We start from the raw sequence: 138,790 nt of genomic DNA, 5'->3' as shown, positions 1-138,790 counted from the left end.
GTCATATATTCCTGTCCTGTTGGCTTAGAATATATCCTAATGCTTGACATAAGTCTACCATTATTAAACTTATTCAACAACAAAATATAATAATACTATTATATTAATTCCACAGCCTTGTTGTGTTAAATCTCTTCCACTGAATACAACCACAGCTGACTTCCTAAGGGAAAATAAACTTATCTAGATAATGTAAAAAGTACCCCTAATTATCAAACGATATTCACATAACATAATCAGATCAAAATGACTAATCTGAACTACTCCACAAAGAAATCTTATTGTACCCTTATCGTCATTCTGTCTTCTCATTGGTTCAAATTATCAATTGTGTCTAAGAACTTTAACTCCATCATAATTATCAGTTATACAAATTTCCTTAAAGTCAGTATCACAAATGACCTTATTCACCATTCAAATGGCTTTTCATTGCGGCTGATCAGACCACAAAAGGAAAAGTCACCAGAGGGGTCAAAAGTCATACCAACCTTTCAGAACCGTATTTCTTACTACATTAGACAAATGAAGGCTAAGAACTTTGTCTACATTTTGTATCCCAGGTTCCCAGAACATTCCCTATCAAACGAATTTCACGTGCTTAATTAAAACTCAGAAAACAAAACTTAAATGATTCCATGGGTGTATAACTTCTAAGATTCCATATGTGTGTATACCACTTTAAGATATCCTGTCCCTAGGATTTTTCCAAAGAGAACTAAGCCTCCTTTTTCCATAAAATAACCACTTGGTCAGCATTTCCTCATACTACACCGATTCAAAAACCCAAAAGTTAACTACAAACAAAACCTAATAATAACTCCCCTGTACTTCCTCAACTCATTAATGATTCGTTTTAAACTTCCTCGATGGTTCTGTGTACTTTAATTGAATATACACTACCCTTGGATAAAATATTTTACTTCCAATCTATGAAACCCCATATTTTAACGTACTATTTGACTAATTTGACCCAAGATTGCTTAAAACCTTTAAACCCCTTCAGTTTGTCTGCAAACCGGCCCATTCTGTTTGCTAGGAATACCCTGCCATTATACACAACTGTGTTTAATGTGCACAGTCCCTGTAAAAATAAAATTAACTCCACCTGTAATTCACTTGAATGACTTGATATTTTTCCATGGAATGTTCAATTCACTGGTGTTACTAAACAATCAATACCACGAATTAATAACCAGAATTTATCACAGAACTTTTACAATTCCATTATTCAGACCAGAATCGCTACCAGCCACATACTCATAGGAAAAAATATTACCTATTTTCAAAAAGCGTTCTGCCTTTCCTCTATCGCAAGATTAAAACCAATGTTCCAACTGTATCTCTCTTTCGGCTCCACATACCTTACGATAGCAAATTTCAATTTACAAAAAAAAACGGAGTTTTCGTCTTTTGAGCTTCTAGTCATGAAATCTATGCAGCCTACCCAATCACTTTTTATAGCTACTGTTTACAGGCCTCCTGGGCCATATACAGCGTTCCTCACTGAGTTCTCTGAATTCCTATTGGACCTTGTAGTCGTAGCAGATAATATTATAATTTTTGGTGACTTTAATATTCACATGGAAAAGTCCACAGACCCACTCCAAAAGCCTTTCGGAGCCATCATCAACTCAGTGGGTTTTGTCCAACATGTCTCTGGACCTACTCACTGCCACAGTCATACTCTGGACCTAGTTTTGTCCCATGGAATAAATGTTGTGGATCTTAATGTTTTTCCTCATAACCCTGGACTATCGGACCGCCATTTTATTACGTTTGCAATCGCAACAAATAATCTGCTCAGACCTCAACCAAGGAGCATCAAAACTCGTGCTATAAATTCTCAGACAACACAAAGATTCCTTGATGCCCTTCCAGACTCCCTCTGCCTACCCAAGGACGTCAGAGGACAAAAATCAGTTAACCACCTAACTGAGGAACTCAGTTTAACCTTGCGCTATATCCTAGATGCAGTTGCACCCCTAAAAACTAAAAACATTTGTCATAAGAAACTAGCTCCCTGGTATACAGAAAATACCTGAGCTCTGAAGCAAGCTTCCAGAAAATTGGAACGGAAATGGCGCCACACCAAACTGGAAGTCTTCCGACTAGCTTGGAAAGACAGTACCGTGCAGTATCAAAGAGCTCTCACTGTTGCTTGATCGTCCTATTTTTCCAACTTAATTGGGGAAAATAAGAACAATCTGAAATGTATTTTTGATACGTCAACCTTTAAGTCTTTACTGAAGACTCAAGTCTTCAGTAGGTCATATGATTGAGTGTAGTCTGGCCCAGGAGTGTGAAGGTGAACGGAAAGGCTCTGGAGCAATGAACCACCCTTGCTGTCTCTGCCTGGCCGGTTCTCCTCTCTCCACTGGGATTCTCTGCCTCTAACCCTATTACAGGGGCTGAGTCACTGGCTTACTGGTGCTCTTCCATGCCGTCCCTAGGAGGGGTGCGTCAATTGAGCGGTTTGAGGCGATGACGTGGTCTTCCTGTCTGGGTTGGCGCCCCCCCTTGGGTTGTGCCGTGGCGGAGATCTTTGTGGGCTATACTCAGCCTTGTCTCAGGATGGTAAGTTAGTGGTTTAAGGTATCCCTCTAGTGGTGTGGGGGCGATGCTTTGGCAAAGTGGGTGGGGTTATATCCTGCCTGTTTGGCCCTGTCCGGGGGTATCATCGGATGGGGCCACAGTGTCTCCTGACCCCTCCTGTCTCAGCCTCCAGTATTTATGCTGCAGTAGTTTATGTGTCGGGGGGCTAGAGTCAGTCTGTTATATCTGGAGTATTTCTCCTGTCTTATCCAGTGTCCTGTGTGAACTTAAGTATGCTCTCTCTAATTCTTTCTTTCTTTCTCTCAGAGGACCTGAGCCCTATGACCATGCCTCCGGACTATCTGGCATGATGACTCCTTGCTGTCCCCAGTCCACCTGGCCCTGCTGCTGCTCCAGTTTCAACTGTTCTGCCTGCGGCTATGGAATCCTGACCTGTTCACCGGACGTGCTACCTGTCCCAGACCTGCTGTTTTCAACTCTCTAGAGACAGCAGGAGCGGTAGAGATACTCTCAATGATCGGCTATGAAAACCCAACTGATATTTACTCCTGAGGTGCTGACCTGTTGCACCCTCGACAACTACTGTGGTTATTATTATTTGACCATGCTGGTCATTTATGAACATTTGAACATCTTGGCCATGTTCTGTTATAATCTCCACCCGGCACAGCCAGAAGAGGACTGGCCACCCCTCATAGCCTGGTTCCTCTCTTGGTTTCTTCCTAGGTTCTGGCCTTTCTATGGAGTTTTTCCTAGCCACGGTGCTTCTACACCTGCATTGCTTGCTGTTTGGGGTTTTAGGCTGGGTTTCTGTACAGCACTTTGATATATCAGCTGATGTAAGAAGGGCTATATAAATAAATGTGGTTTGATATTTCAAGGCCTACCTTCAAACTCAGTGCCGCTTTGCTTGACATCATGGGAAAATCAAAAGAAATCAGCCAAGAACTCAGAAAAAAAATTGTAGACCTCCACAAGTCTGGTTCATCCTTGGGAGCAATTTTCAAACACCTGAAGGTACCACGTTCATCTGTACAAACAATAGTTTGCAAGTATAAACACCATGGGACCACGCAGCTGTCATACCGCTCAGGAAGGAGACGCGTTCTGTCTCCTAGAGATAAATGTGCTTTGGTGCGAAAAGTGCAAATCAATCCCAGAACAACAGTAAAGGACCTTGTGAAGATGCTGGAGGAAACAGATACAAAAGTATCTATAGCCACAGTAAAACGAGTCCTACATCGACATAACCTGAAAGGCCGCTCAGCCAGGAAGAAGCCACTGCTCCAAAACCACCATAAAAAAGCCAGACTACAGTTTGCAACCGCACATGGGGACAAAGATCATACTTTTTGGAGAAATGTCCTCTGGTCTGATGAAACAAAAATTGAACTGTTTGGCCATAATGACCATCGTTATGTTTGGAGGAAAAAGGGGGAGGCTTGCATGCCAAAGAACACCATCCCAACCGTGAAGCACGGAGGTGGCAGCATCATGTTGTGGGGGTGTTTGCTGCAGGAGGGACTGGTGCACTTCACAAAATAGATGGCATCATGAGGTTGGAAAATTATGTGGATATATTGAAGCAACATCTCAAGACATCAGTCAGGAAGTTAAAGCTTGGTCACAAGTGGGTCTTCCAAATGGACAAAGACCCCAAGCATACTTCCAAAGTTGTGGCAAAATGGCTTAAGGACAACAAAGTCAAGATATTGGAGTGGCCATCACAAAGACCTGACCTCATTCCTTTAAAAAAAAAAAAATTCACTTTTATTTAACCAGGTAGGCAAGTTGAGAACAAGTTCTCATTTACAATTGCGACCTGGACAAGATAAAGCAAAGCAGTTTGACACATACAACAACACAGAGTTACACATGGAGTAAAATAAACATACAGTCAATAATATAGTAGAAAAATAAGTCTATATACAAAGTGAGCAAATAAGGTGAAATAAGGGAGGTAAAGGCAAAAAAGGCCATGGTGGGGAAGTAAATACAATATAGCAAGTAAAACACTGGAATGGTAGATTTGCAATGGAAGAAAGTGCAAAGTAGAAATAGAAATAATGGGGTGCAAAGGAGCAAAATAAATAAATAAAAACAGTAGGGGAAGAGGTAGTTGTTTGGGCTAAATTATAGATGGGCTATGAACAGGTGCAGTAATCTGTGAGCTGCTCTGACAGCTGGTGCTTAAAGGTAGTGAGCGAGATAAGTGTTTCCAGTTTTAGAGATTTTTGTAGTTCGTTCCAGTCATTGGCAGCAGAGAACTGGAAGGAGAGGCGGCCGAAGGAGGAATTGGCTTTGGGGGTGACCAGAGAGATATACCTGCTGGAGCGCGTGCTACAGGTGGGTGCTGCTATGGTGACCAGTGAGCTGAGATAAGGGGGAACTTTACCTAGCAGGGTCTTGTAGATGACCTGGAGCCAGTGGGTTTGGAAATGAGTATGAAGCGAGGGCCTGCCAACGAGAGCGGACAGGTCGCAGTGGTGGGTAGTATATGGGGCTTTGGTGACAAAACGGATGGCACTGTGATAGACTGCATCCAATTTATTGAGTAGGGTATTGGAGGCTATTTTGTAAATGACGTCGCCAAAGTCGAGGATCGGTAGGATGGTCAGTTTTATGAGGGTATGTTTGGCAGCATGAGTGAAAGATGCTTTGTTGTGAAATAGGAAGCCAATTCTAGATTTAACTTTGGATTGGAGATGTTTGATGTGAGTCTGGAAGGAGAGTTTACAGTCTAACCAGACACCTAGGTATTTGTAGTTGTCCACATATTCTAAGTCAGAACCGTCCAGAGTCGTGATGCTGGACGGGAGGGCAGGTGCAGGTAGCGATCGTTTGAAGAGTATGCATTTAGTTTTACTTGTATTTAAGAGCAGTTGGAGGCCACGGAAGGAGAGTTGTATGGCATTGAAGCTTGTCTGGAGGGTAGTTAACACAGTGTCCAAAGAAGTATACAGAATGGTGTCGTCTGCGTAGTGGTGGATCAGAGACTCACCAGCAGCAAGAGCGACATCATTGATGTATACAGAGAAAAGAGTCGGCCCAAGAATTGAACCCTGTGACACCCCCATAGAGACTGCCAGAGGCCCGGACAACAGGCCCTCCGATTTGACACACTGAACACTATCAGAGAAGTAGTTGGTGAACCAGGCGAGGCAATCATTTGAGAAACCAAGGCTATTGGGTCTGCCGATGAGGATGTGGTGATTGACAGAGTCGAAAGCCTTGTCCAAGTCAATGAATACGGCTGCACAGTATTGTTTCTTATCGATGGCGGTTAATATATCGTTTAGGACCTTGAGCGTGGCTGAGGTGCACCCATGACCAGCTCTGATACCAGATTGCATAGCGGAGAAGGTGCGGTGGGATTCGAAATTGTCGGTAATCTGTTTGTTGACTTGGCTTTCAAAGACTTTAGAAAGGCAGGGTAGGATAGATATAGGTATGTAGCAGTTTGGGTCAAGAGTGTCCACCCCTTTGAAGAGGGGGATGACCGCAGCTGCTTTCCAATCTTTGGGAATCTCAGACGAAACAAATAAGAGGTTTAACAGGCTAGTAATAGGGTTTTGCAACAATTTCGGCAGATAATCTTAGAAAGAAAGTGTCCAGATTGTCTAGCCCGGCTGATTTGTAGGGGTCCAGATTTTGCAGCTCTTTCAGAACATCAGCTGACTGGATTTGGGAGAAGGAGAAATGAGGAAGGCTTGGGGGTGTTGCTGTGTGGGGTGCAGTGCTGTTGACCGGGGTAGGGGTAGCCAGGTGGAAAGCATGGCCAGCCGTAGAAAATGCTTATTGAAATTCTCAATTATAGTGGATTTATCGGTGGTGACAGAGTTTCCTATCCTCAGTGCAGTGGGCAGATGGGAGGAGGTGCTCTTATTCTCCAAGGACTTTACAGTATCCCAGAACTTTTTTGAGTTTGTGTTGCAGGAAGTACATTTCTGCTTGAAAAAGCTAGCCTTTGCTTTTCTAACTGACTGTGTATATTGGTTTCTAACTTCCCTGAAAAGTTGCATATCACAGGGGCTGTTCGATGCTAATGCAGAACGCCACAGGATGATTTTGCGTTGGTTAAGGGCAGTCAGGTCTGGAGAGAACCAAGGGCTATATCTGTTCCTGGTTCTAAATTTCTTGAATGGGGCATTCTTATTTAAGATGGTGAGAAAGACATTTAAAAAAAATAACCAGGCATCCTCTACTGAAGGGATGAGGTCAATATTCTTCCAAGATACCCAGGCCAGGTCAATTAGAAAGGCCTGCTCGCTGAAGTGTTCTATTCCTATAGAACATTTGTGGACAGAACTGAAAAAGTGTGTGCGAGCAAGGAGGCCTACAAACCTAACTCAGTTACACCAGCTCTGTCAGGGGGAATGGGCCAAAATTCACCCAACTTATTGTGGGAAGCTTGTGGAAGGCTACCTGAAACATTTGACCCAAGTTAAACATTTTAAAGGCAATGCTACCAAATACTAATTGAGTGTATGTAAACTTTTGACCCACTGGGAATGTGATGAAAGAAATAAAAGCTGAAATAAATCATTCTCTCTACTAATATTCTGACATTTCACATTCTTAAAATAAAGTGGTGATCCTAACTGACCTAAGACAGGGAATTTTTACGAGGATTAAATGTCAGGAATTGTGAAGAACAGAGTTTAAATGTATTTGGCTAAGGTGTATGTAAACTTTGGACTTCAACTGTATATTATGAACAGAAGCTTAGTCCTAACCCCAGAGAGATAGAGAGAAATAGAGAAATGCTGGTGGCATGCTATGACACCGACATTCATTTCTTTATGTCAGATGGCTACTGCGTCTGCTATGCAGATATAGACGTACAGAAGTAGGCAAATTTGTTAATGTTCGATCAGAATTTTTTGTATAAAGATGAGCATTATATTTTTAGATTATAGGATTAACTCTGGTAGGCCTGAAACAGTCTTCTTCACCTCACCTCACCTGTCAAAGTCAGTTGAACCGCCAGGGCACACTGCCTTAATTTCATAGGCCTGCAGTAGCTAAAGCTTAATAATAGCCACACAATAGCAGACCTTTGTTTTATTAGGCACTACCCTCCCCTGTGCCCAATAAAAAAACACAACTCTCCTCAAAACAAACATTTTTAAGTTTGACAACCCCTCTCCTATTTTGGACCATCCCTCCCCCCAGTAAATTTCAACCTGTCCCTAACCACTCAGCAAAAAATGTAACTGGCCAAATCTAGACATTAAAGGTTTCCTCATGCTCAGTCAATCACGCTTATTGCATAAAAATAAATAGAGAAAGTTACAACACTGTCAGAACAAGCAAAGGATAGCATACAACAAAGACCAGTCACTTTAAACACATTTTACATTTATCTCTATGAATTTATTATGTCCATCTACGGTCCATTTAGACAAGGTCCACGTCACATGAAGGATATCTAAAATGTTTTTTTTTCTAAAATACCATGCAAGAATGATTGATTAAATAGTAAACAAGTGAAGTGTTACAGCAGGGAAAGGTATGGTAAAAGCCATCCACGGTAACCTGTTACCAAGAAATGAATGTATGTGGTGCCATGTGTGGAGCTGAGTGTTACAATGCCAGGTCATAAACGTCATGGTAGACAGGATATTACTGAAGAGCTGAGAATGTATTATTCGCTATAACTGAAGCAGCCCCCCCCCCCCCACACATACATGCACACACACAAACAAACATAGTCAAAAACAGCATGCACATTTGGCGTAGAATTTTCTCTCTCAAAACGTCCTCTTTAATCAGAATTGTCTGTGCTCTGACATTATCTAGCAGTAAGACAATATATATGTCCAATATGTCCTATAAAAACATGACACTACTTTTCGACTCTTTTTTCCACAGTAACCCCCTTTGCTACTGTTATTTTTCACTGTCTTTTTACTGTTTTTATTTCTTTACTTACCTATTGTTCACCTAAGCCTTTTTTTTTTTACTTAGAAGTTGCACTGTTGGATAGAGCCTGTACATAAGCATTTCACTGTAAGGTCTACACCTGTTGTATTTGGCACACGTGACAAATAAACTTTGATTTGATTTGATTCAAGAAGAAAGGCAGCCCGTTCCCATTAAGACATGCCTGTGTTTCCGGGAGCTGGAGGAGAGTGGTTGGTAGATCTGTTGAGGAGCAGACGTCAGAGGGGACAGTAAAAGAGACCGAGGGATGAGGATGGGGATCCATATAAAGAGCAGAGTCTCTAGCAGGGTGACAGAACAACAGGACACAGCCAGTTAGCTCATCACCAGCAGGGACTCACACAGGAAAACAGAGTGGGTAGTACAACAAGTTGGCGATATGGATCTGTCTGTCTCTGTGTCTGTCTGTCTCTCTTTCTCTGTTGGTCTCTCTTTTTCTGTCTGTCTGTTTGTCTGTCTGTCTTTATCTATCTCTGTCTCTATTTGCCAGTCTCATTTTCTATTTATCTCTCTCTCTCTCTCTCTCTCTCTCTCTCTCTCTCTCTCTCTGTGTCTCTGTATCTGTCTCTCTGTATATTTGTCAATCTTTGCTTGGTAAGTCTATCTTTCAGTGTGTATTGTCTGTTTTCCACTTCTTATCTATATCTGCTTGCAGACTTCCCTGCAGCATCTATTTTCTTCTCTTAGCCTTTGCTCTTCTCTCGCTCTTTAATTGAGTGCATACATCTATGTAAATAGAACCATGTTCAGTATCCAGCTATAGATATGAAGACATAAGTGTAGAAAAATGTGTTGAGTGTGGACAGATATGATCTGTTGAGACTTTTTGTTGCGTAACAACCGATGGAAAAAATTATAATAATCCCACTTCTGGAAGGAGTTTACTCACCGTGTGTGTGTTTTTTGTGTGCCTGTCTGCATATGTACGTGCTTGTGTTTGAGTGTTTGTGTGAGCAGCCATCTGTGCAATCAATTTTCTTTCATTACATGATGTTTACATTACACAAGTCAATTGTCTTGGTCAGCATCATTATTCTTTAATGGTCAAACAACATCACACAAACATGTTTGTGTTGGACAGGACTAAGCAGGATGACCATGCGTGGAGTGGTGACGGGCTGTGTGGTGCTGGTGTGTCTGGTGGCCATGCTGGGTGAACGGGCAGAGGGACACTTCTCCTTCTTCAGCCCCAAAGAGATGAGGGAGATGAAGGTGAGAAGCGGGAAGTGAGTCACAGGAAGGGGGGGGACAGATGTGAACAAAACAGCCAACTCACTGGGAAAAAACTGTTTGAATCAACCAAACAATGGGATGACGTTGAATCAACGTGGAAAAATCCGGGATTTTTGTCTTTTTTTCTAACCTAAAACCAATGACAGAGTGACATTTTTTGCTGATTTCATGTTAGTTGATAACTCAACCAAATGTAAATCAAAATTCGATGTTGAACTGATGTCTGTGCCCAGTGGGAAGATACCAGTGTCACGTTAAGAAGGGTGCACTGTACTGTATTTTGCAGATAGAAATGCCATGACCAGAGCTGATATGATTTCTAAAGCTGAGGCATGTCTGTTTTACACAATATTTTTATATCTGTGCCAGACCTGGGTTCAAATACTATTTAGGGTATTCAAAGACATTTGAAAGTAAGTATTTTGATATTTTTGATTTGAAAACAAGTAGTTGAATATTGAAATATATAAAAAAAATACTCAAATACACAATATGAATAAATTCTCCCACGAATTTGAACCCATGTCTATTTGGTATTTGATATAAGTATTTAAAAATGTTTTCAAACAGTAGGCTTTTTCCAGAAATTATTTGAAAATGCTTTAAATTACTTCCAATAGAAGTAGTTGATTCAGACACATTATTTGAAAATATGTGTGTTTGTGTATGTGTTTAGGCCCTACAGGATAAGTTGGGGAGGAAGTACATGGAGCCTCGGTCAGAGGATGGACAGTTTCAGGATGTCACCATCCAACAGCTTCCTGAGGACGATGGTGGAACTCCTGTAAGTACACACACACACACACACACACACACACACACACACACACACACACACACACACACACACACACACACACACACACACACACACACACACACACACACACACGGAGATACAGTATGTGTGAATGTTTTTTTGTTGTTGACTATTTTGTGTTATAAAAGTGTAATAAATGTGTGTGGACAGGGGAAGACAGTGGAGATAAGTGTTCGACTGACAGCCAAACAGCTGGAGCATGTGGCCCCCGTGCTGGAAGAGATCATCCATGAAATGGTGGAGCAGGCAGAGGAGAAAGGTACCCATGACCATAGAGATATAACACATGAAATTTGATGCACATAACAGCCACAACTGTCTGTCATCATGGGTGATTACAGGACATTTACAGCCTGGTTCAAATGCATACAGTACCAGTCAAAAGTTTGGACACACCTACTCATTCAAGGGTTTTTCTTTATTTTTTCTATTTTCTACATTGCAGAATAATAGTGAAGACATCACAAATATTAAATTGCACATATGGAATCATGTAGTAGCCAAAAAAGTGTTAAACAAATCAAAATATATTTTAGATTATTCAAAGCTGTCATCAAGGCAAAGGAGGTTAACCTTTTGCCTTGATGACAGCTTTGCACACACTTGGCATTTTTACAACCAGCTTCATGAGGTAGTCACCTGGAATGCTTGAAGGAGTTCCCACGTATGCTGAGCACTTGTTGGTTGCTTTTCCTTCACTCTGCGGTCCAACTCATCCCAAACCATCTCAATTGGGTTGAGGTCGGGTGATTGTGGGGGCCAGGTCATCTGATGAAGCACTCCATCACTCTCCTTCTTGGTCAAAAAGCCCTTACACAGCCTGAAGGTGTGTTGGGTCATTGCCTTGTTGAAAAACAAATGATAGTCCCACTAAGCCCAAACCAGATGGGATGGCGTAACGTTGCTGTGGTAGCCATGCTGGTTAAGTGTGCCTTGAATTCAAAATATATCACAAACAGTGCCACCAGCAAAGCACCGCCCACCATCACACCTCCATGCTTCACGGTGGGAACCACACATGCAGAGATCATCCGTTCACCTACTCTGCGTCTCATTAAGACACAGCGGTTGGAAACAAAATTCTCAAATTTGGACTCATCAGACCAAAGGACAGGTTTCAACCAGTCTAATGTCCATTACTTGTGTTTCTTGGCCCAAGAAAGTCTCCTCTTGTTATTGGTGTCCTTTGGTAGTGGTTTCTTTGCAGCAATTTGACCATGAAGGCCTGATTCACACAGTCTCCTCTGAACAGTTGATGTTGAGATGTGTTTATTACTTGAACTCTGTGAAGTATTTATTTGGGCTGCAATATGAGGTGCAGTTAATTGCCAATTTCTGAGGCTGGTAACTCTAATGAACTTATCCTCTTCAGCAGAGGTAACTCTTGGTGTTCCTTTCCTGTGACGGTCCTCATGAGAGCCAGTTTCATCATAGCGCTTGATGGTTTTTGCGACTGCACTTGAAGAAACTTTCAAAGTTCTTTACATTTTCCAGATTGACTGACCTTCATGTCTTAAAGTAATGATGGACTGTCATTTCTCTTTGCTTATTTGAGCTGTTCTTGCCAGAATATGTACTTGGTATTTTACCAAATAGGGCTATCTTCTGTATACCACCAATAACCTTGCCACAACACAACTGATTGGCTCAAACGCATTAAGAAGGAAAGACGTTCCACAAATTAACTTTTAACAAGGCACACCTGTTAATTGAAATGCATTCCAGGTGACTACCTCATGAAGCTGGTTGAGAGAATGCCAAAGGTGTGCAAAGCTGACATCAAGACAAAGGGTGGCTGCTTTGAAGAATCTCAAATATAAAATATATTTTGATTTGTTTAACCCTTTTTTGCTTACTACATGATTCCATGTGTGTTATTTTATAGTTTTGATGTCTTCACTATTTTTCTACAATGTAGAAAATAGTAAAACTAAAGAAAAACCCTTGAATCAGTAGATGTGTTGAAACTTCTGACTGGTCTGTATTTCAAATACAGACCAGTGAGGAATAGTCCCCAAAAAACTGTATAGTTACAACAACAAAAAACTAAGTTGAAACGTCACCCTTTCTTTGTTTAGACAAGGTTAAATGTTTTAAATATTACTTTTTGTTTTACCTTAAATATACAGTTGAAGTTGGAAGTTTACATACACCTTAGCCAAATACATTTAAACTCTGTTTTTCACAATTCCTGACATTTCATCCTTGTAAAAATTCCCTGTCTTAAGTCAGTTAGGATCACCACTTTATTTTAAGAATGTCAAATGTCAGAATAATAGCAGAGAGAATGATTTATTTCAGCTTATATTTCTTTCATCACATTCCCAGTGGGTCAGAAGTTTACATACACTCAATTAGTATTTGGTAGCATTGCCTTTAAATTGTTTAACTTGGGTCAAACGTTTCGGGTAGCCTTCGACAAGCTTCCCACAATAAGTTGGGTGAATTTTGGCCCATTCTTCCTGACAGAGCTGGTGTAACTGAGTCAGGTTTATAGGCCTCCTTGCTTGCACACGCTTTTTTCCTTAAGCCATTTTGCCACAACTTTGGAAGTATGTTTGGGGTCATTGTCCATTTGGAAGACCCATTTGTGACCAAGCTTTAACTTCCTGACTGATGTCTTGAGATGTTGCTTCAATATATCCACATAATTTTCCATCCTCATGATGCCATCTATTTTGTGAAGTGCACCAGTCCCTCCTGCAGCAAAGCACCCCCACAACATGATGCTGCCACCCCCGTGCTTCACGGTTGGGATGGTGTTCTTTGGCTTGCAAGCATCCCCCTTTATCCTCCATACATAACGATTGTCATTATGGCCAAACAGTTCGATTTTTGTTTCATCAGACCAGAGGACATTTCTCCAAAAAGTACGATCTTTGTCCCCATGTGCAGTTGCAAACCATAGTCTGACTTTTTTATGGCGGTTTTAGAGCATTGGCTTCTTCCTTGCTGAGCAGCCTTTCAGGTTATGTTGATATAGGACTCGTTTTACTGTGGATATAGATACTTTTGTATCTGTTTCCTGCAGCATCTTCACAAGGTCCTTTACTGTTGTTCTGGGATTGGTTTGCACCAAAGTACGTTCATCTCTAGGAGACAGAACGCACCTCCTTCCTGAGCGGTATGATGGCTGCGTGGTCCCATGGTGTTTATACTTGCGTACTATTGTTTGTACAGATGAACGTGGTATCTTCAGGCGTTTGGAAATTGCTCCCAAGGATGAACCAGACTTGTGGAGGTCTACAATTTGTTTTTTCTGAGGTCTTGGCTGATTTCTTTTGATTTTCAAATGATGTCAAGCAAAGAGGCACTGAGTTTGAAGTTAGGCCTTGAAATACATCCACAGGTACACCTCCAATTGACTCACATGATGTCAATTAGCCTATCAGAAGCTTCTAATGCCATGACATCATTTTCTGGAATTTTCAAAGCTGTTTAAAGGCACAGTCAACTTAGTGTATGTAAACTGTGAACTTCTGACCCACTGAAATTGTGATACAGTGAATAAGTTAATCTGTCTGTAAACAATTGTTGGAAAATTACTTGTGTCATGCACAAAGTAGAAGTCCTAACCGACTTGCCAAAACTATAGTTTGTTAACAAGAAATTTGTGGAATGGTTGAAAAACGAGTTTTCATGTCTCCAACCTAAGTGTATGTAAACTTCTGACTTCAAATGTATATGTATATTGTGCAATGCTTGTTCAAACGTTGTACTATATTGCAAAAAATTTCAGGTACAAAATCAGGTAAAAACACAAATCAGGTATACAGTGATTAAAGTTGAGAAGCTCTTACATGTTTGTACTATCTCTTGTTCTCTCTGTCTCGCTTTCCGCTCCTTTTCTCGTTCGATCTCTCAGCCAAATGAGGAGACAGAAGACCACAGGAGACATCAAAGGTGCCAATATACTATAATTGACCAGGAATACATGCACAGATAGTTTGTGTCAATGATATGAATAAAGGGAAACAATCATTTCAACATTACTTTGCTTGTCTTGTGAAATTGCTGTTTATCCATATGTGCCACACTTACATACCCTATATTCTAGATTGCAGTGTCTATGTAATGTAAAGAAACAACCACTCATTGCTGGTAGTGAGTTAATAGACAACATTCCCTCTTCTTTACACATAAGCATGCACAAATGTGCACGCATGAGCACACACACACACACACACACACACGAGCACATACATTTACGTCATTTAGCAGACGCTCTTATTCAGAGCAACTTACAGGAGCAATTAGGGCTGAGTGCCTTGCTCAAGGGCACAGACAGATTTTTCACCTATTCGGCTCGGGGATTCAGACCAGCAACCTCTCGGTTACTGGCCCAACACTCTTAACCACTAGGACACACACACACACACACACACACACACACACACACACACACACACACACACACACACACACACACACACACACACACACACACACACACACACACACACACACACACACACACACACACACACACACACACACAGTATGTGAGGATGGCCGGAGTGGCGCTAGGCCCCCCGCCTGGAAGTTGGAGTATTTTGCATTTGAAACAGCTTTTTCCTGCAATCTAGAGCCATTATCATTATGCTTAATTCTATGTAAAAACTGTTAATTTTTCTGCATAGCTAAAATCTAATCATATCAAATTTTATTTGTCACATGCGCCGAATTCAACAGGTGTAGTCCTTACCGTGAAATGCTTACTTACAAGCCCTTACCCAACTGCAGTTCAAGAAATTGTCACACCCTGATCTGTTTCACCTGTCCTTGTGCTTGTCCCCACCCTCCCAGGTGTTGCCCATCTTCCCCATTATCCCCTGGGTATTTATACCTGTGTTTTCTGTCTGTCTGTGCCAGTTTGTCTTGCTTGCCAAGTCAACCAGCAGTTTTCTCTTAGCTCCTGGTTTTCCCCCAGTCTGTCGTTTTCTCGTCCTCCTGGTTCTGACCCTTGCCTGTCCTAACTCTGAGCCCGCCTGACCACTCTGCCTGCCCCTGACCTCGAGCCTGCCTGCTGCTCAGTACTGTTTTGGACTGTGCCCTAGCTATGAACTCTTGCCTGTCCCCGACCTGCCTTTTGCCTATCCGTTGTTCTATAATAAATATCAGAACTTAAACCATCTGCCTCCTGTGTCTGCATCTGGGTCTCGCATTGTGTCGTTGTAGAAATAGAGTTAAGAAAATCTTTACTAAATAAACCAAAGTAAAAAATATTATGTTACAATAATGAGGCTATATACAGGACTGAGTCAATGTGCGGTGGTACAGGTTCGTCAAGGTAATTTGTAAAGTGACTATGGATAGATAATAAACAGCGAGTAGCAGCAGTGTAAAAACAAAAAAGGGGGGTGTCAATGTAAATAGTCCGGGTGTCCATTTGATTAATTGTTCAGCAGTCTTATGGCTTGGGGGTAGAAGCTGTTAAGGAGCTTTTTGGTCCTAGACTTGGCCCTCTGGTACCGCTTGCCGTGCGGTGGAAGAGAGAATAATCTATGACTTGGGTGACTTGAGTCTTTGACAAGTTTTTGGGCCTTCCTCTGACACCGCCCAGTATATAGGTCCTGGATGGCAGGAAGCTTGACCCCAGTGATGTACTAGGCCATACAGACCACCCTCTGTAGCTCCTTATGGTCAGATGCTGAGCAGTTGCCATACCAGGCGGTGATGCAACTGGTCAGGATGCTCTCGATGGTGCAGCTGTAGAACTTTTTGAGGATCTGGGGACCCATGGAAAATCTTTTCAGTCTCCCTCTTCACAACTGTCTTGGTGTGTTTGGACCATGATAGTTTGTTGGTGATGTGGACACCAAGGAACTTAACTCTCGACCCGCTCCACTTCAGCTCCGTCAATCTTAACCTCCCTGGGCAAGGTGGGACGTTTGCGTCCCACCTAGGCAACAGCCAGTGGAATCGTGTGGTGCGAAATACAAATACCTCATAAATGCTATAACTTCAATTTCTCAAACATATGACTATTTTACACCATTTTAAAGACAAGACTCTCGTTAATCTAACCACACTGTCCGATTTCAAAAAGGCTTTTCAATGAAAGCAAAACATTAGATTATGTCAGGAGAGTACCCTGCCAAAAATGATCACACAGCCATTTTCAAAGCATGCATATATGTCACAAAAACCAAAACCACAGCTAAATGCAGCACTAACCTTTGATGATCTTCATCAGATGACAACCCTAGGACATTATGTTATACAATACATGCATGTTTTGTTCAATCAAGTTCATATTTATATCAAAAACCAGCTTTTTACATTAGCATGTGATGTTCAGAACTAGCATACCCACCGCAAACTTCCGGTGAATTTACTAAATTACTCACGATTAACGTTCACAAAATACATAACAATTATTTTAAGAATTATAGATACAGAACTCCTTTATGCAATCGTGGTGTCAGATTTTAAAATAGCTTTTCGGCGAAGAGTAGATAGCCCGGCCATCACGGCTAGCTAATTTGACACCCACCAAGTTTGGCCCTCACCAAACTCAGATTTACTATTAGAAAAATTGGATTACCTTTGCTGTTCTTCATCAGAATGCACTCCCAGGATTTCTACTTCAACAAGAAATGTTGCTTTGGTTCGAAATAATCCATAATTATATTGAAATAGCTCCGTTAGTTTCGTGCGTTGAGGTCACTATCTGAAGGGTGATGCGCGGGCGCATTTCGTGACAAAAGAATTCAAAATATTCCATTACCGTACTTCGAAGCATGTCAAACGCTGTTTAAAATCAATATTTCTGCGATTTTTCTCGTAAAATAGCGATAATATTCCAACCGGGCGACGTTGTATTCGTTCAAAGAGAGAAAGAAAAAAATGGAGTCCTCTCGTGCACACGCGCTCCAGTGTCAGTGTTCCCTGCCTGACCACTCACAAACACTCCTGCTGTTTTTCGCCCAGACTGCAGAGCTCTTGTTCCACTTTCTGGCGCCTTCTTAGAGCCAATGGAAGCCTTAGAAAATGTCACGTTATAGCAGAGATGCTGTATTTTTGATAGAGATGCCCTAGAAGGACAACAAATTGTCAGACAGGGCACTTCCTGCATGGAATCTTCTCAGGTTTTGGCCTGCCATATGAGTTTTGTTATACTCACAGACACCATTCAAGCAGTTTTAGAAACTTTAGAGTGTTTTATATCCAAATCCACTAGTTATATGCATATTCTCGTTTCTGGGTAAGAGTAGTAACCAGTTTAAATCGGGTACATTTTTTATCCGGCCGTGAAAATACTGCCCCCTAGCCCCAACAGGTTAATGGGGGCCTATTCGGCCCTCCTTTTCCTATAGTCCACGATCAGCTCCTTTGTCTTGCTCACATTGAGGGAGAGGTTATTGTCCTGGCATTACACTGCCAGGTCTCTGACCTCCTCCCTATAGGCTGTCTCATCTGTCGGTGATCAGGCCTACCACTGTTGTGTCGTCAGCAAACTTAATATGTTGGAGTTGTGCTTAGCCACAGAGTCGTGGGGGAACAGGGAGTACAGGGGGGGACTGAGCATGCACCCAAGGGTCCCCGTGTTGAGGATCAGCGTTGCAGATGTGTTGTTGCCTACTGTTACGGATACAGGTATCCTGTGTGTGTGTACCTCCGTACCTTCAGGCTCTGATCAGGCCAAACAAGGGCACTGCGTTCATCCACCTCTGGCCTGCTGGCCCCCCTACCTCTGCGGAAGCACAGTTCCCGCTCAGCCCAGTCAAAACTGTTCGCTGCTCTGGCACCCCTATGGTGGAACAAGCTCCCTCACGACGCCAGGACAGCGGAGTCAATCACCACCTTCCGGAGACACCTGAAACCCCACCTCTTTAAGGAATACCTAGGATAGGATAAAGTAATCCTTCTAACCCCCCCCCATAAAAGATTTAGATGCACTATTGTAAAGTGGTTGTTCCACTGGATATCATAAGGTGAATGCACCAATTTGTAAGTCGCTCTGGATAAGAGCGTCTGCTAAATGACTTAAATGTCTGCTAAATGACTTAAATGTATTTGTTTTCTTTCCTTCTGCCCTAGTCACAGGTGTCACTCATCAGTCGCCAATCAGTCACCACTGAAGACACACCTGCTCCTTTTCCCTTACCCAATCACATCCCCTTTCCCTTGGTTTAAAAGTATCCCAATCAGTTCTCTCTGCAGATCTTGCTTTTGCATCTACCTGTCACTTTGTCCATTATCGTGTGTTGTGTTGTGTTGTGTTGTGTTGTGTTGTGTTGTGTTGTGTTGTGTTGTGTTGTGTTGTGTTGTGTTGTGTTGTGTTGTGTTGTGTTGTGTTGTGTTGTGTTGCATGACTGTTTTTTTTGTTGGTGGGAAAAAGGGATAACCAGCCAAGTCGCCCATGGGCCTACATTACCCGTAGGAAAACAGTGTCTAAATACCCTAGTTAAAACTGGGCGGACCACCCACTATATTTTTGGTTAGTTAACTAGCTGTTCTTAAAGCAGGCTAGACTAGCTTAGGGGTTTGTTTGGATATTTATTATTTATTTCCTTGGGTCCAGCTCAGCCCCTTTTCCCCACACCCCATTTCTGTGTGTTTCAAAAAAACCTGAAGTGTTTGATGGTTGATTTAGGTTGTCTGTGGTTTTTAGTTCTCACTGTTACTTTTTCACTGGTGTGATTTGCATGAGATGTTATGGGTCTTGTTTCCATCCCCCTAGACAGCAGGGCCAAAGGGGTTTGTAACATAAGTGGGGGCTCATCCGGGATACTGTCTTTACTGACACCCATGCCGCTCGTGCAAATTATTGTAGTGGTCTAGTTCAGTGTTGAGCATCACTGCTGGGAATAGCTGATGTAGCATTAGAATTTGCTATTTGTTGGCTCTTGTGTTTTACTGGTAGATCAAAATGGCTACTTTTGATTTGAAATCCTTTTTGGAAAACCCTACGTGGGAGGTTTTTGACAAATGTCGTAGAGTTGATTTACAGAACCTTGGTTGACCATTATTGTGTATCGATTCCGCAGAGTGTAGGTAAAGCGGAGGTTAAACAACTGGTGTTAAATGTTATGTTGGAAGAGCAAGTGCTTGTGTTACCGCTGCCTGAGCCTACTACTCCTGTAAGCCCATTTGGTGTCTGAGAACGAGGGCGAGGCTAAAGCTCCAGCCACATTGCCTCGTTTTGATCCACTCTCCCCACTGTCAAACGGTGATGCCAGGAGGGATGTCCGTTCGACACAGTTCCAACTGGAGGTGGAAGAGAGCCCAAATTAGGCTAGGAAATCTCCAGTTGGAGATGTGTTAAGTTGAGGCAGAAAGAGAATAGCGGCATTTGGAGATGTGTAAAATGGAGGAAGAAATGCGCCAGATGGAGCTGGAGGCAGAGACAGCGAAGCTAGCCTTCGTTCCTGTTGTGCCTGTTAGTGAGCCGTCCTCCAGCTGTGTCTTCCAACACTTTTGACATTAGTAGGCAGATTGCCTTGGTACCTTTTTTCAGCGAGTCAGAGGTTGACTCCTATTTTTGTGTTTTTTAACGTATAGCTGTAGCATTGAAAAGGCCTGAAGAGGTATGGTGCCTATTACTTCAGTGTAAATTAACTGGTAAAGCCCAAGAGGTTTTGTCCGCGCTACCTCCTGAAGACAGTTTGAATTATGAAGTGGTCAAAGCTACTGTTCTTTGCGCCTATGAGCTTGTTCCTGAGGCATACCGACAGAGATTTAGGTCTCATAGATAGTCTTCTAGTAAGACTTATGTGGAATTTGCTAGAGACAAGGGAAATATGTTTGATAAATGGCATGCTGCTAGCAAGGTAACTGATTTCAACTCTCTCCAGGAGTTAATCTTGTTGGAAGAGTTTAAAAATTGCTTACCGAACGCATTGTAGTATACCTAAACGAACAGAAGCGTCTGTTGGCAGACGAGTTTGTGTTGACGCACAAGAGCGTGTTTTCGGCTCATACTGAGAGTAGAGCCACTGAATTGCCTACTTTTAGCCCTAGTCAGCCAGCAGTACATCAAGCACGCCAGAAAAATGAGCGTCCCTGTTTCTATTGTCATAAGATGGGACTTATGATTGATTGCTTCCTGCTAAAACGCAAACAAGGGATGCCTCTTCGTGCCAAGCCGCCAACAGGTGTTGGGCTAATTCGTACGGTTGGGAGGTCTGAAACGAAACAGGTGCCTCAGGGTAAATGTAGTTTGAAAATCCCAGTCCCAAACCGCAGTTGTTAACCGTTCATCTTCGAGGGGTTTGTTTCCCTAACGAATGACGAAGCGTCTCAGCGTCCGGTTAAAATCCTTAGAGATACTGGTGCGGCGCAGTCGTTTATATTGTCTGATGTGTTGCCCTTATCCGACAACACATACTGTGGTTCCAGTGTGTTAGTTCAGGGTATTGAAATGGGTTTTGTGCCATTGCACTTTGTGAATGTACACTCTGAGTTAATCAGTGGAATACTCAGAGTGGGGGTATGTCCTATGTTGCCAGTAAAAGGTGTGACCTTTATAATGGGTAACGATATTGCCGAAGGAAAGGTGGTACCCGTATTGGATAAAAGTGACCACTCTCTCTCCATTGAGCTGGCACAGAGTTATCCGCATATCACCCAGAGTCTCAGGGTGCGCTTGAACGTTGGCATCAGACACTGAAGTCTATGCTACGTAAATATTGTTTGGAATCTGAGAAAGATTGGGATGAGGGAGTTCCTCTAGTTTTGTTTGCTGCTCGTGAAACTGTACAGGAGTCCCTAGGGTTCAGCCCGGCTGAACTAGTGTTTGGTCACACAGTGAGAGGACCAATGAAAGTCCTTAAAGAACAGTTTTTTCCCAAAGAGTTGTTTGCGGGAGATGAGAATGTGTTGGACTATGTTAGTCGCTTTCGTGAGCGCCTACAACAAGCCTGTGCTCTCGCAAAGGAAGCTCTGTCTTCCTCACATAGGAGTATGAAAAGACAATATGATATGAACAGGTTGTTTCTCGTCCACTACAGCCAGGTAACCAAGTACTGGTGTTATTGCCTGTTCCAGGATCTTCACTGTCAGCTCGTTTCTCTGGTCCTTATTTGATTGAAAAGAAATTAAGTGAAACTGATTATGTGCTTCAAACTCCTGATAGAAAACGCCAATCTCGTGTGTATCACATTAACATGTTGAAAGCATACCACACCCGACCCATCACCCAGTTGGCTAGCTCAAAAACAGCGGCAGGTACTACTGTCTCCTCTGCTTCTGCTGCTATGATAGTGGGCTGTCATATTAATGATGTTGATGAAGATGGATTAGAGTTGCGCAATACTCAGCAGCAGTGTGTTAGATTTCCCAACTCAGAAATGCTGCTCTCTCTCCAGTCAGGTCTGGTTTATTTAACAGACGGATAGGCTGACGATATTGTGAGGCTACTACACAGTTTTCCATGTCTCTTTAATGACGTTCCTACCCGCACAAATGTGTTGGAACATGACATTAATGTTGGAAATGCTGCCCCATCAAGCAACAGCCATATCGGGTCAATGCTTCTAAGAGGAAGATAATGAGGGATGAGGTGAGGTATTTGTTGGAGAATGACCTGGCTACGCCAAGTTCAAGCCCTTGGAGTTCTCCTTGCATTCTGGTTCCTAAACCTGATGGTACATCCAGGTTATGTACGGATTATCGAAAGGTAAATTCTGTCACCAATGCCAGATTCACTCCCGTTACCCAGACTGGACGACTGTATCGACACTGTTGGTGCTGCTACTTATGTAACTAAGTTAGACCTCTTAAAAGGTTACTGGCAAGTTCCATTAACCTCACGAGCTTCTGAGATTTCTGCCTTTGTGACCCCAGACAACTTCCTACAATATTCGGTCATGGCTTTTGGGATGCGGAATGCAGCAGCCACTTTCCAACGACTGGTTAACTCCATATTAGCTGGCGTTCCTAATTGTAGTGCCTACCTTGATGATCTAGTGATTTATTCGTCTGCATGGTCAGATCATGTTAACCCCTGTGCGGCCTCGGACATCCAGCGAAAAATCATATCGCCATTAGCATAACAAAATGTAATAATTAAAAAAATAAATACAAAAATTCAAATTATATCGTTTTATAGATACACCTCTCCTGAATCGAACCACATTGTCCAATTTCAAAAAGGCTTTACAGCAAAAGCAAAACATTAGATTATGTTAGAGGAGTATATCGTAAAAGTAGCCACATAGCCATTTTCCGACCAACCACATGCATCACAAATAACCAAAAAACAGCTAAATGCAGCACTAACCTTTGACAATCTTCATCAGATGACACACCTAGGACATCATGTTACACAATACATGCATTCTTTTGTTCGATAAAGTTCATATTTATATATAAAAACAGCATTTTACATCGGTGCGTAACGTTGACTAACTATTTTCCCTCAAATGCATCCGATGAAACAGAGCTACAATTTACTAAATGACTATTCGAAAACATTTTTAAAATGTAATATTGTCATTCTAAGATTTATAGATGAATATCTCTTGAAAGCACCTGTAATACCAGATTTAAAACTAACTTTACTGGGTAATCATACTTTGCGATGAAAGGGGATGCGATACTCTGAAAAATAGGCTAACGTTACATGTCAGCGCCATCTTGGAACAATCACATATCACATCTAGTCTTGTATACTATTGTCAATAATCCCTTACCTTTGGTTGTCTTCATCAGAAAGCACTTCCAGGAATCCCAGGTCCACAACAAATGTATTTTCGTTCGAAAAAGTTCATCCATTATGTTCCATTAGCTTGTTCTTGTTAGCGCGTCTGAAGGCTGATCCAAATCCTCCGTCGGGCGCGGGACAGCCATTTCGACAAAAAGCATTTTTTTCCCATTTAGGTTCGTTCAAACATGTCAAACGTTGTTTAACATAAATCTTCAGGGCCTGTTTCAACAAGAGAGCCAATAAGATTCGAGGGGGACGATTGCATTGTGTTTCAAAACGTTTCGAAAGGGGAGGGTAACCAGGGGCGCCGGCGTCATAATGGTTATGACCCTCTCCGTGTGACCACGTTCCACAGCGTCTCATTCATTCAATTTTAACAGTAGAAGGCTCAAACCAATTTGTGAAGACTGGGGACATCTAGTGGAAGCAATAGGAAGTGCTCAATGAACCATAGCTCACAGTGTGATTAATAGGCAACGTGATGAAGTTGAGTTCGCAATTCAGAATTCCACTTCCTGTTTCCATCTGTCTCGGGGTTTTGACTGCCATATGAGTTCTGTTATACTCACAGACACCATTCAAACAGTTTTAGAAACTTTAGGGTGTTTTCTATCCACAAGTATTAATTATATGCATATCCTAGCTTCTGAGTTTGAGTAGGAGGCCGTTTAAAATGGGCACGAATCTTTTTAAAAAATCGCTTTAGCGCCCCCTATCCTAGGGGAACGCCAAGTTAACTCTCTAAGGGTAGTATATGAGCGTTTGGCAGCTGCTTCTCTAACCCTGAATTTGGCAAAGTGCGAGTTTGGGAAGGCTACTGTTACCTATCTCGGCAAAGAGGTCGGCCATGGACAGGTGCGCCCTGTTGATGCCAAGGTCTTGGCTATAACTGCATTCCCCACACCTACCACCAGATGAGAGCTATGCCGCTTTTTAGGGATGGTTGGCTACTACCGTAGTTTTTGTACAAATTTCTCTGCAGTAGTTGCTCCATTGACTGATTTGCTCAGTCCGGCTAGATCGTTTGAGTGGTCCCCTGATTGTCAGGTAGCTTTTGATACTGCTAAAGCACTCTTATGTAATACCCCTGTACTTGCTGCTCCGGATTTTGATCGACCGTTTCAACTTGAGGTAGATGCTAGTGCCAGAGGTGCTGGTGCTGTTCTACTGCAGCAGGACAAGAGTGGAGTGGATCATCCTGTGTGTTATTTTTCTCGAAAGTTTAACAAATGTCAGGCTAACTATGCAACCATCGAACAAGAAGCTCTAGCTTTGTTGTTAGCTCTGCAATACTTTGAAGTATATATTGGTTCCAGTGCCCTACCAGTGATAGTATATACTGACCATAACCCCTTAGTGTTTCTCCACCGGATGTACAACCAGAACCAGCACCTTATGTGTTGTGCGCTTATTGTGCAGAATTATAATTTGGAGATCTGCCACAAAGGGTTCTGAAAATGTATTGGCAGATGCTTTGTCTCGTGTTTAAAAATGATGATTTTTGTATGTCTCATTAGGTTGCCTTTGCGTGATAAACTTGTTGATCTTCGTTGTAAATACTTCAGTCGCAATCCTTATAGGGTTGCTCTTTTAAGGGTGGGAGTGTTACGGATATAGGTATCTTGTGTGTGTATTTGTTTTCTTTCCTTCTGCGCTAGTCACAGGTGTCACTCATCAGTCGCCAATCAGTTGCCACTGAAGACACACATGAGATATGTTACAGTCTCGTTTCCATCCCCCCTAGACTGCAGGGCCAAAGGGGTTCGTAACACCTACTCTTACCACCTGGGAGCGGCCCATCAGGATGTCCAGGATCCAGTTGCAGAGGGAGGTGTTTAGTCCCAGAGTCCTTAGCTTAATGATGAGCTTTGTGGGCACTATGGTGTTGAACGCTGAGCTGTAGTCAATTAACAGCATTCTCACATCCTTTTGTCCAGGAGGGAAAGGGTAGTGTGGAGTGCGATTGAGATTGTGTCATCTGTTGGGACGGTATGCAAATTCTGGCATGGTGTTGATGTGAGCTATGATCAGCCTTTCAAAGCACTTCATGGCTACTGACGTTAGTGCTACGGGTCGGAGATCATTTAGGCAGGTTACCTTTGCTTTCTTGGGCACAGGGACTATGGTGGTCTGTTTGAAACATGTAGGTATTACAGACTCGGTCAGGAGAGGTTGAAAATATCAGTGAAGACACTTGCCTTTGTAGTCCTTAATATTCATCAGACGAGCGTCAGAGCCATTGCAGTAGGATTTAACTTCTCTAGGGTCGGTGGGACGAAATCGGCAAAAAGGCTTTACAACGAAAGCAAAACATTAGATTATGTCAGCAGAGTACCCAGCCAGAAATAATCACACCCATTTTTCAAGCTAGCATATAATGTCACATAAACCCAAACCACAGCTAAATGCAGCACTAACCTTTGATGATCTTCATCAGATGACAACCCTAGGACATTATGTTATACAATACATGCATGTTTTGTTCAATCAAGTTCATATTTATATCAAAAACCAGCTTTTTACATTAGCATGTGACGTTCAGAACTAGCATACCCCCCGCAAACTTCCGGTGAATTTACTAAATTACTCACGATAAACGTTCACAAAAAACCTAACAATTATTTTAAGAATTATAGATACAGAACTCCTCTATGCAGTCGCTATGTCCGATTTTAAAATAGCTTTTCGGTGAAAGCACATTTTGCAATATTCTAAGTAGATAGCCCGGCATCACAGGGCTAGCTATTTAGACACCCACCAAGTTTAGCCCTCACCAAAGTCAGATTTATTATAAGAAAAATGTTATTACCTTTGCTGTTCTTCGTCAGAATGCACTCCCAGGACTTCTACTTCAATAACAAATGTTGGTTTGGTTCAAAATAATCCATAGTTATGTTCAAATATCCTCTGTTTTGTTCGTGCGTTCAAGACACTATCCGAAGTGTAAAGAAGGGTGACGTGCACGACGCGTTTTGTGACAAAAAAATTCTAAATATTCCATTACCGTACTTCGAAGCATGTCAACCGCTGTTTAAAATCAATTTTTATGCCATTTTCCTCGTAAAAAAGCGATAATATTCCGACCGGGAATCTGTGTTTTAGTACAAAGAGAGAGAAAATAAAAACATGGGGTCGCCTCGTGCACGCGCCTCAGTCTCATAGTACTCTGACCGACCACTATCCAAACGCGCTAATGTTTTTCAGCCAGGGGCTGCCTCGACATCATTCAGCTTTTTCCCGGGTTCTGAGAGCCTATGGGAGCCGTAGGAAGTGTCACGTTACAGCAAAGATCCTAAGTTTTCAATAAAAAGAGTCAAGAAGCTCAAGGAATGGTCAGAGAGGGCACTTCCTGTACAGAATCTTCTCAGGTTTTTGCCTGCCATATGAGTTCTGTTATACTCACAGACACCATTCAAACAGTTTTAGAAACTTTAGGGTGTTTTTTATCCAAAGCCAATAATTATATGCATATTCTAGTTTCTGGGCAGTAGTAATAACCAGATTAAATCGGGTCCGTTTTTTATCCGGCCGTGTAAATACTGCCCCCTAGCCCTAACAGGTCAATGTTAATCCTGTATTGACGCTTTGCCTGTTTGATGGTTCGTCTGAGGGCATAGCTGTTACGCTCGTTGATGGAAGGATTGGACCATGGTAGGCATACATCTTAATTTATTAACTGAACACCGAGAAACCAACAGAATACAAACGAAACGTAAAGTTCTGGGCTGCTCACAGGCAGCTAACCAAAAACATGATCCCACAAACAACAGGTGGGGAAAAAGCTGCCTAAATATGATCCCCAATCAGAGACAACGAAAGACAGCTGCCTCTGATTGGGAACCATATCAGGCCTACCTCGAAATAAAGAAACTAGTATGCCCACTCTAGTCACACCCCGACCTAACCACAATAAGGGATCTCCAAGGTCAGGGCGTGACAATAGCGGGATTTCTTAGAAGCATACGGATTAGTGTCCCGCTGCTTGAAAGCGTCAGCTCTAGCCTTTAGCTCGGTGCGGATGTTGCCTGTAAGCCATGGCTTCTGGTTAGGAAATGTACATAGTCTCTGTGGGGACAACGTTGTCAACTCACTTATTGATGAAGCCGGTGACTGAGGTGGTATACTCCTCAATGCCATTGGATAAATCCCGGAACATATTCTAGTCTGTGCTAGCTAAACAGTCCTGTAGCATACACTACATGACCAAAAGTATGTGGACACCTGCTCGTCGATCACCTAACACCTTTTGTGCACTATTGGTTAGAGCCTGTAAGTAAGCATTTCACTGTAAGGTCTACACCTGTTGTATTCGGCGCATGTGACAAATAAACTTTGATTTGATCTCATTCCAAAATCATGGGCATGAATACGGAGTTGGTCCCCCCTTTGCTGCAATAACACTCTTTGAGGAATACTTTCCACTAGACATTGAAACATTGCTGTGGGGACTTGCTTCCATTCAGCCTCAAGAGCATTGGTAAGATTGGGCACTGATGTTGGCCTGGCTCGCAGTCGGCGTTCCAATTCATCCCAAAAGTGTTCAATGGGGTTGAGGTCAGGGCTCTGTGCAGGCCAGTCAAGTTCTTTCACACAGATCTCAACAAACCATTTCTGTATGGACCTCGCTTTGTGCATGGGGCACTGTCATGCTGAAACAGGAAATGGCCTTCCCCAAACTGTTGCTACAAAGTTGGAAGCAAAGAATCATCTAGAATGTCATTGTATTCTGTAGCGTAAAGATTTCCCTTCACTGGAACTAAGGAGCCTGAACCATGAAAAACACCCCCAGACCATTATTCCTCCCCCACCAAACTTCAGAGTTGGCACTATGCATTGGGGCAGGTAGTGTTCTTGTCGTGGAAATATTCAGTCAATCATATTTCTCAAATACCGGAGCCTGTGAGTTCAAATATACTTTTATTACAACATAATAAAAGCAGAGCTGGTTCATGAAAAACAACTACTTTCCAGTCTTAACACATACTACTTATACATTTTTCCTTCTGTCGTCACTTCCATGGTAACTCCTCTTAATGACACATCCCCTCTGGCATTTAGCCACCGTTATCTTATTGCCTTGCACTAATTTTCATTTGGTTTCATATTAGGGCATGGAAACTAGAGCCACACCAATAGTTAAAAAATACAGACATGTACTCGCCTTAAGACAGGTTCATGCATGTAGGACCATAGCAACAGTCCTTGGCACTTTACAGAAATAACCAGACATGTCATCCTGCTAACTCCTCTGAAAGGGACACCCATGTTCTGGAAAAGACCCAAGAGGTGTAACCATAGCAACAGTACATATTAGGCCATAACACAGTAACTGGGATAACCTTTCGTGTACACTCCCTAGACAGGTGCATGTCTAATGCTGTCTAATGACCCAGAGCACATGTAGAGTGCACTCATCGTACTAGCTCTTCTGCAATTAATAATTAACACACACGGTCTGGAAAATTCTCAATATTCTCCTGGCATCCACCAAACCCATATTCGTCCATCGGACTGCCAGATGGTGAAGCGTGATTCATAACTCCAGAGAACGCGTTTTCACTGTCAAGAGTCCAATGGCGGCGAGCTTTACACCACTCCAGCCGACGCTTGGCATTGCGCATGGTGATCTTAGGCTTGTGTGTGGCTGCTCGGCCATGGAAACCCATTTCAAGAAGCTCCCGATGAACAGTTCTTATATTGACGTTGCTTCCAGAGGCAGTTTAAAACTCTGTAGTAACTGTTGCAACCGAGGACAGACAATTTTTACACGCTACGTACTTCAGCACTCGGCCGTCCCGTTCTGTGAGCTTGTTTGGCCTACCACTTCACGGCTGAGCTGTTGCTCCTAGACATGTCCACTTCACACTTACTTGTTGGAAAAGGGTCATCCTATGACAATGCCATGTTGAAAATCACTGAGCTCTTCAGTAAGGCCATTCTATTGCGAATGTTTGTCTATGGAGATTACATGGCAGTGTGCTCGATTTTATACACCTGTCAGCAACGGGTGTGGCTGAAGTGGCAGAATCCACTAATTTGAAGGGGTGTCCACATACTTTTGTATAAATCAAATTTTATTTGTCACATGCGCAGAATACAACAGGTGTATACCTTACAGTGAAATTACAGGAACGGAATCTGAACAGGTTTGAAGAGCCAGTGCACAGTGAGTGTGTACCCTCCACATCTGCTATAGCATCCCTGAGATAAGATGCTGCCACCACCTTTCAGCAGAGAACAAACAAGATGACCATGCATGAAAAGTTAGCCAGAGAATTTCATGAGCATAAAATGAAATATTTGATGGAAGAACATGAAAAGAAAATTAGAATTCAACAGGTTGAATTGGATATGAAGTTGGAAGAGAGAGGTATGATCCTAAAAAGAGACAGTAATGAGACAATAGTGATGACCAGCCATGGTGAATACTATGATATGTAAAAAATACATGTTTTGTCATTTGGATATTCATGAATGAGAGTATTTTAATCCCCACAAACTACATTTTAAACCAGCCTTGGTTTTGTCACACATTTAATTTTGCTGCAAACTATTTGAATTTTGTACAGAACAAACATTATCAAAGCAAAAATAAGCCATAATGAATACATTCCATATTTAAATGCATCTCATCTAGTTGAAGTGCTGCAATGTGAAAGCAACTCTGTGTGCAAGTCCTCATTAGTCATTGCCTGTCTCAGCCATGGGCACATCTGCTTGATCCTGATCTTCAATTGGAGGATCAGGACAGCAATGCTGCTTCAGGTAGAGTTGAGAAGAATCATCAGTTGCACCTTTCCAACGGGCAACAATGTTTGAAAACTCTAAATTAGGAGTGCATACACCCTGAACATTGAAAACAATTATTACGGTTCCTGTACTCCTCAGCATCAGGAGTTGATGGACAATTGATGGGAACATGACATCCATCTATGCAGCCAATCACTCCTGGGAAGTGCCCATATTCATAGAATCGCACTTTATAGTTGGTTTGGCCAGCAGCATCAGGAAACTTGATGTAAAGACGCCTCAGTTCACAAATTGCCCTGCAGACTTTTAACTATTCTACACACAGTTGCTTCACTGGCACCACACGAATCCCCAATTTCATTAGGAAAGATTCCAGATGCCAAAAACCTCAATCAGAACTTGGGTAAAGGCCTTCCTTTTTGAGACGGAGAGGAAAGTCTAGGCTCAAGCAAAGATATTATCTCCAATGCATTTTCTTTGTAAGTACGAAAGCGGTCTCGAAAAGCTATTTCAGCAAAGTAATTTAATGGATTACTCCTATCCACAAGTACTCATCTGGCTGGCCTCTGTAGTGCATGTTGGTCTTCATTTAGATATTCCAAATAGTCCATGCTCCCTCACAAACAGTACTGAGCAGAAGTTAAACCTGCCTCCTGAAGTTTTAATTTAAGCTTCAATTTAGTCCTTGAGTAGCTCTAATCCTCCCTCTTGCAATTGGCTTTGTTTAATCCAGAACAGGCTAAATCTACAACTATTTTAAGATACAGTTGAAGTCGGAAGTTTACATACACCTTAGCCAAATACATTTAAACTCAGTTTTTCACAATTCCTGACATTTAATCTGAGTAAAAATTCCCCGTCTTAGGTCAATTAGGATCACCACTTTATTTTAAGAATGTGAAATATCAGAATAATAATAGAGTTATTTATTTCAACTTTTATTTCTTTCATCACATTCCCAGTGGGTCAGAAGTTTACATACACTCAGTTAGTATTTGGTTGCATTGTCTTTAAATTGTTTAACCTGGGTCAAATGTTTCGGGTAGCCTTCCACAAGCTTCCCACAATAAGTTGGGTGAATTTTGGCCCATTCCTCCTGACAGAGCTGGTGTAACTGAGTCAGGTTTGTAGGCCTCCTTGCTCGCACACACTTTTTCAGTTCTGCCCACACATTTTCTATGGGATTGAGATCAGGACTTTGTGATGGCCACTCCAATACCTTGACTTTGTTGTCCTTAAGTGATTTTGCCACAACTTTGGAAGTATGCTTGGGGTCATTGTCCATTTGGAAGACCCATTTGCGACCAAGCTTTAACTTCCTGACTGATGTCTTGAGATGTTGCTTCAATATATCCACATAATTTTACATCCTCATGATGCCATCTATTTTGTGAAGTGCACCAGTCCCTCCTGCAGCAAAGCACCCCCACAACATGATGCTGCCACCCCCGTGCTTCACGGTTGGGATGGTGTTCTTTGGCTTGCAAGCATCCCCCTTTATCCTCCATACATAACGATTGTCATTATGGCCAAACAATTCGATTTTTGTTTCATCAGACCAGAGGACATTTCTCCAAAAAGTACGATCTTTGTCCCCATGTGCAGTTGCAAACCGTAGTCTGGCTTTTTTATGGTGGTGTTGGAGCAGTGTCTTCTTCCTTGCTGAGCGGCCTTTCAGGTTATGTCGATTATAGGACTCGTTTTGCTGTGGATATAGATACTTTTGTATCTGTTTCCTCCAGCATCTTCACAAGGTCCTTTGCTGTTGTTCTGGGATTGATTTGCACTTTTCGCACCAAAGTACGTTCATCTCTAGACAGAACGCGTCTCCTTCCTGAGCAGTATGACGGCTGCGTGGTCCCATGGTGTTTATACTTGCATACTACTGTTTGTACAGATGAACGTGGTATCTTCAGGCATTTGGAAATTGCTCCCAAGGATGAACCAGACATGTGGAGGTCTACAATTCTTTTCTGAGGTCTTGGCTGATTTCTTTTGATTTTCCCATGATGTCAAGCAAAGAGCCACTGAGTTTGAAGATAGGCCTTGAAATACATCCACAGGGACACCTCCAATTGACTCAAATTATGTCAATTAGCCTATCAGAAGCTTCTAAAGCCTTTACATAATTTTCTGGAATATTCCAAGCTGTTTAAAGGCACAGTCAACTTAGTGTATGTAAACTTCTTACCCACTGGAATTGTGATACGGTGAATTATAAGTGAAATAATTTGTCTGTAAACAATTGTTGAAAAAATCACTTGTGTTATGCACAAAGTAGATGTCCTAACCGACTTGCCAAAACTATAGTTTTGTTAACAAGAAATTTGTGGAGTGGTTGAAAAACGAGTTTTAATGACACCAACCTAAGTGTATGTAAACTTCCGACTTCAACTGTATTTTATATAGTCTGTTATTGAATAATACACTTAAGATAGAAACAGAATTTATAGATATATTGGACCCTGCATTTTTTTTATTAATTCTTCATAGTAACAAGGGTAAATGGAGTTCAAAAGGAATTTGACCCCACTGCAAACTAGCCTCCTCTCTCTCTCTCTCTCTCTCTCTCTCTCGCCCTCTCTCTCTCGCCCTCTCTCACCCTCTCTCTCGCTCTCTCCCTCTCCCTCTCTCTCGCCCTCTCTCTCGCCCTCTCTCGCTCTCTCTCTCTCTCGCCCTCTCTCTCTCGCCCTCTCTCTCGCTCTCTCTCGCCCTCTCTCTCGCTCTCTCTCATGCCCTCTCTCTCGCTCTCTCTCTCTCTCTCTCTCGCCCTCTCTCTCGCCCTCTCTCTCGTTCCCTCTCTCGCTCCCTCTCTCTCGCCTTCATAGTAACAAGGGTAAATGGAGTTCAAAAGGAATTTGACCCCACTGCAAACTAGCCTCATCTCTCTCTCTCTCTCTCTCTCTCTCTCTCTCTCTCTCTCGCCCTCTCTCTCGCTCTCTCTCATGCCCTCTCTCTCGCGCTCTCTCTCTCTCTCTCTCGCCCTCTCTCTCGCCCTCTCTCTCGTTCCCTCTCTCGCTCCCTCTCTCTCGCCCTCGCTCTCTCGCTCTCTCTCTCGCCCTCTCTCTCTTGCCCTCTCTCTCTCTCGCCCTCTGGTAATTATTCAGAGCTTGGATGTCAATCTCTCGCAGAACTCAAAGTCCTTGACTGCGAGGGCGGGGTCTCTGGCCAGGGGGGCGGGGAGAACCAGGGAACAGTCGCTGTCAATGTACTTTCCTGTTATTCCCTCCATCTCCTCGGCGACAGCACAGTAGATGGTGCTCACTGCCCCTTCTTCAGAAGACTTTGTGGACAGAGATGGGAGGGGGTGAGAGCATAAACATTAACCACCTCTGCACAAAAGAGACAACAATGTGTAAGCACATTGAGTGCTAGTAAATATCTTTGTCGGGACTTTGTTTCTTTGAGTAATGCCAGGAAGGGGAGTGTCCCTTAACTTGGAGCTCAGAACTTTTACACAATTGCCATGTTTACTCAGAGACATCTGCTAAAGAGATTTTGTGAAACTGCTATAAATAAATAAGTGCACACACGCGCGCGCCCACACACACAGGTTTCAATAGCAAACATGTTGTAGCTGTTACAGTTGTTCTGCTGGCTTTATAACAAAGGCCAGCTCTTTCAATCTGGCTGGCCTTTAGACCTATAAATCACTCATTCATTCCAACCAATCAGCCGATTAGATACACTCAACATCATGTTCTATCCGGACAGCACTATAGTGGACAGAACCACAACCAATCAGCATTAATAGAAGGTGAGGTCATATCCCGAGTGGCGTAGCAGTCTAACACACTGCATCTCATGCTAGAGGCGTCACTACAGACCCTGGTTTGATTCCAGTGTCCCAAAATATCCAGCCAACCGCGCAGGCAAGCTCCAGCTAGCTGTTTTTTCAGGTTTATTGAGTGAACTTGTTTGTGAACTTGTTTGTTAACTCATTATATGCTGTAGTGTGCCACTGTTCTGTTGGGTCCCCACCGAAGCAAACCATCTTTCAGATCATGACAAATTATCAGAGACTCTTCTCTGTCCCAAAGACCCGCCTAAAAATGATGGACCAAGCATTCTGCTCCTTTAGGCCCCAACAAGCCTCCATCTCTGCATAGCCCATAACATCACTGCCTTGAAGTCTGGGCTAAAGACACATTTTTACCACCTGGCTTTTGCTTAAATGTGGCCTATTGTTGTGGTGTCCTTGGTTGGTCTCCACTCTAATTGAGTTTAATTGAATCTCATCAGCACATGCACACACACGTTCACCTTTGGTTTCCTTGAAGTGAGACATAACACATCCTGTTCGCACACACTAACCAACCAGGATGAGAACAAATCTTTATCTGTTTGGCTAGGATTCAATCCGATCACACTCGTAGACATTGCAGCTTTTAAAGGCAATGTTACTGAGTTTGTGTAGATTACATTCAAGTTAAATGTTTCTGATTCAAGGTAAACGCTGAATTGGAAATTACCTTAATGTCAAGTGTGCTATAGCGCGGTTCCAGATTGAATCCAGGCACTTGTCTCACACATTCTTCCTAGCTACAGACCTTTCCAGAAACCCACTTTCCCTCTCTTTCAGTTCAGACAAACAGAAAATATTCATTACACTTTATTTTACAGTTCATTATGTACTTGTTATTTATTTAGCAGTTACAGTTTAAAATGGTTATTATATAAGGGATTAACAACGAGGGGCATTGAGTTTTATGGAAATAATGCACAATGCGGGTGTGCCATGCCGTGCAGCGGAGTGGCATTAACCTTCTGCGGAGATGCATGATTTTGCTAACACTCAAACACTAACACTCACATTTGCCAGTAGAAATTTTAGTTGAAATCTTTAAAGTAAGGGCTCTAATTCAATGCGTATTGCAGATATTCAGCGTTGCAACGTGATTGAAATTTAAAGGCAATGATCCCAAATCCCGCGTTAGCGGAGACTGCATTCACGGTAAATGCTGCATATGTTGGCTCAATATGAAATTACCTTTAAATGTCTACCGCACAATCTGTGACGCTTCAGTGATACAGATTGAATAGAGCCCCAAGAACCAGAAAGTTAGCCTGGTCACAGATGTTTGTGCTGTCTTATTATGACCATAGAAGTTGGCAAGACAACACAAACAGATCTGGGAACAGGGTCACCATAAATGTTCCACTGTTAACTTCTTATATGAAACAGGACTGTAAAATGGCGTTAAAAGCATTTTTTTCCCTTCTAATTTTCTCCAGAGTGTTATGATACAAAGTATTCACCTTAAAGAAAAAGATTCCAATCAGGTTGAATAGGAACCGAACCAGGAAGTTATAGTGTCTCATCACTTCTGTCATCACCACCCCAGGGTGGAGGGAGTTGGCTGTCACCCCTGTGAGACACACACACACACACACACACACACACACACACACACACACACACACACACACACACACACACACACACACACACACACACACACACACACACACACACACACACACACACACTATAACACATTATAAACCCCACTAAAGCCCTTACCCCTATCCCTCCATTACCCTGCGTTGCTATCCCTGAGTCTGATTTCATGGGAAGTTTGACTCACACAGGGAAACTCAATCTCCAGCTGCACAGAAGATGTTTGTTGCCTAACTTTCGATATATCACCACGTTCCCCGTTAGACCCCTCAGGAATGATGCTCATTGTATAATGTTACTTATGCATTTATACAGTTGTTTTAGCAGCAGTGAAAGAGCTTATGGCTATACAATGTGTTCTAAATAAGGACTGTAGCACTTTTCCAAACATTACCAATATGCACGCCGGTCATAGGGCCAAATCAGTATCAGATGTGCTATGAATGACATTCTGGGGGCCAGGATAGAGCAATTGTCTACAAGCTAAATGGAACCAGGGCCCTTATTCCAAAACCATTTCAGAGTAGGCTTGTTGATATAGGATCAGGTACTCCCTGTCCATGTAATCTTATTCATTATGATCTAATGCCATAACTGATCCTAGATCAGCACTCCTACTCTGAGACGCTTTATGAAAACTTGCTGAGGCATTCCTACCCACCTGTGCCTTGTAGCCTTCGTGCCAGCTCATTAGTGCAGATGATGTTGTGCAGCTTGGTGTGGTTGTACACGCTGTCCATGGTGTAGGCCAGGTTCTCGCCCTTGAAGTGTGAAAAGTTGACCACACCCCTCCAGTGGTTCACAGATGACACGTTGACGATGCGCGCTGGCGCCGATCGCTTTAGCAGGTCTGGACAGAGGTAAGGAGAGAGGGGAGGGACACGGGGGAGAGGATAGAGAGAGAGAGGGGTAGGGAGAGGGGAAGTGAGGAAGGGATGGGAGGGAGCAAGGGAAAGAAAGGAGCAGGGGAGAGAGGTGGGAGGGGAAGTACATACAGTAATACAATGTAAGGTGTGGAATGTAACATGAAAAAACATTCCTTACCGGGCCACGACACTTTAATGGGTGACTCTCCAGGAAAAAAATATAAACGCAACATGTAAGGTGTTGGTCCCATGTTTCTTGAGCTGAAATGAAAGATCCCAGAAATGTTCCATACCCACAAAAACGTATTTCTCTCACATTTTGTGCACAAATTTGTTTACATCCCTGTTAGTGAGCATTTTTCCTTTTCCAAGATTATCCATCCACCTGACATGTGTGGCATATCAAGAAGCTGATTAAACAGTACGATCATTACACAGGTGCATGTTGTCCTGGGGACAATAAAATGGCACTCTAAAATGTGCAGTTTTGTCACACAACACAATGCCACAGATGTCTCAAGTTTTGAGGGAGTGTGCAATTGGCATGCTGACTACAGGAACGTCCACCAGAGCTGTTGCCAGATAATTTTATGTTAATTTCTCTACCAATGTTGTTTTAGAGAATTTGGCAGTACTTTCAACCGGCCTTACAACCACAGACCACTTGTAACCACGCCAGCCCAGGATCTCCACATCTGGCTTCTTCACCAGCGGGATCGTCTGAGACCAGCCACCAGGACAGCTGATGAAACTGAGTAGTATTTCTATCTATAATAAAACTCTTTTGTCAGGAAAAACTCATTCTGATTGGCTTCAGCCTTGCTCCCAAGTGGGCCTGGCTCCCATTCATGTGAAATCCATAGATTAGGGCCTAATGAGTTTATTTCAATTGACTGATTTCCTTATATGAACTGTAACTCAGTAAAATCGTTGCAATTGTTGCATGTCGCGTTTATATTTTTGTTCAGTACATAAAGTATGTTTTTGAAGTAAGAATTGCCTTTTGTTCAAGCTGGGCTGAATCACTTCTTTCAATTGGGATATTCTTATCCAGAAGATATGTGTTGTCTTACCCAGAAGATATGTGTTGTCTTACCCAGAAGATACGTGTTGTCTTACCCAGAAGATACGCGGTGTCTTACCCAGAAGATACGCGGTGTCTTACCCAGAAGATACGCGGTGTCTTACCCAGAAGATACGTGGTGTCTTACCCAGAAGATATGTGGTGTCTTACCCAGAAGCAGGTTGGTGAGGAGGAAAGGACCCACATGATTGGTAGCGAAGGACACCTCTAGACCATCTGAGGTGATATCTCCAGGCAGGCCTGTGTACAGACACAATATAACCAAACCTAGATGATAAGGCACACACACACACACACAGATACAGAGACACACACCACAAATGATGTGCATGTTGCAAACCGTAGCCCAAATAGACATAGCGTCAAGGACAAACATTCACAATAGTAATAGGTTTAATACTTTACCCCAGGATACGCATTATGGACAGTAACTATAGAACCAAGGTAGCTTAATTCATGTCAGGAGAATTTTGCGAAACAAGGTTGCTATATTCACGTCAGGGGAAGTGTCAGCCTACTTGCAATGTACTTCCTTGTTACTGTGTTTCCATTTTCGTGTGTTGCACTTGCATTCAGTAGGCATAAAGGCATAAATGTATGAAACCGTGTATTCTTATTTTTAATGTATGTAGTTCTGTCCTTGGGATGTACTTGTCTATTCATGGTCTGTATTATGTCATGTTTTGTGTGGACCCCAGGAAGAGTAGCTGCTGCTTTAGCAGTAACTAATAGGGATCCTAATATAATGCTGAATAGGTAATGAATAGGAATTTGTTTAAGTAAGAAACTGACAAGTGAACAAGACAACATGATGATTGCTATGATCTGGACAATTATTTTTTAACGCTTCCCAGCCAATAGGCTATAAAGGCCTGAGTGGGTGGAAATAATTTAAATGGCCCATATGGGAAAAAAGACTGGGAGAGATCAAATGTCAAACTGCCTAAGACGCTGAAATTGTAAGCACTTAGTACTTTTATTTCCATTGGTCTCTCTCTCCTGGGAAATATTATATTATCACATGTCGATTATCCTTTTAGTACAATTGATAATGTTAATGAATTGGTTGAATGAATGTTGAAGAAACATGGGCAATTACAGAGTTTATAAAAGAGAGAGACAAACAAGCCCGCTATGTGTGCGAAGCCCACAATTATGCACCTTTCAATAATTATTTCCAGCTCTTTGTTGGAAAATTATATGGAAAATAATTCATTAACTGAATCACAAGGTGGGAATGTACAAGAAATGTAGCTAGGCCAACTGAACATGTAGCCCTTAAACTGAAAAATCAAGTGAATAAATTGCACTCGCTTTGGCTCTACTGGTGCCCAGATCAGAATGGATGTTGCATTTATGTTAATAAAGTCACCATACTACCCTGTTCATCTGCCTGCTCAGTCCCCCGGTGGTTTTAAAGGTGTGCGCACCACATGTGGTTGCATGCAGTTCAATGGAACTGTAGGCTACTCCAGTGGTTATAGGCCTGCATGAATTTCTCTTTTTAATATACTATAATGATGCCTAATGCCTAAATAATCGAATTAATTTTATTCTTAATTAACACAGTGATGGCAAGTGCTTTTTATGTTGTTTTCCTCTTGCTATTGACCCTGAGAGGGATAACCTATTCCCTTCTTTTGGCTTAAAGAAAACAAGAGGTACACGTATACCGATCATGCTGGCCAGGACAACATTTTTTTACAAAAAAAGGATGATTACATCCACAAATAACAAACTGTAGCAACCCTGTGTTAGAAAAATGGATATGGACTTAACCACTTCAGCATAGTTTTGTAGCACAGTCGATGCCATAGACCTACATGGTAATTATGACGACTTCCGGAGGACGACCTCCAACCAATCAAAGCTTTTTCAGTATGTACTGACATGTTGTCCATTCAATCATAGGATTAGGATCAGAGAATGAACCTAGTGTGTTGTATTGGGGTTATGCCGCAAAGCATTATGGGGGGGGGGGGGGGTTCTAAACTCAGCAAAAAAAAGAAACGTCCCTTTTTCAGGACCCTGTCTTTCAAAGATAATTCAGAAAAATCCAAATAACTTCACAGATCTTCATTGCAAAGGGTTTAAACACTCTTTCCTATGCTTGTTCAATGAACCCTAAACAATTAATTAACATGCACCTGTGGAAGGGTCGTTAAGACACTAACAGCTTACAGACGGTAGGCAATTATGAAAGTTATGAAAACTTTGGACACTAAAGAGGCCTTTCTACTGACTCTGAAAAACACCAAAAGAAAGATTCACAGGGTCCCTGCTCATCTGCGTGAACGTGCCTTAGGCATGCTGCAAGGAGGCATGAGGACTGCAGATGTGGCCAGGGCAATAAATTGCATGTCCATACTGTGGGACGCCTAAGACAGCGCTACAGGGCGACAGGACGGACAGTTGATCATCCTCACAGTGGCAGACCACGTGTAACAACACCTGCACAGGATCGGTACATTCGAACATCACAAAACTGTTTTCTGCCCCTCCCAAAAGATAGAATTTGTAGATAATTGGCCCTCTTTCTGGGACTCACCCACAAACAGGACCAAGCCTGGCCTGTTGAGGAGTGACGGACTCCATCCTAGCTGGAGGGGTGCTCTCATCTTATCTACGAACATAGACAGGGCTCTAACTCCTCTAGCTCCACAATGAAATAGGGTGCAGGCCAGGCAGCAGGCTGTTAGCCAGCCTGCCAGCTTAGTGGAGTCTGCCACTAGCACAGTCAGTGTAGTCAGCTCAGCTTTCCCCATTGAGACCGTGTCTGTGCCTCGATCTAGGTTGGGCAAAATTAAAAATGGCGGTGTTCGCTTTAGCAATCTCACTAGTATAAAGACCTCCTCCATTCCTGCCATTATTGAAAGAGATTGTGATACCTCACATCTCAAAATTGGGTTACTTAATGTTAGATCCCTCACTTCCAAGGCAGTTATAGTCAATGAACTAATCACTGATAATAATCTTGATGTGATTGGCCTGACTGAAACATGGCTTAAGCCTGATGAATTTACTGTGTTAAATGAGGCCTCACCCCCAGGTTACATTAGTGACCATACCCCCCGTGCATCCGGCAAAGGCGGAGGTGTTGCTAACATTTACGATAGCAAATTTCAATTTACAAAAAAAAAACAACAATGACGTTTTCGTCTTTTGAGCTTCTAGTCATGAAATCTATGCAGCCTACTCACTCACTTTTTATAGCTACTGTTTATAGGCCTCCTGGGCCATATGCAGTGTTCCTCACTGAGTTCCCTGAATTCCTATCGGATCTTGTAGTCATAGCAGATAATATTCTAATTTTTGGTGACTTTAACATTCACATGGAAAAGTCCACAGACCCACTCCAAAAGGCTTTCGGAGCCATCATCGACTCAGTGGGTTTTGTCCAACATGTCTCTGGACCTACTCACTGCCACAGTCATACTCTGGACCTAGTTTTGTCCCATGGAATAAATGTTGTGGATCTAAATGTTTTTCCTCATAATCCTGGACTATCGGACCACCATTTTATTACGTTTGCAATTGCAACAAATAATCTGCTCAGACCCCAACCAAGGAGCATTAAAAGTCGTGCTATAAATTCTCAGACAACCCAAAGATTCCTTGATGCCCTTCCAGACTGCCTCTGCCTACCCAAGGACGTCAGAGGACAAAAATCAGTTAACCACCTAACCGAGGAACTCAATTTAACCTTGCGCAATACCCTAGATGCAGTTGCACCCCTAAAAACTAAAAACATCTGTCATAAGAAACTAGCTCCCTGGTATACAGAAAATACACGAGCTCTGAAGCAAGCTTCCAGAAAATTGGAACGGAAATGGCGCCACACCAAACTGGAAGTCTTCCGACTAGCTTGGAAAGACAGTACCGTGCAGTATCGAAGAGCCCTTACTGCTGCTCGATCATCCTATTTTTCCAACTTAATTGAGGAAAATAAGAACAATCCGAAATTTCTTTTTGATACTGTCGCAAAGCTAACTAAAAAGCAGCCTTCGCAAATGGAGGATGGCTTTCACTTCAGCAGTAATAAATTTATGAACTTCTTTGAGGAAAAGATCATGATCATTAGAAAGCAAATTACAGACTCCTCTTTAAATCTGGGTATTCCTCCAAAGCTCCATTGTCCTGAGTCTGCACAACTCTGCCAGGACCTAGGATCAAGGGAGATACTAAAGTGTTTTAGTACTATATCTCTTGACGCAATGATGAAAATAATCATGGCCTCCAAACCCTCAAGCTGCATACTGGACCCTATTCCAACTAAACTACTGAAAGAGCTGCTTCCTGTGCTTGGCCCTCCTATGTTGAACATAATAAACGGCTCTCTATCCACCGGATGTGTACCAAGCTCACTAAAAGTGGCAGTAATAAAGCCTCTCTTGAAAAAGCCGAATCTTGATCCAGAAATTATAAAAAACTATCGGCCTATATCGAATCTTCCATTCCTCTCCAAAATTTTAGAAAAAGCTGTTGCACAGCAACTGACTGCCTTCCTGAAGACAAACAATGTATACGAAACGCTTCAGTCTGGTTTTAGACCCCATCATAGCACTGAGACTGCACTTGTGAAGGTGGTAAATGACCTTTTAATGACGTCAGACCGAGGCTCTGCATCTGTCCTCGTGCTCCTAGATCTTAGTGCCGCTTTTGATACCATCGATCACCACATTCTTTTGGAGAGATTGGAAACCCAAATTGGTCTACATGGACAAGTTCTGGCCTGGTTTAGATCTTATCTGTCGGAAAGATATCAGTTTGTCTCTGTGAATGGTTTGTCCTCTGACAAATCAATTGTAAATTTCGGTGTTCCTCAAGGTTCCGTTTTAGGACCACTATTGTTTTCACTATATATTTTACCTCTTGGGGATGTCATTCGAAAACATAATGTTAAATTTCACTGCCATGCAGACGACACACAGCTGTACATTTCAATGAACATGGTGAAGCCCCAAAATTGCCCTCGCTAGAAGCCTGTGTTTCAGACATAAAGAAGTGGATGGCTGCAAACTTTCTACTTTTAAACTCGGACAAAACAGAGATGCTTGTTCTAGGTCCCAAGAAACAAAGAGATCTTCTGTTGAATCTGACAATTAATCTGGATGGTTGTACAGTCGTCTCAAATAAAACTGTGAAGGACCTCGGCGTTACTCTGGACCCTGATCTCTCTTTTGAAGAACATATCAAGACTGTTTCAAGGACAGCTTTTTTCCATCTACGTAACATTGCAAAAATCAGAAATTTTCTGTCCAAAAATGACGCAGAAAAATTAATCCATGCTTTTGTTACTTCTAGGCTGGACTACTGCAATGCTCTACTTTCCGGCTACCCGGATAAAGCACTAAATAAACTTCAGTTAGTGCTAAATACGGCTGCTAGAATCCTGACTAGAACCAAAAAATTTGATCATATTACTCCAGTGTTAGCCTCCCTACACTGGCTTCCTGTTAAGGCAAGGGCTGATTTCAAGGTTTTACTGCTAACCTACAAAGCATTACATGGGCTTGCTCCTACCTATCTTTCCGATTTGGTCCTGCCGTACATACCTACACGTACGCTACGGTCACAAGACGCAGGCCTCCTAATTGTCCCTAGAATTTCTAAGCAAACGGCTGGAGGTAGGGCTTTCTCCTATAGAGCTCCATTTTTATGGAATGGTCTGCCTACCAATGTGAGAGACGCAGACTCAGTCTCAACCTTTAAGTCTTTACTGAAGACTTATCTCTTCAGTAGGTCCTATGATTAAGTATAGTCTGGCCCAGGGGTGTGAAGGTGAACGGAAAGGCTGGAGCAACGAACCGCCCTTGCTGTCTCTGCCTTGCCGGTTCCCCTCTTTCCACTGGGATTCTCTGCCTCTAACCCTTTTACAGAGGCTGAGTCACTGGCCTACTGGTGTTCTTCCATGCCGTCCATGGGAGGGGTGCGTCACTTGAGTGGGTTGAGTCACTGACGTGGTCTTCCTGTCTGGGTTGGCGCCCCCCCCTTGGGTTGTGCCATGGCGGAGATCGTTGTGGGCTATACTCGGCCTTGTCTTAGGACGGTAAGTTGGTGGTTGGAGACATCCCTCTAGTGGTGTGGGGGCTGTGCTTTGGCAAAGTGGGTGGGGTTATATCCTGCCTGTTTGGCCCTGTCCGGGGTATCATCGGATGGGGCCACAGTGTCTTCTGATCCCTCCTGTCTCAGCCTCCAGTATTTATGCTGCAGTAGTTTATGTGTCGGGGGGCTAGGGTCAGTCTGTTACATCTGGAGTATTTCTCTTGTCTTATCCGGTGTCCTGTGTGTATTTAAATATGCTCTCTCTAATTCTCTCTTTCTCTCTTTCTGTCTTTCTCTCGGAGGACCTGAGCCCTAGGACCATGCCTCAGGACTACCTGGTATGATGACTCCTTGCTGTCCCCAGTCCACCTGGCCGTGCTGCTGCTCCAGTTTCAACTGTTCTGCCTGCGGCTATGGAACCCTGACCTGTTCACCGGACGTGCTTGTTGCACCCTCGACAACTACTATGATTATTATTATTTGACCATGCTGGTCATTTATGAACATTTTAACATTTTAACATTTTGACCATGTTCTGTTATAATATCCATCCTGCACAGCCAGAAGAGGACTGGCCACCCCTCATAGCCTGGTTCCTCTCTAGGTTTCTTCCTAGGTTTTTGGCCTTTCTAGGGAGTTTTTCCTAGGGAGTTTTTCCTAGCCACCGTGCTTCTTTCACATGCTTTGCTTGCTGTTTGGGGTTTTAGGCTGGGTTTCTGTACAGCACTTTGAGAATATCAGCTGATGTACGAAGGGCTATATAAAAATAAATTTGATTTGATTTGATTTGAACAACTGCCTGAGTTACAACAGGAATGCACAATCCTTCCATCAGTGCGATGACTGTCATCCTGACATGACCCTCCAGCATGACATTGCCACCAGCCATACTGCTTGTTCTGTGCATGATTTCCTGCAAGACAGGAATGTCAGTGTTCTGCCATGGCCAGCGAAGAGCCCGGATCTCAATCCCATTGAGCACGTCTGGGACCTGTTGGATCGGAGGGTGAGGGCTAGAGCCATTACCCCCAGAAATGTCCGGGAACTTGCAGGTGCCTTGGTGGAAGAGTGGGGAAACATCTCACAGCAAGAACTGGCTAATCTGGTGCAGTCCATGAGGAGGAGATGCACTGCAGTACTTAATGCAGCTGGTGGCCACACCAGATACTGACTGTTACTTAAAAAAATACAATTGTTCAGGGACACATTATTCCATTTCTGTTAGTCACATGTCTGTGAAACTTGTTCAGTTTATGTTTCAGTTGATGAATGTTGTTATGATCATACAAATACTTACACATGTTAAGTTTGCTGAAAATAAAGGCAGTTGACAGTGAGAGGACGCTTCTTTTTTTGCTGAGTTCATGTGTTGAGAAGCTTGATGAGTTTGTGACATTATTGGATAGAGATTGAAAAGTGGTAGTTGAGCATTTATTGGATATTATTCAATTGAAATTAGTTTCTTCAAATTACAAGAGACGGAGGAGGTAGATTCTAAATAGTTTTCTTGGTTTTAGAACTCTATTTTGTGTCTAGTTAGTGCAATTTATTTTAATTTGCCTTGCTAACTTCAGTAGCAAGTAGCAGTAGCTAGCTAGCTACCAACTCCAGTGTGCAATTTTCACCAGCCACGCTACAGCAAATTTTGTTGACTTTCTGTTGAAGAACCACTTTCATTCTCTGGGGTACACGGAAAAGATGCGAATTAAAACCAAGGGTCAACCTCTGCCTGAGATCAGTTTTATGAAGAAGGATGAAAAAGGGTAAGTGCATTCAATACCAACTGGAATCAAAAGTATAGCTGGTTAACAGGGAGCCTTTCATCAAGCCGCCTGTACTGCTGGCCTTGTCTGTATTTTGGAAAGTCTGAGCCTTGGGCGAAAGAGGGGTACAGTGACCTGAAGAACATCGATCGTTCAGCTAAACGGCAAAACAAAAGCAGGGAGCATATAAATGCCCACATCAGATTCAAGCTTCTGGGAAAAAGCTGCATCTATCATGACGAAGGTCTACATATTCAAACTGCGCGACACAATGAGAAAGTAAGAAGAAACAGAGATGTTCTCAGGCAGCTTATCAACACCACTGCATTTTCGGACATGCAATAATTGGCTTTTAGAGGACAAGACAAGAGGGAAAGTTCCGCTAACAAGTGAAACTACAAGAAGCTTGCAGTGATAATTGTACATTACTTGCTGAACATATGGAACTTTCTACTGTCTTCTCTGGGATGTCAAAATCAATTCAGAAAGATTTGATAGCTTCCATTGCACCATCCATTAAAAGTTAGATTAAAGAGAGGTTGACGGAGTGCATTTGTTCGCTCGCGCTCAAGTAGGCTTTCCACTTTTCTCCGGTATTTATTTAGCAAAGATGATAATACAATCACTCTGGACAGACACAAGCAGAAACTCATTCTATAAATGTTACAGCAGCCTGGGCTACACCTAAACATTAGAGATCTGACATGCTGTATGGAATGAAAACGAGACTATTTTTCAGTCTGATCAACTGTAGGCTACTATTAATAGCAGCTGCATACAGCCTATGTGTAACCGATGTGAAATGGCTAGTTAGTTAGCGGTGGTGCGCACTAATAGCATTTCAATCGGGTGACGTCACTCGCTCTGAGACCTGAAGTAGTTGTTCCCCTTGCTCTGTAAGGGCCGTGGCTTTTGTGGCGCGATGGGTAACGATACTTCGTGGGTGTCAGTTGTTGATGTGTGCAGAGGGTCCCTGGTTCAAGCCCAGGTTGGGGCGAGGAGAGGGACAGAAGTTAAACTGTTACATATGCACCCTGTTCATCTGGTCAGGGTAACTAATTATTAACTGGAATGAATCAGTCAACATAATAGTGATGATGCAAACATGCATAAAGCAAGCTCAGTCCTGTGAGTTCTATTGTCTATCAGTTGTTGTCTCTGTGTCTGGGTAGAGGAATCCCCTCTCCTAATCCAGTCTAAGTATAAGGTTGCTGGAGGTTTTTTTTCAGTTTCATGTGACCTGATTATAAAACCTTTTTACAACTGATTAATCACTGACATACCGTATAGGGTCCAGAGTTTTCCTGGTTAGGTTAACAGATAAGGAAAAACTCTGGGCCCCAGGGGTAAAAATGACCCCCCCACTCTGGGACCTATAGTGCCACCAGTCTGCTTGCAGTTGTCAGTTATCATCAGTTATGGGGATGATCAGGGCTTAATTCAGGAACGTTTGTTGGGCTACTTTGATGTGTCAAGTGGGCGAGATGCGCAGTCTGTTTAACGTCATGGAGAAACTTGTTGTTCGAACCTACGATTGGATTGAGGTCTGGGCTTTGACTAGGCTGTGCTTTGACTAGGCCAATGTTTCCCTTTAAACCACTCGAGTGTTGCTTTATCAGTATGCTTAGGGTCATTGTCCTGGTGGAAGGTGAACCTACGTCCCAGCCTCAAGAATTTCCCTGTATTTAGCGCCATCCATCATTCCTTCAATTCTGACCAGTTTCCCAGTCCTTGCCGATGAAAACATGATTCTGCCACCACCATGGTATTCTCGGGGTGATGAGAAGTGTTGGGTTTGCGCCAGACATAGCATTTTCCTTGATGGCCAAAAAGCTCAATTTTAGTCTCATCTAACCAGAGTACCTTCTTCCATATGTTTGGGGAGTCTCCCACATGCCTTTTGGCGAACACCAAACATGTTTGCTTATTTTATTCTTAAGCAATGGCTTTTTTCTGGCCACTCTTCTGTAAAGCCCAACTCTGTGGAGTGTACACCTTAAAGTGGTCCTTTGGACAGATACTCCAATCTCCGCTGTGGAGCTTTGCAGCTCCTTCAGGGTTATCTTTGGTCTCTTTGTTGCCTCTCTGATTAATGCCCTCCTTGCGTGGTCCGTGAGTTTTGGTGGGCGGCCCTCTCTTGGCAGGTTTGTTGTGGTGCCATATTCTTTACATTTTTTAATAATGGATTTAATGGTGCTACGTGGGATGTTCAAAGTTTCTGCTATTTTTTTTATAACCCAACCCTGATCTGTACTTCTCCACAACTTTGTCCCTGACCTATTTGGAGAGCTCCTTGGTCTTCATGGTGCCACTTGCTTGGTGGTGCCCCTTGCTTAGTGGTGTTGCAGACTCTGGGGCCTTTCAGAACAGGTGCATATCTACTGAGATCATGTGACAGATCATGTGACACTTAGATTGCACACAGGTGGACTTTATTTAACTAATTAATTGACTTCTGAAGGTAATTGGTGGCACCAGATCTTATTTAGGGGCTTCATAACAAAGGGGGTGAATACACATGCACGCACCACTTTTCCGTTTTTAATTGTTTGTAATTTTTTAAAACAAGTTATTTTTTTCATTTCATTTCACCAATTTGGACTATTTTGTGTATGTCCAGTACATGAAATCCAAATAAAAATCAATTTAAATTACAGGTTATAATGAAACAGAATAGGAAAAATGCCAAGGGGGTGAATACTTTTTCAAGGCACTGTATCTGTTGGGAAATGTAAATATTGGCGATCAATTGGAGAGCCACATACCCATCCTAAATAACAAACTTGTCACATCCTAGCCAGTAAAGGGGTTATTTGTTCTTATAGTTTGGTCAGGACGTGGCAGGGGGTATTTGTTTTATGTGGTTCAGGGTGTGTTTGTGTATGTGTTCATGTAGAGGGGGTATTTGGTTATATGGTTCGGGGTGGTTGTGTATGTAGAGGGGTATTTGATTTATTAGTCCAGGGGTTTGGTTATTGTTCTATGTTAGTTTATTTCTATGTACAGTCTAGTCGTTTGTTTTCTATGTTTAGCTAATTGGTGTTGGGGCCTTCAGTTGGAGGCAGCTGTCTATCATTGCCTCTGATTGAAGGTCCTATAAATAGGTATGTGTTTGTCATGGGATTTTGTGGGAGATTGTTTTTGCACTGCTGTGTATAGCCTGCAAGATTGTTTTGCTGTCGGCCGTTTATTGTTTTTTTCGTGATTGTTTGGATTAAATAAAAATGAGCATTCACGTACCCGCTGCGTATTGGTCCGATACTGATTTCTCCTCATCAGAAGACGAAGCTTATGACAAAACTGGAGGGCTGAACTATCTAGCTACATACTATTTTGTATATTATTTTGTATATTATAAAATTAAACAAGAACCGGAAGTGTTTGACAAAATTTGGAAACCATATGTTGATCACCTTGGGGAATGTGTTTTGTTTGTGGGGTGCTGTAAAAAAAACAATAGAAAACATTTCCCCCCCCAAAATATAGTAATTTGTCAGCCAAATATTGTAATTGGGTGGCATGGCATGTTAGTAAGGTTTTTATCAAACAAGCAATGCTGTTCCTCTTGTGGACATAGTCATTGGATACAGATGCGAAACCAGACCCGTGCTTTGGTTCATTGAACAACGCTTGCGTGACAAGTAACCTTGCCTAAGACCTGGGCCCAGTTTTTCAAAGGTTATCTATGTGGATTTTGCCTATTGGATAGGATTAAATGCACAGAGTTAGAATGAATAGAACGGGTTTCCCCATTCAAGTCAATGATACACCCATTCTATTTTTCAAATTGTTCTATGCGTTTAATCCTGTCCAATTGCCAAAATCTGACCAGATAACGTTTGAAAAACTGGGCCCTGAAGACTTACATTAACTCCCGTCATGCCCGGGCTTTAGCTCTATGAGCTACCACAGCCTGATGGCGACTAGAAGCCCCGGGTCACACTAGTATTATGGCTGTTGACGTCCACCCCGGTTGACTGTCTCATAGCCTGGAATCCACATAACCTGGAATCTTCCCTGGATATCGCTCTGTTTCATTATTGTTCCGCTTCAGGTGAATAGTGAAAATATTGCGATATTTAGTGTGGATTCCAGGATGACTCTGGACGTGGTGCCCAGCTGAAGGGCTTGGTTTGTTGACCAGGATGTGGAGCTGTTTCACTATTGTCTATTGTTTTAAGTGAAACAGTAGTGAGGGATATTCAGTGTGGATTCCAGCCTAACTGTCTTTGAATCTTGACCTGAAGCTACCCACCTGAAGCCCCAGCGTTGTTGACCAGGATGTGGAGCTCCTTCTCCTCTCGCAGGACGCCCTCTACAAACGCCCTCACCGACGCCAGGGACGAGGTGTCCACCAGGCGCAGGTGCACGTTGGCATTCCCGCTCCTCTTCCGGATCTCCTGCAGGGCGGCGCTACCGCGCGCCTCGCTCCGGCACGCCATGATAACACGAGCCCCACGCCGGGCAAAGTCTAGGGCAATGAACTTCCCTATCCCTGAGGGAGTGGGAGAGAGGAGAAGGGTCTGTCTGTCTGTCTGTCTGTCTGTCACTCTGTCACTCTGTCTATCTGTATGAATGTCACTCTGTCTGCTTGTCTGTCTGAAATGTTTTGAGTGTGTCTATGTGTGTATGTCTATGTGCAAAGTTCATGGACATGGCAGTCAAAAAGAATTGTGTCAAACAGTAAATGGTCTACATCTAGTTACCCCTATATCCAGTTCAGTAGACTGAAGATCCATGAGAAATACTCTTTTCATGCCACTTTGATTGCGCTATGACCAGAAGTGACTTATTCATAGCAGGTTAGGAGAATTAGGTTAAGGTTATGAAAAGGGTTAGGGTTAGCAAAAATGCTCTCCTAACCTGCTACTTCCGGTCATAGCTGTATCGAAGTGGAGTGAAAAGAGTGTGTCCCCAAGTTCCACAGGGTCAAGGTGTATTTGTTTGAGGTTTAGCATTGATCAGGCCATAAGCTAGAGCTGTAAAACACAGGAGTTTCCTTAACATGAGCGTGTGCATGTCTTAGCTCTGGCTAACTGACATGCACTGCTGGAAGTCATATTGGTCCAATTGTTTATGTAGTTAGCATGAGTAGGAACCCTTTTACATTAAATAACTTTAGTTTTCCCAGAGAAAAGTCAAGCGGATGAGGGTTTCTCAGATAGAGAGAGAACCCTCCATTTACACACACTCTCTCTCTCTGGAATTTGTTTTCTTTCTTCACTTCTTTAAAGAGGGATTCCAAAAGCATATCATTAACTACATTCTGAAGTCTATTTGAGACACTTTGAGGGTGAGAGATTCAAGTGAGAGAAATGCACCATGATTGGAATAGAAAAGTTAAATTACTAAATTTGACACTTAAAGGGAATGCTTACTGGAAGTCATCATTGGATTTGTTTTGTTGGTATTACAGTGTGTATAAATTAAAAAAGATTTCCTCTTGACTGCTGTGTGGAAAAACTGTTTCAATTTGAGAAGTAAAAATTGTCAAGAGTAATTGCCAATTCTGACTTATAAAAAGTGTTGATTTTGTTGTATTTCCAGTTGGTTAACATGCTTGTCTGTGCAGCGTGCAAATGCTGGAGGGATATTCTTATTGAATCTAATTGGATAAACCATTCCAAGCAAAACAAGTCAAGCAAGAATTTAGCCCATGAAAAACCGTTACCTGTGTTAGCTCCAGTAACTATGGCGGTCTTGCCCTTCAGTTGCACAAGACAGGCTCGGGTGTCCCAGGACCCTCTCTGCTGTGACCGCAAGAGGAGTCCCAAAATCACAGTCGATACTGCCCATAACGGGTGAGAGAAGACATCAGTCCAAACCCAAGACATTTAAAAGTCCACTGAGCCCCAATGAAGAACTAAAATATTTCTGGCTACAACTTTGCTGTTGTCAGATACCTTCACCGACTTGAATTAGATTTACGACCCAAAGCTCCGTTCTGAGGGCTATTTGCTGGGCTAAGTCCAGCACTTGATCAAATTTCAAGGCTACAGGTTACATCATTTAAATCTCCCTACACCGCCAGGTCTTAATGTCTGAAGAGTATAGTTTCAAAATGTTTCAGTTGTTTAAAGTTATTTTCCCATTAGATGTTTTCCCCCACAGCCAATGTTAGGCTATATTAACACAATTTGAAATATATATGTTTATAGACCAAAGTACACTACATATACAAAAGTATGTGGACACCCCTTCAAATGAGTTGATTTGTCTATTTCCGGCACTCACAGAACGGGACTGCTGAGAGCTTATGCGCGTAGCGCGTAAAAATCGCCTGTCCTCGGTTGCAACACTCACTACCGAGTTCCAAACTGCCTCTGGAAGCAATATCAGCACAATAACTGTTCGTTGGGAGATTCATGAAATGGGTTTCCATGGCTGAGCAGCCGCACACAAGCCTAAGATCACCATGCGCAATGCCGAGCCTCGGCTGGAGTGGTGAAATCTGGCCGCCATTGGACTCTGGAGCAGTGGAAACGTGTTCTCTGGAGTGATGAATCACGCTTCACCATCTGGCAGTCCGACAGACGAATCTGGGTTTGGTGGATGCCAGGAGAACGCTACCTGCCTCAATGCATAGTGCCAACTCTGAAGTTTGGTGGAAGAGGAATAATGGTCTGGGGCTGTTTTTCATGGACGATTCTGTGCTTCCAACTTTGTGGCAACAGTTTGGGGAAGGCCCTTTCCTGTTTCAGCCTGACAATGCCCCCGTGCACAAATCGAGGTCCACACAGAAATGTTTTGTTGAGATCGGTGTAGAAGAACTTGACTGGCCTGCACAGAGCCCTGACCTCAACCCCATCAAACACCTTTGGGATGAATTGGAACGTCGACTGAGAGCCAGGCCTAATCAACATCAGTGCCCGACCTCACTAATGCTCTTGTGGCAGAATGGAAGCAAATCCCCGCAGCAAATGTTCCAACATCTAGTGGAAAGTCTTCCCAGAAGAGGGGAGGCTGTTATAGTAGCAAAGGAGGGACCAACTCCTTATTAATGCCCATGATTTTGGAATGAGATGTTTGACAAGCAGGTGTCTACATACTTTTGGTCATGCAGTGTATCTTCTATGACACCATGTAAAAGAATAAAATGCATTATTTCTTTCTCCGTCAGACAACATAAAGGCACTTCATTTTTACAGATGTATGATCTACATTTTATCAGTCTTTGGTTGCTGAGAATTTTCCTGCACGGCAGGAAATGCAAAGGTGTATTTTATTCAAGTTTTAAAAAGGCTTCTAAAGTTTGTAATTTCCATTTCAAATTTCAGACTTGATTTGCCCTAATGAAAAATGTATTAACCCCAACAACAAAAAATCCATTAATTATAATCCACATAATAATTCACATTTCCTGTTGCTGTAGGATCATTTTCCTGCTGTAGCAAACTGGCTGAAATTAAGATCATACATTTGTATATATTGTCCAACAAGTTTTTAAAGACCGATTGTTTAATTAATTCTAACATTAGATTATTCAAATAGCTAACATTAATACAAATCTCCCCCCAAAATTGCTTTGTTTTCTACTACTAGGGCTATAATTCTGGAGGTCTCACTTCGTTAGCATTTTGGCATGTTTTTCTAGATTCAGAACATAAAACAACATTTATAAAGCACACATTCTCTCTTAGGTCTAGCACAGCAAATACTTCAATAGTTTACACAATTATTGCAGAACATGGACTAATATATTTTTCAAAACATTGACAAAAAAGGTTATACAATCATGGACGGAGTTGACAGCAACTGATGGAGGTGACAATAATTGTTAACATTTCGTTGGAAATCCCTTGAAAACCGTATGCAGTTGTCAATGGTTTTAGCGGAGCTGGGGGTCTCCTTGCCCCCCAGAAGGCAAATCGAATGTTCTGTAACTTGCTGTGACGTTTATTGATAACAACCTATTCTATTTTATTATTCGGCCAATCATCATGTGCACCAATTTGTCATGGCTATTGATCTGCAGTCTCGGGATATCTGCGCTAGGGATAGAGGACACACAAACATATTATTCAAAAGTGTTGTTATTTGTTTTCTTTTCCAACCTTTTCCAACCTCAGTTTTCCTATTTTTTTAAAAAATTTTAACCTTTATTTAACCAGGTAGGCTAGGTGAGAACAAGTTTTCATTTGCAACTGCGACCTGGCCAAGATAAAGCATAGCAATTCGACACATACAACAACACAGAGTTACACATGGAATAAACTAAACATACAGTCAATAATACAGTAGAACAAAATAAAACTACAAGTCTATATACAGTGATTGCAAATGAGTTAAGTTAAGGCAATAAATAGGCCATGGTGGCGAAGTAATTACAATATAGCAATTAAACACTGGAATGGTAGATGTGCAGAAGATGAATGTGCAAGTAGAGATGCAAAGGAGCAAGATTAATAAATAAATACAGTATGGGGATGAGGTAGGTAGATAGATGGGCTGTTTATAGATGGGCTGTGCAGGTGCAGTGATCTGTGAGCTGCTCTGACAGCTGGTGCTTAAAGTTAGTGAGGGAGATATGAGTCTGCAACTTCAGAGATTTTTGCAGTTCGTTCCAGTCATTGGCATCAGAGAACGGGAAGGAAAGACGACCAAAGGAGGAATTGGCTTTGGGGGTGACCAGTGAGACATACCTGCTGGAGCGCGTGCTGCGAGTGGGTGCTGCTATGGTGACCAGTGAGCTGAGATAAGGCGGGGCTTTACCTAGCAGAGACTTGTAGATAACCTGTAGCCAGTGGGCTTGGCGACGAGTATGAAGCGAGGGCCAACCAACGAGAGCGTACAGATCGCAATGGTGGGTAATGTATGGGGCTTTGGTGACAAAACGGATGGCACTGTGATAGACTGCATCCAGTTTGTTGAGTAGAGTGTTGGAGGCTATTTTATAGATGACATCACCGAAGTCGAGGATCGATAGGATGGTCAGTTTTACGAGGGTATGTTTGGCAGCATTAGTGAAGGATGCTTTGTTGCGATATAGGAAGCCGATTCTAGATTTAATTTTGGATTGGAGATGCCTAATGTGAGTCTGGAAGGAGAGTTTACAGTCTAACCAGACACCCAGGTATTTGTAGTTGTCTACGTATTCTAAGTCAGGTCAGTCCAGAGTAGTGATGCTGGACGGGCGAGCAGGTGCGGGCAGTGATCGATTGAATAGCACGCATTTAGTTTTACTTGCGTTTAAGAGCAGTTGGAGGCCACGGAAGGAGAGTTGTATGGCATTAAAGCTCGTCTGGAGGTTAGTTAACACAGTGTCCAAAGAGGGGCCAGAAGTATACAGAATGGTGTCGTCTGCGTAGAGGTGGATCAGAGAATCACCAGCAGCAAGAGCAACATCATTGATGTATACAGAGAAGAGAGTCGGCCCGAGATATGAACCCTGTGGCACACCCATAGAGACTGCCAGAGGTCCGGACAACAGGCCCTCCGATTTGACACACTGAACTGTATCAGAGAAATAGTTGGTAAACCAGGTGAGGCAATCATTTGAGAAACCAAGGCTGTCGAGTCTGCCAATAAGAATGTGGTGATTGACAGAGTCGAAAGCCTTGGCCAGGTTAATCAATACGGCTGCACAGTAATGTCTCTTATCGATGGCAGTTATGATGTCATTTTGGACCTTGAGCGTGGCTGAGGTGCACCCATTACCAACTCTGAAACCAGATTGCATAGCAGAGAAGGTACGGTGGGATTCGAAATGGTCGGTAATCTGTTGTTAACTTGCCTTTTGAAGTCCTTAGAAAGACAGGGTAGAATAGATATAGGTCTGTAGCAGTTTGGGTCTAGAGTGTCACCCCCTTTCAAGAGGGGGATGACCGCAGCAGCTTTCCAATCTTTGGGAATCTCAGACGATACGAAAGAGAGGTTGAACAGGCTAGTAATAGGGGTTGCAACAATTTCGGGCAGATCATTTTAGAAAAAAGGGTCCAGATTGTCTAGCCCGGCTGATTTGTATTGGTCCAGATTTTGCAGCTCTTTCAGAACATCAGCTATCTGGATTTGGGTGAAGGAGAAATGGTGGGGGCATTGGCGGGTTGCTGTGGAGGGTGCCAGGCAGTTGACCGGGGTAGGGGTAGCCAGGTGGATGGCCAGCCGTAGAGAAATGCTTATTGAAATTCTCAATTATAGTGGATTTATTGGTGGTAACAGTGTTTCTGTGCTCTTATTCTCCATTGACTTTACAGTGTCCCAGAACTTTTTTGAGTTAGTACTACAGGATGCAAATTTCTGTTTGAAAAAGCTAGCCTTAGCTTTTCTAACTGCCTGTGTATATTTGTTCCTAACTTCCCTGAAAAGTTGCATATCACGGGGGCTATTCGATACTAATGCAGAACGCCACAGGATGTTTTTGTGCTGGTCAAGGGCAGACAGGTCTGGAGTGAACCAAGGACTATATATATTCCTAGTTCAAATTTTTTTGAGTGGGGCATGCTTATTTAAGATGGTGAGGAAGGCACTTTTAAAGAATAGCCAGGCATCATCTACTGACAGGATGAGGTCAATGTCATTCCAGGATACCCCGGCCAGGTCGATTAGAAAGGCCTGCTCGCAGAAGTGTTTTAGGGAGCGTTTGACAGTGATGAGGTGTGGTCGTTTGGTCGCAGACCCATTACGGATGCAGGCAATGAGGCAGTGATCGCTGAGATCTTGTTTGAAAACAGCGGAGGTGTATTTGGAGGGCGAGTTAGTTAGAATGACATCTATGAGGGTGCCCGTGTTTACGGATTTGGCGTTGTACCTGGTAGGTTCATTGATCATTTGTGTGAGATTGAGGGCATCAAGCTTAGATTGTAGGATTGCCGGGGTGTTAAGCATGTCCCAGTTTAGGTCACCTAATAGCACAAGCTCAGAAGACACATGGGGGGCAATCAATTCACATATGGTATCGAGGGCACAGCTGGGGGCAGAGGGAGGTCTATATCAAGCGGCAACAGTGAGAGACTTGTTTCTGGAAAGGTGAATTTTTAGAAGTAGAAGCTCGAATTGTTTGGGTACAGACTTGGATAGTAATACAGAACTCTGCAGGCTATCTTTGCAGTAGATTGCAACACCGCCCCCTTTGGCAGTTCTATCTTGGCGTAAAATGTTATAGTTAGCGATGGAGATTTCAGGGTTTGTGGTGGTTTTCCTAAGCCAGGATTCAGACATGGCTAAGACATCCGGGTTGGCAGAGTGTGCTAAAGCAGAGAGTAAAACAAACTTAGGGAGTAGGCTTCTAATGTTAACATGCATGAAACCAAGGCTTTTTGATGGAATCATTGTGGGGGTGAGAGAGATCTATGCCTGAATTGGTCTCTTACCTGGCATGGAAAAATACAGGAGATTTCAAATACTGATTTATCATAATAACTAGCCTATTATTTGGAATACAATATCATTTCCATCATCAAGGAGTATGTTGATCCTTTAGTCATCTGTCACATTGAGAACATTTATTATAAGGAAATGTAACCACATAATGTCATCAAATACACCTTAGACATTTCTCTGGATTAACATACTAATGCCATGGATGCCATTTCTGAATGAGGCAAAATCAGGATACATACATTTTATAGGCACAATCTATAATTTCAACAGCCTGATCCTGCCACTTTGTCAGGTAAGATGAGGGATCGGGCCAGGTAACTACATACACTCAAATTCATAGACAGTGCTATGGATGCAAGGAGGAGGGACATTCCATGAGATTGACATGATTCACTCTGGGCACAGACATCAATTCAACGTAATTTCATTGAAATGACATGAAAACAACGTTGATTCAACCAGTGTGTACCCAGTGGGTCATCTCTAAAAGCTTGTATACATCATCATAGTTTTCTCCAGCTCCTACTCCTACAGTGACAGTTCATCTTGTTGCACCACATTTTAAACCTAGTTTTAAATTAATCCTAGTTAAATTAAATCATTCCTCTAATCTAAATTAAGATTTCACTTTAAACCTAGATACATTTTAAGCCTGTTGCTCAATGAATAAAAAAATATATATAAACATAGATTGGAGATTAATTCTAAACTGCCACTTGAGGTGGTTTAACTGATAAAACGGCACCGTGGTTGGGTTGCACCAACATGGTTTCAATTAATCTAGGATTAGAGCTAATCTAGGTTTTGTAAATCTAGGTTCATAATTAATCAGAGATGTTGCACCACTTCATTTTAAATCTGGATCAGTAAATCTATGATTAAGGGTTTTAAACTATGATTAGTGACATGTTACACCAATATATGAGGTATTTTGTGAGTTGAAAGTAGCTAGCCTACTTGACAAATGAGGCCAAGTTGCTGTTCCTTGATAAAATAATAACAATGTAACGTTAGAACTACTGCAACTCCATCGTGAAAAGTTGTCGTGGGTTGGCTGATTTGAAATATAATCCTTTATTAACGTTAGCTACTGTAGCTAGCTAGTTTATTAACAAAGCTAGCTAGCATAAAATATAACGTATTATTGTTATTACTTATTTAGGCATTTATTATTTGTCAGCTAGCCACCTGATCATTGCACGTCAAAGAAAATCAGATGAAGGCGTGCTGGAAAAACGTAAAAGCGAAAGCCAAAAAGGATGCAGCAGAGGAGAGGCGGGGGCTATTTCAGACCGGAGGGGGGCCTCCGTCCAAAGGAAATGATCCTCTCTCCCAGAAGTAATGCGAGATGATTCCCCAGCAGTTTTCCTCGCACCTTAACCCCTATGATGACGACGGACAACTCGACCCACCAATATTTAGTGAGAATAAATAACTAGTAAATATCAATGGCTATAATTCACGTTAAAACTAACGTTAATGCTACTTCACTACAATGTTACCGTTATCAGGCATGTAAATAGCCTACTAATAATGAGTTAATTTTGTTTATTTTCTTTCCTTTATTTGAGCTGACACCCTGTGCCTTGGAGAAACAGCAGTGCCTGGATCTTGCGCCAGCAGCAAAAACAGCAGACAGGCCAATCAAACACCCCAGAACTGACATGAACCATGCTCATATTGATGTTTTGGAGAAGGAGAGAGAGAAAAATCTACTGCAGATTGAGGTCCTGAATTTACAAAAAGAGCTACTGCAAATTCAGAAACAAACTCCTTCAGGGAATCAAATGCCCACTGTGTAAAGAATGTTGATCTGTTTATTTATTCAAGCAATTATTTATTAAAACAATGCTTTCCCAAGCAATTTGGTGTCTTCCAGTCTTGTTCCCACTCTTGTGTTCTGGTGCTTCCAGTTCCACTCTGTATGGTATTGAGAATAACAAAGTCTTAATAATACATTTGAATACAGATTGTACGTGTCGATCAAAATATAATATTGCTTTTTACATGTTACCAATGTTACATTATACACACCTTAGGCTGCAAAATGGTTCTCAATCAAGGTTCTCCTCACAACATTTCCATTTGCATTGGCAGCATGTTGCACCTGGCCATCTCCTTCTTTCTCCTCAGGTAGGTCCTCCTCAGCCTCTTCAGATAGCTTGTCTTCTTGTCTCTTGTCAAAGTTATACAGAACTGCCACTGCAATAATGATCATCAGTGTAGTGTCCATCTTTGTGCGGAGCCCCTCCTTTAGGCAGGGGAATATTTTTTTCCACACTCCAAAATCTCTCAATGAGACCTCTTGCCAGGATATGAGAGGTGTTGTATTCTCTCTATTCAGGTGTCTGGGGGTTTAACAGGGGAGCCATAAGGTACCCACTACAGGCATATCCATTGTCACCTAGTAGGTGGCCTTCATATGCCTCCCTTTCCAGCATTGCACACAGAGGACTATTGTCAAAGATTCTGCTGTCATGGGTGGATCCTGGCCATCTAGCTACGATGTTGGTGAGCTGACCTTTGTCATCACAGACAGCCTGCACATTTATGGAGCAGTAACCTTTCCAATTATGGAATAGTTCTCCATTCTCACAACTAGGGTTGGGAATAGGAATGTGTGTACAGTCTTGCCTCTAATACACCTGGGAATCTAGCTCTCCTGTAAAATCCAGCTGCTGTTTCCTCTGTAGGTTTGAACCTTCTGTGCTGATTCTTCAGACCGGCAATAGCACTGGACTCTCAGACTACATTCCTGCAGACGGTTCCCCATCCACCATCTGGAAACATCCAGTTGCATAGAACCATAGGGCCACCAAGAGCTGAAGTAGTGGGGGTACAGCCTCGTTCCTATCACTCCCATGCTTAATGGTTGGTCCCACCTTTCTTTCCAGTTGCAGTACAGAGTCCTTGGAGAAGCAGTATCTCCTTGAAAACTCATCATTATCATAAAACAGGATTCAACCTGTCTCTAATTATTCTCTGAGGAACTCTGTCATTTTGGTCTCTCCACGGTAGATATGCTGCCATTTTATCAGTTAAACCACCTCAAGTGGCAGTTTAGAATTAACCTCCAATCTAAGTTCATATGACATAAAAAAAAATTATTGAGCAACAGGCTTAAAATTAATCTAGGTTTAAAGTGAAAACCAAACTTAGATTAGAGTAAGGATTTAATTTAACAAGGATTAACTTAAAACTAGGTTTAATATTTGGTGCAACAAGATCAAAAGATAAACCTTGATTTAACCCAGTTTAAGAGTTCATCCATGTTGGCGCAACCCACCCCATATCTACTGTGGAGAGACCAAAACGAGTTCCTCAGAGAATAATTAGAGACAGGTTGAATCCTGTTGAGTTTTATGATAATTAACTCATTATTAGTAGGCTATTTACTGTACATGCCCATTTTGTACAACAATTGAATTGGGGATTATGATATGCCCAGCCTTGGTACAAATGATGATGTTATGCAACATGCTGTAACGGGCCTGATAACGGTAACATTGTAGTTAAGCTGCATTAACGTTAGTTTTAACATGCATTATAGGCATTGATATTTACTAGCTATTTATGCTTACTAAATATTGCTGGGTAAAGTTGTCCTTTGTCATCATATGGGTTATGGAGAGGGGCAAACTGCTGGGGAATCATCTCGCATATCTTCTGGGTGATAGGATCAATTCTCTTGGACGGAGGCCCCTCTCCGGCTCGGGTCTGAAATAGCCCCCAACTCTCCTCAGCATCTTTTCTGGCTTTCACTTGTAATCTTTTTCCAGCACGTTTTCATCCAATTTGGGTCTCTCTTCTCTTTAATCCGTGTCGATCCATTACATTTGTCGCATAAAATGTCCCAGGTGTCTTCCTTCTTTTTGACAGTCGTGTTGTCTGTCTTTTCATCCTCCAATACGTTACTAAATTCCTCCATCAGCTCTGACAATAGTTTTTTTTCACAAGCGGAGAAATATGAACTTCTTTGACGTGCCATGATCAGGTGGCTAGCGGACAAATAATAAAATGGCAAAATAACGTTAAGTAATGACAATAAGAAGACATTTCTGTCCTACTAGTGTCTGTGTTTTTATGGTCTCCACTCTAGTTCCCTGTAGCTAATCTGGGCGTACGTTCACTAGAGATGACCTTGAGCTAACAAATGAGTTAAAGACTGCATTACATAGACAAGAATGTGTTTTACTAGAGATAGTTTAGGAGTAGAACAATCCCTCATTGTCTCAAAATCATCCGTGCAACTGGGAAACTAAGCCAGGGTGGGGTTAAGACAACACCCCCGTGCAGATAACGACAGGATGAACCCAGAGTGGCTTATGATACTCCTTGATCTGCGTGGGAGAGGTTGAACCGACCACGACTAAGCATTCCATGAGAACAGTTTTACAATGGAGTTGCAGTAGTTCTAACGTTACATTGTTATTATTTTATCAAGGAACAGCAACCTTGAGGTCTCATTTGTCAAGTTTTCATTTATTTTAATTTTATTTAACTAGGCAAGTCAGCTAAGAACAAATTCTTATTTTCAATGACAGCCTAGGAACAGTCGGTTAACTGCCTTGTTCAAGGGCAGAACGACAGATTTTTACCTTGTCAGCTTTGGGATTCAATCTTGCAACCTTTCCGGTTACTAGTCCAACGCTGAAACCAATAGGCTACCTGCCGCCCCCTAACTCATGAAATACCTCATATATTAGTGTAACATTTCACAAATCATAGTTTAAAACCCTTAATCATAGATTTACTGATCCAGATTTAAAATGAAGTGGTGCAACACATCTCTGATTAATTATAAACCTAGATTTACAAAGATTGATTAGCTCTAATCCTAGATTAATTTAAACTATGTTGATGCAACCCACCCATGGTGCCATTTTATCAGTTAAACCACCTCAAGTGGCAGTTTAGAATTAATCTCCAATCTAAGTTTATATATATTTTTTTTATTCATTGAGCAACAGGATTAAAATGTATCTATGTTTAAAGTGATAACTACATTTAGATTAGAGGAATGATTTAATTTAACTTGGATTAACATTTGGTGCAACAAGATTAATAGATAAACCTTGATTTAACCCAGTTTAAGAGTTAATCAATGTTGGTGCAATCCACCCTTAGTGTCAGTTATATAAAGAACTCTGCATTTGTGTTATATAAAGAACTCTGCATTTGTCCAACACTCAAGGGTGTGGGATCGACCAGCCTCATTATTGCAACAATTAAATCGATATTGAATAAATATGATTGTCTGAAGAAATGACAAAGTCTTTCTCACTTGATTAGAATATTCCACGACACAGTGTAAACAAGGGTTAATGGGTAATGGAGCCTGCTAACTGCTTTCCTCTGTTATAAGTAATGGGACAAGTACTCAGTCCTCTTTTCTGTTAGTGCCTTTGTTATATGAAAATAGCCAGCCCCATTCCACTCAATATAGGTGCTGGAATTCCCTTTAGTATTTTTCATATGGTAATGAATGCACTGTTTAGTGTTGATTAATCTCCTTTATTTACAGTATATCATATTTGCAATACTTGCAAAAACTCCTGATGAACTAACATTTCAGTTTTATTATGTACACCTTAACTCTACTGACATTATTAGGTTGATTGCACTGTTATTATGATTTTATATGATCATTGTATGTGCCATGGTGACAGTTCCTAGTTTCTGTGATAAAGACCCATTCACTAGGTGGTCCCTGTGTTCCAGAGTCCAGACACTTTATATTTGGTCAAAGAGTAAATAATTCATTGGCTTGTGGTTATGATGATGCACTGGAGACTAGGTCTAAGGAGGGATAGTGTGTACTATGTGGTGTGTTGCATATTGGTGGTCTACGTTCCCCTCCAGTGGTGAAAGAGGAAGTCTACAGTGTGTGCTGGTTGCCAACGCACCAGCTACACAACGATACTTCAACGCTCAGCCTAGCAGTTAGAGTGTTGGCCCAATAACCGAAAGGTTGTTGGTTCGAATATCCGAGCCGAAAATACATAAAATCTGTTGATGTGCCTTCAAGCAAGCACTTTGCTCCAGGGCTACTGTACTACTAAGAATTACTAAAACAACACATTTCACTGCACAATTCCGCTGTGCGTGACAATAAAACATATATATATTTTTTTAAATGATCTTGAGCCTATACAATTTCGCCTGAACTCCCAGACAGTGGCTTGGCCAGTGTTTGAAGTGGCATGAAAAAAGGTGCAGATGCGTTTTAGTTTGACTCTACTGGGATAATTCTATAAGAGGTGCCTGTGCTCAAGGAATATAAATTAGAGGTGCCGGACATTTTCTGTACTGGTCAGCAACGGCCCTCTTCAACTACTAAACTCTAAGGGGCAAATCCTAACTTCCACTTAAGTCAAATTTTCACATAGTCATGCATTCATGTCAGTAGCTAGGTTTCCATCCAATTGGCGACAGATTTTCATACGAATATTTTTGAAACCACATACAGTTGAAGTCGGAGGTTTACATACACCTTAGCCAAATACATGTAAACTCAGTTATTCACAATTCCTGACATTTAATCCTAGTAAAGATTCCCTGTTTTAGGTCAGTTAGGATCACCACTTTATTTTAAGAATGTGAAATATCAGAATAATAGAGAGAATGATTTATTTCAGCTTTTATTTCTTTCATCACATTCCCAGTGGGTCAGAAGTTTACATACACTCAATCAATTAGTATTTGGTAGCATTGCCTTTAAATCTTTTAACTTGGGTCAAACGTTCGGGTAGCCTTCCACAAGCTTCCCACAGTAAGTTGGGTGAATTTTGGCCCATTCCGCCTGAAAGAGCTGGTGTAACCGAGTCAGGTTTGTAGGCCTCCTTGCTCGCACACGCTATTTCAGTTCTGCCTACAAATCTTCTATAGGATTGAGGTCAGGGCTTTGTGATGGCCACTCCAATACCTTGACTTTGTTGTCCTTAAGCCATTTTGCCACAACTTTGGAAGTATGCTTGGGGTCATTGTCCATTTGGAAGACCCATTTGCGACCAAGCTTTAACTTCCTGACTGATGTCTTGAGATGCTGCTTCAATATATCCACATAATTTTCCAGCCTCATGATGCCATCTATTTTGTGAAGTGCACCAGTCCCTTATGCAGCAAAGCACCCCACAACATGATGCTGCCACCTCCGTGTCTCACGGTTGGGATGGTGTTCTTCGGCTTGCAAGCCTCCCCCTTTTTCCTCCAAACATAATGATGGTCATTATGACCAAACAGTTCTATTTTTGTTTCATCAGACTAGAGGACATTTCTCCAAACAGTACGATCTTTGTCCCCATGTGCTGTTGCAAACCATAATCTGGCTTTTTTATGGCGGTGTTGGAGCAGTGGCTTCTTCCTTGCTGAGCGGCCTTTCAGGTTATGTCGATATAGGACTCGTTTTACTGTGGATATAGATACTTTTGTACCGGTTTCCTCCAGCATCTTCACAAGGTCCTTTGCTGTTGTTCTGGGATTGATTTGCACTTTTCGCACCAAAGTACGCTCATCTCTAGGAGACAGAACGCGTCTCCTTCCTGAGCGGTATGATGGCTGCGTGGTCCCATGGTGTTTATACTTGCGTACCATTGTTTGTACAGATGAACGTGGTATCTTCAGGCGTTTGGAAATTGCTCCCAAGGATGAACCAGACTTGTGGAGGTCTACAATTTTTTTCTGAGGTCTTGGCTGATTTGTTTAGATTTTCCCATGATGTCAAGCAAAGAGGCACTGAGTTTGAAGGTAGGCCTTGAAATACATCCACAGGTATACCTCCAATTGACCTAAATTATTTCAAATAGCCTATCAGAAGCTTCTGAAGCCATGACATAATTTTCTGGAATTTTCCAAGCTGTTTAAAGGCACAGTCAACTTAGTGTATGTAAACTTCTGACCCACTGGAAAGTCGCTAAATGACGTCATCACCTAATTTGCCTAATTTGCCGTGTGCATGTAATTGTCATTGACGCTGTAGGAGAGAGGAATAACATTGTGGGAGAGACAAAAAGTGAGTAAAAAACACTGCAAATATGTTTAGAACTACAAATGAACTTTCTTCTGTCGATTCTTGTTTTTTGTTGTTGTCTCAATTCCAACCCTCCTCCTTTATCCGGGCTTGGGACCGGCAAAAGTGACCCAAAAGAGACACTCTGGCAGAGTTACTGTCACGATACTCAAATAAGCAGGAGGGGTGAAGTCAGGCGAAGGAGACCAAGGTCCGTGAAAACACGTTTTAATAGGTATCAGTCCAAAACTGCCAAAAAAAATGCAAGGCAGGGCGAAATACATCAAAAGGTTAAGAGCCTGTAAACAGAGTAGGGGTGCAGCCCAGGAAAACTCATATACATTAATAAACAAATGGCAGAGGAAAACCTAAACCCCAACCTAAACAACGCAGACAAAAAACAATCCCGCACAATCCCCAAACCTAAACAGACAGACTAAATAACCCCCCCACTAACGACCTAACTCAATACAGGTGCACACATATAACAGACATCACCAAAATAAAATGAAAAGTGGATCGGTGGCAGCTAGTAGGCCGGCGACGACGACCGCCGAGCGCCGCCCGAACGAGGAGAGGCGCCACCTTCTGTCAACGTTGTGACAGTTTTTTGGGGGGGGGTTTGGTTTTTAACCTTATGGTCCACTTAGGAGCCTACAAGCCACAGTAAAACATGAACATTTTTAACCATAACATTTTGTACATTTTTTTGTGTACAATCTAAATGGACCAAAAAGAGACAATAGAAAAACAGGCAATGGCAATGTCGTTGCCCAAATTCTTCCGGATTACTTGACAACCAGGACTGTGAACTTGAGTGTGACTCTGTGGAAATAAGAGAAAGACAAGCAGCAGAAATACAAGACAGTCAGAAAAACATGAAAGACTCAATGCTTGAGATGAAGCAGGGGAGTGTACAAGCGCATGGAAGAAGTAGAAAGCTGTCAATGATCTGGGTGATAAAGAATGAGTATGTTCGAATGGTACTTGCAGAAACCCTCAGCACCTACCTCATAATGGTAAGAGAGAGAAAGAAACAGTAACAGAGAGAGCTAGATTAGGGGGGGAAATTATCAAAACCTCTCTCATATACTTAATGTTTTGTTGATGACCTTGGCTATTTGCATTTCACATTACAGACTGCCTCATTGCATGTAATGTTTTGGTTGTTGCATATTCCCTAAAAAGACAATGATTATAAGTGAATACAAAATCTATTCAAATTAATTGATCAAAGTTTGTATTTAAAGGTATTTATTACTTGTAGTTCATTAGTACTTTATTACTATAGCCCATCTCCCAATAGCCCATCCAACTACCTCATCCCCATACTGTATTTATTTATCTTGCTCCTTTGCACCCCAGTATCTCTACTTGCACATTCATCTTCCATGTTTGATATATTTACCCTAGTTATCAATTGTTGCCCATCCAATACATCACAACTACTGGTATCTGTTTTTAGGCCTGTGTAAGACAGGCAATTTAGTGTCGTTTCCTACATCCACATTCCCTGAGTTGCAGATACAAACAGGGGGAGTTATTATGGGTTTTAATCCTGTCAACACAACATCTCCTTTATCATTTAGGGGCTTTACACTACCAGTCAAATACTCTCCCCATTGTACTTTTGGAGGTCCTATGCATTTAATCAGCTGGGAATTGTTACCTGGTTCTACACTAGGAACCTTCTCCTACCTTGGCCAATTAGTTTCAATGTGCCCACGCTCCTTAAATACTTTAGCTGCATCTGAACTCTTACCTATTGTCTTATTGGATAATCCACCTTCCCATGTTACTTCCTTCCCCCTAGTGACCAACATCAGAATAGTATAATTGCTGTTTCTTTGTCGAACCCTGGTATTGTTCCTTTGCATAAAATTGAGTAATTAACATCCAAAATCATTCTTTCCAATTGGTGCTACCTGGGTTTCCCACAGAAATGCTGTGGAGGTGGGTTTCTGGAAAACCATTACCCGTGTGCCAGATGTGTTCCCCCTCCCCTGTAATCCTATGTATGTCACTGTTTTCACACATTTATTATTCTCCACATCCCCGTCCACAAAGGGAACGAGTAGGATTTGGAGAGCAATAAATGCCCAGCATGTGTTTTTCCATGGTTGCGATTTTCTTTCACAACCGTAGAGTGTGTGTATGATGGTTTCCTCGATATCTGATGACTCTTCAGGTTCTGTGGCTGAACCCTCTGTTGGTTCTTCTGACCTTTGGTCTCAGCCTTCTGCTCCTGTCCTTTGGCTCGGACCTTCTTCATCCTCCAGATGTTCTCGGGGCCCTGCTCTCCCTCCAGTCGCTCATCCATGGCTTCCACTCTGGGAGATGCTTGCGGTGGGAGAGATGATGCTAGCCGGACCTTTCCTATACCCGCAGGGCTATTGGTGTTATCATGGTTACCTGGAACAGACCAATCCATCGTGGTTGGTTACATTTTTGCTTGTGGACCCTGAGTTTTACCCATTCTCCAACGTTTGTGGGTAGCTCGTCAGGGTCTTCACCTGAGATTGGTTCTGCTGCTTTCCTAGTGTGAGAGTGGAGAAAACTTACAGAAGTTAGTTCCTTCATGTACTCAAGATGGTCACACTATATTTCAGTTATGTCTATCTGTCGGTCAGTCATAGGTCTCACCCCTGGGGTGTTCGTTGGTCGTCTTGTTAACATTTCATAAGGTGTACACCCAATACCTTTGTTAAGGCTGCGGCACATTTTCATGAGGACAAGAGGTAATCCCTCTACCCATATCATTCCTGTGGAATGGGATAGTTTGACAAGGGAGCCTTTCAGGATGCAGATTAGCCCTCAGTAACTCTCGTTACTCCGCGATTAATAGATGGACACAAATTTCTGGTCAACACCCATCATTTTGGCCATTTGGGTAACCACATCTCCTATGAGATGGGTCCCATTGTCTGCAGACAAACCTCAGGCACTCCGAACCCGAGTATAATTTCCCTAACTAGCAATTTTGCAACAGTTCGCGCAACGCAGTTGGTGGTGGAAAATGTTTCCACCCACCTGGTGAACCTGTCAATTATCACCAGGCAGTATCTCTTTCTTTCTTTTCGTTCTACCATGTCTATGAAATCCATAGCTAGGTGGACAAAAGGTCCTTTTGGAGTGGGGAACTTCCCTGGTTGCAGTGGAGTTCCCTTGTCTATGTTATATAACAAACATGTCGCGCAACGATAAATGAACTGTTTTACATGCTGATTCAAATTTTGGGTCATATTTTCAAACATTCTCCTCCTCCTCCATTCTCCTCTGATATCCCCCTTTGGCAAATATTAAAGAACATGGTTGATGGTAAACAGGGCATGCCATACAAAAGATATAGCCATAAGCCAGACCTAGGACAGAGAGAACACCCTCTCTCCCTCCACACTTGGTGGTTGAGAATATCAGCCTGCTGCTGTTTCTCAAGATCAGTAGTTTCAAATGACACAAACAACTAAAAAAATTAAATGCATGTGCGTGACAACGGGAAACAGCCAATTTTGCCGCCTCATCAATTCTAGCATTATCACACCAACCTATGTATGACTCAACCTTAATAAAAGCCAATGTGTTAAGTTTTCACATAGCTTGCCCTCAATCTCACACAAATTATCAATGAACCTACCAGGTACAATGCCAAATCTGTAAACACGGGCACCCTCATAGATGTTATCCTAACTAACTCGCCCTCCAAATACACCTCTGCTGTTTTCAAACAAGATCTCAGCGATCACTGCCTCATTGCCTGCATCCGTAATGGGTCTGCGACCAAACGACCACACCTCATCACTGTCAAACGCTCCCTAAAACACTTCTGCGAGCAGGCCTTTCTAATCGACCTGGCTGGGGTATCCTGGAATGACATTGACCTCATCCCGTCAGTAGGTGATGCCTGGCTATTCTTTAAAAGTGCCTTCCTCACCATCTTAAATAAGCATGCCCCACTCAAAACATTTAGAACTAGGAATAGATATAGTCCTTGGTTCACTCCAGACCTGTCTGCCCTTGACCAGCACAAAAACATCCTGTGGCGTTCTGCATTAGCAACGAATAGCCCCCGTGATATGGAACTTTTCCGGGAGGTTAGGATCAAATATACACAGGCAGTCAGAAAAGCTAAGGCTAGCTTTTTCAAACAGAAATTTGCATCCTGTAGTACTAACTCAAAAAGTTCTGGGACACTAAAGTCTATGGAGAATAAGAGCACCTCCTCCCAGCTGCCCACTGCTCTGAGGCTAGGAAACACTGTTACCACCGATAAATCCACTATAATTGAGAATTTCAATAAGCATCTCTACGGCTGGCCATGCTTTCCACCTGGCTACCCCTACCCCGGTCAACTGCCCGGCACCCTCCATAGCAACCCGCCAATGCCCCCACCATTTCTCCTTCACCCAAATCCAGAAAGCTGATGTTCTGAAAGAGCTGCAGGGCCTGTTGTCCGGACCTCTGGCAGTCTATGGGTGTGCCACAGGGTTCAATTCTCGGGTCGACACTCTTCTCTGTATACATCAATGATGTTGCTCTTGCTGCTGGTGATTCTCTGATCCACCTCTACGCAGACGACACCATTCTGTATACTTCTGGCCCCTCTTTGGACACTGTGTTAACTTCTTACATCTAGACGTTCCGCTAGCGGAACACCGCTCCAATATCCAATGATAGGGCGTGGCGCGAAATACAAATGCCTCGAAAATCCGAAAACTTCCATTTTTCAAACATATGACTATTTTACACAATTTTAAAGACAAGACTCTCCTTTATCTAACCAAACTGTCCGATTTCAAAAAGGCTTTACAACGAAAGCAAAACATTTGATTATGTCAGGAGAGTACCCGGCCAGAAATAATCAGACACCCATTTTTCAAGCTAGCATATAATGTCACAAAAACCAAAACCACAGCTAAATGCAGCACTAACCTTTGATGATCTTCATCAGATGACACACCTAGGACATTATGTTATACAATACATGCATGTTTTGTTCAATCAAGTTCATATTTATATCAAAAACCAGATTTTTACATTAGCATGTGACGTTCAGAACTAGCATTCCCACCGAACAATTCCGGTGAATTTACTAAATTACTCACGATAAACGTTCACAAAAAACATAACAATTATTTTAAGATTTATAGATACAGAACTCCTTTATGCAATCGCAGTGTCCGATTATAAAATAGCTTTTTGGTGAAAGCACATTTTGCAATACTCTGAGTAGATAGCCCGGCCATCACAGGCTAGCTATTTTGACACCCACCAAGTTTGGTACTCACCAAACTCAGATTTACTATAAGAAAAATTGGATTACCTTCGCTGTTCTTCGTCAGAATGCACTCCCAGGACTTCTACTTCAACAACAAATGTTAGTTTGGTTCCAAATAATCCATAGTTATATCCAAATAGCGGCGTTTTGTTCGTGCGTTCAAGACACTATCCGAAGGGTAACGAAGGGTGACGCGCCGGCGCATATCGTGACAAAAAAATTCAAAATATTCCATTACCGTACTTCGAAGTATGTCAAACGCTGTTTAAAATAAATTTTTATGCGATTTTTCTCGTAAAATAGCGATAATATTCCGACCGGGAGACGTCGTTTTCGTTCAAAGACTGAAAATGTAAAATGGACTCTTCACGAGCATGCGCGCACCCGTTTCATTGTTCTCAGATCGACCACTATCCAAATGCGCTACTGTTTTTCAGCCATGGACTGCAGAGTCATCATTCAACGTTCTGGCGCCTTCTGAGAGCCTATGGGAGCCTTAGAAAGTGTCACGTTACAGCAGAGATCCTCTGTTTTCAATAAAGAGAATAAAGAAGGCCAAGAAATGGTCAGAGAGGGCACTTCCTGTTTGGAATCTTCTCAGGTTTTGGCCCACCATATGAGTTCTGTTATACTCACAGACACCATTCAAACAGTTTTAGAAACGTTAGGTGTTTTCTATCCAAATCAAACAAGTATATGCATATTCTAGTTTCTGGGCAGGAGTAATAAACAGATTAAATCGGGTAAGTTTTTTATCCGGTCGTGAAAATACTGCCCCCTATCCATAACAGGTTAACTAACCTCCAGACGAGCTTCAATGCCATACAACTCTCCTTCCGTGGCCTCCAACTGCTCTTAAACGCAAGTAAAACTAAATGCATGCTATTCAATCGGTCACTGCCCACACCTGCTCGCCCGTCCAGCATCACTACTCTGGACGGCTCTGACTTAGAATACATGGACAACTACCTGGGTGTCTGGTTAGACCGTAAACTCTCCTTCCAGACTCACATTAAGCATCTCCAATCCAAAATTAAATCTAGAATCGACTTCCTATATCGCAACAAAGCATCCTTCACTCATGCTGCCAAACATACCCTCGTAAAACTGACCATCCTACCGATCCTCGACTTCAGTGATGTCATCTATAAAATAGCCTCCAACACTCTACTCAACAAACTGGATGCAGTCTATCACAGTGCCATCCGTTTTGTCACCAAAGCCCCATACACTACCCACCATTGCGACCTGTACGCTCTCGTTGGTTGGCCCTCGCTTCATACTCGTCGCCAAGCCCACTGGCTACAGGTTATCTACAAGTCTCCGCTAGGTAAAGCCCCGTCTTATTCCAGCTCACTGGTCACCATAGCAGCACCCACTCGTAGCACGCGCTCCAGCAGGTATATGGCCTCCTGGGCCATATGCAGCGTTCCTCACTGAGTTCCCTGAATTCCTATCGGACCTTGTAGTCATCGCAGATAATATTCTAATTTTTGGTGACTTTAATATTCACATGGAAAAGTCCACAGACCCACTCCAAAAGGCTTTCGGAGCCATCATCGACTCAGTCGATTTTGTCTAACATGTCTCTGGACCCACTCACTGCCACAGTAATACTCTGGACCTAGTTTTGTCCCATGGAATAAATGTTGTGGATCTTAATGTTTTTCCTCATAACCCTGGACTATCGGACCACCATTTTATTACGGTCGCAATCGCAACAAATAATCTGCTCAGACCCCAACCAAGAAGTATTAAAAGTCTTGCTATAAATTCTCAGACAACCCAAAGATTCCTTGATGCCCTTCCAGACTCCCTCTGCCTACCCAAGGACGTCAGAGGACAAAAATCAGTTAACCACCTAACCGAGGAACTCAATTTAACCTTGCGCAATACCCTAGATGCAGTTGCACCCCTAAAAACTAAAAACATTTGTCATAAGAAACTAGCTCGCTGGTTTTCAGAAAATACACGAGCTCTGAAGCAAGCTTCCAGAAAATTGGAACGGAAATGGCGCCACACCAAACTGGAAGTCTTCCGACTAGCTTGGAAAGACAGTACCGTGCAGTATCGAAGAGCCCTCACTGCTGCTTGATCATCCTATTTTCCCAACTTAATTGAGGAAAATAAGAACAATCCAACATTTATTTTTGATACTGTCGCAAAGTTAACTAAAAAGCAGCATTCCCCAAGAGAGGATGGCGCTCACTTCAGCAGTGATGAATTCATGAACTTCTTTGAGGAAAAGATCATGATCATTAGAAAGCAAATTACGGACTCCTCTTTAAATCTGCGTATTCCTCCAATGTTCCGTTGTCCTGAGTCTGCACAACCCTGCCAGGACCTAGGATCAAGGGAGACACTAAAGTGCTTTAGTACTATATCTCTTGACACAATGATGAAAATAATCATGGCCTCTAAACCTTCAAGCTGCATACTGGACCCTATTCCAACTAAACTACTGAAAGAGCTGCTTCCTGTGCTTGGTCCTCCTATGTTGAACATAATAAATGGCTCTCTATCCATCGGATGTGTACCAAACTCACTAAAAGTGGCAGTAATAAAGCCTCTCTTGAAAAAGCCAAATCTTGACCCAGAAATTATAAAAAATTATTGGCCTATATCGAATCTTCCGTTCCTCTCAAATTTTTTTGAAAAAGCTGTTGTGCAGCAACTCACTGCCTTCCTGAAGACAAACAATGTACACGAAACGCTTCAGTCTGGTTTTAGACCCCATTATAGTACTGAGACTGCACTTGGGAAGGTGGTAAATGACCTTTTAATGACGTCAGACCGAGGTTCTGCGTTGGTCCTCGTGCTCATAGATCTTAGTGCTGCTTTTGATACCATCGATCACCACATTCTTTTGGAGAGATTGGAAACCCAAATTGGTCTACATGGACAAGTTCTGGCCTGGTTTAGGTCTTATCTGTCGGAAAGATAGCAGTTTGTCTCTGTGAATGGTTTGTCCTCTGACAAATCAACTGTAAATTTTGGTGTTCCTCAAGGTTCCGTTTTAGGACCACTATTGTTTTCACTATATATTTTACCTCTTGGGGATGTCATTCGAAAACATAATGTTAAATTTCACTGCTATGCGGATGACACACAGCTGTACATTTCAATGAAACATGGTGAAGCCCCAAAATTGCCCTCGTTAGAAGCCTGTGTCTCAGACATAAGGAAGTGGATGGCTGCAAACTTTCTACTCTTAAACTCGGACAAAACAGAGATGCTTGTTCTAGGTCCCAAGAAACAAAGAGATCTTCTGTTGAATCTGACAATTAATCTGGATGGTTTTACAGTCGTCTCAAATAAAACTGTGAAGGACCTCGGCGTTACTCTGGACCCTGATCTCTCTTTTGAAGAACATATCAAGACTGTTTCAAGGACAGCTTTTTTCCATCTACGTAACATTGCAAAAATCAGAAACTTTCTGTCCAAAATGAGGCAGAAAAATTAATCCATGCCTTTGTTACTTCTAGGTTGGACTACTGCAATGCTCTACTTTCCGGCTACCCGTATAAAGCACTAAATAAACTTCAGTTAGTGCTAAATACGGCGGCTAGAATGCTGACTAGAACCAAAAAATGTGATCATATTACTCCAGTGCTAGCCTCCCTACACTGGCTTTCTGTTAACCTCTTGACGGTCGCCTAGGATAGGGGGCGCTACAGCGATTTTTGAAAAAAATGTGTGCCAATTTTAAACGGCCTCCTACTCAAACTCAGAAGCTAGGATATGCATATAATTAATACTTGTGGATAGAAAACACCCTAAAGTTTCTAAAACTGTTTGAATGGTGTCTTGGAGTATAACAGAACTCATATGGCAGTCAAAACCCCGAGACAGATCGTAACAGGAAGTGGAATTCTGAATTGCGGACTCAACTTCATCACTTTGCCTATAAATCACACCATGAGCAATGGTTCATTGAGCACTTCCTATTGCTTCCACTAGATGTCCCCAGTCTTTACAAAGTGGTTTGAGTCTCCTACTGTGAAAACTGACAGAATGAGAGGCTGTGGAAAGTGGTCACATGAGGAGGGCCATCACCATTATGACGCCGGCGCCCCTGGCTACCCTCCCCTTTCGAAACGTTTAGAAAGACAATGCAATCGTCCCCCTTGAATATTATTGGAGCTCTGGTTGAAAAAGGCCCTAAAGATTTATGTTATACAACGTTTGACATGTTGAACGAACCTAAATTTAAAAAAAATGCATTTTATTGAAAGAGGAGTCCCGCGGCTGACGGAACTTTTGGAGCAGCCTTCAGAACGCGCTAACAAGAACAAGCTATTGGGACGTAAAGGATTAACTTTTTCGAACGAAAATACATTTGTTGTGGACCTGGGATTCCTGGAAGTGCTTTCTGATGAAGATAATCAAAGGTAAGGGATTATTGACAATAGTATACAAGAGTAGATTTGATATGCGATTGTTCCAAGATGGCGCTGACCTGTAACGGTAGCCTATTTTTCTGAGTATCGCATCCCCTTTTATCGCAAAGTGTGATTACCCAGTAAAGTTATTTTTAAATCTGGCAATACAGGTGCTTTCAAGAGATATTCATCTATAAATCTTAGAATGACAATATTACATTTTAAAAATGTTTTCGAATAGTAATTTAGAAAATTGTAGCGCTGTTTCACCGGATGCATTTGAGGGAAAATAGTTAGTCAACGTCACGCGCCGATGTAAAATGCTGTTTTTATATATAAATATGAACTTTATCGAACAAAAGACTGCATGTATTGTGTAACATGATGTCCTAGGAGTGTCATCTGATGAAGATTGTCAAAGGTTAGTGCTGCATTTAGCTGTTTTTTGGTTATTTGTGATGCATGTGGTTGGTCGGAAAATGGCTATGTGGCTACTTTTACGATATACTCCTCTAACATAATCTAATGTTTTGCTTTTGCTGTAAAGCCTTTTTGAAATCGGACAACGTGGTTCGATTCAGGAGAGGTGTATCTATAAAACGATATAACATAGTCCTATATTTGAAAAAATATATATATTAAATTTCGTTATGCTAATGGCGATAGGATTTTTCGCTGGATGTCCGCTGGATGTCCGTCCCGTATGCGGGACGGACCGCCCAGCCCGCCCAGAGGTTAAGGCAAGGGCTGATTTCAAGGTTTTACTGCTAACCTACAAAGCATTACATGGGCTTGCTCCTACCTATCTTTCCGATTTGGTCCTGCGGTACATACCTACACGTACGCTACGGTCACAAGACGCGGGCCTCCTAATTGTTCCAAGAATTTCTAAGCAAACAGCTGGCGGCAGGGCTTTCTCCTATAGAGCTCCATTTTTATGGAATAGTCTGCCTACCCATGTGAGAGACGCAGACTCAGTCTCAACCTTTAAGTCTTTACTGAAGACATATCTCTTCAGTAGGTCCTATGATTAAGTGTAGTCTGGCCCAGGGGTGTGAAGGTGAACGGAAAGGCTGGAACAACGAACCGCCCTTGCTGTCTCTGCCTGGCCGGTTTCCCCTCTTTCCACTGGGATTCTCTGCCTCTACCCCTATTACGGGGGCTGAGTCACTGGCTTACTGGTGTTCTTCCATGCCGTCCCTGGGAGGGGTGCGTCACTTGAGTGGGTTGAGTCACTGACGTGGTCTTCCTGTCTGGGTTGGTGCCCCCCCTTGGGTTGTGCCGTGGCAGAGATCTTGTGGGCCATACTCGGCCTTGTCCCGGGATGGTATGTTGGTGGTTGGAGATATCCCTCCAGTGGTGTGGAGGCTGTGCTTTGGCAAAGTGGGTGGGGTTATATCCTACCTGTTTGGCCCTGTCCGGGGGTTTCATCGGATGGGGCCACAGTGTCTCCTGAGCCCTCCTGTCTCAGCCTCCAGTATTTATGCTGCAGTAGTTTATGTGTCGGGGGGCTAGGGTCAGTCTGTCACATCTGGAGTATTTCTCTTGTCTTTTCCAGTGTCCTGTGTGAATTTAAATATGCTCTCTCTAATTCTCTCTTTGTCTTTCTTTCTTTCTCTCTCTCGGAGGACCTGAGCCCAAGGACCATGCCTCAGGACTACCTGGCTTGATGACTCCTTGCTGTCCCCAGTTCACCAAGCTGTGCTGCTGCTCCAGTTACCAACTGTTCTGCCTGCAGCTATGGAACGCTGACCTGTTCACTGGACATGCTACCTGTCCCAGACCTGTTGTCCCAGACCTGCTGGAACCCTGACCTATTCACTGGACGTGCTACCTGTCCCAGACCTTCTGTTTTCAACTCTCTAGAGACAGCAGGAGCAGTAGAGATACTCTCAAAGATTGGCTATGAAAAAGCCAACTGACACTTACTCTTGTGTTGCTGACTTGTTGCACCCTCGACAACTACTATGATTATTATTATTTGACAATGCTGGTCATTTATGAACATTTGAATATCTAGGCCATGTGCTGTTATAATCTCCACCCGGCACAGCCAGAAGAGGACTGGCCACCCCTCATAGCCTGGTTCCTCTCTAGGTTTCTTCCTAGGTTTTGGCCTTTCTAGGGAGAGGGATGTCTCCAACCACCAACTTACCGTCCTAAGACAAGGCCGAGTATAGCCCACAACGATCTCCGCCATGGCACAACCCAAGGGGGGGGCGCCAACCCAGACAGGAAGACCACGTCAGTGACTCAACCCACTCAAGTGACGCACCCCTCCCATGGACGGCATGGAAGAACACCAGTAGGCCAGTGACTCAGCCCCTGTAAAAGGGTTAGAGGCAGAGAATCCCAGTGGAAAGAGGGGAACCGGCCAGGCAGAGAGAGCAAGGGCGGTTCGTTGCTCCAGCCTTTCCGTTCACCTTCACACTCCTGGGCCAGACTATACTTAATCATAGGACCTACTGAAGAGATATGTCTTCAGTAAAGACTTAAAGGTTGAGACTGAGTCTGCGTCTCTCACATTGGTAGGCAGACCATTCCATAAAAATGGAGCTCTATAGGAGAAAGCCCTACCTCCAGCCGTTTGCTTAGAAATTCTAGGGACAATTAGGAGGCCTGCGTCTTGTGACCGTAGCGTACGTGTAGGTATGTACGGCAGGACCAAATCGGAAAGATAGGTAGGAGCAAGCCCATGTAATGCTTTGTAGGTTAGCAGTAAAACCTTGAAATCAGCCCTTGCCTTAACAGGAAGCCAGTGTAGGGAGGCTAGCACTGGAGTAATATGATCACATTTTTTGGTTCTAGTCAGGATTCTAGCAGCCGTATTTAGCACTAACTGAAGTTTATTTAGTGCTTTATCCGGGTAGCCGGAAAGTAGAGCATTGCAGTAGTCCAGCCTAGAAGTAACAAAAGCATGGATTAATTTTTCTGCGTCATTTTTGGACAGAAAATCTCTGATTTTTGCAATGTTACATAGATGGAAAAAAGCTGTCCTTGAAACAGTCTTGATATGTTCTTCAAAAGAGAGATCAGGGTCCAGAGTAACGCCGAGGTCCTTCACAGTTTTATTTGAGACGACTGTAAAACCATCCAGATTAATTGTCAGATTCAACAGAAGATCTCTTTGTTTCTTGGGACCTAGAACAAGCATCTCTGTTTTGTCCGAGTTTAAAAGTAGAAAGTTTGCAGCCATCCACTTCTTTATGTCTGAAACACAGGCTTCTAGCGAGGGCAATTTTGGGGCTTCACCATGTTTCATTGAAATGTACAGCTGTGTGTCGTCCGCATAGCAGTGAAATTTAACATTATGTTTTCGAATGACATCCCCAAGAGGTAAAATATATAGTGAAAACAATAGTGGTCCTAAAACGGAACCTTGAAGAACACCGAAATTTACAATTGATTTGTCAGAGGACAAACCATTCATAAGATCTAGGAGCACGAGGACAGATGCAGAGCCTCGGTCTGACGTCATTAAAAGGTAATTTACCACCTTCACAAGTCCAGTCTCAGTGCTATGATGGGGTCTAAAACCAGACTGAAGCGTTTCGTATACATTGTTTGTCTTCAGGAAGGCAGTGAGTTGCTGTGCAACAGCTTTTTCTAAAATGTTTGAGAGGAATGGAAGATTCGATATAGGCCGATAGTTTTTTATAATTTCTGGATCAAGATTCGGCTTTTTCAAGAGAGGCTTTATTACTGCCACTTTTAGTGAGCTTGGTACACATCCGGTGGATAGAGAGCCGTTTATTATGTTCAACATCGGAGGGCCAAGCACAGGAAGCAGCTCTTTCAGTAGTTTAGTTGGAATAGGGTCCAGTATGCAGCTTGAGGGTTTGGAGGCCATGATTATTTTCATCATTGCGTCAAGAGATATAGTACTCAAACACTTTAGTATCTCCCTTGATCCTAGGTCCTGGCAGAGTTGTGTAGACTCAGGACAATGGAGCTTTGGAGGAATACCCAGATTTAAAGAGGAGTCTGTAATTTGCTTTCTAATGATCATGATCTTTTCCTCAAAGAAGTTCATAAATTTATTACTGCTGAAGTGAAAGCCATCCTCCATTTGCGATGCCGGACTGAAGTTTGCCAATGAACATCTGAATGATTCAGAGGACATCTGGGTGAAAGTGTTGTGGTGAGATGAGACCAAAATGGAGCTCTTTGGCATCAACTCAACTCGCCGTGTTTGGAGGAGGAGGAATGCTGCCTATGACCCCAAGAACACCATCCCCACCGTCAAACATGGAGGTGGAAACATTATGCTTTGGGGGTGTTTCTGCTAAAGGGACAGGACAACTTCACCGCATCAAAGGGATGATGGACGGGGCCATGTACCATCAAATCTTGGGTGAGAACCGCCTTCCCTCAGCCAGGGCATTGAAAATGGGTCGTGGATGGGTATTCCAGCATGACAATGACCCAAAACACACAGCCAAGGCAATAAAGGAGTGGCTCAAGAAGAAGCACATTAAGGTCCTGGAGTGGCCTAGCCAGTCTCCAGACCTTAATCCCATAGAAAATCTGTAGAGGGAGCTGAAGGTTCGAGTTGCCAAACGTCAGCCTCGAAACCTTAATGACTTGAAGAAGATCTGCAAAGAGTAGTGGGACAAAATCCCTCCTGAGATGTGTGCAAACCTGGTGGCCAACTACAAGAAACGTCTGACCTCTGTGATTGCCAACAAGGGTTTTTTGCCACCAAGTACTAAGTCATGTTTTGCAGAGGGGTCAAATACTTATTTCCCTCAAAATGCAAATCATTTTATAACATTGTTGACATATGCTTTTCTGGATGTTTTTGTTATTATTCTGTCTCTCACTGTTCAAATAAACCTACCATTAAAATTATAGACTGATCATTTCTTTGTCAGTGGGCAAACGCACAAAATCAGCAGGGGATCAAATACTTTTTTCCCTCACTGTATGCCTCAGAGACAACCTCATGCTAGACTTCAATTCCTAATATAAAATCTGAAGGGTGTGGAGCAACAGTAATATGTTATACACCAGTGCCCCCTGGTGGTGATAGAATCACAAAATAGCTTTTTATGAAACTTTAATTCAAATAATTTCTGTCTTACTCCTAGCTTTTTATTCCACCATTGGGCCATTACCCAATAAACCCCGCCATAATCCACAGACAAAGAATGAAACATACAATGCAGTATACATAAACAACTCAAGTCGCTGTGTACCTCTACACAAATAAAATATAACTAGTCTTTACCTCCCAATATATAATGAATGATCCTCACGGAATCACCTCTCCAAAACCGAAAGTAATGATCGCTGCATTAGCTCCCAATATATAATGGTTGATTATCACGGAATCACCTCTTCAAAACCAAAAGTAATGATCACTGCATTACCTCCCAATATATAAAGGATGATCCTCACTGAATCACCTCTCCAAAACCAAAAGTAATGATCACTGCATTAGCTCCCAATATATAATGGATGATTATCACTGAATCACCTCTTCAAACATTAATTTCATTCATCATATATCGACATCATGCATTTCACCAATAGTCCGTTACGTAACGTCACCAAATTAAGATCCGTGTATGTCTATAATTTAGATTGAGTGAGGTGCTACTTACTTGTTAGAGGGAAACCACATCAGTGAATGCCATTTAATTGCAGACTTAGATTAAACGGGTGTCTGCTTACCTTATTTAATTTTGAGCTCTGGCAACATGGTGGTGTGGAATCTCCGCCAACCGGGGTGACACTCACTCCTGGCAAGCTTGCCAAATGTTGGGGTTCGTTCCTCCTTGTTCCTTGTCAATCATTGGCTCATTGGTGAAATTAGTATTATGACAATATCTTTAATTAAATCATTCAGAAACCTTTGTTAATGCAATTGCAGACAGAAGTTGACAATCAGGAACATAGCACGAATGTTTCCGAGTAAGTTCTGCGTCAAAGAAAAGGTCCAATGTTATTTTATCAAATCCGAAGTCCAGCCCTCGTGATGTCACTGCCTATGTCATTATCTTTTACTCATGAGACCAAAACCATGCCTACAAAGCTATATAAACAAGGCTCTTAGTGTGTTATCTAAAAGCTTAGCAGTAAATGTCCACGTTGATTTATAGTGGAATGTCTGACTCCTATCTCTTACACACATTTCTCAGACAGTTTCTTCATAAGAGATAGAGCCTAGAAAAGTACTGTGGAACAATATTAAACCTCATAATGTATATATATTGTTAATCTGTAGTCAAGGACCTTATAAATGTAAGGAGGGCGGGGTCTTATAACCCCTCCCCTTCTATTAATACAACATAAGCATAATAAATTATTCTAATACATCAATCATTTGATACAGCCCCAATCATGACCCCTAGGTGAACTCCTGACACTAGATGTTGCTTCTGGGCCCTTTTTACCCCACCCAAGACACAAATGTAGGGGAAACACTGGCATACCCCTGCCCCTACTATGTCTCCCTGAGCCCCCCTGCCCCCTGGCAGTGCCCCCTATGGTTCACTGGGCCGAGTGTTTCTTCTTGTGGGTGGGCAACTTGGCTTTGCCCTGTAAGGCTTTGTTGGGGTCCAGCTTGTTGACGGTCTGCTCTCCGGCCAGGTCAGCCATAGTGGCCTCACAGTGGAATGTCAGAGGTTTGTAGAGAGACGCCCACTGCTGTTGGGGAGAGAGGAACAATACAAGCACAATGGCTAAACTAACTGTCATGTCTTTGGCATCATTAAAACTGAAGACATGTTTATCAAATAACTCTCTGTAATTATTATTACGCGATTAAACTGATTAATCATGTAACTGTAATTAACTAGGAGGGCGGTGCACCAAGGAAAATATTCAGATTACAAAGTTATAATTTTCCTAATACAACTTTCAGATATTATAATATCTGATCCATGAGTCCTCTGATTAATGATATGTTATTCTTTATCTCATGTCAATCTCATTCCAAACATCGTAAATTGTTGATTATCTGCACGAACCCAGTCTTCACTCTGAGTCATCCATACATCAATTGTCTTAAAATAATTTATTTACTAAACTAAATAACTCAACAGAAATGCATACAAAACAGTAGATATCATTACAAAGAAATGATAGAGGAATGTGCCCTAGTGGGCTAAACCGGCATGGCGGCTTGATAGACAAAAGGGTGTGTTGGTCAGCTGAGAAGGCGCTACAGAGTTGATAAATATTAACAATTGAAATGCTAATCCTTTGCACATGAACGCTCACTCATTCGGGAACAATTGCAATCAATATATATATTTACGCTCAGTGTGTCGTCGGGATCTTTGTTGAAAAGTTATTTCTGTTGGAGAGTTCGCTGTGCTCTCTCTCTCGTGGTTAGGATGGATAGTTCAGAGTGACATTCATTCACGTCGTTATAGAATGGTTGTTTCGTCGGTCTTCGCGTTCAATGATACCGAATTCCTAGCTGCAAACTAGTAATTAATATCAAGGACATTTTCTTATTCTGTATCGATAGTCTAATAGTTTAACCACGTGGTATGGTTAAAGTTCAGTAGAGGGATGCATGGTCAAACCTATTAGCCAACTCGTAATGGAGTGGAGGCCTGGTCTAGGGAAAGAAACCCTGGGTGAGGGTTTATATACTGAACGTAGAAATGGCTGTCACATGAAGCCAGGTCCTGTCTGTGTCCCTGGGGGCATGCCGATGACATAGTTAAGACTCCAAAGGGAATTGGAGTTTCCTTCATTAACTTGTATGGGCTAGGTGGCACGTCACCGTCCCACTCTATTCAACAGCCAGTGGAAGAGCGTGGCGCGAAATACAAAACCTCAAAAATGCAATAATTTCAATTTTTCAAACATACGACTATTTTACACCATTTTAACCTCTCTAGGGCAGGCGGGACGAATTCGTCCCACCTATGCAACAGCCAGTCTAATCCAGTGGCGCGATTTTCAAATACCTTAGAAATGCTATTACTTCAATTTCTCAAACATATGACTATTTTACAGATATTTAAAGACAAGACTCTCGTTAACCTGTTAGGGCTAGGGGGCAGTATTGACACGGCTGGATAAAAAACATACCCGATTTAATCTGGTTACCACTCCTACCCAGTAACTAGAATATGCATATACTTATTACATATGGATAGAAAACACCCTAAAGTTTCTAAAACTGTTTGAATGGTGTCTGTGAGTATAACAGAACTCAAATGTCAGGTCAAAACCTGAGAAGATTCTGTACAGGAAGTACCCTGTCTGACCATTTCTTGGCCTTGTTGATTATCTCTATCAATTACAGGGGATCTCTGCTCTTACGTGACACTTTCTACGGCTCACATGGACTCTCAGAAGGCGGCAAAATGCTGAATCGTGGCTTTGCAGGCTCTGGCTGAAACAAAGTAGCGCGTTTGGGTAGTGGCTGGTTACAGTACTGTGAGACTCAGGCTCGTGCCCGCGTCGACCGAAAGCTTTCTTTTCCTTTGTCTGTTTACCTAAAAGGATATTCCCGGTCGGAATATTATCGCTTTTTTACGAGAAAAATGGCATAAAAATGGATTTTAAACAGCGGTTGACATGCTTCGAAGTACGGTAATGGAATATTTAGATTTTTTTTGTCACGAATTGCGCCATGCGCGCGACCCTGATTTACCATTTCGGATAGTTTCTGGAATGCACGAACAAAACGCCGCTATTCGGATATAACGATGGATTATTTTGGACCAAACCAACATTTGTTATTGAAGTAGCAGTCCTGGGAGTGCATTCTGACGAAGACAACAAAAGGTAATCAAACTTTTATAATAGTAAATATGATTATGGTGAGTGCTAATCTTGCCGGGTGTCTAAATAGCTAGCCCGTGATGGCTGGGCTATATTCCCATATTTACAAAAAATCCTGATTGAAGGATTTCAAGGATTCTTCCAAACAGGATTTCTGGAAAACCTGTGAAATGTACAAGCATTTTGCAACCTTACCTGCAAGTCACATTATCAAATCAAAATCAAATGTTATTGGTCACATACACATATTTAGCAGATGTTATTGCGGGTATAGTGAAATGCTTGTTTGCTTGCAAAGGGATGTGTAATTCATATTGGAATCCAGGCAGAGATAAGACATCCAACAGTTGAAATTTGTATTCACCCACAACCTGCCTTCATAATGACTGCCAGGTTAGGAACCATGGGAGGAGACTATCTAAGACATTCAAACTGGAATAATCATTTAATTAATGGGTGCAAAAAATTCTAATTATACAATTGGATTAGTTTAGAAAAATTTAGGTTATTTATCTTTGTGTAGCACAAGATGAATCACTCAATGTACATGCAAAAACAGATTTTAAAAACAATTCCAAACAATCTACCTGCAGTAGAGCATGCTGGGAAAAAGTGTATTTGTTATCATAACTTTAAATAATAGAGTTGGGGTGACTTCTCATTTAGTTTTGAGTCAGTACCACAAACATTAAGTAATAATGAATTTTCATTGACTTGGAGTTCAACATACTATAAGTATTTGAGTTAAAAATGCCTTGCGGGAGCCTCCCGAGTGGCTCAGTGGTCTAAGGCACTGCATCGCAGTGTTGCAGCATGACTACGGCCTGGGTTTCAACCCATCAGTTGAGCGGGTTTTCTCCCGACACATTGCTACAGCTGGCTTCTGGGTTAAGCAAGCTGGTGTTAAGAAACGCTGTTTTGTAGGTCACGTTTTGGATGACGCATGACTCGACCTTCGCCTCCCCCAAGCCCGTTGGGGAGTTGCAGTGATGAGACAACATTTGTAGCCCCAGCTGTTGCTCCTGCAGTCAAATCTGCTGTTGACCACCAGGTACTGAGAAACACTTCATGTGATATCATTGTTGGGTTATGCTTCATTCACATCCAAGATATCGGGTCAGTCAGATTCCCATTGTAACTTGTCAGCATATGTGTGTGCGCTATCTGCTATTTGACCTCAGTCTGCTCTCTGCTCATCCTAGGAGAAAAAGATTATGGAAGAGAAGCTTACCAAGGTGGGGGAGAGAGATGACAGCCTTCCAGCTGAGTTCCGGCACACAGAGGAAGACCAAAAGGTAACATTGTCACGGTTGTCGAAAGGAGGAGCGGACCAAAATGCAGCGTGTGTGTCGTTCCACATTTAATTTATACTGTGAAACTATGCAATACATAAATAAACTGAATGACAAAAAACATGACGCAGAGGTAAAACATACACTACTCAAAATTGATCTCCCACAAACCCAGGTGGGAAAAACACCAACTTAAATATGACCTCCAATTAGAGACAATGATGACCAGCTGCCTCTAATTGGAGATCCTCCCAAACACAGCCCAACATAGAAATACAAAACTTAGAACAACCCAACTTAGAAATACAAAACTAGAACATAACAACATTGAAAAACTAAACTAGAAAACCCCCCTGTCACGCCCAGTTCTACTCTACCATAGAAAATAACAACTTACTATGGTCAGGACGTGACAAACATATCCAGGGTTGTGGTAGGAAATATAACGGGGAATCCTGAAGACGCTAATGCAAATCTAATGTGCTAATAGGTGTGTAAATAAAACGGCAAACAACCTTTATGTGCCTTTATGTTCCACTACATACCCAAAACATTTCACAAAAAACATAAATAATACTGTACCATTCTGATCACTTTTGGACTAAATAATAAAAACAATTTATACCCTGTGCCCATAAATTATGTGAGGTGGATATAGGGTGTAAGCAAAGCTGTATAAGGTTGTGTCTTTTCTTCTCAAAGGCAATGGCAGAGGCCAAAGTCCAGGCTGATGTTAGACCCAAGCAGGTGAGGTTTCTGCCCAATTGTATCTATAATCGCACAGATCAGTCATATTCAATGTCATACTGTGTTGAACACAGTGCAACTCATAAACGTCATGTTGAAGTCATGTAAACCGGATGTACAGTACATAAGCGACCATCTTCCTCTCTCCTTACAGCCGTCGATGGATGACAGCGAGGCCCTTGACCTCTTGTCTAGAGACTTCTCTTCCTCAGCTGGTCCAGCTGCAGCCTCAGTAGCCGTGACAACAGAGACAGCCCAGACTGGAGGTACTTACCTACTGCAGACTAACTAACTAACAGACCGCTAAAGTGAGTCTCAGAGTAGGAGGGCTGATTTAGGATCAGTTTAGCCTTTTAGATCATAATGAATAAGATTATATGGACAGGGGTGAGACCTAATCCTAAATCAGCACTCCTACACTGAGACACTTTTTGAATACAGGCCCTGAGATGTTCTGTTGGTTGACGGTGTTAGGTTCTAATTCTCAGAGCAAATAACTCAATGGACACTATGAAAGATTAATCGAGTTTAATTATTATCAGAGGATCAATACAGCTGCATTAGACAAAAACATTTTCACACAAGCACTGATATTTAACTGTTCCTCATAGGCTGAGTCTCCTCCTACCCATCTGTACAAACATTGTTCTTTCCTGCTCGGCAGGACACTAGTGATACTGGCCATAAACTTGTATTTCTCCCTTAAGGTTACCTGACCTGACCTTAACCTCAACCTCCCTCCATCACCAATCCATGGCTCTCTCCCCTTATCAATGCCTGCCACATGTAATCGCTTCCCTGCACTCAACACATTCCAAGCTTAGTTGCCCCCACTATATACCTTCCTCCTATAACCATTAACTTCTGGTGTAGACCCTCTAAACCTCAGCACTCCATCAGTGACATGAATAACTATATTTTCAAATTCTCAAAACCCAACAGCAGGTTAATGAATTGACTGGCTGTTTGTGTTTCTCTGTCCAGACCATGTCTGCAACTGTCTTGGATGACCTGGCAGGCACCCTGCTCCCAGACGCCCCTGAGTTCAACAAGCCAAAGGTGTGGAGGGTATCTAGCAGCAACATGGTCTCATTAGAATAATTATGTCAAAATGGTGACATTTAAACATTGTAGTTGTATGTCTCAAAACATTCAGTCATACAGTACTAGTCAAAGGCTTGGACACACCTACTCATTCAATGGTTTTTCTTTATGTTTTACTATTTCTACATTGTACAATAATAGTGAAGACATCAAAACTTTGAAATAACAGATATGGAATCATGTAGTAACCAAAAAAGTGTTAAACAAATCAAAATGTATGTTATATTTTAGATTCTTCAAAGTAGCCACTCTTTGCCTTGATGACAGCTTTGCACACTCTTTGCATTCTCTCAACCAGCTTCACCTGGAATGCTTTTCCAACAATCTTGAAGGAATTCCCACATATGCTGAGCACTTGTTGGCTGCTTTGTCTTCACTCTGCGGTCCAACTCATCCAAAACCATCTCATTTGGATTGAGGTTGGGTGATTGTGGAGGCCAGGTCATCTGATGGAGCACTCCATCACTCTCCTTGGTCAAATAGCCCTTACACAACCAGTAGGTGTGTTTTGGGTCATTGTCCTGTTGAAAAACAAATGCTAGTCCCACAAAGCGCAAACCACATGGGATGGCATATCGCTGCAGAATGCTGTGGTAGCCATGCTGGTTAAACTTCTTATGGCTTGGGGGCAGTATTTTGACGTCTGGATGAGAAGCGTGCCCAAAGTAAACTGCCTGTTACGCAGGCCCAGAAGCTAGAATATGCATATAATAGTAGATTTGGATAAAAAAACACTCTAAAGTTTCCAAAACTGTCAAAATAATGTCTGTGAGTATAACAGAACTGATATGGCAGGCGAAAACCTGAGGAAAATTGAATGCCTATAGAGTATCTAATGGGTTAGGACCCAGATTGCAGTTCCCATGGCTTCCAGTAGATGTCAACAGTCTTTAGACATTGTGTCAGGCTTGTTTTCTGAAAAATGAAGAAGAATGAGACCTTTCTGTCAGTGGATGGTAAAATCATGCAGTGCTGGTTTGCGTGCGTGACTGAGTGCGTGCCCTTCGTTGTTTTTCCTTTCTATTGAATATGCTATTGTCCGGTTGAAATATTATCGATTATTTAGACAATTAACAACCTGAGGATTAATTATAAACATTGTTTGACATGTTTCGACAAACTTTACCGGTACTATTAGGATGTACCATCCACATCCTCCTCCATGCTTCACGGTCGGAACCACACATTCGGAGATCATCCATTCATCTACTTTGCGTCTCACAAAGACATGGCGGTTGGAACCAAAAATCTCAAATTTGGATTCATCAGACCGAAGGACAGATTTCCACCGGTCTAATGTCCATTGCTCGTGTTTCTTGGCCCAGGCAAGTCTCTTCTTATTATTTGTGTCCTTTAGTAGTGGTTTCTTTGCAGAAATGCAACCATAAAGGCCTGATTCACGTAGTCTCCTCTGAACAGTTGACATTGAGATGTGTCTGTTACTTGAACTCTGTGAAGCATTTATTTGGGATGCAATTTCTGAGGCTGTTAATGAACTTATCCTCTGCAGCAGAGGTAACCCTTTCCTGTGGCAGTCCTCATGAGAGCCAGTTTCATCATAACACTTGATGGATTTTGCAACTGCACTTGAAGAAACTTTCAAAGTCCTTGAAATTTTACGGATTGACTGACCTTCATGTCTTAAAGTAATGATCGACTGTCATTTCTCTTTGCTTATTTGAGTTGTTTTTGCCATAATATGGACTTGTTCTTTTACCAAATAGGGCTGTCTTCTGTATACCACCCCTACCTTGTCACAACACAACTGATTGGCTGAAACGCATTAAGGAGGAAAGAAATTCCACAAATTAACTTTTAACAAGGCACACCTGTTAATTGAAATGAATTCCAGGTGACTACCTCATGAAGCTCCTAAGGCACTGCATCTCAGTGCTAGAGGCGTTACTACAGACCCTGGTTCGATTCCAGGCTGTATCACAACCGGCCGTAATTAGGAGTCGCATAGGGTGGCACACAATTTGTCCAGCGTCGTCCGGGTTAGGGTTTGGCCGGGGTAGGCCGTCATTGTAAATAAGAATTTGTTCTTAACTGACTTGCCTAGTTAAATAAAATAAATAAAGCTGATTGAGAGAACGCCAAGAGTGTGCAAAGCTGTCATCAAGGCAAAGGGCGGCTACATTAAAGAATCTCAAATATAATTTGGTTAGCACTATTTTGGTTAATACATGGTTCCTTATGTGTTATTTCATATATTTTGATATATTCACTATTATTCTACAATGTAGAAAATAGTAAAAATAAAGAAAAACCCTTGAATGAGTAGGTGTGTCCAAACTTCTGACTGGTAGTGTATGGCCTGTGACATTGACTGATGTACATTTCTGATGTATTGCAGGTTTCTAGCGCACTACAAGTCCCTTGCCATATGGAGGCGCCACTTGAGGGAGCTGCTGTAAAAAATGATTATATTTTTCTAAATGGCGGAGAACGTATACTGGATAAAAAGCAAACACACACAGACACACACAGTGTGCAACGCCTTTCCTGCTTGGTTTTGCACATGACAGAAGATGGTTCTAGTTTTGGTTTCTTTCCTTTGAGATGAGGAGAGAGAATGAGAGAGAGAGAGAGAGAGAGAGAGAGAGCGAGCGAAAGAGTTTGTTCTAACTTATTTCCTAGGATTGACAGAGAATTTGTCGAATCCTGTGAGGAAAATGTAATATTGGGCTTGCCCACAAGTGTCTTGACTGACTGTCCATCCCAGCTAACAGTCTGCACTGCCCCAATGTACCAGTGATTTTGCTGCAACATTGCTACAGCGTTGGAGGGTAATAGTGTCATCTGGGTTTCGGAACAGTATATAGTGTGTATGTAGGATCGGGATGTCTGTCTAATCTTGATGCACACAGAAAAGTGGACAGCCACCATAATACACTAGTGCACAGCATAGTCTACTTTACATAATTCTACATATTTAGGTGCAGGTCTCAAACCTAAAACTTGAGAGATATTTTGGAAATGCATTATTATTATTTTTTTAAATGAGAATAATAATTGTGTTTTGCTGTGTGTATTCAACATTCATGGGTCTGAAGTAACTCCTTGTGCCACCCTCAACAACATGAGGTAACCTGTAGCTAACATTTACATTTAAGGCATTTAGCAGACGCTCTTATCCAGAGCAACTTACAGTAGTGAATGCATACATTTCATACATTTTTTTTTTCTTCTCCGTACTGGTCCCCCATGGGAATCGAACCCACAAACCTGGCGTTGCAAACACCATGCTCTACCAACTGAGCCACACGGGACCGTGAGGTAACCTAAATGTACTTCGCCAATAAATTAATTAATGCCAATAAGAAAATGCCAAAAACAAGATACGACAGCAGTAGAATACATTTGTGTAAAAGGGTCTTGCGGTATAGGGAACTTACTGTATATTTGTGTTGCAGTTAGGGGGAAGAACTTTATAATATACTGTATTTTTTTATATTCACATGTAATATTCGGGAAATCTTTCACTTCTTGTACGAAGCAGCTCAGTAGTTTTTCAATTTTGCTAAGCTTTACAAAGCTGCTTCCTTCTCGGAGCTTTGGTACATGTGTTCAACCCCAGTTTAAGTAGGCTATTCTTTTTTTACTGCAATGGCCTTGGGCACTTGAGTAGAATTTGAATAGATTTCAAGTGTTGTAAACAAAACATTTGAATACAAATCTATGTGGTTTCACCATTTCTGTCTTTTCATTCAGATTTATAAGAGGTTACTAATAGAGAGTAACGGAGATAGAGGTTCACTCTAACATGGTCCTACAGTAACAAGAACACACAATTACATACACTATGGTTCAATCATTCAAGCATTCCAAAAATATTGCTTTATATTGCGCATTTCTTCCAAACATTCATAGAAGCCTAGAAAGAAACTGAATATGAGTATCAGGAAGAATTCCAACTATTTGAGTTAGAAAATGTTACCTTGGTTTTATTGAAGTTCCACTGCAAAGCTTTTGTCTTTGGTTTCATTTACAGGCCATGAAAGTCATAAGGAGAAAAGTATCTCATAACATCATTTTAAACTAAGCTATAAGCAATACATATCTCGTCATTAGACTGAGTAACGACATGAATCATCTTCAAAAACCTGCCATAAAGCTATTATGTTGATTAAATGAAGAGAGCGAGAATTCTTCTATTTCTACTATTTCAATGGTGTTACGGAGTAAATGTCTCAGTAAAAATGTATATAATAGAACAAACTGAATTGTTGGTAGTAGAGACGTCGCACCGTCTTCCGTCTCTCTCAGTGTCTGTGAGAAGAATAGACAATAAACATGTAGTAAGCTATATAAATCACCTGTGTTATATACATCATCTGTGTTATAGGCATTAGTAACTACATTGTGAATGTCAGGTAGAAGTTTTAATATGCTCAATTGTTATTTTTTTAAATGTAGTCACTCAAACAATAGGGTGTGTTTTGGGTTCTCTTGTTTTTTACAGCAAGAAGTTGAATTACCTTACTATAAACACTGAACAATAATATTCACAAAAGATTATTATGTGAAATAATTTTTGAATGAACCAATATATTATTTTTGTGTTCAAACAGCTTGTGCATGCTGCTTTATCCTATACTAAAACACACCTCTCAATTTAGAACGTAAAAGGAATATTTAGGTTGAGGAGAGTTTATTCATGATATACCTGTTCAGGATTAGAAAAGTCTGTTGTTGGCTATAGGATGTTGTTGCCCCGGGGCTGCCATTCTCGGCCTGAATACAATAAAAAAATAAGAGGAGCTTGTCTTTCTAACTACAAACTCAGGTGGACTTTTAGGGGAGAAAACTCCCAAAAGTGCGGACCTTCTCTTTTTTCAACTACACATTTTCTAGGCTGCATACGTCATAACAGGACTCATGTTTGACATATTAAAGAAGGAAAACGTACTGTCTTTTGTAATGATGTGGGCATCGTTTCGTTCTTATCCCTGAAGCAAAAGAAACAACAAATAAATAATATATAATATTGATATAATATTATTAATAATTTCTTTAAAAAATGATATGGAAATTATATGAAAATGTTCCTACATTCTAACTGGAAAATGAAGGCAGCATATTTACATCAGTTTTGTTTGGTGGGTGGGTGTTTCATAGATACATGGGGGTATATTGGTGAGTGAATGCAGGACTCACGGTTGCAGTGGCATACAGTGATGATGATGAGGAGGAAGAGGAGGCCACAGCCAGCAGCCAATGGTGCCCAAACGATCAAATCACAGGATGCAGTAGGGTCCACCTTTCCCACTGCAAAAACACAAGTCAAACACGGAAGACATTTGGGATAAATGTGTTACAATGATAAACACCATTGGATAATGAAAAATTATATTATGATTATCCAAATCAACTCAATAAAAAATATGAGGACATTTATATTATGATAAGAATACATGTGATGATGATGTCAATAAATATTCTACCTTTGCACGACTTGGCAGTTGTAGAGCTGGTTAGCTCTATGGCTGTGGTCATTGGTGTAGTCGTGGTGGTTGTTGTTGTCGTAGGGGCTAAAAAGTGAGGTGTGTTAGCATGGATAACTTTCAGATTGTTAATAGGCAATAAATAACATCTGATTTAAAAAAAACATTGATTTCTATAATTGTATTAATTCTGATACAATTTATTTATGTAATGTAGCCTAGCTAGCCTACTCACCTGGCCCAGCAAGTCGAGTTGCCTCACCAAACACAAGCGCGTTACCATTGATTGATGCACAGCTGTAGACGCCACTATCTCGAGCCTTTTTGAAAGCCTTCAGTATCAAGATGTTTTTGTTTATCTGCTCCTCGCTGAAGACCTCATTGTTAAAGTCTGTTTTCTTCATACCGTCCTTGGTACTAAATGATGCAATAAACTCCATTCCAGCGTTGTCTTGCACTCTAAACCAAATCACCATGTTGCTCTTAATCTTAGAGACTGGTGCACAAGTGATCTCCACCCTCTTTCCATCCGTTTTCTCTGTCAGAGAACTCAGTTGGAGAGTTTCTGATAACGTTTGTGATTAAAAGGAAGTACGAAAGTACAAATTAGAGATTCAACGAATGAATAAATTCATAATTTATTACTGAAGATGTCTTATTAGGCTAATTCAAAATGCAATTACTGAAATGTGACACATATGATGTTTAGGCTATAGCCTAAACAATATATTTCATTTAAAAAATACACCCTAGACAAACCTAAAACACAGAATTGATTAGGCCAACAAATACGTTACCATTCAAAATGAAATTAAAATACAATATAAAATTATGTAGAGCAGGCCTAGCCAATATAGCAACACTTTTTATGAACTAGGTCTGTGAGAGAGCAAGTATTCTGGCAACATTGTTGAAATCCATCATGACTTTAAAACTATCCTACTCTGAAGGGAATGAATGTACTACAGTATAGTAATATGAAAAAGTATGACTTACCTTGACAAAAGAACAGTAAAACAAGTGTCTCCATCCACTTTTGGACCATTTTCATGTCTTTTTGCACAGCAACACGTTCAAGCTCTTCTTCATGGGATGTAGAAACAGGTGTGATGAGGCGCTCAACACGACCCTAAACCCCGCCCAAAGTCTTCTTTCATCACTGGTAAAAGAGGTCATTGCAGGAGTCTTGCACAGAGCTCGTGCACCCCAAGGTGGTCTGCAAGGCTGCTTGAGCAGAGCCCACCAATCCGCGCTGCGCTTCTCGACAGGCTGGCTTTCGCAAAAAAACCACACGCGCTCTGAAGCGCGCACACACAGCACAATGTGTCAACATTTCAAAGGAGGAATTTTAGTCAAGAGCAGCAGGTCATGACAGACACTTTTGAGGACGTGCCTCTGTGCTGCCACTTTGATAAACATCATATTGCAAGAATGGCCGAATAATATCATCAATAGGTCTATAAAGTGATATAAGTGTTATTTTATTTATTTGTGTTAATACTATTACCTTTGTTGCGTAATGTATTAATCATGTAGTAGCCTACGACTATATCGTGTCAACATTAGGCTGTGATTTACTAATCTACAGCCTACGTCAGTGGTGTTATGTCAACGTTTCATAGATAGGCTATAGCAGATTAGATTTAGAAATATAATTAGAAATAAACTGGTACCTGGGTGTCTGAAAATACGTTAGGATAGGCTGGTTTGAAACACAGCTGTGCTATTTAATTGTTCAATTCCTCATATTTCATTTTTTTAAATTCACAATAGAAAAAACAGCGGCAAGTGTACAGGAAGGATACAATATTGCTAAAGACATAACAAATTGTGAGTAGGCATTGCATTAGTCGAGGATTCTCAATAAATGTGTAAGCAGCTTGTCAAGAAATAAAAGGTTGAATATTATGACATGATTTGAGACAACATTCAAATAATTGTTTTGTTGCTCATACAACAATGTAGGGTTCTTCCCTTGTGCAAATAAAATATAATTTAAATACATTTAGATAACTTTTGGATTCATTTTGATAACATTTACATCTATAACTATAAACGTTCATAAATAACAAGGCTTATTCGTCAGAGATATTGAGTGATGCGAATGAATGTTCGGTTATATCGCCCCATAAATGCAAGAAATAGTTCACGTCAAAAGTAAAATCTCATTTTACGAAAATAGCCAACTTTGAGACATTAACATTTTTCAAAAATCAACTCTGTAGCCTAGACCCATGTAGACTCATGTATCCACTTCATTGCCCTTTCACGCATGTGACTATAGGCCTATCAACACGGATATTACGCTACAGGCTGGCGGACATACAGGCCATAGTTATAATCACCTATCTCTTGCCTATTTGTTTGCGTAGGTGAATGTGTCGCCCACATTATATTAACAGTTTGGCCAACCTCGTCAAACGTAGGCAAGGACATAACAGTTTCAGCACGCTGGACAGAGCCATGACATCGTCCTACTCGTCTGTTTCAGCAAAGCTGCTATCCTTTCCCATAAAACGATTAGTGGTTGTTCGTTTCTCTTCAGTTAGAAATAGTTTGAAACACAGCTAAAATATGTACAAAGAAGTTTATGTACATTCGATGGAAAGAATGTACAGAAGACTCAGACTTACGGAACAGTGTAGGCTGCAGAAACCAACTCATACGATCAGCCTAGTGACATCACATGTGGCGCAACGCTGTATAGGCCTACATCCTGTAAAAATGTGGAAACGAGTTTAACTTCAATATATATATATATATAATATTAAGCAACACTCTCTTCGCTAGACCCGCCCCAGCTAGCAAATAACGTTATGAAAAACATATGTTTCTTACAGCTTGGTTAGAGCGTGGTGGTGCTAGAGTTATTTTGCATACAACCTTCCTACAACTTTCTGAAAATGGTGCAGGATAATTGCTTGACTTTGGAACATTCTGAGCACATTTAAGGAACTTGACAAAAAATATATATTTTCTTGGTATTTCATTACTTTAACAGAATTTTTCCTAAAAGTTCAAACAAGTTACATTTAATTACAATGTTGGTATTGTTCTAGGAACATTCTCCAACTGGTTTGACATTGAAACAATGTTTTCGGTGCGAATTTCAGTACTTCAGGATAATGTTTCCTACAGGTTTCATCATGGTTTTATTTAAAGTAATGTTCTCAAATTGTTCCAAGAACATTAACAAACAACGTTCTTCTGTGGGAATTTCAGTACTTCAGCATAACGTTTCCTACAGGTTTCCTCATGGTTCTATTTAAAGTCATGTTCTCAAATTGTTCAAAGAACGTTAAGAAAACTTTCCATAAAAACCACAAGAAAACTTTAGTAACGTTCAGAGAACATTCTAAGAATGTTATTTGAAATTATAAACTGGTTCGGGCGCTGACAGCCAATCTGAGTTACACCATGCCTAAGAACAGCCCTTAGCCATATACCACACGTCCTCAGGCCTTATAGCTTAAATATATCAATAGAGCCCCACATTGGAAATGGTTTCACTCGTTTGGAATTTTTTACCCCTTATTCTCCACAATTTTGTCTCATCACTGCAACTCCCGTATGGACTCAGGAGAGGCGAAGGTCGAGAGCCGTGCGTCCTCTGAAACACAATGCCCGCTTAACCCAGAAGCCAGCTGCATCAGTGTGTCAGGGGAAACACTGTACAACACTGTACACGTGGCAACTGTGTCAGCGTGCGTTGCACCCAGCCCGCCACAGGAGTTGCTAGAGTGCGATGGGACAAGAACAGCCGGCCAAACCCTCCCCTAACCTGAACGACGCTGGGCCAATTGTGTGCCGCCCCATGGGTCTCCCGGTCGCGGCCGGCTGCGACAGAGCATGGACTCGAACCAGGATCTGATACCTTAATAGAAAATGAGTCAAGTAAAAGTGAAAATCACCCAGTAAAATACTACAAAAAGTATAAATGTATTTGGATTTAAATATACTAAAGTATCAAAAGTAAATGTAATTGCTAAAGTATACTTAAGTATCAAAAGCAAAAGTAAAAGTACAAATGATTTCAAATTTCTTATATTGAGCAAACCAGATGCCATTTTATTTATATTTTGTTATTTAGGGAAAGCCAGGGTCACACTCCAACACTCAGACATAATATACAAATGAAGCATGTGTATTGAGTGAGTCCGCCAGATCAGAGGCAGTAGGGATGACCAGGGATATTCTCTTGATAAGAGCATGAATTGGACAAATTTTCTGTCCTGCTAAGCATTAAAATGTAATGAGTAATTTTGGATGTCAGGGAAAATGGATGGAGTAAAAAGTACATTATTTTCTTTAGGAATGTAGTGAAGTAAAACTAAAAGTAGTCAAAAATATAAATAGAGTAAGCACAGGTACCTCAAAAACTACTTGAGTAGTACTTTACACCACTGCTTTTCCACCATTCATTTTTCCCATAGGGGATTTTAGAAACACTTATATGTCATCTTTCGCTGACACCTTTGCTAAAAGGTATTGTGTCAATTTAAAACTTGCACAAGACAGTTCAAAGAATTGGCCATAAAGACATTTTGCAAATGTATTCATTAGTACATTTAGCTAACATTAGATAGTTAATCCAGAGATTCCTACCTTTGCCTCGATTAGGCAGTCTAGTCCAGATCATCAGTTATCAAAACGTCATGCCAGTGTAAGCCTACACGAAACACATCCCTTTAAAAAAAAAAGTGTTTCTAAAATCCCCAATGGGAAAAATGAATGGTGGAAAACGATTGGAACCATTTCTCTGTTTGACCGCTAGGTGTTATGGGTAGTATGACTCATACTGTGGTATTCTATTCCCTTCTCAGCATCAACAAAACTCTCTCTATCCTCTATCTTGTTTAGTGTGTTGGCGCGCCCACTAATTGGCCACATCTGATCTTAATGAGTGCTTGTTTCCTTTGAACTGGACTCTGTTTAAATAGGCTAAAATGAACTGATTTGTATCTCATTGATGCCGTGTCACAATAACAAATTAATTTGTTTGTATGATTAATGCCTAAGGAAATTAATTTCCATGTGTCCTATCTGTGCTTTGGAGTAAAAAAAAAGTTTTCCCATTAGACAGCAGTGTTATTAAAAGTCGTTTGAAATATTCAGTGAAAGTATTCAGGAAGTTATTGAAAAACCTCCAAATAACATAATTTCTGTTCTCAGAGCATTAATAAAACCTCACAGAAAAACTTTAAAGGAACCAGAGTAAAACGTTCTTAGAACCTCCCTACAACCTAAAAACAAACGTTCCGAGAACAGATGCTTAAAAAAAGTTACATATTACTGTTCAGGAAACCTATGGCTTTGATCCCTCAACCAATGTGTAACCAAAAACATATGTTCCCACAACTTCCAAGGAACCAAATGTGCTAGCTGGGGTGGCTGTGGGCATACAAACTGTTCCATTTAAGTTTCCATTTGAGAAATGCAATTAAGTGCTCCTCTCGCCTTGTTCATGTTGCAATCATGTCTTGCGTCACCTCATGCCCTTTCTTTACTTTGGAAAAGGAAAGACGACTTTTACTTACTTTATGGTAGCCTAAAGTAACTAGAATCTGAATGTCATGTTGAATGTCAGTGCCTGAAACTGTAGGCCTGTAAGTGACGCAATAACTCATAATCACAGGGGGATTGTGCATTGTGTTGGTGTGTTCTGTAGTTAGAAGGTGGGTGTCCAGGAAGAGCCAGTCAGACAGAGATATAGGGGCTCTGACAGTTAACCAGTTTCCATCCCTTTGTATCTGTGTTGACTCACCTAACCCTCCATGGTGCTTTTTCTCTACCCCTACCTGGGCTTCCCTGTCTTACTCACAATGAGGGCTCTCCAACCCAAAACAGTGTGTGTTGTGTGTTGTGTGTGTTTGTGTCTAGAGGGATCACCAGGGGATGCCTATGAGAGAGAGAGTTCCCTGAATATTTAGGACCACATTAGACACACAGAAGGTTTGAGTAACTCGCCATTCAAATGTAGTTAGAAGAAGGCTCCTCTTATTTAAGATGGAACAGCAGCAGTATTAGGATCATTTCTCCTGCCCTTATAGGGGCCTCTATGAATTGTGGGAAGGGAAGAGACAGAGAAGGTACAGTTAGATGATCTCAGCATACGGTAAGTAGCAATGGCTGACTAGCTGTGACAAAGCTTGCCATGTCTGATACATTGTTTATCTTCCAAAAGCTATTTGTATCGATTTTAAGCTTGTGGAAAATAAAACAATGACAAATCTAAATAAAAGTGGTTCTTGCCACTGCTGTAGATTGCCTTTTGGTGTAACAATAGTAACAGAAATGGATGAGCCCAAGTTAACAATTATATTGTCAGAAGGAAATATAAATAAATACAATTATGAGACTACAAATACTACAAATGATGAGACTAGCAGAAATATAAAAAATAATATCTTCAACCATAGTTACATTAGATTTTGTACACAAGATTGACTATACTATATATTATATATGTGTTTAACTAAATATAGTACTATTGTTCTGATCACAATATCATTATTTGTTTTTATCTTCTTTTTAAAAATATCTTTCAAAGCAAATAAAAGAGAAGAATAATTTTAGGAGCGCTGTTGTGTTTCATGTAATCCTATTATTATATTGATAGGCTAATGTGTCTTTGTTCAAGTATATATTTATAAGTACAGTACAAAAAAAATATATAAAAAAAAATGCATGAAATGAAATGTATGTATTCACTACTGTAAGTCGCTCTGGATAAGAGCGTCTGCTAAATGACGTAAATGTAAATGTAAATAAGAGTGATATACATTATTTGTACTATGCTCAAACAGAAATCATGGATTAAACGACAGGATTACTTTTCAGTTATAGTTTTCACTGTCAAGTAATATTATGCTCTAGCAACAAGCATTCATATTTCTTGTAAAGTTATTAGTATTCTTAGAATATCTTCAGATTCTATGAAATGTTCAGCACATCTCTCTTCAGGATAACAACTTACCATTCCAGATAGATGCAATGGCTTAGGACTGTTGTGAACGTGTACCAGGACTGTAAAATAAAGTGTTACCCAAGAGTGTAAATTAAAGTGTTTCCTATTAATTTAATGACAGGAGTTTAAATAAAGTTTAGGGTTTTGTAATGTCTAATGACAATGTACACATGCCTTTTCACTCTATTTTCCTCTCTCTCTCTCTCTCTCTCTCTGCCTGTGGCGTGGTCTGTGGTCGCTCTGTGGTTGTTTTGTTTCAGCGTCAAGATGAGGGACTCAAAGTTAAAAGAACAATGAGATAGAGAGAGCGATAGGATCTCAATGTGCGCAGCGCGCTCTCTCTCCTCTCTCTCTTTCTCTATCACACAGGAAAGGGTCTTGTTCACTCTTTGAGACCCGAAGAAACGAAGACATGTTTTTATCACCCCATTCAAATGCTAGAGGTGTGCATGCTGTTTTATACAAGCGTTATCTTTATGTGTTTATCATGTAGACTAATATTGTAGTTGACATCAATAAAGACTGTTTATATACAGTGTTACAGAAGGTCCCTGCTCTCAGCAAAGTGAAGTGAAATAGTGGAGAGCAGGCTTGATTATGTTTCTGTGTTTTAACACACACAGTGAGATTAAAAGTCTCCTACTCAACAGCTAAACAAGGAAATAACACACACACACACACAGACACACAGACAGACAGACAGACAGACAGACAGACAGACAGACAGACAGACAGACAGACAGACAGACAGACAGACAGACAGACAGACAGACAGACAGACAGACAGACAGACAGACAGACAGACAGACAGACAGACAGACAGACAGACAGACAGACAGACAGAATGCTGTAGACACACCACACACACACACACACACACACACACACACACAAACGCTATGCTGTAGACACACACATTCACACACATACGCTATGCTGTAGACACACACACACATTCACACACATACACTATGCTGTAGACACACACACATTCACACACACACAAACGCTATGCTGTAGACACACACATTCACACACATACGCTATGCTGTAGACACACACACACATTCACACACATACACTATGCTGTAGACACACACACATTCACACACATACACTATGCTGTAGACACACACACACATTCACACACATACACTATGCTGTAGACACACACACATTCACACACATACACTATGCTGTAGACACACACACACACATTCACACACATACACTATGCTGTAGACACACACACACACATTCACACACATACACTATGCTGTAGACACACACACACACATTCACACACATACACTATGATGTAGACACACACACACATTTACACACATACACTATGCTGTAGACACACACACTTTTCTCTGGTCCCTGTGATAAGATGACAGTACGTAGACATTAAGTAATTCTATTTTTAGTTTTTTACAGCTTTCATTTATCATCAATACATGATGCACACATCCAATAATCATAACATTAGGCTACCGCAGCAGAATGCATAGCATTGGTGTAATACTAGCACATACGAGACTAATACCTGTTCAATATAAAGGTTTTATATTTGAAACATCCACTTAATAACAAATCAGAGACACTAACATTGTGAACAGAATCCTAAATGTTTTCTTTTAGACAGTTGGAACTTCTGGTTGGTTCATCATCGTAATGAACAAAGAATAGAAAAGTAAGATGCTGATAAAACAGTCTTCAGATTCATAAAGTGGAAGGAGATCCCTGTAAGGACACATACAGTAAATACAGCACTGTCTCTGAGTCTGCAGTGTGGGCACTCTGAATTACTCCAATGGTCCTTTCCTGTGAGGCAGACACAAACAGTCAAAGTGAAATACACAGAGATGAATACAGGGACAAAGAGAGTGTCAATTATAGAGAAAGTGATCAATCACATGTAATCATATGCATTGTGATCTAAAAGGCCAAACTGATCCTATTCTGAGACACTTTATGAATACAGGCTCAGATCTACTGAGAAAAAGAGTAAGTCCCTGAGATTGATACAGCAGCAGGAAGATATATTTTATTGTGTTGTGAGAAAAGGGGAAAGGAGAAGAGGAGGAGAGGAAGATGTCATCACAGATTTGTGAAGTTTACACATGAGAACTTGGCAAACTGAAGTCGACACTTTTTGGGTAGTCCCGTAGCACATAAAAAAACAAATTCAGAAAAACAGCAGAGTAACTGTAATAAACATGAATACATTACTGCCTCCTCCATGTACATAGATATGCCATACAGAATACATACATTTGGATATTGTTGTGCACTTTATTGCCTTTACTTTGTCAAACGTGAAATTTTGTTTGTGGCTGTTCAGGCCTCTGAGGCTGGGTTCCTAATTTGTTATACATACTTGTAACTTTCACACAAATATTCCTTTGACAACAATGCACAATTTATGCGAAAGTCCAAGTTAAGCATCCGCATCTCAAGTATGTCTTTGGCCCTGTATGACCAGCATCTTTGATAATTGACTATGCTAATTAAAAACAGCACTGGAGCTCATTCCTTGTTGGTTATTTTATATTACTTTATCAGCAGGTAAGGAAGGAGAGAAGAGACTCACTGCTGAAGTAGTACAGTGTGGAGATCAAAGCCACAGCCAGGGCCAGCAGCACTCCAACCAATGGCCAGAGAACCTTGGAGCCACAGCCTGAAACACAACAGAAAACCTGTTAAATCATGTTTAAACTGCTGGGACTTATATTGTGTCAACGTAACTAGTTACCTAACATTGGGGTTACAGACAGCCCTGGTTCTCCAAAAGAGAGAATGAGACATCACTAATTGTGATGGGATAATCTTTGTGTGGATTTAGCTTAACACATTCAACTTGTTACAATAAACAACTTATTGGACAGACTTGTTAAACTTATGAATCTTACCTTTTGGGGTTTGATAGTTGCTTTTGGTGCAGCATCCGTTTGGGGTGCTGTTTGGGATGCCTTGGGGCTGGGGCTTTGTGACGGGGAGTAATGTTGGCCGAGTTTCTGGTGGGTCACAAAAATACACAATGTGATGGATATAAGAAACACTGTGAGAGAGACAAAATGCACAAAAGATAATGGAGAAAGATTTGGACAGATGAAGAAGCTTGGAAATGGATCTGCAACCAATGCAAAAGAATATGAAGTTATTGCTTTTCTTTTCTATAACAAGGCTGAATTCCCCACTAGCGTCCTGACTTCACTAGAAATTAAATTAATTCCAACCAAGCGCTGTGAAAGGATAAGGGTTCGCTTATGGGGACAGACGAAGAACCCTTTATTTTAAGAGTGTAGACCATGGAAAATCAGGAAATTGGTCTGTTCTCAGGCCATTCAAAAGATAATACAGGAGTATAGTGTTTAAGAGAGTTCTAGTTACTGTTGTGTAACTATACATTTTTCATGAGCTGAAATAAAAGATCCAAGAAATTTTCCATACACACAAAAAGTATTTCTCTCTAATTTTGTGCAGAAATTTGTTAGTGAGCATTTCTCCTTTGCCAAGATAATCCATGCACCTGACAAGTGTAGCATATAAAGAAGCTGATTAAACAGCATGATCATTACCTAGGTGCACCTTGTGCTGGGGACAATAAAAGGCCACTCTAAAATGTGCAGTTTTGTCACACAACACAATGCCACAGATGTCTCAAGTTTTGAGGGAGCGTGCAATTGGCATGCTGACTGCAGGAATTTTATTTAACCTTTATTTAAACAGGGAGTCACATTGAGATTAAAAATCTATTTTACAAGAGAGCCCTGTACACATTACAATAAAAACAGAAAATTAAAACAACATATGTGTATAAAACAATATAATTCAGCACACAATAAACAAAAATAAACATATTTAATAAAAGCAATCACATTTAACTACATAGAGGTCCTCAATAAATAATTTAAACTGCACCAATACATCTAGCTGCAGTGAACTCTGCATATTGTTCCAAAAAATAGGGGCAAAAAACCAAAATGCAGATTTTCCCAAATCTGTGGAGACTGAAGGGACCTCTAGTGTTATCCATTCCTGTGAACGGGTTTGGTAATTTATGACTGTTATCTTAATGAATGATGTAACATATAGAGGGAGTTTCTGTCAAATTGCTTTTTAAATAAATAAAAGAGAATGCAGTTCTCTTTTTACAGACAGAGAGGTCCATCCTACATTTTATTTCAGACTACAATGTCTGTATAAACGTATTGCGGAATGGTAGACTGCGTCTAATGATTTTAATACAGAGGTTTCTGCATGCATGTAAACAGTATCACTAAAATCCAATACAGGGAGAAGCATTGTTTGAACAATCTTTCTCCTATTTTTAGTACTAAAGCATGATTTATTTTGATATAAAAAAACAATCTTGGATCTTAGCTTCTTAGTAAGATTTTCAACATGCGTTACGGCGGACAACTTGCGTTACGAATGTCCACCAGAGCTGTTGCCAGATAATTTAATGTTCATTTCAGTACCATAAGCCGCCTCCAACCTCTTTTTAGAGAATTTGACAGTTTGTCCAACCGGCCTCACAACCGCAGACCACGTGTAGCCATACCAGCCCACGACCTCCACATCCGGCTTCGTCTGAGACCAGCCACCAGGACAGCTGATGAAATTGAGGATTATTTCTGTAATAAAGCCCTGTAATAAAGCCCTTTTGTGAGGAAAAACTCACTCTGATTGGCTGGGCCTGTTTCCCCAGTGGGCGGGCCTGGCTCCCAAGTGGGGGGGCCTATGCCCTCCCAGGCCCACCTATGGCTGCGCCCCTGCCCAGTCATGTGAAATCTTTTTTTCAATTGACTGATTTCCTTATATGAACTGTAACTCAGTAAAATCGTTGCAATTGTTGCATGTTGCATTTATATTTTTGTTCAGTATAGTTTTAGGCAGGGGCACAACTTTGGTTTTAGAAGTGGGGGGTCATCAGTTTTTATTTTATTTTTATTTTTATTTTGCCAGACAGATAAACGCTCCAAACAGTCTACCCGACCGCTCGGAGGCGTCCGCATGGTCCTAAAGCACAGCGTTGCCTCGTTTTGTATCACATTCCAGTGATAAAACTGGGGGGGGGACAAATATGCAATTTCCGAATGTGAAAGTTGCGTCCCTGGTTCTAGGTTGTAAATTTAGGAGTTCTGGATTAATTCAGGAACCTTCTCATCTCTAATCAGCAGGGTTGGGAAGTAACGGATTACTGTGTAACGTGTTACATAACCAGAGTTCAGATTACAGATACTTTTGAAAAACTAGATGATTACTTCTAGGATAAAATTCAGAAAGGAGGTTCTAGGATAAAATTCAGAAATCTTTGGCACCTTTCTGTTTTCTCAATGACATTCAAATCAGCTTTGAAAAAAAGCTACATTTTTTCCGCCTGAGGGAGTCTGACCACAAGAGCAAATGCATTTGATGGATAGCGGGAACATTTTGTATGCTACATTCCAAGATCTGTTTTACGAACTCTATCAGCATCCAAATTGATTATCCATCAGATTAACCAATTTGAATAAATGCTTGGAGGTAAGGACGACAACAGTGGTGTAGTCTACCGGGTGATACGGATATCACTTATTATTGATATCTACATAGCACATTTATGTGAATCACACACTCTCTCATTTATCTATTTGCACCTGACGGGTTGTGGTTGTTGTGTTGTGGATGGCTGTTCACAAATGTATATGAGTATTTTAACCCAATAATGATTGAATTTAAGAAGTTTAAGCTGCCTATCAATCATTGTTTTTGCGACCAGTGGACCATCAGTGAAAAATGCGCTCTTGCTACAAATGCGTAGTGCGGATCCCAGTCTATGAAATACAAGTTTGAAGAGTTCCCACCTTCTAAACTACTCTGTGATATTGTGCTCCATACTGGCATAAACAATTTAAATTTAAGAAGACCATGAGTGGGGCTTTTATTGCTCAGTCTAATTCGTGCTGATTCCAAAATAACATTTACATTTACATTTAAGTCATTTAGCAGACGCTCTTATCCAGAGCGACTTACAAATTGGTGATATCCAGTGGAACAACCACTTTACAATAGTGCATCTAAATCTTTAAGGGGGGGGGTTAGAAGGATTACTTTATTCTATCCTAGGTATTCCTTAAAGAGGTGGGGTTTCAGGTGTCTCCGGAAGGTGGTGATTGACTCCGCTGTCCTGGCGTCGTGAGGGAGCTTGTTCCACCATTGGGGTGCCAGAGCAGCGAACAGTTTTGACTGGGCTGAGCGGGAACTGTGCTTCCTCAGAGGTAGGGAGGCGAGCAGGCCAGAGGTGGATGAACGCAGTGCCCTTGTTTGGGTGTAGGGCCTGATCAGAGCCTGAAGGTACGGAGGTGCCGTTCCCCTCACAGCTCCGTAGGCAAGCACCATGGTCTTGTAGCAGATGCAAGCTTCAACTGGAAGCCAGTGGAGAGAGCGGAGGAGCGGGGTGACGTGAGAGAACTTGGGAAGGTTGAACACCAGACGGGCTGCGGCGTTCTGGATGAGTTGTAGGGGTTTAATGGCACAGGCAGGGAGCCCAGCCAACAGCGAGTTGCAGTAATCCAGACGGGAGATGACAAGTGCCTGGATTAGGACCTGCGCCGCTTCCTGTGTGAGGCAGGGTCGTACTCTGCGAATGTTGTAGAGCATGAACCTACAGGATCGGGTCACCGCCTTGATGTTAGTGGAGAACGACAGGGTGTTGTCTAGGGTCACGCCAAGGTTCTTAGCACTCTGGGAGGAGGACACAATGGAGTTGTCAACCGTGATGGCGAGATCATGGAACGGGCAGTCCTTCCCCGGGAGGAAGAGCATCTCCGTCTTGCCGAGGTTCAGCTTGAGGTGGTGATCCGTCATCCACACTGATATGTCTGCCAGACATGCAGAGATGCGATTCGCCACCTGGTTATCAGAAGGGGGAAAGGAGAAGATTAATTGTGTGTCGTCTGCATAGCAATGATAGGAGAGACCATGTGAGGATATGACAGAGCCAAGTGACTTGGTGTATCGCGAGAATAGGAGAGGGCCTAGAACAGAGCCCTGGGGGACACCAGTGGTGAGAGCACATGGTGCGGAGACAGATTCTCGCCACGCCACCTGGTAGGAGCGACCTGTCAGGAAGGACGCAATCCAAGCGTGAGCCGCGCTGGAGATGCCCAACTCGGAGAGGGTGGAGAGGAGGATCTGATGGTTCACAGTATCAAAGGCAGCAGATAGGTCTAGAAGGATGAGAGCAGAGGAGAGAGAGTTAGCTTTAGCAGTGCGGAGAGCCTCCGTGACACAGAGAAGAGCAGTCTCAGTTGAATGACCAGTCTTGAAACCTGACTGATTTGGATCAAGAAGGTCATTCTGAGAGAGATAGCAGGAGAGCTGGCCAAGGACGGCACGTTCAAGAGTTTTGGAGAGAAAAGAAAGAAGGGATACTGGTCTGTAGTTGTTGACATCAGAGGGATCGAGTGTAGTTTTTTTCAGAAGGGGTGCAACTCTCGCTCTCTTGAAGACGGAAGGGACGTAGCCAGCGGTCAAGGATGAGTTGATGAGCGAGGTGAGGTAAGGGAGAAGGTCTCCGGAAATGGTCTGGAGAAGAGAGGAGGGGATAGGGTCAAGCGGGCAGGTTGTTGGGCGGCCGGCCGTCACAAGATGCGAGATTTCATCTGGAGAGAGAGGGGAGAAAGAGGTCAAAGCACAGGGTAGGCCAGTGTGAGCAGGACCAGCGGTGTCGTTTGACTTAGCAAACGAGGATCGGATGTCGTCGACCTTCTTTTCAAAATGGTTCACGAAGTCATCCGCAGAGAGGGAGGAGGGGGGGAGGGGGAGGAGGATTCAGGTGGGAGGAGAAGGTGGCAAAGAGCTTCCTAGGGTTAGAGGCAGATGCTTGGAATTTAGAGTGGTAGAAAGTGGCTTTAGCAGCAGAGACAGAAGAGGAAAATGTAGAGAGGAGGGAGTGAAAGGATGCCAGGTCCGCAGGGAGGCGAGTTTTCCTCCATTTCCGCTCGGCTGCCCGGAGCCCTGTTCTGTGAGTTCGCAATGAGTCGTCGAGCCACGGAGCAGGAGGGGAGGACCGAGCCGGCCTGGAGGATAGGGGACATAGAGAGTCAAAGGATGCAGAAAGGGAGGAGAGGAGGGTTGAGGAGGCAGAATCAGGAGATAGGTTGGAGAAGGTTTGAGCAGAGGGAAGAGATGATAGGATGGAAGAGGAGAGAGTAGCGGGAGAGAGAGCGAAGGTTGGGACGGCGCAATACCATCCGAGTAGGGACAGAGTGAGAAGTGTTGGATGAGAGCGAGAGGGAAAAGGATACAAGGTAGTGGTCGGAGACTTGGAGGGGAGTTGCAATGAGATTAGTGGAAGAACAGCATCTATTAAAGATGAGGTCAAGCATATTGCCTGCCTTGTGAGTAGGGGGGGAAGGTGAGAGGGTGAGGTCAAAAGAGGAGAGGAGTGGAAAGAAGGAGGCAGAGAGGAATGAGTCAAAGGTAGACGTGGGGAGGTTAAAGTCACCCAGAACTGTGAGAGGTGAGCCATCCTCAGGAAAGGAACTTATCAAGGCGTCAAGCTCATTGATGAACTCTCCAAGGGAACCTGGAGGGCGATAAATGATAAGGATGTTAAGCTTGAAAGGGCTGGTAACTGTGACAGCATGGAATTCAAAGGAGGCGATAGACAGATGGGTCAGGGGAGAAAGAGAGAATGTCCACTTGGGAGAGATGAGGATCCCAGTGCCACCACCCCGCTGACCAGAAGCTCTAGGGGTGTGCGAGAACACGTGGGCAGACGAGGAGAGAGCAGTAGGAGTAGCAGTGTTATCTGTGGTAATCCATGTTTCCGTCAGCGCCAAGAAGTCGAGGGACTGGAGGGTAGCATAGGCAGAGATGAACTCTGCCTTGTTGGCCGCAGACCGGCAGTTCCAGAGGCTGCCGGAGACCTGGAACTCCACGTGGGTCGTGCGCGCTGGGACCACCAGGTTAGAGTGGCAGCGGCCACGCGGTGTGAAGCGTTTGTATGGCCTGTGCAGAGGGGAGAGAACAGGGATAGACAGACACATAGTTGACAGGCTACAGAAGAGGCTACGCTAATGCAAAGGAGATTGGAATGACAAGTGGACTACACGTCTCGAATGTTCAGAAAGTTAAGCTTACGTTGCAAAAATCTTATTGACTAAAATGATTCAAATGATACAGTACTGCTGGCTGGTGAAGTAGGCTAGCTAGCAGTGGCTGCGTTGTTGACTTTGTTTGAAAGTGTAGCTGGCTAGGTAACCTCGATAGTTTCAGTACTACACCTTATCATGATACAAAGGCAACTATGTAGCTAGCTAACATAACACTAATCAAGACGTTCCTTTGTAATGAATTTAGTTTCTACAATGCTCAAAGGGGCAATCTGTAGTTGCTACATCCATTGGACTTATACATGTATAATATATACCCATTGATTCTTGAAGAATATAACTTATAAATGCTTCACGAGTTTAGTTCAACTGTCACACCCCATGAGAACCCGAAATATAAATGTGAACCAACACTGTATAGCCTCAAAACATTGTTAAAACAATACTTTTGATATGGATGGTCAGTCCTTGCATCCACAGCTCTGTCTATTGATCTGAGAATGGTTACATTTCTCCTGGCCAATCCCTCAGTTTTTTTTATTTACCAAAACACAGGTGGGGTTTCATTTTTGTCTTCTTCTAGTTTTCTTAATCTCAGTTTATGTGAAAAAACAAGAAAATATAGTGTAGAGTACAGGTATTCAACTCTTACCCTATGAGGTCTGGAGCCTGCTGGTTTTCTGTTCTACATGATAATGAATTTCACCCAGCAGGTGTCCCAGGTCTAAAGCAGAAGAACTGGCTTCGAGGTCCAGACTTAAGTTTGGGGGGGGGTAGAGAATCATTATACCATCAAAACCTCTGTGAAATATATTTTCCATAACCAAAAATATTGTATTTTCAGCTGGTGTACAAAACTGAAAATAAAAGACCCAAAAATGAGTGCACATAGAACAGATCTATATCTATTAGACTTGCTTTCAATGAGAATGACAGATCTATAACTCACAATTCTATGTGAATTTGGTCGGGTCGCTGAAAAAGTTATATATTGCAAAGTAATCTAAAACTAACTGAAAGTAATCAGATTAGTTACTGAGTTTGGTAAATCCAAAAGTTACGTTACTGATTGCAATTTTGGACAGGTAACTAGTAACTGCAACAGATTACATTTAGAAAGTAACCTACCCAACCCTGCTATTTAGCCATAAGAAGAATGGGAAGCATCAGTGCCATGCAGGGAAATGGGTTCCTCTCACCTCCAGGTCTGAGAAGAACTCCTGGCCTCCACAGCTCGTTCTCTTTCTGGTTCTGGAGCATACAGGAGTTTAGCCCTGCGTCCTCTGACCTTATGTTAATGAGGCGCAGTGTGAAAGTCATCTTGCTTCCCATATCATGCTTACTGGCCTGGAACCGGTGTTCGTCCACGCTGGCTTCGTGGCTGGTCCGGCCAGCATTGTTGAGGCTGAGAAGGAACTGGATGTCGAGGTTGTTGTGGAGAGTGCGGAACCAGAAGACCTTCTGACAGGCGTGGTTGGAACACTCACAGGTGAAGACCTCTGTGTCGTTGATCCCGGGGTAGCGGACGAAGTCGGACTCTGAAAGTGTCTGGTGGGACACTGGGATAGGAAAAGTGAATGGAGGTTTAGTTTGGCTAAACAAACTGCCACCACATCAAAGGAGACATACAGTATATAAACAATACTGTTGGAATGAGGTCCTATTGCAATTTTTGCGTGCTGGACAGAGATCAAAATAATAATAAGACATGATGGATGTCCGTAACACGTACGCTGTCCTACAATATTTTCACCTGACAAAGATCCGTATAAGATTGAAACGTTGTCTGCTTGTGTGTCAATATAATTGAATTATTGTGCTTTCACCAGTGTTGTGGACACCTGTTTATTAAATCAGGTAAATTATACATGAAATACTGTACATCAAGCGAGATAGAAAGACAGAAAGAAAACAGAAGGTTTGAGCCTGATCAATGTAAAATGAAAAAAAACGAACCTGAACAGACACATACTATCATCAAACCAGTCGTTTTGCAAGAGTGGAAATGTTAAATGACAGCACCTTGGAACCATGAAGAAACACAAATAAAAGGTTAGTGGAGAGACTTATCTATAAAGGTGACATTATGAAGCAAACATTGTGCGAGAAACTGCTGAAATGTTTCGCTTGGCTTCTTTATATGTAACGCATCACAGAAATATGTATAAATATCTTAACTGCAGAGGTCTCGATGGATTTAAGAATAGCTCTTGGTCGTCATTGAATTTCCGTCATGTCTTGGAGATAATATTGAGGGTCTGTGCATTTTGATCCAGCATACTGTTTTTTATTTACTATTATTTAATCATCGCAGACTAAAACATCATATCACTTAAATATTTGAAAGAACTTTATATAAATAAACTTAAAGAAAACACAGGGGCCTCTTCAACACTCCATTAAGCAAATAACAAATAACACACACACTTAACATTCTGACTTGCACTAGTTGTCAAGGTGGGTCTAACGCTGTTCCTGAGGCCTCAACAGAGAAGAACTTGTTAACAGTGGGTAGACAGAATATTGCGGTCCTACCTGTTGTCCACAAACACACCATTGTCCATACCAGTCCCAATGGGGTCATCTTGAGTGGTTGTGGACTTGTGGTGTATGTCTCGAGTGTTAGCTGAGGGTCGGCAAAAGTGCTTTCTTTTCCCTTCATGCATCTGCCAGAGAACAGGGGAGGAACTGAAGTAACATGGCCAAGTGTTGCCTGGGCAACACCCCTACGTGACAGCACACAGCCACACACCAGGCCTATCACACACACACACACACACACACACACACACACACACACACACACACACACACACACACACACACACACACACACACAATTGCAATAAAGACATTACGTCAGAAGATTTCCCCAAATAATAAATGATCTTTATGTCCTCTTGTTGATTGTTTGGGAGGTTTTGTCTGTATTTGCCACTTAAGAGATCACTGATTCATACAATATTAACACATAAAATAAAACATAAAATAAATACATTTTACGGTAACTTTTTACTCCTAACTTAAAACCTGTATTGCGGTATGTCTAACTATTCTTCTATATTCCTCTATTCCTCTTTAACCAAATCTCTACTCTGGATGTTAATGGCATGCTGTAGAAGTGTTCAGACACTTTTCTTTACATTTCACTTGTTTTTGAGACATACTCCACCAGCGATAGCCCTCATCAGGGATATAGCCTAGTGCTATTGCTTTGCAATATACTGGATGCTACACAAATATGTATCTATTCTGAATAAGGTAAAAGTCATGGCCCAACAGAAAGTGAACAATTTCATAATATCAACAATGACTTTATGTCTCAACCAGCCGCTGGACTTCTAGAACCACCGGCATAGAAATTTCAGTCAAGGTCGAAAGTATTTAGAGTCCGTATAAATAGTACTTGTCAACACTATTTTAGTACTATATTGTATTGTTTTATACCAACACATTTAAAATGAAGGCCTCATTTTGTCTGGTGTGACTAGTTTGCACAATTGCGAAGTGTGGATCACCTCTCCTAACCCGAACCTCTCTGCCCAGGTGTGTGACCTAGACCAGCTGCAGCAGCACTGAGTACTGGAGCACAGCTGCAGATCCAGCTACCTCAACTCCAGTTCATGTTAAAGCAATACACAGCCAACCAACAATGATTCTTAATGAGTACTTCTGTCATTGCCAAAACTGATAAATACCTGTATAAATATATCTGAGAAAATCTACATTAATTGACTCTGTCAAGTAAATTCTACTAAGCCTTAACAATTTCATCAGAGCATGAACTTTACCGTAAGATGTAGTGAAGAAGCTTTGAGATCACTGTTCCTACAATAAAGTGATATGTAGCCTATACTTGATATAAAATGAATGACCAATATTTCTGTTTGATAGTAAATACAGTAGCTCACATTTACTTTTTCACAACATATGTCTTTATACCCGCTTTATGCCTATGTTTATATGGGCAACATTTAATATATTTATTTCACACACTAGCTAGGGTATACAATTCAATAGAAGGTGAATGATTCTCAATTTTTTTTGATTTTCTATTTTAATTTCCAAATTTCCATTCAGTAAGAACATTACCCAGATACACTGTAAAGTACCTTCAGATAGTATTCACACCCCTTCACTTTTCCCACATTTTGTTGTGTTACAGCCTGAATTGAAAATTGATTACATTTAGATTTTTATGGTCACTGGCCTACACACAATACCCCATAAGTGAAATTATGTTTTTAGAATTTTTTACAAATTAATAAAAAATGAATTAACTGAAATGCCTTGAGTCAATAAGTATTCAACCCCTTTGTTATGGCAAGCCTAAATAAGTTCAGGAGTAAAAATGTGCTTAACAAGTCACATAATAAGTTGCATGGACTCACTCTGTGCGCAATAATAATGTTTAACATACTTTTTGAATGACTACCTCAACTCTGAGGTTTTCCAATGCCCCTCAACGAAGGGCAATTATTGGTAGATAATTAAACCTGTTCTACAGTGCAGTAAAAAATAAGTGCTTAAAAGTGTATGAAACTGCACCGTTGGGGCATATTTTAGAAATGCATTTCATTACATAGGTTGTTGTTATATAATTGCTATTGAACATGGCATTTGGTGTCACCTTGCGAGATAGTTTCTTACATTAACAATGTTTCTTGCTGCAGCTAAGCCAAGGCATTCTGAAAAAGTAACTTGTTAGTGCCCAGAACTGCATGGCTTTAGAGCTTGGTTCTTTGGAGTCTGTGTGGGCTGAGGGGTATATGGGGAGAAACATGATCTAGGTGGGGGTCGTACAGGGGGAGGATGTGGGCACAGCACAGCTCTACGGGGGTCGAGGGTTTGAGAGAGAGGGAACCAAACCACATGGTTCTTTGAAAACAGGAGATCTCAGAACATCTCTCTGCACGCCTCAGAACAGTCAAGCCTTTGTTGGGCTCTCGAGTCGCAAAGCTGAAATGCTGAAAAGCTGAAATTCAATCTCATATGTATATACTGTATTCTATGATATCTATTGCATCTTAGCCTATGCCGCTCTGACATTGCTCATCCATATAGTTATATATTCTTATTTGTTATATATATATATATATATATAATATATTCTTATATTCTTACACTCGCAATAACATCTCGCAATAACTCGCAATAACATCTGCTAACAATGTGTATGTGACCAATGAAATTTGCTTTGATTTGAGAAATATTTAATCTCATGTCTTTTCAGCTACACACAGTACAGGAGACCTAAGAATGTTCATGTCTATTCAGGTACACACAGTACAGGAGACCTAAGAATGTTCATGTCTGTTCAGGTACACACAGTACAGGAGACCTGAGAATGTTCATGTCTGTTCAGGTACACACAGTACAGGAGACCTAAGAATGTTCATGTCTGTTCAGGTACACACAGTACAGGAGACCTGAGAATGTTCATGTCTGTTCAGGTACACACAGTACAGGAGACCTGAGAATGTTCATGTCTGTTCAGGTACACACAGTACAGGAGACCTGAGACTGTTCATGTCTGTTCAGGTACACACAGTACAGGAGACCTAAGAATGGTCATGTCTGTTCAGGTACACACAGTACACGAGACCTAAGAATGGTAATGTCTGTTCAGTACAGGAGACCTAGGAATGGTCATGTCTGTTCAGGTACACAGAGTACACGAGACCTAAGAATGTTCATGTTTTGTTTCCATCTGTATGATTTGTATTGTTGTTTGCAAAACAATTCTGAATGAAAGGTTGAATTCAGTGTGTTAACTTGATAACAATGATCCAATAGACATTGATCAAATATACACCAGATGTAACTGCTGTATATGAACTGTCATTCATTCTACAATAAACCGTAGTATGCCAGGTGTCCTCATTTTTACCTCCTGCACCTGTTTGACCCGACACAAAAGCAAGCCTACACACATGAACGCACAGACACATTTTCTGCAGACGTCGCTCTCTCTCTCTCTAGAGTCTAGACACTCAAAATTAGATCCATGTAGATAGAGGTATCAGGCCTCCTCTATATTTAACCAGATTCACTAGTTGTATTACCTCCTTCAACTGGTTTTTATTACACTGAGATTAACAGTCCTACAGTATTGTAGCTACGGTAACTACTGGTAATAGTAAGCTAATTGTAGCCCTGATTCCTGAGAAGGATCTGATGTTTTTTTAGCTAACATAACAGATATACATTGTAATTTACAAACTAGAATAGGACTTTTCATGAAGACAACATGCATGTGCTTGTTCTTCTTGAAGTATTTCTCATGGTAGGGAAAGAGGCCCTGAGTTTACAGAGTTGGATTGACCAGCTGCTGCCCCCCTATGGTACATCTTGGCCATAGCACAGCAGAGGTGAGCTCTCATTTTCCAAACCTGCCTTACCATTACATTTATGGTCTTGCTACATTGGTGAGAGAGATTTTCAGTCAAGAAAAAGTAGGAGGTAAAATTACAGAACAATGTTGTGTGTAATTGCAGGGTATTCTTTGAGAGCTGAAATCAGACAGCTTTTAATAAAAACGTAATTTTATGTGACGTCGGAGATCCAGCCGCCCACATTAGTTGCTGGTCAACTCCATCATGGAGTTGAGTTTAATTGGCTAATACTGGCTAAGAGTGGCCCACAGAAAAAGCACTGATGGGAGTCTAAAACCAAATAAATAAGGATCAAAAAGAGTTTCTTAGCCCAGCAGCATGTCAACAGAAGAGTAGGGAGAACATGTACAATGCATTCAGAAAGTATTCAGACCCCTTCCCTTTATCCACATGTTGTTACATTACAGACTTATTTTCAAATGTATTAAATAACAAAAAATCCTCGGCAATCTACACACAATACCCCATAATGACAAAGCGAAAACAGGTTTTTAGACATTTTTGCAAATGTATTAAAAATAAAACACAGAAATACCTTATTTACATAAGTATTCAGACCCTTTGCTTTGAGACCCGAAATTGAGCTCAGGTGCATCCTGTTTCCATGAATCACCCCTGAGATGTTTCTACAACTTGATTGGAGTCCACCTGGGTAAATTCAATTGATTGGACATGATTTGGAAAGGCACACACCTGTCTATATAAGGTTCCACAGTTGACAGTAAATGTCAGAGCAAAAACCAAGCCATGAGGTCGAAGGAATTGTCCGTAGAGCTCCGAGACAGGATTGTTTCGAAGGCACGGATCCAGGGAAGGGTACCAAGAACACAGTGGCCTCCATCATTCATAAATGGAATAAGTTTGGAACCACCAAGACTCTTCCTAGAGCTGGCCGAACGGCCAAACTGAGCAATCAGGGGAGAAGGGCTTTGGTTAGGGAGTAGACCAAGAACCCGATGGTCACTCTGACAGAGCTCCAGAATTCATCTGTGGAAATGGGAGAAACTTCCAGAAGGGAAGCACCACCAATCAGGCCTTTATGGTTGAGTTGCCAGATGGAAACCACTCCAGCCCGCTTGGAGTTTGCCAAAAGGCCCCTAAAGGACTCTCAGACTATGAAAAACAAGATTCTCTGGTCTGATGAAACCAAGATTGAACTCTTTGGCCTGAATGCCAAGTGTCACATCTGGAGGAAACCTTGTACCATCCCTACGGTGAAGCACTGTCGTGGCAGCATCATGCTGTGAGGATGTTTTTCAGCAGCAGGGACTAGGAGACTAGTCAGGTTCGAGCGAAAGACGAACAGAGCAAAATACGGAGAGATCATTGATGAAAACCTGCTCCAGAGCGCTCAGGATCTCAGACTTGGGTGAAGGTTGACCTTCCAACAGGACAACGATCCTAAGCAAACAGCCAAGACAATGCAGGAAGGGCTTCGGGACAGTCTCTTAATGTCCTTGATTGGCCCAGCCAGAGCCCGGACTTTAATCCGATTGAACATCTCTGGACAGACCTGAAAATAGCTGTGCAGCGACGCTCCCCATCCAACCTGACAGAGCTTGAGCGGATCTGCAGAGAAGAATGGGAGAAAGTCCCCAAATACAGGTGTGCCAAGCTTGTAGCGTCATACCCAAGAAGACTCAAGGCTATAATCACTGCCAAAGGTGCTTCAACAAAGTACTGAGTAAAGGGTCTGAATACTTATGTAAATCTGTTTTTGCTTAACATTTCTAAAAACCTGTTTCTGCTTTGTCATTGTTGGGTATTGTGTGTAGATTGATGAGGGGGGGAACAATTTAATCAATTTTAGGATAATGCTGTAATATAACAAAATGTGGAAAAAGTCAAGGGGTCTGAATTCTTTCCAAATGCACAGTGTAACCAATATAGACAAACATTCTTTTAGTATTTCTCCGTTATGTTTCCTCAAGGATAAAGCCTCCACTTCTATGTAAAAGATAAAACAAAAACCCTATAGTAAATACTACAGTAATTTCTGCAAAAATACTACAGTAATTACTACAGTATACTACAGGCCTCAAAAACACTACAGTAAATACTACAGTATACTACAGTCCAAAAACACTACAATATACTACTGTTTTCTTTTACTATGGTAATTATACTATAGCTAACTGTAAGTACTACAGTATTCACAGTAATGTTTTTGCAGACTTAGGTCAATAGTATTTAGTATTGTTTCAACAAAACACCAAATAACGACATTTCTCATAGAAGAATTGTGTTGCATTCTTCTAATAGAGTTCCAGACACTTGTAGGATATATTGTATGCCAAGGAGCATTTGAAGCTGTTCTGGCAGCTCGTGGTGGCCCAACACTCTATGGCCCAACACTTTATTATTAACACTCTACCTCATGAAGCTGGACGAGAGAATGCCAAGAGTGTGCAAAGCTGTCATCAAGGCAACGAGTGGCTACTTTGAAGAATCTGAAATCTAAAATATATACTGCTCAAAAAAATAAAGGGAACACTTAAACAACACATCCTAGATCTGAATGAAATAAATAATCTTATTAAATACTTTTTTCTTTACATAGTTGAATGTGCTGAGAAAAAAATCACACAAAAAGAATCAATGGAAATCCAATTTATCAACCCATGGAGGTCTGGATTTGGAGTCACACTCAAAATTAAAGTGGGAAACCACACTACAGGCTGATCCAACTTTGATGTAATGTCCTTCAAACAAGTCAAAATGAGGCTCAGTAGTGTGTGTGGCCTCCACGTGCCTGTATGACCTCCCTACAACGCCTGGGCATGCTCCTGATGAGGTGGCGGATGGTCTCCTGAGGGATCTCCTCCCAGACCTGGACTAAAGCATCCGCCAACTCCTGGACAGTCTGTGGTGCAACGTGGCGTTGGTGGATGGAGCGAGACATGATGTCCCAGATGTGCTCAATTGGATTCAGGTCTGGGGAACGGACGGGCCAGTCCATAGCATCAATGCCTTCCTCTTGCAGGAACTGCTGACACACTCCAGCCACATGAGGTCTAGCATTGTCTTGCATTAGGAGGAACCCAGGGCCAACCGCACCAGCATATGGTCTCACAAGGGGTCTGAGGATCTCATCTCGGTACCTAATGGCAGTCAGGCTACCTCTGGCTGTGCGGCCCCCCAAATAAATGCCACCCCACACCATGACTGACCCACCGCCAAACCGGTCATGCTGGAGGATGTTGCAGGCAGCAGAACGTTCTCCACGGCGTCTCCAGACTCTGTCACGTCTGTCACGTGCTCAGTATGAACCTGCTTTCATCTGTGAAGAGCACAGGGCGCCAGTGGCGAATTTGCCAATCTTGGTGTTCTTTGGCAAATGCCAAACGTCCTGCACGGTGTTGGGCTGTAAGCACAGCCCCCACCTGTGGACGTCGGGCCCTCATACCACCCTCATGGAGTCTGTTTCTGACCGTTTGAGCAGACACATGCACATTTGTGGCCTGTTGGAGGTCATTTTGCAGGGCTCTGGCAGTGCTTCTCCTGCTCCTCCTTGCACAAAGGCGGAGGTAGCGGTCCTGCTGCTGGGTTGTTGCCCTCCTACGGCCTCCTCCACGTTTTCTGATGTACTGGCCTGTCTCCTGGTAGCGCCTCCATGCTCTGGACACTACGCTGACAGACACAGCAAACCTTCTTGCCACAGCTCGCATTGATGTGCCATCCTGGATGAGCTGCACTACCTGAGCCACTTGTGTGGGTTGTAGACTCCGTCTCATGCTACCACTAGAGTGAAAGCACCGCCAGCATTCAAAAGTGACCAAAACATCAGCCAGGAAGCATAGGAACTGAGAAATGGTCTGTGGTCCCCACCTGCAGAACCACTCCTTTATTGGGGGTGTCTTGCTAATTGCCTAAAATTTCCACCTATTGTCTATCCCATTTGCACAACAGCATGTGAAATGTATTGTCAATCAGTGTTGCTTCCTAAGTGGACAGTTTGATTTGATTGATGTGATTTGATGTGATTGACTTGGAGTTACATTGTGTTGTTTAAGTGTTCCCTTTTTTTTGAGCAGTGTATTTTGATTTGTTGAACACTTTTTTGGTTACTACAGTACATGATTCCATATGTGTTATTTCAAAGTTTTGATGTCTTCACGATTATTCTACAATGTAGAAAATAGTAGAAATAAAGAAGAACCCTTGAATGAGTATGTATTCTAAAACTTTTGAACGGTGTGGGGTCACTTAGAAATGTTCTTGTTTTCCATGAAAACATACATGAAATGAGTTGCAAAATGAATATTAAATATAGTCAAGATGTTGACAAGGTTATAAATAATGATTTTTTATTGAAATAATAACTGTGTCCTTCAAACTTTGATTTTGTCAAAGAATCCTCCATTTGCAGCAATTACAGCCTTGCAGAACTTTGGCATTCTAGTTGTCAATTTGTTGATGTAATCTGAAGAGATTTCACCCCATGCTTCCTGAAGCACCTCCCACAAGTTGGATTGGCTTGATGGGCACTTCTTACGTACCATACAGTCAAGCTGCTCCGACAACAGCTGGGGGTTGAGATCCGGTGACTGTGCTGGCCACTCCATTATAGACAGAATACTAGCTGAGTGCTTCTTCCCTAAATAGTGCTTGCATAGTTTGGAGCTGTGCTTTGGGTCATTGTCCTGTTGTAGGAGGAAATTGGCTCCAATTAAGCACCGTCCACAGGGTATGGCATGGCGTTGCAAAATGGAGTGATAGCCTTCCTTCTTCAAGATCCCTTTTACACTGTACAAAAATCCCACTTTACCACCACCAAGCACCCCCAGACAATCACATTGCCTCCACCACACTTGACAGATGGCGTCAAGCATTCCTCCAGCATCTTTTCATTTTTTCTGCATCTCACAAATGTTCTTCTTTGTGATCCGAACACCTCAGATTTGTCTGTCCATAACACATTTTTCCAATCTTCCTCTGTCCAGTGTCTGTGTTCTTTTTCCCAACTTAATCTTAAATTTGTATTGGCCAGTCTGAGATATGGCTTTTTCTTTGCAACTCTGCCTAGAAGGCCAGCATCCCAGAGTCATCTCTTCACTGTTGATGTTGAAACTGGTGTTTTGCGGGTACTATTTAAGGAAGCTGCCAGTTGAGGACTTGTGAGGTGTCTGTTTCTCAAACTAGTCACTCTAATGTTCTTGTCCTCTTGCTCAGTTGTGCACCGGGGTCTCCCTCTCCTCTTTCTATTCTGGTTAGAGCAAGTTTGAACTGTTCTCTGTGAAGGGAGTAGTACACAGCATTGTAAGAGTTCTTCAGTTTCTTGGCAATTTCTCGCATGGAATAGTACTCATTTCTCAGAACAATAATAGACTGACGAGTTTCAGAAGAAAGGTCTTTGTTTCTGGACATTTTTAGCCTGTAATCGAACCCACAAATGCTGATCCTGCAGTTTCTCAACCAGTCTAAAGAAGGGCAGTTCTTTTGCATCTCTAAAACTTCTTCAGGATAGGTGGGTCCCCTGCGGGATGGTTGAGCTAACGTAAGCTAGCTCCTTTAATTAGGACAAAAGTTTTCAGCTATGCTAACATAATTGCAAAAGGGTTTTCTAATAATCAATTAGCCTTTTAAAATGATAAACTTGGATTAGCTAACACAACGTGCCATTGGAACACAGGAATGATGGTTGCTGATAATGGGCCTCTCTACCCCTATGTACTGTAAAGAAAGAACATCTGCCGTTTCCAGCTACAGTAGTCATTTACAACATTAACAATGTCTCCACTGTATTTCTGATCAATTTGAAGTTATTTTAATGGACAAAAAAATTGCTTTTCTTTCAAAAACAAGGACATTTCTATGTGACCCCAAACTTTTGAACAGTAGTGTATACAGTTGAGGTCAGAAGTTTACATACACCTTAGACAAATACATTTAAATTCAGTTTTTCACAATTCCGGAGATTCAATCAGAGTAAAAATTCCCTGTCTTAGGTCAGTTAGGTTCACCACTTTATTTTAAGAACGTGAAATGTCAGAATAATAGTGGAGAGAATGATTCATTTCAGCTTTTATTTCTTTCATCACATTCCCAGTGGGTCAGAAGTTTACATACACTCAATTAGTGTTTGGCAGCATTGCCTTTAAATTGTTTAACTTGGGCCAAACGTTTAGGGTAGCCTTCCACAAGCTTCCCACAATAAGTTGGGTGAATTTTGGCCCATTCCTCCTGACAGTGCTGGTGTAGAGACAGGTTTGTAGGCCTCCTTGCTCGCACACACTTTATCAGTTCTGCCCACAAATCTTCTATAGGATTGAGGACAGGGCTTTGTGATGGCCACTCCAATACCTTGACTTTGTTGTCCTTAAGCCATTTTGCCACAGCTTTATAAGTATGCTTGGGGTCATTGTCCATTTGGAAGACCATTTGCGTCCAAGCTTTAACTTCCTGACTGATGTCTTGAGATGTTGCTTCAATATATCCACAATATTTTTCCTACTTCACGATGCTATCTATTTTGTGAAGTGCACCAGTCTCTCCTGCAGCAAAGCACCCCCACAACATGATGCTGCCACCCCCGTGCTTCATGGTTGGGATGGTGTTCTTCGGCTTGCAAGCCTCCCCCTTTTTCCTCCAAACATAACGATGGTCATTATGGCCAAACAGTTCTATTTTTGTTTCATCAGACCAGAGGACATTTCTCCAAAAAGTACAATCTTTGTCCCCATGTGCAGTTGCAAACCGTAGTCTGGCTTTTTTATGCCGGTTTTGGAGCAGTGGCTTCTTCCTTGCTGAGCGGCCTTCAGGTTATGTCGATATAGGACTCGTTTTACTGTGGCTATAGATACTTTTTTACCTGTTTCCTCCAGCATCTTCACAAGGTTGATTTGCACTTCTCGCAGGAAAGTACGTTCAGCTCTAGGAGACAGAACTTGTCTCCTTCCTGAGCGGTATGATGGCTGTGTGGTCCCATGGTGTTTATACTTGCATACTATTGTTTGTACAGATGAATGTGGTACCTTCAGGCATTTGGAAATTGCTCACAAGGATGAACCAGACTTGTGGAGGTCGACAATCTTTTTTCTGAGGTCTTGGCTGATTTCTTTTGATTTTCCCATGATGTCAAGCAAAGAGGCACTGAGTTTGAAGGTAGCCCTTGAAATACATCCACAGGTACACCTCCAATTGACTCACATGATGTCAATTAGCCTATCAGAAGCTTCTAAAGCGATGACATCCTTTTCTGGAATTTTATAGGATTTTGTGTCACCTTTATCAGAGTCCCATTGCACTACTTTTTTCCTATTGGGAAAAACGAGTCCTAAAACCCAGAAATGCGTTACCTCTGGTTCGTTCAGCCATCTGAATGGGGAAAGAATAGGGTTTTGGAATAAACTGCGAAAATATGTGTGAGAAAGTTAGACGCACAATTATAATACCCCACAAAAATGCTAACCTCCCCTGTTAATGTAATGGTTAGAGGTTAGCATGTTTTCATTCATAACTCTCTGTAATCATAGTAGCATCCACATTAATGTAGAAGTATTTAGAAACATTTTATATTCTTATTTACAATAAGTGACTCCAAAATTACACAATACATTATTTACCATTCATTTCTATGGGGCACAAAATTATCTGAAACACACCCAAAACAAACAGCAAATGCATCCAACACATTTGTAGATTAACAAGCTTGATGTAATCATTGCGTGCTAGGAATATGGGACAAAATACTAAACCTTTGACTACTTTAATACACATAAGTGAATTTCACCCAAAACTTTTGGTCCCCTAAAATGTGGTAACTAGTGTAATTTCTAAAAGGTTCACCCGATATGGATGAAAATACCATCAAATTAAAGTTGACAGTCTGCACTTGATCCTCATAGTCATTATACGATTTAAAATCCAAAGTAATGGAGTACAGAGCCAAAGCAACAACAAAAATGTCACTGTCCCAATAGACCAAACCTTTGCCCTCAGAACAGCCTCAATTCGTCGGGGCATGGCCTCTACAAGGTTTCAAAAGTGTTCCACAGGGTTGCTGGCCAATGTTGTGTCAAGTTGGCTGGATGTCCTTTGGGTGGTGGACCATTCTTGATACACATGGGAAACTGTTGAGCTTGAAAAACCCAGCAGCGTTGCAGTTCTTGACACAAACCGGTGCGCCTGGCACCTACCACCTTACCCCGTTCAAAGGCACTTAAATATTTTGTCTTGCCCATTCACCCTCTGACATCAATAAGGGATCATAGCTTTCACCTGGATTCACCAGGTCAGTCCGCAATGGAAAGAGCAGGTGTCCATAATGTTTTTTTTGTATCACCTCTATCAGAATCCTATAAAAAAGTAATCATATTGGATCCTATAGGATGTGCAGAGAATCTCTGGTTTTCTAACTGTTTTATCCTTTACTGTACATTAATGCCAGAACACAGTACAGTATGTTTCTTTGTTTTCTGATGAAGTTGTCAATGCTTTAGTCATATTTTCGTCATTGTACAGCATTTTATGCATTCGTTTTCATGCTAGTTAAGAAACTACTATTAGCCACATTTTCCCTGTCAGCTGACTAGCTAGCTAGCTAAGTTGTAGCCATTAGTATGTCGTTTTTGAGTTACTGTATTGTTATAGCAGATAAATGTTTTTTTTTATTGTTTGTTATTGCTAAATACAGTATAGGTGCTTTATTTTAGGCAAGATAACCCTGTTTTCATGATTTCAGGTAGATAAATCATGTCACATTTTTGGACTCATTCAGCAGTTTTTACCTAATTAAGTAGAATACTATTGGAAATTAAATTTGAAAGTTCAAATTATATTCCTAAAACATACTGCAAGTTGACAATGATGCTTTTGTTGCTTCCTGTTTACAATAACTTTTGATAAATAGCCCTTTGTCAAAACACTATTTTGAAGTGTTAAAATCAATAAAGAGTTAGTGATATATTGAAAACATCAATAGAAAATGTACTACCTACACATACATGTGCCACAAAGTATTCATGTATACTGTATTATTCTATTCATTGTTATTTCAGACCTCAGTGTATGGACACTACAATTGTATAAATACAGATTTAAAGGACAATCTCACAGCTAAATATCACACAGAAACCTTAACATTTATGTTAAAGGTCAAGATTAAAGAACAGTAAACTGGGGAACAGCTTCTTTCACGTGACTCTGGAGCACAATTTCCATATCTTTGCCTACTCACACCAGTGATAATTCCCAGAGGTTCTCTACCTCTTCAACACACTGTCGTGACTTTAACATTAATCTGAATACTTATTTATCTAATCAACTAACTATGTTAATTGTAACCCAATGAAATTAATAATGTAACAATTAACTCATTAGGATCTGGGGCACCACGAGAGCGGTTCTTTAAAGAGTTACCATCTTGCGAATTAAACTCTAAAAGGTCTTTACCTATCACATCTATAAACAGTCAACTTAATTATAACCTCGTATCATATCATTATTCTGAACAGTTGTAACCTCCTTGCATCTGCAAAAACTTGAACCTTTACTGGCTAATTAAATGGTAACACAGGATAAACATACACAATACATTAAAAACAGCTCCCTAGGGGACTGACAACAATATGGCTGCTGAGAGAGAGACTTTTAGAAACTACTCTCACTTATATTACTCCTATACTTTGCACAAGAACTGCAGCCCACTTGGAATAAGAAATCATGAATGTATTTATGTTGTCGTGGACGAATCAGAATTAGTTGGGTAACATAGATAATTAAGATGTTTTATTAGTATAATATGCTTATGTGAGATACTTGTCATTAGAAAGTGTCCTTTGACTCTGGAATGTTTCAGTTACACATTTCCCTTAGCTGGGGCTCAGACACTTGGGGCCCAGAGAGGGGAAGAGGTCAGACTTGTCTTTTACTTGTCTCTGTTGCTCTGCAGAATATCAGCAAGAGAGGAGGACAGAATGAAATATTGTCTTCATATGTGAATGTCTCTTTACCTATGCTTAAACCATGTGAAGGGATGGCGTGATTCCTGGGGAACCAATGACTTGTCTCCACAATGTCTGTGAGCAAGTCACACCCTCCTTTTCCTTATTGTGGGGAGGTTTATGGCAGTGTCTGGGACCATGGTCTCTTAGATCTCACCCTTATCCTGTGATAATATATGGCCTAGAGGCTCACTCCCTCCAGTGAGCCTGTCCAGGAGTGGGGTCAAGAGGGGGTTTGCTTGAGATGGGAGTATCTAGAGTTGACAATTGATATATGCCATTGGATGAAATAGTTTTGTTCAATACCGTACCAGGGAGGGACAGTTCTAAGGAGACCAGATACTGGGCTATACCATTAATCCTGTTGACATAGCAGTTACTGTCTGATGTGTTTTATGGATATCTGTCATACAAAACGTAACCTTTGTGAACTGTTACTAAGTATCTGTGGTTTGTCAATGTACGTTGAAGGGGCTGTATCGTTGCTATAAAAGATCCCTGAGCCATTCTGTAAGCACCTCATTAAATGATTCATTCGAGAGAATGCATTGGTGGGGTCAAGAACTTTTGCAAAAGTATCTTAAGTATTAAAGATGTAGTTTAACTCGGACTGGTGTGTTTTGTAACTCCTCATTTGGTAATGCGGAAATTAGCCACCACAATGTGCAATTCCTTGGTTTGCCGTGTGTCTCCGGAACCGGGCTGCCTTGGAAAGGGGGTTTGGCCTTTTCGCGGCATGCTTGTAAAGCTCCAATTGTTCCAAAATGGTTCCACAAGTCTTCTACTGTTGTCCTTTTCTGTAGTTGTCCGGTATCCGGTGACTTGCCGTGTAGTCCTGAACAGAACTGCAGAGTTTATTCTCCTTCCATTCACTCTGGAAAATGCTTATTTGAAGATAGGATAGCCAGCCAAGTTGATGGTTCCCAGTTGGGTGATGAGAATAGCGTACCTCGGTGGTTTGAGCAGAGTAGTAGAATGGTCCCACTTCAATTCGCTTTCTACATACTTTACTTTAGGACAGCTGATCAGCCGTACCAGTGATTGTCCGGGAGGTGACTTTCTCGTGTTGAGATTCAAAGTTTAGACCACTCTAAATGTGCAGCTGCAGCTCTATGTCTCTCTGGTCTGATATGTTAATTCTGAACCCATCATTGATAAAATAATGTATAAGTTTAAAGATAATGATTAAATAATTCTACCCTGAAACTTAACCATTAGGGATTATAGGTTATGTAGCATGTATAAGGAATAATTACAATATTAAACATAAGTCTAACTAGGTTGGACTGGGAAAGAGAGGAATGTGTGTGTGCTTAAGAAAACACCAAGAACAATTAAACTGGGTTTGAACCGACCTGGCTAGAACTCTGAGAATTTATGATAGGACAGGGAGTACCCCTCAAGGTTTCCCTAATCTCGGGGGAACGGAACTGGCGGCTGGGTAGTGATATACAGTGTTGAGGACTCTGCAGAAGAAGATAACTCTCCTAAAGGTTTGTGTGCATGTGTGTGCGTAAGTAAGGAGCATGGTATAAAATGGATGTCTTTCTATATGAACTGGAGAGTGCCCTCGTGAATAAACATTGATTTGACTATTGTAAGCTGGAAATTCTGTCTGTTTCATTTAAACCAGAACTTTACAAATTCTGGGTTGCAGACTGAGTAGATTAATTGAAGTTTATAAACATTGATAACAAAATTCTATATCAATCATATTATACAGTTTGTTTAAAATGGCAGTTCTGTCAGGCTGACACGCTTTCTGACCTCACTCAAGGGGGTGGTGACTACTTACTGTGCACAGTTATAGAAACAATTTCCTCTTATAGTTACTCAAATCACATCGATATCTTAAAACAACAACACTTTCTAAACGTTTTCATATTTCATGCACAACGCATGGGATGGAAACTTCACACATGTAGAGGGTATACTTTCCAAGTTACAGTATGTCCTTCATAACATTTGTTATGACATCACAAAATAACAACCAAAACTACATTAGTGTTCTTTAGATCGCCTCTGACCATTCCCCAGGTTCTATGTTGGAAATATTGATCCAGTTTTCGCTTTTGAACGTGTTAGAATTTCGGGCGGGAAAAAGTTTTCATAAAACAAGCATATTCCTTGGGTGAATTTGGAGAGAGAGAACTGAATGTTCTGTCCTTGATTTACAACAAGGTGTGAGTTGTTAACCCCCACCGGTTCCCTCCTCCCCCCCCCTCTGTGGGTGAGAGGGGGTCTGGTTAAAGTCATTCATTGCAAACCTGATCTGGCCTATTTGGATCCTGACAGGACAGTATTGACAACACAATAACAATATGGGAGTGATTCAATACGGGAGTTAATTTGCAGTGTGACCAATAGGATTTTTCTATCAGATTTTGGAACCAGTCCTAGTGGACTCCTATGGGATGTCATCCTATAAGATGCTGTAGGATTCCAATACAAGAATCCAATAGAAATTTCCCATCACACTTTGGAACCTGTCCTATTAGCTTATCTAATGCAAGTGTACGCTGTTGGGTATGGTTTAAAGTAGTCTAATGCATATTCAGTGTATGCACATACTTTCAAGCTTTTGTCATGCATCTGCATATTGTGCCTTTAAAACAGTATATTTAGGCTTTTATATTAAGTGAAATGATACAACCACAATATGAACATATTAAAAGGAGAACTGCATTGACCTTGAAAGACTATATTAACCTTTAACTACTTTGAAATTAAATCTAGGCTATATAAATTTAGGAGTATACTGCAGGGCTCACTAATCTCTGAGCGCTTGATTTAGGTGGTGTGACACTCATGCAGGTGTGTGCCATTCATTCATGGGGCGGCAGGTAGCCTGGCAGATAGGAACTTTGGGCCAGTAACTGAAAGGTTGCTGGATTGAATCCCCGAGCTGCTCTTGAACAAGTCCGTTAACCCCCAGCAACAACTGCTCCCCTGGCACAGACAATTCAGAGGGGTTGGATTAAATGCAGCAGACATGGCATCCCCCGTTCTCCTTTCCTTGTTGGAGGTTCCAGATGTAGTCGTTGGCAAAGTTCATAATCTGAGTCATGGCGTTCAGTATCAGGATGTCCATGTCGTTATCCAGCATCCCCTCCTCATGGTAGTTCTTCACAGGCAGGATGCAGTTCATTGGAACGCCCAGCTCATTACTGCAGATCAGCATCTGAGAAATGTTGGAGACAAAAAGGACTTTATCTGAGTAAGTAGGACTTTGGATTTACCCAAACAAGCAGGAATTATGATTTACATGAAGTGAGCAGGACATTTGATTTACCTTAGTGGGAAGGACTTTTGCTTTATCTGAGTCATTAATGGGTCAGTTCTGAATGACTTCAAGATTTAACGTGGCTTCAGGATGGCATGAGCCGTAAAATATGACTTACCTTATCTTTTATTGCCTTGCTGGTGTACATCTTCTTCACGTCCATCTTCACCAGCGGGCAAGCCTTGTCTGGCATGGTCATGACATCAACTTGAGGTATTCCTGTTGTAAAAATGATTGAATGGAAGGGCTAAGCTATAGGTAACACGGCTCCATGTGAAAGTGAAAATTCAAGAGCTATGTTCAGCTAAGGGCCACTTCATTAATACAGAAAGACACAGTGAAACATAGAGGGGTTGGAAGAGCTCACCCAGTTCACTGGCTTTTTCTCTGACCTTCCTCATCTTGACTATGACGTCATTTGACATGAGAGAGATTTTGTCTGCAGCCACGACACTCACCAGACAGTGAACCTTGTCACTTGACCTGGGCTTCTTATTGTATTCTGCACTTTCATCAGTTAATGCAGAGCAAGGATTGAACTGGCCCAAGAAAAGAGAAGACTGGTCAGATAGGACTTTTCTGTTTAAAACTATTACTCATTTGCTTTGTTAAATTAGGCATTGAAGAATATTATTATTATATTATAATATTATATTATATTATTTGGCTGTTGTTGGTAGAATGAGCAGGACTATCGGCATTGTTTGTTGGGTTAAGGAAGGCTACATTTACAGTGTAATATTATTTGAATCTATTATTTATTTGTTTTGTTAAATTAGGCATTGAATAAAGAGATACTAGGTTCTGGTAGAAAGCAGCACTATTGGCATTGTTTGTTTGGTCATTTACGGTCTAGTATTATTTGCATGTGTATACATTTGTGTATGCTGGTTTACCTTGTAACCCTCTGGTAGATGGCCCTTCAGAGCATTGATGATGTCTTCAGGTTGCATCCCTTTTTCTTGTGCCTCCAGACCCATGACATCATTGAATGCAAAGGGCAGACGTTTATCTCCATCTTTAATGTAGCGTGTATTGTACTGAAAATAAACATGTTTTAAAACATACTCATAGCAGGTGTTTGTATACAAAGGTATGCTAGGGATCCATATTTTATCCATTAATTGTGTATTGTGATCTGTGGCACTACATTCCTAATTTATAGCAACTTACTGTCTTGGTGAAGCTTGTGCCAGAGGCAGCAGCTACCAGGGCATTATGTGCTACTCGTCCTTGGAAGACATTGTTGACTGAGTTGACAAAGCTGGACTTCCCTGCTCCAACTGGTCCATATAGCAGGCATCTCAGCTGCCCCATGTCAGGATCGCTCAGTTTAAAGTTCCTCAGTGCAGCCACCATGGTGTCTCTCTCTTGTTTACTGTCAGGTGGAGAGTTACAATGAAGGATTTGGGAAAAATGAGGATATTAGGAAGGTTTTCTTAATGTTTTGTACACTCATATATATGTATATATATTTTCTGTCCCCTATTGTCCATATTTGGTCAGACTATACTTACTCCCAATTTTGATCCCGCCATGGGCTGTCAAATTCTGTGACACATGGGAATGAATTTTGATTAAATGTACTTCCAGTTTCCAATTCCCATATTTCTGTTTGTTTCACCAACTAGCCACCACAATAATTAATTGTTAAGACAATAAATGAGAGTATTGTCAACTAGATAGGTGCGTGTTTCACAGAGGTCAGTGTGCTGCTAACATCTAGCCTCCTCACTGTCCAACTGCTGTCTCGAACCAGCGAGGCTCTGCTTCGCAAAACACACGTGACGGTCCTTGCTTGACAACATTACCAACGGGTGGCAACAGCCACGACATTTCGAGCTATCTGTGGAGTGAGCTTATGGCACATTCTTACCTCTGTTACACATGCCTTTGGACTTTTGTCAATGCATGCACTAAAACAGAGTATACAGATCAGGCTTTAATTGTATTTTAACTGATACTGTATGTCTCATGCTGTTCCCACAGTAAGTCACATCTCTTACCTGTCTTTGGTGGCATGCTTTCCTTACCACCCATGACTGCTTTTCGGAGGAAGAAAATAAAAATACAATTTGAGGTAAATATTGTATGTCATGTCTGCACAGCAGCTAGGGCCACATACAAACAGATACAGTGCAGTCCGGAATTATTGGATCCCTTGATAAAGATGAAAAAAAAAGACTAAGATAAGTAATACAAAAAACTGAGCTAGATTGTATGCAAAAAAATAATATAATTTCATAATTATTGTATCCCCTGTTTTCAATACTGCTGGTGTGTGTGGCCAAAGAGCTCTATTTTCATGTCATCTGACCATAACACCACCTGGAGTTTGCTAAATGGCATTGGAACTTGGATTGAAACCGGTGCTATGGTCATAATGACACAAAATAAAGGTCTCTGGCCACATACACTAACGGTGGGTTTGGCCTTGGAAAATACCTCATACCTTTTGTCAAATATGGTGGTGGATCTTTTATGTTATGGGGCTATTTTGCTTCCACTGGTCATTGGGCCCTTGTTAAGGTCAACTGTCAATCTTAAACTTTACCAAGTACCAGGACGTTTTTGCCAAAAACCTGGTTGCCTCTGCCAGGAGGATGAAACTTGGCCGCAAATGTATCTGCCATCAAGATAATAACCCCAAGCACATCAAAATCCAAAAATAAATGGTTAATTGACCACAAAATCAACATTTTGCAATGGCCATCTCAGTCTCTGGACTTGAACCCCATTGAAAACCTGTGGTTTGAAATGAAGAGGACAATCCATAAGCGCATACAAAGGATATCAAGGATCTGGAAAGATTCTGTATGGAGGAATGGTCTAGATCCCTCCCAATGTGTTCTCCAATCTCATAAAACATTTTGGAAAAAGGCTCAATGTTGTTATCTTCGCAAGGGGAGGGTGCTGGAGTATCAAAAACAGGCGATCCAATAATTTTAACCCTTGTCTTTTCTACTTGTGAAAAAAATATTGTTTAACTAGTACAATTGTACTAGTATAAAATAATATATAATATTTATAGATATTATATTTTTTCTACCATTCAATTTACGGTATAGCTCAGTATTTGTAATATTTAATTCATACTGTCTTTTTTGCTCATATTTATCAAGGGATCCAATAACTCAGGACCACACTGTATGTTTATTTTTATTTAACTAGGCAAGTCAGTTAAGGACAAATTCTTATTTACAATGATGTCCTAGGAACAGTGGGTTAACTGCCTTGTTCAGGGGCGGAACAACAGATGTTTACCTTGTCAGCTCGGGGATTTGATCTAGCAACCTTTCAGTTACTGGCCCAACGCTCTAACCACTAGGCTACCTGCTGCCCCAAATGGTGTGTATATGCTGGGTTACTCCTTGTTGCTGACAACTAAAGGATTGTAAACTGTTGCAAATTATGTGAAATACAATAACACAATCAGTACATGTACAACATATATCTGCACTCAAAATTATGATGTCTGTACTTAGATTTTTTTTTTCAGATCTACAATGAGCAAAGGCGGCAGTTCAGCCTGGTGTAGAATTCTCACATATGAGAAGGTGGCTTAAGACATTGAGAAACTACTGGGTAAGAAACACAAAGCACTCAATGCAAGTCAGCAATTTGACCTCTATTATTTCATAAAACATTTAGGGGCAGTTTCCCAGATTTCCCAACCGGCACGCAAGATGGAGCTATTATTCCTTTTACGTTGTTTGTCATCTCACGTCCGAGTTGAATATATTCGGCCAGCAATACACTAATTTCCCCCATGGACCGGCTCGCACATAAAACATCCACCATTCAGGCTGCAAAGGCATCCGTTTCCTCCTTAACTCGATTGAATGGCTCATCGTGGGAAAAAACTTCAAACCTATGCTTACTATCTCAATAAAACACAAGTATCATTTTCAGATTTCTGGACATCCGCGTTAGTCTGTTGTTTACAGCTGGATGAACACGCGCTGCATCAGGAAAGAGCATAAGCCACTCTAGCATGTTGGTGGAAAATTGTGTTTTATTAAGACAGTATGCATATTTAGCCGTTTATTTTTCACTGAGGAGCCACCAATCGAGTTAAGGAGGAAACCCCCATGGACCGGCTCGTACAGGATGTTTTATGTATGAGCCGGTCCATGGGGGACACGAGAGTTCCTCTGGCAGGGATGACTGCATCAACACCTAGAGGTAATAAGCAATCAGGAAGAACTACACTCTCTAGGAGTCTCTGCATTAAGATTAAACCTGGTCCTAGACTAAAGCCTTGTCCTGGACTATATGCAAGAATCATCTGCAAAAGAGTGTGGTCTCACCATGACTCCCTGGCAGAATAAAGGTTGAATGAAAAGCAAGCCAAATGGCTCTGTTGACAGTGCTTCTTAGTCCAGGATTCGATACAGGAAATTTCACACAAATGAACACATTTTCAATTCTAACATGCTCTATGAAATGACTTGATAACCTGTTTTCAGTACATTTGTAATGTATTTAGTAACAAAATATTCTCTCCAAACTAGCTTTTCAGGTGTTTGTGAAAGCAAAGATGGTTGGTATGCAATTTTAACAGGTTACATTTCAATTTGTGTTATAGTAAAATGTGTTATTGTGTATTTATCGTATAAGCTTAATCTGTTTCCAGGAAACCTCCCCATAATGTGGGGCGGCAGGTAGCCTAGTGATTAGAGAATTGGACTAGTAACCGAAAGGTTGCAAGATTGGATCCCTGAGCTGAGGTAAAAATCTTTCGTTCTGCCCCTGAACAAGTTCCTAGGTTGTCATTGAAAATAAGAATTTGTTCTAAACTGACTTGTCTAGTTAAATTTAGACTTAAAAAATTTAGAAGCTGTATAGGAACAATAGGAGACAATGTAACACATTTCCTTTGTGCACAAATTACAATCTTCTACAAACATTGTAGTATAGCAATTAGATTTTGCCTTTTGCATTGCAAATGGGAAGAATAAATTCTACTGTATATCAAGCAGGTCCTCTACCAATATTTAGAAGCAGAAAAAAATGGTAATGACAAAGACTTACCTTGATAGCGCTAGTTCCTCCTGAGACTGAGATGCTGATATAATTGTGAAACAATGATTGCTACTTCACTTATATAGGCTACAATTGAAAGTGTAATATGCTGGTGCAATGAACCACCATATGTGCTGCATCATTGACTTTCACTTTCCAGTGTTAGATATGGAATAACTAGATAATTCCACAAATCTATCGAGAGGAGGGCAGTCTAGCTCTACTATGTCTATACCCATTTCTTGAAAATTAGACCATTACCGGAATAGAGGGGCCATAGTTTCACTTTCAATATGATCCTGTTTATTCAGACAGGGGAGAACAACTGCCCCATCTCATTGAGAATCTCAAGATGAAGGCCGACAGGAATACTGCAGGCTGTTGTATTCAGAAAGCAGGATTCTTCCATTAGAAAATATTTGTGTAAATATATATACTGTGACAAACCTCTTCAAGGTTAGGAGAGTTTGTCACAAATTAAGCAGGAGACTGTCACCAAAATCACACCAGAATGAGAGATCTTTCGAACAGGACAGTACATGTATGTTGGTTTCTGTGTCCTGGTCCGCCCAGGCCGCAGGCGTGGTCAAGGATAGCAGGGTTCGGTATGTAACAGATTAAATAAAATACAATTTGAGGAAAATAGTGTATGTCATGTCTGCACAGCAGCTAGGACCACATACAGATACAGTGCAGTCCGGAATTATTAGATCCCTTGATAAAGATGAAAAAAAGACTAAGTTAAGTGATACAAAATATTGAGCTAGATTGTATGCACAAAAAAAATAATATATAATTTAATATAAATCGCTAGGGGTCAAAATGATTGGATCCCCTATTTTCAATACCGCTGGTGTGTGTGCCCCAAAAACTCTATTTTCATGTCATCTGACCATAACACCACCTGGAGTTTGCTAAACGGCATTGGAACTTGGATTGACTAGATTGTTTTTCGGTCTTGAGCGTGCCCTCGTAGGCTTAATAACGACAGCACTGCCCGCGGATACATTTTGAGGCGTACACAGCCGGCCCCAGACTAAATGCTCCTGCATAGGCTCCAATGTGACTGCCCGCTTCAGCCTTACCGTGCCCAGTCTTTCTGGCACTTCGGTTCCTTTCCATCTCTCTACATTAGCCAGCAGACGGAACAGTTTGTCATCTCCATTGTGTTCAGATGATGACATCTTCTCCCAGAAGTCACCGGTCATCTTCAGCTCCCTGATGAGGTGTTTTATCACATTGCTGCCTAGGATGAGCTCATCATGTTGGCCATCCACTACTAGAACAGGTACAGAGACGCTGGTGCCATACACAGACAGATTCAATTCACACACACCTACAGGATGTTCTCCTTTCTCCGGGGCCTCCTCTTTAAGCTGTTATCATAGCCGCCTATAGGTTGCTGTGGCCTCTGCTCCAAGACCCGTTCAAGCATGGCAATCACACGATCCAATGCCTCGGATGAGCCATTTGTGGGCTGCGGCAAGGGGTCCGGGCAGTTTGCAACAGCCGACACTGGCCTACTTACTTCCTGCGTCAGTGTGGTGACCAGTGGGGCCAGCCGCAAGGGACGTGGAACCTTGCACTTCCTCAGGTACTCCTCCAGCCTGCCATGGACCTCCACAGCCGTCCACTCATGCAATGGTTTGCACATGAATATCAATGATAGCTCTGGGTTCGGACAGTGCTTGATGAACATGACAGTCAGAACACGTGATGGATTGTCTATGTCCTTGTTCTGCCTCTTCAAACAATCCTCTGCCACCTCTATGGCCCTATTCAGTCTATTCATCCAGTCTCCACTTCCATTGACAATGTAGAATAAACATCAGCTAGGGGCATGTCAGAGTTGATTGTGTCGCTAAAGTGATGCTTCAGAATGTCAAAAACCGGTCTAGGGCCCTGGCTTAAGTCAACTGGGTTACTGCGTAGGCTTACTCTTACCACGTCACGTGCCCACCCCGTCAGCTTACCCAAAACTTCATCTGACCTCTCCTGCCCACCATAGCCCTTCTGCATGTACACTAACATGTCCTCCCACTCATGCACTGTGCATTCCTCTGAACCATCCCCCCTGAAACACACTGGTTCCCTGACATCATTTTTCACCACTACATTTAGACTAGAGCTGGCCCCAACTTTGGTACTACCAACATAATTATCATTCTGAAGTCCCACCCAATCTCCCATAGCCTTTGATTCAAAACAAGAGGCAATATTTTCCCCTATGGAGTAACCTATCTGCTTAACAATGCCCGCCAGGAAATCCATAGACACATCCCCATTCCTAGGACTAGGTGAAACTGCCTCGAATGCACTGAGTTGAGGTAGCTCTAAATCATGTGGAAGGCGCACACTTGCCTGTCCAGTTGGCCTGGCCAGAGGTGTGGATGTAAGTGGAGAAATAGCTGTCCCCCTACCCACTGGCGGTGAAGGGTTAAACATGAGAACTCTCCTACCTCTCCCAAAACTCTCCATTTAAAAAATATATAATAATATATATATATATAATAATATATGCTCAAAAAAATAAAGGGAACACTTAAACAACACAATGTAACTCCAAGTCAATCACACTTCTGTGAAATCAAACTGTCCACTTAGGAAGCAACACTGATTGACAATAAATTTCACATGCTGTTGTGCAAATGGAATAGACAACAGGTGGAAATTCTAGGCAATTAGCAAGACACCCCCAATAAAGGAGTGGTTCTGCAGGTGGGGACCACAGACCACTTCTCAGTTCCTATGCTTCCTGGCTGATGTTTTGGTCACTTTTGAATGCTGGCGGTGCTTTCACTCTAGTGGTAGCATGAGACGGAGTCTACAACCCACACAAGTGGCTCAGGTAGTGCAGCTCATCCAGGATGGCACATCAATGCGAGCTGTGGCAAGAAGGTTTGCTGTGTCTGTCAGCGTAGTGTCCAGAGCATGGAGGTGCTACCAAGAGACAGGCCAGTACATCAGGAGACGTGGAGGAGGGCAACAACCCAGCAGCAGGACCGCTACCTCCGCCTTTGTGCAAGGAGGAGCAGGAGAAGCACTGCCAGAGCCCTGCAAAATGACCATGTGTCTGCTCAAACAGTCAGAAACAGACTCCATGAGGGTGGTATGAGGGCCCGACGTCCACAGGTGGGAGTTGTGCTTACAGCCCAACACCGTGCAGGACGTTTGGCATTTGCCAGAGAACACCAAGATTGGCAAATTCGCCACTGGCGCCCTGTGCTCTTCACAGATGAAAGTAGGTTCACACTGAGCACTTGACAGACATGACAGAGTCTGGAGACGCCGTGGAGAACGTTCTGCTGCCGGCAACATCCTCCAGCATGACCGGTTTGGCGGTGGGTCAGTCATGGTGTGGGGTGGCAGTTATTTGGGGGGCCGCACAGCCCTCCATGTGCTCGCCAGAGGTAGCCTGACTGCCATTAGGTACTGAGATGAGATCCTCAGACCCCTTGTGAGACCATATGCTGGTGCGGTTGGCCCTGGGTTCCTCCTAATGCATGACAATGCTAGACCTCATGTGGCTGGAGTGTGTCAGCAGTTCCTGCAAGAGGAAGGCATTGATGCTATGGACTGGCCCGCCTGTTCCCCAGACCTGAATCCAATTGAGCACATCTGGGACATCATGTCTCGCTCCATCCACCAACACCACGTTGCACCACAGACTGTCCAGGAGTTGGCGGATGCTTTAGTCCAGGTCTGGGAGGAGATCCCTCAGGAGACCATCCGCCACCTCATCAGGAGCATGCCCAGGCGTTGTAGGGAGGTCATACAGGCACGTGGAGGCCACACACACTACTGAGCCTCATTTTGACTTGTTTTAAGGACATTACATCAAAGTTGGATCAGCTTGTAGTGTGGTTTTCCACTTTAATTTTGAGTGTGACTCCAAATTCAGACCTCCATGGGTTGATAAATTGGATTTCCATTGATTATTTTTGTGTGATTTTGTTGTCAGGAGGCCATATTTAAGTTGATGTTTGTCCCACATGTCCTTTGGGTAGTGTGTTTTTTCCCTCTCTGCGTCACGGTTTGTTGCTTTTGTAATTCAAGTTTATTTATGTATGGCATTTAGTTTCACGGTCAATAATATCAATAAAATCAGCTTGAACATAATGCACTCAAAATAAAAGTTCAGTAGTAGTTGCACTAACAAGTAGTTAGTAGTAGTTGTCTAACAAGACCAAGAATCGACAAAGAAAAGTAACAAGAAACGCCTTCATAAATAGCTGTCACCACCATATGGCAAATAATGGCGTCGCACTCACGTTAACTGGCGTCGGAAAGTTACTAGCATAACAGCACAATTACATCACTAAATAATCATTCTATCACTGTCACGGCTTTCTTCGTCGGAGGACGACATAGCGAAATCGTCATCCGAAAAGGTGGACCAATATGCAGCAGAGTTGGTGTACATTTTCTGGATTTATTAACCAAACGTTGAACACTGAAAAACAAGAAAACAATAAGCACGACAAATGACAGTTTTGCAGGCTGACAAAAAACACGCAATGCAAAAACAATCTCCCACAAAATACAAGACAAACACACCCAACTAATATAGGACTTCCAATCAAAGGCAACACCAAACAGCTGCCTTCAATTGGAAGTCCACCCCAATTAACTCAAAATAGAAACACACTCACTAGACCACACATAGAAATACATAAACATAGACCATAACTCAAAACCCGGAAATAATAAATCAAACGCCCTCCTAACTAACACACCACCCCGAACCACATAAAACAAATACCCTCTGCCACGTCCTGACCAAACTACAATAAAAATTAACCCTTATACTGGCCAGGACGTGACAATCACCACATACAAGTAATAAACAGTATATTATATTTCCCGCACTCACTCATGCTACCAGGAGCTCCCTGAGAATTCCACTTGTGCAGAATGCGAAACCTAAGCCTCTGGTGTGCATCAGCAACCACAGTACTTCTTGAAGCTGGGTCTCGGAACCCTCCACGTCACGTCCGGCGAAGGCAAGACGAGTCTCGGCACTAGTGTAACAGATGTTAATCATACTCTCCTTGCGTTGTGTTTTGTCCAAATATATCACCCAGCCAGTGGTCCCAGTTGAGCATTATTTATTATCTGTTGTTAAATAGGAAACAGCACGTTAGTTGTGCAGGACTTAATGATATTGATGGGTGTTGATGGTAAAATCTGAAGCATGAAAACAACTGTGTTAGCAGTGGGCTTATGTGAGCATTACATCGGTGCATGCTAGCTAACACAGTTATATACAGCAATCATATACCAAAGCACATCCCAGAAAGCCCCTCAATCCCAACAGGTACCATATACCTACACAAGTATAAATCAGCAATGTACAGCAAACTTGAACACATTGTAAAATAGAAAACAGTATTCACAACGTGACCTACCCCTTGCAACATTTTCATACTGGGGAGACCTGATGTTCACGATCTCCCCCTATCTGCAAGCGGGGCCAATAACAACACGCCTTATTGTCATAGGAATTGATCCAACCAATAAGAATGCTTTAACATTAAATACACCTTTCTTTAGAGGCAAGTGGAAACATAACCAACCCTGTCACAGGTACACGAATCGGGTTCTCAGTGGGTCCAGGTCCAAATGCCAACAGGTAAGTCCAAACAGTCCAGGTCATACAGGGTAAATCCAGCTGATATATATTTTCTCTTTCTCTATGGTTCATAGATCCCCCAGCCCCTTCCTCTCTCTCTTCCTGGTTTGTCTTGACCCCTTATCTGTGGGTCGGCACCACCTTTCGAGTGTTCCTCTTGCCTCTGGGGATTGTAGTTTTTGGCGGTTAGCCATTTTGTGAGCTACAGTTCTTGTCGGGGTGGCCATTTCAGTGAGACGGCAGAACCTGTTTATTAGTTCTGCCCTCACATATCTGCCATTTATCACTCGGCCCCCTTCTTTGCAACACTATATATATTTTTAAAGACAATCATGGTACCAATACTTGCTTCCATTACACCCGATGTACAGTGGGGTAAAAAAGTATTTAGTCAGCCACCAATTGTGCAAGTTCTCCCACTTAAAAAGATGAGAGAGGCCTGTAATTTTCATCATAGGTACACTTCAACTATGACAGACAAAATGAGAAGAAAAAAAACAAATCCAGAAAACCACATTGTAGGATTTTTTATGAATTTATTTGCAAATTATGGTGGAAAATTAGTATTTGGTCAATAACAAAAGTTTATCTCAATACTTTGTTATATACCCTTTGTTGGCAATGACACAGGTCAAACGTTTTCTGTAAGTCTTCACAAGGTTTTCACACACTGTTGCTGGTATTTTGGCCCATTCCTCCATGCAGATCTCTTCTAGAGCAGTGATGTTTTGGGGCTGTCGCTGGGCAACACGGACTTTCATCTCCCTCCAAAGATTTTCTATGGGGTTGAGATCTGGAGACTGGCTAGGCCACCCCAGGACCTTGAAATGCTTCTTACGAAGCCACTCCTTCGTTGCCCGGGCGGTGTGTTTGGAATCATTGTCATGCTGAAAGACCCAGCCACGTTTCATCTTCAATGCCCTTGCTGATGGTAGGCTTTGTTACTTTGGTCCCAGCTCTCTGCAGGTCATTCACTAGGTCCCCCGTGTGCTTCTG

General features: G+C 41.8%; 5 protein-coding genes and 1 long non-coding RNA gene across 8 annotated transcripts; 1 reads left to right on the top strand and 5 right to left on the bottom strand.

Annotated features, from left to right (window-relative positions):
- The first annotated feature begins 8,753 nt into the window (after positions 1–8,753).
- On the top strand, positions 8,754–14,544 carry mlnl (motilin-like). The gene is made up of 5 exons (XM_045705801.1): positions 8,754–8,853; positions 9,581–9,711; positions 10,409–10,516; positions 10,703–10,811; positions 14,418–14,544. The coding sequence occupies exons 2-5, from the start codon at positions 9,592–9,594 to the stop codon at positions 14,423–14,425; spliced, it is 345 nt and encodes a 114-aa protein (XP_045561757.1). The 5' UTR covers positions 8,754–8,853; positions 9,581–9,591; the 3' UTR covers positions 14,426–14,544.
- A 17,856-nt stretch (positions 14,545–32,400) lies between these two features.
- Positions 32,401–51,091, bottom strand: LOC106583428 (retinol dehydrogenase 12). Its single transcript, XM_014167579.2, has 6 exons — positions 50,785–51,091; positions 49,369–49,608; positions 37,456–37,545; positions 36,017–36,205; positions 35,214–35,323; positions 32,401–33,237 (listed from the first exon to the last, which is right to left on the bottom strand). The coding sequence occupies exons 1-6, from the start codon at positions 50,945–50,947 to the stop codon at positions 33,058–33,060; spliced, it is 972 nt and encodes a 323-aa protein (XP_014023054.1). The 5' UTR covers positions 50,948–51,091; the 3' UTR covers positions 32,401–33,057.
- Positions 51,092–64,652: 13,561 nt separating this feature from the next.
- Positions 64,653–80,207, bottom strand: LOC123729707 (uncharacterized). Its single transcript, XR_006761406.1, has 2 exons — positions 79,774–80,207; positions 64,653–66,852 (listed from the first exon to the last, which is right to left on the bottom strand). It is a non-coding gene; the product is annotated as an uncharacterized lncRNA (long non-coding RNA).
- Positions 80,208–89,917: 9,710 nt separating this feature from the next.
- Positions 89,918–92,686, bottom strand: cd8a (CD8a molecule). 2 transcript variants are annotated; one of them, NM_001123583.1, is given in 7 exon segments: positions 89,921–90,263; positions 90,661–90,728; positions 90,904–90,943; positions 91,152–91,262; positions 91,439–91,525; positions 91,674–92,003; positions 92,435–92,519. In NM_001123583.1, coding segments are annotated over 6 exon segments (681 nt in total). In that variant the 5' UTR covers positions 92,490–92,519; the 3' UTR covers positions 89,921–90,263; positions 90,661–90,670.
- Positions 92,687–99,957: 7,271 nt separating this feature from the next.
- On the bottom strand, positions 99,958–110,194 carry LOC106583429 (uncharacterized). The gene is made up of 6 exons (XM_014167580.2): positions 110,051–110,194; positions 109,472–109,537; positions 108,715–109,074; positions 101,321–101,425; positions 101,002–101,088; positions 99,958–100,232 (listed from the first exon to the last, which is right to left on the bottom strand). Exons 2-6 carry the CDS (start codon positions 109,491–109,493, stop codon positions 100,075–100,077), a joined length of 732 nt encoding a protein of 243 aa, XP_014023055.2. The 5' UTR covers positions 109,494–109,537; positions 110,051–110,194; the 3' UTR covers positions 99,958–100,074.
- Positions 110,195–124,164: 13,970 nt separating this feature from the next.
- LOC106583430 (interferon-induced protein 44-like) lies at positions 124,165–132,389 on the bottom strand. Of its 2 annotated transcripts, none has more exons than XM_014167581.2 (8): positions 132,172–132,389; positions 129,144–129,179; positions 128,655–128,688; positions 128,311–128,515; positions 128,034–128,177; positions 127,505–127,676; positions 127,256–127,356; positions 124,165–127,035 (listed from the first exon to the last, which is right to left on the bottom strand). In XM_014167581.2, the coding sequence occupies exons 2-8, from the start codon at positions 129,175–129,177 to the stop codon at positions 126,832–126,834; spliced, it is 894 nt and encodes a 297-aa protein (XP_014023056.2). In that variant the 5' UTR covers positions 129,178–129,179; positions 132,172–132,389; the 3' UTR covers positions 124,165–126,831. The 2 variants fall into 2 exon arrangements, with proteins under 2 accessions (XP_014023056.2, XP_014023057.2); XM_014167582.2 differs by having other exon boundaries at positions 129,144–129,182; positions 132,172–132,381.
- Between the last annotated feature and the right edge of the window lie 6,401 nt (positions 132,390–138,790).

Source organism: Salmo salar, chromosome ssa22, assembly GCF_905237065.1.
Source record: "Salmo salar chromosome ssa22, Ssal_v3.1, whole genome shotgun sequence".
Classification (NCBI taxonomy): Eukaryota; Metazoa; Chordata; class Actinopteri; order Salmoniformes; family Salmonidae; genus Salmo; species Salmo salar.
The sequence above is the reverse complement of the archived record's forward strand: the minus strand, read 5'-3'. Positions and strand labels throughout refer to the sequence as shown.

Coding starts and splice junctions, on each gene's coding strand:
- mlnl (XM_045705801.1), top strand. CDS start 9,592: ATGACCATGCGTGGAGTGGTGACGGGCTGTGTGGTGCTGGTGTGTCTG. Junction 9,712..10,408: donor AAGAGATGAGGGAGATGAAG/GTGAGAAGCGGG, acceptor GTATGTGTTTAG/GCCCTACAGGATAAGTTGGG. Junction 10,517..10,702: donor AGGACGATGGTGGAACTCCT/GTAAGTACACAC, acceptor GTGTGTGGACAG/GGGAAGACAGTGGAGATAAG.
- LOC106583428 (XM_014167579.2), bottom strand. CDS start 50,947: ATGTCTTGGGTTTGGACTGATGTCTTCTCTCACCCGTTATGGGCAGTA. Junction 49,609..50,784: donor AGTTACTGGAGCTAACACAG/GTAACGGTTTTT, acceptor CCACTCCCTCAG/GGATAGGGAAGTTCATTGCC. Junction 35,324..36,016: donor ACGAAGGCTACAAGGCACAG/GTGGGTAGGAAT, acceptor TGTGTCTCACAG/GGGTGACAGCCAACTCCCTC.
- cd8a (XM_014167443.2), bottom strand. CDS start 92,489: ATGAAAATGGTCCAAAAGTGGATGGAGACACTTGTTTTACTGTTCTTT. Junction 91,263..91,438: donor AACTGCCAAGTCGTGCAAAG/GTAGAATATTTA, acceptor GTGTTTTTGCAG/TGGGAAAGGTGGACCCTACT. Junction 90,944..91,151: donor CACTGTATGCCACTGCAACC/GTGAGTCCTGCA, acceptor CTTTTGCTTCAG/GGATAAGAACGAAACGATGC.
- LOC106583429 (XM_014167580.2), bottom strand. CDS start 109,493: ATGATAGTATGTGTCTGTTCAG. Junction 109,075..109,471: donor GATAGTATGTGTCTGTTCAG/GTTCGTTTTTTT, acceptor TTCCTATCCCAG/TGTCCCACCAGACACTTTCA. Junction 101,089..101,320: donor CAACTATCAAACCCCAAAAG/GTAAGATTCATA, acceptor GTTGTGTTTCAG/GCTGTGGCTCCAAGGTTCTC.
- LOC106583430 (XM_014167581.2), bottom strand. CDS start 129,177: ATGGGTGGTAAGGAAAGCATGCCACCAAAGACAG. Junction 128,689..129,143: donor AAGCATGCCACCAAAGACAG/GTAAGAGATGTG, acceptor CATGTGTCACAG/AATTTGACAGCCCATGGCGG. Junction 127,677..128,033: donor ATCTACCAGAGGGTTACAAG/GTAAACCAGCAT, acceptor TTCTTGGGCCAG/TTCAATCCTTGCTCTGCATT.